Source organism: Amblyomma maculatum, chromosome 8 (assembly GCF_055883805.1).
Source record: "Amblyomma maculatum isolate TAMU_Amacu chromosome 8, ASM5588380v1, whole genome shotgun sequence".
Lineage (NCBI taxonomy): Eukaryota > Metazoa > Arthropoda > Arachnida > Ixodida > Ixodidae > Amblyomma > Amblyomma maculatum.
Genome location: NC_139351.1, coordinates 60,634,264 through 60,778,442, shown reverse-complemented (window position 1 = coordinate 60,778,442; position 144,179 = coordinate 60,634,264). Strand labels below are relative to the sequence as shown.

The 144,179-nt window shown below is 45.2% G+C and overlaps 1 protein-coding gene across 2 annotated transcripts; it reads right to left on the bottom strand.

The window, feature by feature from the left end:
- Positions 1 to 59,983: 59,983 nt before the first annotated feature.
- Positions 59,984 to 129,866, bottom strand: LOC146181254 (uncharacterized). 2 transcript variants are annotated; one of them, XM_084577872.1, is made up of 7 exons: positions 129,769 to 129,866; positions 99,044 to 99,144; positions 96,041 to 96,245; positions 90,777 to 90,926; positions 67,834 to 67,925; positions 64,327 to 64,555; positions 59,984 to 60,103 (listed from the first exon to the last, which is right to left on the bottom strand). In XM_084577872.1, exons 1-7 carry the CDS (start codon positions 129,790 to 129,792, stop codon positions 60,077 to 60,079), a joined length of 828 nt encoding a protein of 275 aa, XP_084433998.1. In that variant the 5' UTR covers positions 129,793 to 129,866; the 3' UTR covers positions 59,984 to 60,076. The 2 variants fall into 2 exon arrangements, with proteins under 2 accessions (XP_084433998.1, XP_084433997.1); XM_084577871.1 differs by lacking the exon at positions 129,769 to 129,866 and adding an exon at positions 109,103 to 109,212.
- Positions 129,867 to 144,179: the final 14,313 nt, after the last annotated feature.

Sequence of the window (144,179 nt, the reverse complement as noted above, 5' to 3'; positions counted from 1 at the left end):
TATTAGGGAAAATACAAGACAAGGCAAAAAACATAGACCAGGAGACACTTAGAGTTCATATCACCCAGAGTTTGTGCATAGTAATAAGTGAGAAAAATTAAACTTGAATGTTTAGGAATGAATGAGATCAAGGGAGGCGTGAAGATGTCAGCTGGCTCTATAAAAGTGTTAAATAAACAGAACCATTTTAATCGAGAAATACAGATAATAGAGTAATAATTGGTTCACAGGAACGGGAAGGCGCGATATCTATCACACTTGTTTTTGTGGCACCTGAGACTTGCCGTTAGGGAATCCGAACATAGTTTGCGGCATGAGGTCTTCGACCTCCAGGTGGGTCTGCAACCTCTGAAGTACAATTCGTTCGTATACCTTTCCCAAACATGACACACCTCTCACCTCTAAACACACTTCTCAACACAGGACGTCCTCACGCAGATCAAGGAGGAGGTGCTTAACACTGTCCTGAAATACAGGAGAAAATATCTTGCTCGCGCTGGACCTTAAAGCGGCATTCGACAATGTCAGTCACAGGGCAGTGCTCGACGGGCTCTGCAACTTAGATTGCTGACAGAGAACGCACAGCTGCGTGAAAGCCTTCCTGAGTAACATAACAGCCATTGCCACCATGGAATAGGAGGTATCAGGACAGACACCTTCCACACCCCTAAAAAGGGCACATCGCAAGATTCAGTGCTATCCCCAATGCTCTTTAACATTGTTATGATCGGCTTAGCAAAGAAACTCGGAGACATTGAAGGACACATGCTTGCTATCTATGCGGATAACATCACGATCTGGGTGACCAGGGTATCCTTAGGAGAAATACAAGACTGTCTACAGAGAGCGGCAGACACTGTCAACGCATACGCCCGATATTGCGGACATGAATGTTCCCCGAAGAAACCTGAGGTGCTCTGAGACCACAGATGAGGGTACGATTGCACAATACCATAGACGTCTACAAAGGCGGGAAGAAATTCCCAGAAGTGTAGCAAATCAAAATCCTAGACATTTGGATACAAAGCAACTGCCGTATAGATTAAATAATCAGGCAGCTAGCAAATACCACAGTGCAGATTACGCGAATGATCGCAAGATTCTTCAACAGAAGACGAGGCATGCCCGAGGAGGACACATGTAATCTGGTGCAGGCCCTCGTTCTAAGTTGCATTGTATGTGGTGTCCCCTAGCAAACTGCGCTCGAACAGGAAAAGGAACAACTGGAGGCAATCCTGTGGAAAGCCTACAAATGCGTTCTTGGACTAGCAGTCAACAGCTCGACGGAAAAATGATCTAAACTGATTCACAGTCTGCATGCGGAAACTACCAGAAGGGAAGAATTTCCAGCATAGCACTTCAAATCCTCCGTCGCACCACAACTCATCATCTCCCAGATACCTACATCATATGACTTCGGGACACTCACTTGGAAGGAAACGAGGCTGCCAATGCCTCAGCCCGAGGATATGTTAACCGAGCACCACGTCCAGAAGGATTTCAGAGCGCACATGATGTACCCAAGAAATATACTGACATCCTCCTGCACTACAGACGTGACAGAAGAAAATATTATCCACCCCACAAGAAACTAATCGGAGAAGAAGCAGCTACCCTCCGAAAAATCCAAACCAACAGCCACGTCCACGGCATCTTACTACACAGAATCTCGACACCACCTACAGATATGAATGCGCATTTTGCAACGTACCCAACACCCTACAACATATGGTGTGAGGATGCAAGGGACAAAATTGTACTATAACCACTATGGCCATAACCGAAAAACAGTGGGAGACTCAGCTGTTAAGCTCCAGCCTCGAAAATAAGCGTAGTCTTGTCAACCGGACTCGGGAGATGGCTCGGGTCCACAGCTTCCTGGACTGAGGAGGCTGCCCACCTAGGGCTGAGTATTTCACGCCTGCTCATAATAATTGTTTGTCTCTCTCTCTATCTTTCTCTCTCTATGGGCATAAACAACACAGTACAAGAGCACATTCGGGCCCATTTTCTCACGCAGAAAATAAGACTCATGCAGACGCAAACGGGAAGGAACACACTCAATATACTGGGCATAGGCACAGAAATAAATAGCACGGGGAGCATACCGAAGAAAATAAAAGAGATCATTAGGCCTACCTCATTCCGAAAAAACATGCATCCGAAAATACACAAGGCCAGAAGAGAGGCAAGAGCGGAGGCACACGAAAGGAGGTTCGCAGGGAAAAAACGTATTGTAGGTCGGCGCCACCACATGCAAAGATCAAAACGGCGATAGCCAGCGTGGTTGATCACCAGCTTATGAAAATTAACTGTGCCTAGATCAAGAGCAACAATACTCTCAAGAGTGAGAAAGCAGCAATCGCAGTCGCTATCACCGACCAGGGCGAGGGGGCTAATACACAAATAATTATGGACTCGCAAGAGGTATGCAGAAGATACAGCAGCGGACGCATATCCGCTGTGGCCATCCGCATACTCAAAGCAAAAAAAATCACCTTTTCGAGATGCTTCGTAACGTGGACATTCGGCCATGAGACTTTCAAAGGTAACCAACGTGCCGACGCCAATGCCCGAGCATACGCGAAACGGGAGGCGCACAACTACGGGAAACTGGACGCAGTCACTAGATGCTATGGAGCCATCCTTGAACATAAAAGAGCCTTAAGGAGAATCTACCCACCTCCCCACGAAGACCTTAATAGAGAGCAGTCGGTTGCCTGGAGACAGCTGCAGACTAACACATACCCCAACATGGGTCTACCCTTATAAAAATTTTATGTGTGTGTCTGATGAGAGTATGTTGCTCTTTCACAATGGAGACACCAGAGTATCTTCTGAGTTTCAAGTGAATTTTCTCTTGAGTTCTTACTGTGTGTCTAAAACAAATTGGCCGCCGTGTTTCTGGTTGGCACTTAATGTGTGCATTTCTTGTGAGTTCTTCATGAGTATTGACCACTGAGCGTCTGGTGGCTTTCACTTTAGTTTTTGATGTGATCTTGGTTGCCGACACTACATGCAAATCAGTTAGTGCCGGTATATTTAGTTACAGAAACCACAAACAGACATTGCATTTTGTGAAAATGGTCTTTTTTTATTCATAATGTGCAGCACAGCTTGGATGCCATTCGCATCCCTGTTTTCTATGCTATGCAAGGAAATAAACTTACTTTATTTTCCTGCACAGCATAGAAGACGGGCCATTTTTGAGGTGAAGCGGCACTGTCATGAAGTAGTCGCACGTGTACCCTAACAAATACAAAATGAAATCGCTTTGTATTACTGTTCGCAATACTTAAAATAATTCAAGCTTCATTTCCAACTCATGGATAAGCTTACACATACTTCAGCACATGCCGTTGAAGCATTCATATGTGGAACCAAGTTTTGTGGAACAAGACTCATGAGACAATTTCAAACACAAGAGGCATGACCCACTGTGTTTTTCTGGCACCTGTACATTTCAAACCCTCATAGTTAGCAGTTGGTGGAAGAAACATGCTGCACCGTTTACAGAGAAAACACAAAACCATAACTTTCAGATGCATCATACATGGTACAGGTTTGGTTTTGCTATTCACAACAATGCAAACAAGTTTTCTTCAGAATGAGTTTTTTCACTGACTACACCATTAGTAAAACAAAGATTTCAAAGAAGAAATAAAGCAACCAAACCAAGGCAGCTATCCATTCATACCACCATTTTTAGCTTTGCTTAGGATGTGTACTTAAACATGCATCCCTGAACATGTCATAGAATGTGGTGATGGCTTGCAGAAGGGCACTGCAGTGTGCTTGCTGGTAGATGATTTAGTGTGTTCCTCGTTTGTGCTGTGGGGTGTAGGTGAGCAGCAGGTAGGCTCCAGGCATCGGCCAGTCTGAAGTGCTCAGGTAACTGGGTATATAAAGAGAGAAAAACCGACAAGTGAGACCGAGCACACAACTCCTTTCCTGGTAATGAAAAGAGACACAGCTATATATTCAGTAGCTACAATCATAAGGATTCTGGGCAAACAGCTTTAAGACGAGTGCTCAAAGCATAATTAAGTAAGTACTGGACTTCAACCTCAATGCAATGTACTGTTTGACAAAAGTAACCAGTCTGCATGGTGTGCTTCTCGTTTGTATAGGAGAGCCTTTCCAGTTTCCCTAAAGATAATAAGGTCATTTTCAAAACAGCCTATTTTTTCTCCACGAGTGTGAGGTGCACCTACTTTAAAGGTACAGAATAGATAAAAAAATTGGTGCTTAAAAGGAGTACGAATGTTTCTGTTATGTATAAAATGAAAACATGTGAAGCATTTTCCCAATTATGGCATATTTGAACAGAGCATATTCCTTCAAAACTCAAAGAAAAACCACCTCATCAGCCCATAAATTACTCTTGGAGGTAATGAAAAAAAAATAGTTCAAGAGAACACATTGCATTATTCTATTTCCAACAATGTTATCAAAGGTGAAACATGCAGCTTCTCAAGCATCATTGCAAGTGTTTGAATGGAGGTGCATAAGTAGCGAACACAATGCCCTTTGCTAAAATTTTACCCTTATGTCAAGACTGAGACCTGTACTGTGAGGAGATTGCATATGAAACTACACCATTATGAGCAATTGTCGGATTGTTACATAAGCAGTATGCAGTGGTACAAGCCATTTGTGGGAGCAAGCAGCAGCTTAAAGTGACACCCATATGAATGCATAAACACAACTGTTTTGAAATTTCCAACCTCCAGACTGCAACTATGGCAAGTTTCTTCATTTAGCATAGCTAAGTGCATTCTAGAGCAAAAAAAAAAAGGCGTGTATGATGTCATTTCAAAGCGAATATTTTTAAATCACTCCAACATGACCTTGTCGGATGTTCCACACGTCCCCATTCTGTTTAAGCTCTGTTCAAATTTCTCAAGCAACAGAACCTGATTTCCTTATCTAGTATGACTTCTGACTTGCAAAACTGAACAGTAAACTAATAAATAATGTGGAAATGACTGCTCTAGCAAAGCTACGAAGAAACAAATAAATTTACCTAATAGGGGTAAAAAGATCCCAACATGTATTTTATGAATAAACACCTATTACAAAAGAAAAATAAAGCAAGTGTGTCAACAGCAAAAAGACACAGCAAAGAACTGGGGATGCGAAGGCCATCGTTGATGCACTGCAAAAAAAAAATACTGAAAACTGTCATTTCCAACTGAATTCCTAAGGCGGTGCTACGAGCGTCTATGCACACTCACGAATAGTGATGCCGCCACACCCTGCGTACGTCACAGATCAGCATTGGCTCGCAATAATGTGATCAGGCATGCTTCTCCTTTATGGCCAAGGTCACAGGGTTAGCTTATGGGCAACGTTTTGAGGAGCAGGGAGCCTATTTGCTGCTTTTGTGCCGTCAGTTTAGGCCGTTCTCCCAATGAGAGAAAAAACAAGAAGTTTCAGCTTTGATAACATTGCTGGAAACAGTACAATGCAACATATTGTCTCATATTCATTTTCATCTCCTCCTAGAAACTTGATTGTTAAATTATAAGAAAAATTAGGAATGGTGTTTCTTCCTTTAATTACTGAATAAGACTACTATGCTTGATTGCGCCAAATTTGGGACAGTGTTTAATGTGTTGCATTCCATATATGAAAAAAAAATTGTAAACATTTTACCATCTAAGTGTTTGTATATTCTGCAATTCTTATGTAGGTTTGCCTTACAGCCGCAGAGAAAAAATAATTAAAACAGCCTCCTTTCAGATCTGTAGCACCTCTTAATTTTTTTTTTCTAAGTCGTGACTTTCACACGCAATCAGAAATATGATTAACATTCTACACTTTTTCTTCTTTTTACTCTGAGCACATAAATTATGTTTATCAGTGCCTGCATATCTCAATACTAGGTGATATAAAAGTTGCAAAAAATGTGCATGCAGAGAAGAGCTGCCCGTGATGTCGGCCAAACTTTTTTCTTCCGAAATACTAGCAATAGCACAAAACTAATTTCACTGCTGGTGTATTGAGAAATGTGTGTACAATGTGTAAGGCAACCAACGAACTCTACACAAATAAAGGCCTTTAAAGTCAAATTACCTCGAACCATAGCAGACATAACATTAAGGAAGGTAAAATGTTTTTCATTTCTGGTTTGAAACTGTTTACTACTGCATCATTTCAACGCTTCCATGAAAAGCCACGACACAAAGTACCAAAGAACGCAACTGCCCACTGAAAGCTCATTTCTGCCTCTGTTGTGAACACTAAGATACATATAATTTGTCAAAAATACAAGACTATGTAGTAATGAAAGCAATTATTCTTGACATGCACATTTTACTACATGTGGTCACTCAAATAATTATTTCTAATCGTCATTCTACTACAGTAGTACTACATGAGCTTGTACCTTGGCGTCAGCCATGATTTAGATTATTTTTGTTGAAGCATACAAGCACCAAAAATAAATGCAGCGACCACTGTGAGATATGCGCCACAGCAACAACCTGTTTCTCGCGCGCTGGTTGTACTCATCGTATTAATGCACTCACAGTTAGAAAAAATAGGCGCTTTTAAAAAGATTGAAAACTCGTTCGGGGTGCTGATCACAATCGCGAAGCCGGTCGTGCATCTAATACACTGCAGCTACAACTATATCTAGAAGTATACACCATAACATTATACAGTATTGTGCAACTTTATCGGAACCGGTCGAGGCGGCCAAATTTTCCATGACGGTTCCGATAAAGTTTCAGAACACTACTTATATCGTACAACGGCTTCACGTTAGGGACGAGCATACATATAAAAGTGGCGGCTTTTGAAGAGTTGACTTGAACGGCGCGGCAGTAAGAGACGAAGACAGAGAACCCACACGGACAAGCGCCAAATCTTTCTGCCGCGCCGTTCATGTCAAGTATGTCTGACCAACTCGCCCAAACGTTCACGGTTCTTGTTCCGAAGAGTGACTGGCTCGCCCTCACAATAAAGCAGGCTGGGTCGAGTTCGTAGCTTGTATTACGAAGGAATTTTGAGACCACACACAACAGTATTAACAACGCGTACTTCATTCAATAGCAATATTAAATAAAAATAATTTCAAGCAGTGTACTCACATTTGCAAACAATCACGCCAGTCCATTTCCTTCTTCCGTGTTGATGCCGGCGTTGCCACGGCGCGGTGCAAGCGGTGTGCGGCACAGAACCTATTTATCACTACATCACGTACTTTAGGACGTCTATCAAAGTGCACATATCAAATATCAATTCTGCGGCCCATTCCAAGAACCATGGAACAAGAAAGCAGCACAGCGTGAGGAAATAGCGTTCACAATCACACCGCATGACAACAAAGGCAGCATGGCGCCGTCGCGACTCGCAACTTTTTGCCGCTGGCGGCTTCGGATCGGATCGGATTGACTTACCGGTGGCTTTTCTGGCTTCTTTTTACTGCCGGCCGCTTTCTAGAGGGACTTTCGGTTTCGAAAGGCAGTTTGGCTGGTTTGGCGATAAATGTTTTTTTTTTTTTTTGAAAGGCAGCGTACAGTCTCGTCTAGGGCCATAATTAAGCACAAAGCTGGCGGGCTGAGGTAATAAAAACCAGTGCCGCTGGGTCCCAGCAAACGTGGCATACCTGATTATGGGCCCAGTATGACGCTGGAGACAGTTCGTACCAACGTTGTTCGTACTGGGACGCGGCATACTGTCACGCGCGGCACTGGTCGCTCAAACAGAAAAAAAAAGAACGCCTCAGATAAAAAGTACACGCTAAAAAGTAACGAAGCACCTCAACTACATTTAAAAAGTTAAAAAAAAAGAAATAATTAAAACTAGGCAAAAAAAAAAAAAGAAATCTGCACTAGCGTGCTTCGAACTTGGTACCTCTTCCTCCGTAGCATTCTACGCTAACCAATCGGCCACGCCGTTTTTTTTTTTTTCTTCGTTGACGCCGGAAACTGAGTCTGCTGAAAACTTTTTTGCTTGTTATCCCATGATTGCATTTATAAGATTTGGACCATGTTTCGAAGCATGTTTCGAAGTGTACAGGCCCCATTGCTGCCGCTCTAACAATTACAACTTCTTCGCCATTGAAACTTGCTGCCTGCTCCCACGACTTGCAAGAAATGTTCTGGATACTATGCGCACTATTTTGGGCACTGGAATCATTTTAACATGTCGAGTTTGGCATAGCAAATTTACCAGCGCCGGACGTTCGGTGGTGTTCAGCTACCGTGGGCGTAATTTTCGCTGAACACGGAGCTGTGGCACAATCCTTCAAGGAAAAAAGAGCGACCAAGCTTCAATACCGGCAAGCGCAGCAGCGACGACACTATCTTCCTTGTAACTAAATCTTATTCGTATGCAAAAATTCTGCGGAACGATGCGATGACCGAGGGCTCGGCTAATCTATACGCAGAGCAAGAAGGAGCTCAAAAGCTTGAGAAACACGCAAAATATCATGCATTACAAGCGCTGTAGTGTTTTTTGTTTTGTTTTTTTCACTCATGGGCCCATCACTTGGTAAACTACTCTCTTCTCTGTCTCCTTTTGAATGATTACTTTGTAAACATAGCATGTGTGAAAGGAAATGTAAACGCACATTCCTGTCAAATGATCAATTTAAAGCTTATTTTTGAATTCAATCATTTCAGGCCACCTTCCTGTCCAGTAGTAATGCAAGGGCATGTAGCATTCATTAAACGATTTTAAAATTATGTTGTTCCTCATTAATTATGTTTACGTCCTCCAAAATCATCAAGCAGTAATAGTAATGCACATGTAGTGATTGTTGCACTGCGTTTCAAGTTGCACTGCGTTTCAATTTGCACTGTGTTTCAAGTTGAAACACACCGTGTTCTCTCAATGGGTGGTCGCAATGACTGAGAAAATACACATCATACTTTCCGTTGACTTTTCACATTCTGTGCTTACACATTAGTAGTTCACAAAAAAAGCCTTTGATTTTTAAAACAAGAAAAAATAATGTGAAATGTCAATTGAAAATCTGGTTTAAAGCTGTTGCTAAAACACAGAAGGTATTGAGTGTCTGTTGAGTTCCTTTGCACTCATTAGGAAAACATTAAGGCCAAACCAGAAACTCAAAACCCATTTTTGTAAGGGTATATACTCAGTAAAATCCATCCGACAAATTATTAGGATAAATGCCCACTATGCGGGAATCCCCTGCACTCTACCATGTACATGCGCGTGTAAAAAAACACAGGTAGAGCCAATAAACACCACACCAACACCGGAGCAGTGTTAGGCTGCGCTGTCCTGCTCGACGTCTGATGACCAGCTCAAACTGATCGACAGAGCGCGCAAGACGGCAAAGGCCACTGGGGCCCTAGACTGAGGACCCCACCTATGCTGGGACAATTCCCTTTGTCTAAACGAAGTTTTTCATACATTCATTCGTTCGCTGTTAGAGATAGTGGGAGTGGAATAGGGAAAATGAAATGAACAGCCGCATTTGAGGGCTACGGACCAAATTTGATAATTTGGGGACCGTTAACTTGCATTGACATTGTACAGGATACGAACGCCTCTTCATTCCGCCTCCATCGAAACGCACTTGCGGGTGGTCGGGATTGAACTTGGGTATTTCAGATATGTTGTCGGGCATCTTAACCAGTGCACCACCAAGGCGTGGCAGTGTCCATAGAGTGAACCAAAACTAGTAGTAGAAAATTGAAGGAGGAACTGCCCAGCACAGAGATATACGGCGTCAACAAAGACACATGTAAACTCCCAAGAGAGAAGAGATGCTGCAGGTGAGTGATGGGAGCGAAGATGAAGAGAAAATATAAATAGGGATAGTGCAGGGGGAATGCAAACATAGAAATTAACGATACTCTTGTGAAAGGAGTAGGAAAGAAAACAAAAAAAAAAAAGACCAAACTTTTATTTATTTATTTATTTATTCGATACTGCAGACCTTGTTCAGGTTCAAGCTGGTTGGTAAAATAAAATAATATTACAAACGAACAATACATCCGTCAATGGAAACCGGCAAACAGCGATTCATCCGAATCTGCAATACTTCGTGGAAAAAAAACAAAAACTTGAAGACATTCGTCTGTGCAAAATAAGTCGTTAGTGAATTCGGATGATGGTGTCAAGTAAGCCTAGATGTTGAAAGAGACTGATAAGATGAAGACTAAAATGCTAACTTTCCTTTAAAAAGCATGGAAAGTATCCGCAGTCGTCAGTTTTTGCTTCTTTGTTCAGGAAGGTCAATGCCATTATTATGCACTATTTCTGAGGGAGTGTCGGATCGAGAGAATTTGGAATAAATAAATCTTACTGATTTTCTTTGTACCCTTTCGAGACATTTAATATATTGTTTAATAAACGGATACCAAACTACGCACCCATATTCAAGTTTAGGTCTAATTAAGGAATAATAGGGAAGCTATTTTCTATTAGGTGGAGCACATTTAGGCGTGTGTCGCAAAAAACATAATTTACGCAAGGCCCAAGAACAGATATTATAAATGTGTAAATTCCATAATAAATTGTCAGCAATTGTGACACCCAAGTACTTATAATTGGTTTGTTCCTGCAAAGGCGACGAACGTAACGTGAAAGTAAAGGATAATGGAGCTTTTTCACGAGAGAAGCGAAGACAGCTTTTTCAATGTTAAGCCAAATCCCCAGATTTTGCATTAATAAAAAAATTCCAGCAAGAGAAGCATTTAAATCAATTTGATCGTTTGATGACATGATGTCGCGAAAGAGCACACAATCGTCCGCAAACAAACGGATTTTCAAAGTGAAATTAATTGCAGTGGTAACGTCATTTATGTAAATCAAAAAAGCAATGGCCCTATAGACACTTTCTTGAGGGACTCCTGATGTGACTGGAAGACAGCCAGATTGTTGCTCATTAATTGTTACGAACTGGCGGCTATTTGTTAAATAATTCGTTATCTATGCGATTAAAATTTCTGGAAGTTCAAGATGTCGCAGTTTTAGTATCAGTTTGTCATGTGGAAGAGCATCGAAGGCTTTGCAGAAATCAAGAAACAGAGCATCAATTAGACCATTTTTATCAAGGCTTGAGGCGAGTGAATGTATAACGGTGACTAGTTGTGTAACTGCCGAATAGCCTTTTTCAGAATCCGTGCTGAAAATGCGACAGTATTGAGTGTTTATCTAAAAATTCATTAATCGGATTGGTAACAATATGTTCAATTAGCTTACAACATGAGGATATCAGTGATATCGAACGGTAATTTTCTAACAATGAGCGGACGCCCTTCTTGAACACGGGCACAACGCTGGCTATCCTCCAGTCATCCGGTAACTTTCCAGCTCTTAATGAAGCACGAAATATAATAACCAGGAACTTTTCAATGGATTCAGCCCCCCCATATCGTTTCAAAAAAAAAAAGAAAATGTTTCCAAGGTTGTCAGGACCACATGAAGATTTAATTTTTAATTTTAATAGCATCGAAATTATGCCAGGGTGGGAAATAAAATTTGTTTCTGATGGGTGAAACAATTCTTCATTGGATGAACACATGCCAGAATTAGAAAACGCACTATGGAAATAACAATTGAAACGACTCGCAATATCTCGGTGATTGGTAATGATTGAACCATCAGTGCAAATCTGGGGTATTGGTTTCTTTTTTTCACTCTTATGATTCCAGAACTTCCATCTAAAGAGACTAAGTATCTTTACGAAGGAGGGTACGGCCAGAACAAAACAGGATGAAAGATTCTTGGAGAGGAAGAATATCAGCTAGTGAGCCTCCAATAAGGGTACTGTTTGTCTCCAAATGCCAAATGCGCAACATATTAGGATCAGTGAAATGGAACATAATGGGTCAGTAATCATTATCATCATCAGCCTTACTATACCACTGCAGGCCGAATGCCTCTCCCATTTTTCTCTAATTAACCCGATTTTCTGCTAGCTGCATTCACTTGAACCCTGCGAACTTTTAACCTCATCCACCCACCTAACTTTCAGTCGCCCTCTGCTATGCTTTCCTTCCCTTGGAATCCAGTTTGTTACCCTAAGCGACTATCCGTTATCCTCTCTTCTCGCGACATGTCCGGCCCATGCACATTTCTTTTTCTTGATTTCCACTAGAATGTCAGTAACTTGAGTTATTTCTCTGACCCAGTCTGCCCGCTTCCTATCTCTCAATGTTACCCCTACCATTTTTCGTTCCATAGCCCTCTGCGTTGTCCTCAACTTAAGCAGAACCCTGTCGGTTAGCCTCCACGTTTCAGCCCCATAGGTGAGTACAGGCAAGATGCAACTGTTGTATACTTTCCTCTTGAGCGATACCTGCAAGTTGCTAGTCATAATATGCGAGTGCTTGCCAAATGCGCTCCATCCAAATCTTTTCCTTCTTGTTATTTCCTTTTGATGGTCCGGATCTGCAGTTACTACCTTTCCCAAGTAGGCATTTTCGCCTACCCTTCCGGTGCTTCGCTACTTAACGTAAACTGCTGTTCCTTCCCGAGGCTGTTGAACATTACCTTAGTCTTCTGCATATTGATTTTCAAGCCTACCTTTCTACTTTTCCTCTCTAGGTCACCAATCATTATTTGCAGTTCATCTCCTGAGTTACTTAGCAAGGCATCGTCATCAGCAAATCGCCGATTACTGAGGTATTCTCCACCTACCCTTATCCCTAACTGCTCCCATTCCAAGTCTCTGAATACTTCCTCTAAACAAGCTGTGAATAGTACTGGGGAGATTGTTTCTCCTTGCCTAACACATTTCTTTATGGGAATTTTGTTACTTTCTTTATGCAGAACTATGCTTGCTGTGCAGCCACTATATATATATATATTCCAGTACTTTCACGTATGGCTCGTCTACCCCCTGATTTCGCTAAGCCTGCATCACCGCCGAGGTTTTTACTTAGTGAAATGCGTTTTCGTAATCAATGAATGCTATGTATAAGGGCTGGTTATATTCCAAACATTTTTCTATCAACTGGTTGATGGTATGATAGTATCGATAGTAGAGTACCGTTTCTGAAAACCTGCTTGATCCTTTGCTTGATGCAGTCTAAGGTTGTCCTGATTCTATTAGCGATTACCTTAGTAAATACCTTATACGTAACAGATAGTAAGCTGATTGGTCTGTAATTTTAAGGTCCTTAGTGTCCCTTTTCTTATGAATGAGGATAATTTTGCGTTCTTCCATGGTTCCGGTACCCTCGATGACACCAGGCACTGCGTATACAGGGTAGCCAGTTTTTGTAACACGATATCACCCCTATCCTTCAAAAAATCTATAGTTATTTGATCCTCTTCAGCTGCTTTCCCCCTTTTAATAGTTTCTATTGCTTTCATAACCTCGTCCTTCGTCACTAGTGGAACACCTGACGGTTTTTCCCTACCGCCAATCTCATTACGGTCCTGTCTACTTTGGCTACTGTAGAGATCAGTATAGAACTCCTCGGCTACTTTGACTGTCTCATTCATATTCGTCATGACGTTGCCTGCCTTATCCTTAAGCGCACACATCTGATTTTTACATATGCCTAATTTCTTCTTCAACGGTTTAATGCTTCCGGAATTCTTTAGATCCTGATCAATTTTCTCCATGGTATACTTGCTTATATCGGCCACTTTGCGCTTATTGATTAGCTTTGGTATCTCTGCCAATTCTATCTGGTCTGTTGGATTGGAAGCTTTCATACTCTGGCGTTTCTTAATCGAATATTTCGTCTCCTAAGACAGCTTACCGGTATCCTCTCCAACTATACTGCTGCCTACTTCTACAGCGCACTCAGTTATGATATCTCTGAAATTATGGTTTATTGCTTCTAGAGTAATGTTGCCATCATCGGTTAGAGCTGAATATCTATTCTGTAACGAGATCCTGAACTATTCTGCCCTCCCCCTCACCGCTAATTCGTTGATGGACTTTTTTCTTACTAAGCTGTTGCGTTCCTTCTTCAGGTTTAGACTAATTTGGGGCCTCACCATTCTGTGGTCACTGCATCGCACTTTCCCGACTACCTCTAATGCCATGAGTATGCCATGGATATTAACAATGGATATTACGAGTATTAATGAGGGTGATTAACACTTCGGCCCGTAAACTATGCCGACTTCAGGATTAATACATACCCTCTATGCCTAAAGTGGATAGTGAGATTAGAGCAATTTTTTAACCATTTTACGCAGCCGAAGCCTCAAAGCTCATGAGAGCTCAATAATGGAACTACCAGCCGTTTACCCATTGTTTTACTAAGCTTATAAAATTGGACCACTTTCACTTTGTTTTTTATTGTACAAATGCCTAAAAGAGATGATACGACAACGCTGAGAGAAACAAAATCGTATCGGTCCGCTTGTTTATCCAATGTTGAATTTAGGAAACAAAACCAAACAGGTGTCGAAGGATAGCCTCTGTTGGCAACTAAAGCCTGCATTTTCACAAAGGTGCTTGTCTTCGTTTGGGCAGTGCGATCCCGACGGGAAGGGTTATCTGCGTTTTTGCTGCAGAAGAAGAAAAGCATGGGAGGGGTGCCAGTAGGGACATAGGGAGGATTGAACGGGAGCAGTAGAACGAAAGAAAAATGTTTCCTTCGGTATAGATCTCTATAAACCTAGAAGCAACCGATGGTCCCGTGATGGACGTTATAGGGGTACAGCACTAAAGAAGTGGTACCACCGCCAAACAAAGATTGAGCACTACAAATGTATGTTTTATAACAAACATAAGGTACACAGAATTAACGAGAAATTAGTTGTGGTTTAGCTCCGGTTAGCCCTAGTTGAATTGCGAAAGCAATGGCGGAAGGTTCCTTTCCCTTTTCATTCCAACGGTCATGATAAGCAGGCCTAGCGGCTTCACTATGAGGACTAGAACAGCCAGCTTGAGAGTCACACTGAGAGGTCGGAGTACTTTAGGAAGCAGTACGCTTAGCCTCCTCTCTCTCACGCCATTGGTGACATCGTGCGGCGCACTCTTTGTTTCATAGCACGTCGCTTCTTCCTCGCCTCAGTCTGTATTTTTGCTCTCTCCTTAGCTTTATCCATACCGAGATTGTTCAACTGAGCAGAAGTCCATATAAATATGTGGACGTTCCTGACACCGTGGTCCATTCAATGCTTCGTGGCCAATGGATAGCAATCTTTCGGTCATGGCTACAGTTTCTAGCATGTTATTATAGTGTACCTCTTCGTCGGGTGCATTGGTGCTACATTACTGGGGACACTTAAGCTCATCCTGTAAGGGTATGACGCGAGAGTGTAAGCCATCAGCCCACATATAAAATCGGCTTCAAACAAGCCGTATCGACGTGCCTCCTTGTCGTAGGGGTAACAAGAATGCGAAAGGTTCTGGCAGGCTGAATTTGATATCACCCTCTGATATGAAAGGAGCGGCCCGAGTTGGCAGCTCCTGCCCATGGCATAGGGGTAACGTGAATGAAAATGTCATCACAGGCTGATTCCGATGTGACCCTCTTAGATGTATGGAGAGGCCCGAGTGAGCGCTCTTGCTGAGTACACGATCGTCCGAACCCCGCCGCTGACTAGCCTACTATCATCACCAGTATCATCCTCACGCTAGAGAAGGAGAAAGCTTTAATACATCGCTTAGGCCAAATAGGGGCTTTTGATTTTTATGCCTGTATGTGCTTTTTTGACCAGCAATACAAAAAAAAAAACGGGCGTGGCTAAGCTGGTTAAAGCTCTCGGCTGGTGATCCTAGGGATAAAGTTTCGATTCCCGGTGGCGAGAAATTTCGTTTTATGAAGAGACCGTAGCTACGCCTCTTCACGGTGTAGCTGCAACGATCCGAGGTCTCGCTATGGTGGTCGGAGTGTTAAATTAGCTCGAATTTTACAAGAACGTAAAAGCAAGGAAGAACGCAATTTTAAAACACATAGAAAGGGCACTAAATGCGACCACGTGTCCTTCGAGCAAGTTGGTATATCAAGCTGAAAGGTTCCATTGACAGGAAACAGCTCACTTTTCATATCTCTAATCCGCTGTGCAGTATGCCCCGAATGAACTTTCCTATTTGAAGTGACACGACGCAGTGATCTCTAATGCATACGGGCCGCAGCTGATAACGGATATTGCTAGCAAACGCGCTTAGTGAAATGTAAATCATATCAAGTCGATCACCAGAAAAACATTGAAAGATGATTAAATTGAATATTGCCACTTTTATCTTCACCAACATCACAGGGCGGTATTTTCACTTAAGTTTATTATATAAAGCCGCATTACGCTTTACGCCGGCTTCATTGGAACGTTTCAAATATCTAGTGGTGGGTATTCCGAGAAATATGCGGTCAGAAACATTACAGAAGAGAACATATTATGAAAACGAGATTAAAACATTATAGAATAAAAACCTCGCGAGATTTCAGAAAAAAATTTAAATGATGAAAGCATGTGAATACGGCGACCAATCTAGTGTCGGAACAACAGCACCAAAAACAATGAGGCTGTCACATTTCTTTAGTGCTAGCTCTGCAGTGCGATAACTGTTTTAATGTTGCAGTTTAATGCTTTGGCAATGCGTGCCCTGTAGCTGTATTCGCTTGTAATACGGAAATATAAACTTCGTAATAGAATTGAAAAAATAAAAACATCGGAAGCAAAAATCTTTCTCAAGTACAAATACACGTCTATACGCTTTATGGCTTTGCGGTCGACATTCTTTACACAGCCGAATTTTGTACTGAACAATCTTAGCTAAACTAAAAATTAGGCCATGCAAAATAAATATGTCCTCTTCATTTAGGTTTTGTTTTCCTGTATAATGCAGTATAGCAGCAGAGTTCGTGTTTTCACCACGCCATCACGTATAACTTCAAGGCGCTAAGGAAATATTCGCATTGTTCTTAGGCGCTTACTATTGAACTAAAATTAAAACTTTTCTAAGCGCAAGTCAAAATGATTTTCTCTTAAGTTATGGAATGCTGAGGTTTTTAAGTTCTGCGCGTAAGTACTCAGAATACATGTGCTGCTTGCCAGATAGATAGACATGTTTTTTTATAGGAAAGTCAGATAAGTTGGCCAGAATGATTTAATCCGGCCTGCTATTCTGCTCTAGGGAAGAGAAAAAAGAGGATCATGAAGGGGGATGGTGTGGCAGAAGACACGTGAAAATATATACAGGCATGCCAAACTGCGTTAGAAGCGCGAGTCAAGTACCGTGTTCGCACAAAAACGGCAAAGAGCCCAAACTATTTGTACACCCTTCCCCTTGCCCTGCCATGCCCCAAGCAGCAGCTCCTCTAACAAAGAGGTCTTGCTCAAACAACTAAACAAGCGGCTAGCACATTTCGTTCAAGCCTATAATCTGTGCAAACTCAGAATACATAAGTAAAAACGGCCACCCACTCCCAAGTCGTCAAGTCCCTCAAGATTAACATCATGGCGAACGTTATCGTAAGCCCCCTTTTTATCTAAAAATACATCAGCTACTAGTCGATGATGACGCTTTTCGCGCTTTACTGTCGCCATAAAATGGATGATGCTGTCATGGAGGAGCTTCCCCGATGAAATCTAGTAATCAAGTTCCATCAGTAATGCAAGCAACATGACTGACGTTTTGATTGGTGCGTCTTCATTCTCCATCCTAACAATTTTATTGTTATTGCAATCAGCGAAAGCAACGGTGCTTTTATGCCATTAACTGAAGAAAAATAGAAAACGTTTTGTGAAGCTATATCACAATTGAAGCATTTTTCATCGCTGTACTCAATGAACAAATTTTAATATCAGCTGCAGCAAAACCGAAAACGATTTGCCAAAATTATTTAAAATTTTAAGTATTTTTCAGGGCTGTATAAAATGACCTAATTGATATACACTTCACCTTCCTTAGCTATTATACGAATTTCTTGTACTTTGTTGTTGCTAATTTTTTGTTACACTGATTCAGATATATAATGTCATTGCGCTGAATATAGACCTCGTTATTCGATACAAGCATGTTTAAAAGGACGTTTGTCCTTTTTAAACAAGCAGAGGATAATCACGAACTTTGCTTTGCAACGTGTCGGTACGAAGTTGAGTCCAATACGTGCTGCATTCAGCGAACGTCCACTGTAAAAATCAGAGCATGACTATAGCCAAGAAGGCGCAAAGTGGGACGCCTCTAAAGGTGAAGAAATAAAATACCACTTTTACGCTTGTCGAAATAGCAGACGTCCCGTCGAAAGCAGAGTTGCTCTAATGGACCACTATTCAGCAGGACCAGGCCCATTTAGATGCTTATCTGTAAACAACCATACTGGGTCCGCATTCAGGTTTTGGTTACTTTGCGTACACTCGGTCCATTCGCTCAAAAAGCTTTTGCGTACTCTGTTTTGGCTCAACCTCACTAGGAAATGTTTGGAGTATTATAGGGAATAATAAGCCCTGTATTTATTGTGCTGTCCCTTCCCTTAGACACTGCGTATTTACAAAATATGTGGATACCCTCTAAAATGTGCAGTCGATACTGCGTCTACCTGCCTTAAAAAACGTACGTGAGCAAACAATATATATCGGAAAGAAAAGGTGGCCTAATGGCGATACTATGCTTTTTTTAAGAAACTTGAGTGTTATCCTAAGTTTTACCCGCGTGATGAGCCTCGGTGGCACATAAAATCCATCGCCACTGGTGTATCGAGGCATTGAGCACCGTACGATATCGGCTCTCTTCTCAATGCCACCTATAGTAGCTTGCACTATGAGCCACCCATGTTTTCACGCCGCAACTTCGTCCTGTGTAGCAGCCTATCTCGTATAAGCAATAATCTCTAAAATTTAGTGGGCTACGCCTGTGCTCGTCGTTCGCAGATTGCTCTGTTCTGAAGTGTTCAGGGGGAATGGCATCCACACCATTAGCAAAATTACAGGTATTTCTTAAGATACCTCTGGAGAGGTGCACAGCAAAAGCCCACTAGTAGTAGGGGTCTTTAGTACTCATTTTAGTCAGTAAGACTAATTAGCACGCAGTTTTATTCATTTCTAAACTGTTGTAGTTGCTACAGGTTGTTGTCCTTATTGGTCATTACAAGTAATTAATAGTCATTTTAGTCATTACTACTCAGTATAAAGCAGTTTTATTATTTTCTAATCAATTAGGCATCGATCCCGACCGCCAGCAGCCAGCATGTATGATGCTATGTCAGTGCGAATTAAAGAACCCCAGGTGGTCGAAATTTCCGGAGTCCTCAACTACGGCGTCTCTCATAGCCTGAGTCGCTTTGAGACGTGAAACCCTACAAACCAGCCATTTATAATCAATTGTAGTTGTTACAAGTCATTATTGGACTTATTGGTCATTACAAGGCAATAATAGTCATTTTAGTCATCAATTTATTACTAATCACATTAGTCAGCTCCAATCGATTGTAATAAGACAAGTCGTTGTTAGACATATTGGTCATTTAAAGTCCTTACTAGTCATTGTAAGTAATTACTAGCCATTGTTGTATTAAACACTCATTAGTAAGCATTTTAGTCATTTCTTAACAGTTGTAGTCATTACAAGTCCACCTTAGACAAATTGCTCATTACAACTTATTAGTAGTGATTACAAGCAATTGGTCGATCATTTACGTCATTAGTAATAATTACTAGATATTTCTAGTGATTTTTAATAAATCTAGTCATTAAAAGACATTATTAGACATGGATGATTATAAGTCATTCGTAGTCATTACTAGTCATTACACCCTGTACGAATCTATATTATAACCTTTATTATTCATTATCAGTATCAATCATTTTTCCTTCTTTAATCTGTAGTCATACACCCGACACTACACACGGGCAACCGCGTCTGGCTTCGCGTCACTTGGCGAGGTAACCACAGCGTTTGATCTTATGATGCTGCGTATTACGCCTTGTAAACAGGCCTGGAGTCCGTTTTCTATATCGGCAAGAGAGCTTCGCAACACTTATTCTCCATTCCCTGGCTCTCGAGGTCATTTCTTTTCACGCCTGATAGTTTTGTAGCACGGCATCGACCCTGCTGTCGCACCCACCTGCTCCCCTCTTCAGTACTAAAAGGACAGGCTAATCAGCATTCCGTGATGTATACCAGCACGCCACTGCAAAACACGTTTTGCGCTAGTACGCATTCATGAAACCCAAACAAGCCCTAATCCTTTCCCATCAAAATTCTATCCCTTTTGCCTATTGCGTTTTGTGTGTTCGTCACTGTACCCAATTCACCTGGTTCAGCGCTCGTGTGCCTACCTGTCTTCGTCGTTTCTTGCTGTCTTCTGCGTTCATAAGCATGATGGATGGTGTTTTGCAAACGCGCTGTTCATGTGTTTTCCAAAAATGCACGACCTTTATTTGGCAGATCTGTTAGCTGTTCTCAATAGTTCAACCGTTTTTATAAAGGCGGTTCTTTTTTTTTTCAGGAAACCGGAACACAAGGCACAGCCTAATAAAGGTACTTGCAAACAATAACATCCAAATAAACGCGTATGATGGGATCTTGAGCATCGCTTTCTTTTGCTTATTGAATTGGAACGCACATCTTATAAAGCTCGTTCTGGCGGAGTGGCGTCGGGTTATTGGCTACCGTAGGAGGCGGCCGCAAGAACTAACCGAAATCAAGAACTGATACGTTGTTGTCAAGACAGCGGGCTCATATGCGCAGTAAGTTCGAAAGCGGATTCGAAGTTTCCACTGCGCATCTACGGCGGTTTATAAATAAGAAATCACCCAGAAGCTTGCAAGTCGCTATCGTTTCATACCTCAAAACGACGCTTCTGATTTAAAACTGTTTTATTTATAGGAAGGGAAAGGCGCGGTAACTGTCTAACTTGTTTTCTGTGGACACCTTAACCACGCCGTAAGGGAAGGGAGGAAGTTTCCCTGAAAGTGGAAATAAAGTGAAAGTGGAAAGAGAGAAAGAGGAGCCGTAGTGGAGGGCTACGGAGTAATTTAGACCACCTGGGGATCTTCAACGTGCGCTGCCATCGCACAGCACACGACGCCTCTTCGTTTCGCCTCCATCGAAACGCAGCCGCCGAGGTCGGGATCGAACCCGGGTACTCCGGCACAGTAGTCGGGCGTCTTACCACTGCACCACCCCGGCGGGGCAAAACTGCGCTTCAGTGTCCCCATAAAAGAACTTACCGAGAGAGAGAGAGAGAGAACACTTTTAGGCGCACCCGTCAAGAATAACGGGGAAGAATACATTAGCCTAAACCACGATCATTCCCCTAACCATCCGCCGAAATTCTTTGAGACTCGAATGACGTCTTTCACTCATGTGTAACTCTCTTACAAATACATAGCACAGACCGACTTCACCGTACACACAGAACTTCATTGGCTGTGTATATATGTACGCCTGTCAGCAGCCGTTCTTTCATAAATAAAACAGAAAGATATTGAGCCGAAGATTCCGGGATCACCCCGACACAATGAGAGGTGATTAGAAGTGATCAGAACTGAATAGCTATTTTAAGTTTTAGGGCCAATGCAGGCATATTTCAACTAGAAAGTGGTCATTCAGAGTAGCTCGCAGGGCGGCTAAGCCATTTTTTCGAAACCAAGGGAAACAACCGATTTTCAGTCGAACCAAATAAGCTTAACCTGCCAAGGAGCTTCTTCCAGCTTAGCAGAACACGCACAAGCGAATAAAGGTGCTGACACCGCACAGCACACGGACGCCACTTCGTTTCGCCTCCATCGAAACGCAGCCGCCGAACCCGACCACTGCGGCTGCGTTTCGAAGTGGCGTCCGTGTGCTGTGCGATGTCAGCGCATGTTCAAGATCCCCACGTGGTCAAACTAACACCGTAGCCGGCTCCCCTTTCTCTCTTTCCACTTTCACTCCACCTTCCTTCTTTCCCTGACGGCGCGGTTGAGGTGTCCACAGAGCAAGTGTGACAGATACGGCGCCTTTCCCCCCCTTGAAACGTTTGTGGCAAGTCAAAGTCTGCAACGCCGTGACAAACCATATAAAGAAACTATATTTAGAGGTGGCAGAAGGCGTAAGATAAGCGACTGGCCGAATCTAACGATAAGAGTACACTTTATTTAGCAGAACAAAAACAGATTATTGAAAATCTGACGCCTATTTCAGTGTTCTGAATGCCACGTTGGAAGACAGTGTGGAACACACACACATATATATATATATATATATATATACAAGCTATTCCCCTTTCGACATTCTCATTTCTGAAAAAAAAAACATTCCCGCATCGAATTATCGATAAAATTCTCTCTAGCACTACCATCTACTCTGCTGACCATCCTGTTTAGCTAGTTGATATCACCGGAAGCAGGACGATTTTTTCTTTAACCACGAAATTTCTGAGAAACCTGTATAGCTTTCCTTTGTAGCCTTAAAGGCTGCGCTTGGGTGGATGTCAATGAGTAATTACTCCCTCATTGGTAACGTTAAGAAATAGGGAAGTCTCTGCTTAGCTTTGAATCGAACCACTCGAGGTTGGTAAAGGATGGGTTAGCGGTCGCATGCATCAAGTCCCCATTACGTAAATCGTGCCATCACCGTGGTGAAGATGCATTTTCACAGCAAATTTCGAAGTTGTTGGCGGCAGGCTTTCCAACTGTCCATCTCGCTCGTCTGTCAGAACGTGTTTTACCACGTTCGAGGAAGAGCAAAACGGGGCAGGTTGATGTTGGTGTGGCGACGCGGCGAAAGAAGGTGGCTGCCATACCTTACCTCCATGGCGTTTCTCACCGACTCAAGAAACTGGCGGCAATTTACGACGTTGACGTTGTATTTACATCGAGAAACAAGATAGGAGGCTTGTGCGCCAGAGATAGAAAGGGGCTCGACAGTGTAGCTCGTGGTAGTTTTCGTTGTGCAGTGTCACATAAGAAAAAAATGTGGTTTATCGCATTCCGCTCAATTGTGGCCGGTGCTACTACGGGCAGAACGGCAGATGTCTAAATGTGCGCCTGGCGGAGCACTCTAATTCTTTGGGAGGGAAGGCCAGTTCTAATCTGTCGGTACATGTGCAATCCCGAGAGTGTAAATCGGAGCATGACCCGTCCCTTTGTGCGCCTGATTTCAATAATACGGGTCTAGTTTACAGCAATGGTAATCAACTCTGTAGAGAGTTGGTTGAAGCATTTTACATTGCTAAAGCCGAGGACAAGTGTGTAGCTAAGGCGTCGGTCAGCCTTCATTGTAAGGAATTTGATCTATTAGAAAAGTCGTTGGTTAGGCCTTGACTTTGAATTGGCTTTGAATTTTCTTCTTCATCTTCTTCCCAATCTGCTGCCATTCCACCGGTTGGTTAGGTTGTGCTCGTGCGTTTCGGAAGGAGTCTTCATTGTTTTCTTCTGTTCAATAAACATTCAGTTGCTAGTCCAGCCTTGTCCTGTCTTCTTCTTTCCTGTGTCTCGTCATTTTGGCTGGTTAAGTATGAACCCTTACCAACTTGCCCAGTCTTCAACCTTGTTGTATTGTGTTTAAACGGGCTGGTGTGTTCACCTCTACAGACAAGCACGGCCTGAGAAAGGAAGCCATAAAACGGCGGCCGCCTGAAAGCGCAAGGCGAGCAACAGCAGAAAACTCCCTCTGAATGGTAATGCCAGCGTAGTCGTGAGCAAAAGGAGCTCATTCAAAATAGGGCACTACATGTAAAGGCATGTAGATGCCTTTACCGTAAATACGTAAATACGTGTTTACGTAAATATCGTAAACACGTCCCACGTCAAAGCAAATTCATCAAAGCAAACGAAGTCTACAAATGTTCATTGCTGAGCGATCAGTGGCGTCTTGGCGTCTAAACAAGCCGCGGTTTCTCATTACCTTATAATCTCATAACCACGTACTTGGTAGGGGGAGTGCGTTAAAATTTCTGGCAGCATTTTGAGAGAAGTTAAGGCTTCGGCAGCCAAGGTTTCAGACTTATAATAGGTGTGTTTGGTCTTCCCTACTTCTCACGCTTCTGCTAGCTGCTTTTTTCCTAATGAAGGCATTTTAGAATTTTCGTATTTCACGCGTTGTCATGGTAATTTTTCGCATGCCTTGTTCACACGATAAGGCAAGTTGACATGGTATCACTGAGAAGAATATAACATATTTGCATACTATTCGACCCAGAAACTATAAAAATGTTAACGTCGAACACAACCGAACTGTGTATGGTGTGAAAAAGGTAGGGACAAAAATGGCGCATGAATGACAGCTGAAGAAAGAATTAAGCATGTTTGCTTCCTAAACTTTCTGGCACAAATGTGGGGGCTGTGTGAAACTCACTTATGAGTAGGTATATTTTACCTGGTTTATTTCAAAACATGACAGAATGTTTTAGCTATGAAAATTAGGCAACTCTGATACCCCTGTAACCAGGCGAAGATTTGTATTCACCTCTTGGTCACAGATGCGCTAAACGGCCTTTAGGAACAACACCCACAACATAATAACATAAGACGCGGTGCAAGAAGCGGCTAATAGTTTGCAATCGAAACTAGTAAACACGTTGCTTGAAGAAAATTGGTCCACCGTATGCAGCTGTCCTATGTGACAGTTTTACCGCTTTATTCGGTTGAAGTCGTATTGCAAGTGAATGTCCCACCAACTTCAGGCCTTTATGAGAGCTGAATTTCGAATTTTCATTTTAGGAGGAATAATGCGCTATGGCAGATTTTTAGCAAAATGTTATAAACTCATTTCTGAGGTGGCTCTAAGGTTTCAGCACCGAATCAGTAATCCTGACTACATGGGTTGACCAGTCAGACGGCGGTTGTATTTTTTTGGTCACAAAAATGAGGCGCTTCTCAACTGTCTACATTTAGAAGGCAGAATTCTATCCTTGTGGGACTCTTTCCACTTGTCTCCGGCGTTTCATAGAGCTTTTTTGCTTATGTATTGCGGTATCCCCGTTCCTTGTTATATGGTGATAGATCTCGATTCCCTTAGGCATTCAACCGGACTTACTGTGCTCTCCTCGAGTTCTTTGAGGAAGCATTGAAGCCTTCCGAGAGACTCCGAAAGCGAGCTATCGTACTTGAGCCAAGACAGTACTGAAGGCTACATCCAGACGTAGCTTATCCAGAGGACCTAAAGCACATTACTAAAAGTCTGTTTGTCATCAAGCCATTCTCTCTTCCCGTCTAACCTATTTAGGGGAGACGGAACGTTGTGTAGTTGTACGGCTAAAGGAACATGAAAAATAGCTATCAGGCTTCCTGTCCTGACATTTTATTGACAACTACCAAGAAAGCAAAGACCGTAGGCCGGACTCTAAGCCTGTGCGCAAGAAAAAATGCAAGCCCATTTATGAGCAAGTGAAAATGTTCTCAAACCAAAAAGGAAAACCTTCGGCTCGAAGTCACGGAGGAAATTAACATTTCAAAACACGGGAATACGTGCATAAGCGCACCTTCGATCTCTTTAACACAAAAGGAACTGTCATACGTAGACCACACATGCAATTAATCTCTTACGTCGGTTCCATCTTTTCGGTAATCGTTCTTCGCTGTTACTGAATTTTCTTAATTTTCCACCTTATCTCAATAACAAGCACCCTGCCAGCTGCATAGAGCCCTACACTTTTCCTGATGCTATCACTTTTGTTTTCTTCTGTTTTTAGCTTCATGAGATGAGTATTTATTTCGCACTTTTCAATACCAGTTTCAGTTTGAAAAAGCGCTCGTTTTCTGCCCTTCTACTCCTTGGGCCTCGTTTTTTACGCTACCTTTTATATGAAGCCATTCTAAGCTCATGACATTTGCCAAGAATCGAGGCATCTAACCAAGGCAGCACATGCGATCAGCCCGATATTCGAAATTGATTTGCGACGCCTGATAAAACTATGGCCTCGTCCTGCCAATGTGCTACCAATAATGGTACAGCCATGCGATAACAATGACCACTCTTGGACCAATGATTTTCTTGTTCCCCCATGTTGGCAATCAGCTGGCTAACAGCGGGCCATATTGACCTTGCGTAGAAAATTGCCTGCTAACATTGTATACACAATGGTATATGCTGCTCAATATTGCACAGCCATCTGTAAAATCGTGCCAATATTGCGTAGATCATGACATATATGGGTAAACATTTTCCTTCCAGTATACATGGCTTGTCGATATTGAATATATCTTACCATTCAGTGGTCAATATCATCCCGCCAGACTTTGTGGCTTCCCAACTTTGTATACATCTTCAGTTCCAGTGGTCGATATTGCCGAACGAGCGGTGACGACTGGCCCACATTGCACATATCATGGCATGAATTGATCAATATTGTCCTGCTGTATTGATGGCTGATTAACATCGAACATATCTTTGCATATCTTGGCAAAGTATGTTCAGTAATTGGCGCTGATATTCCACCCAGGGATTGCTTGGACAAGTAATATCTTTTTCTAACAATCCAATGCTGTGCAGCTCCTCATATTATTGTGGGTGACTTTAATGCTGACCACCTTCAGCGGGGTAGTGCCATAATGAGCAATCGAGGCAGAGACCTGGCAGACTTTATGCATACACAAGATCTCGTTAATATAAACGACGGCTCACCGACGTTACTACGCAGAACAACCAACAGCACCTGCTTGGATGTGGCGTTTATTTCCAGAAACCTCCATCCCTGTGTTTCGTGATGTGGTGATGTGGAAACACATGAGAGTGATCACATACTAACGTACGTAAGCATCAAATGGTTCGCACCTGCCACTTCGCCTCGTGTGTAACACACAGAGTGGCCCGCTTTTAGGGCATCGGTGGAGACTTCCAGGGTGGACCTCCAGTCACCATCTCAAATACAGTGCCTTATTACTTCCTAGCTCAGTGAGAACACTCGTTAAGTTTGTGTGCCGGCGTCAGGGTCCAGCATCGACGTGGAATTCAAGCGGCTTCGCGCGATTCATCAGCGGACTGAAAAGAAGTACAGAAGAGCGACATCTGAGAAAGATCTCGTACTTTCTCGCCGAACTAAACGACAAGGTTTGCGCCACCTGGAGAGGCTAGGACGACAATGTTGGAGACAGTTCTGCTCATCACTGGATCCCCGTAAGCCCCTGACGCGTATCTGGCATGTTGCGAGAAGCTTGCGCACATCTCCGAAAAAAAGGCGCCCTTCTCGTGCCCTGGCCCTTTTCAACAGTGCAATGAAGTTGACGTAGCTGAAGATTTTTGTAAAATAATTTTGGGTACAAACCTAACACAGTTAGCAATTTCAGAAGTTTTTTGCGCCACCTTCGCCGAATGATCAATACGACTTGCCCTTTTCAATAGCTTAGACACCGCTCTTGCTTGTCGGCATTCATCTGCACCTGGTTTTGACGGGATTACTTATTCAACGTTATCAAACCTAGGCATGGATGGTAGAACTGCACTACTTAATTATTTCAATGATATATGGGCTTCTTTTAATGTTCCTGAACACTGGAAGATTATCCACCTGGTTGCTTTTTTGAAACCTGGAAAGCTCCCTCTCGAACTTACCTTATCTGGCATGTTGCGTATCTGGCATGTATCTGACGCGTATCTGGCATGTTGCGAGAAGCTTGCTAGGAAAACTAACAGTTTTCCTAGCAAGCTGTGTTGGAAAAGTTATGGAGCGGATGGTGCTGGTAAGACTTGAGTGGTTTCTAGAGAGTGATGGTCTTTATTTGAATATGATGACTAGATTTAGACGAGGGGCACTCTTTTATCGACAGCGTCATTGATCTTGTGGCGAAAGTAGAACACGAAAAGCATCACCGTCAACTAGTAATTGCTGTCTAATTACATATAAAGGGAGCTTATGACAACGTACGTTTGGTTTGTGAGATATCTCAGTGGCCGCTCTGTTTACATGACTACGTCTGAAGGAGATACTACCCGCCCTCAGGTCGGTCGTGGAGTTCCACAGGGAGGAGCCCTGAGCGCAACTTTATTTAATGTTGCGCTAATTGGCCTGGTAAGTGAACTGCCAACTAACATTCACATGAGTGCATATGCTGATGGCATCTGCATCTGGGCTTCAGGTTCGACGCGTGTGACTACAACGAGCTGTGTCATTGACATCTTTGTACTTACGGGCTTACTTACTGCTGCTGCTTACGTGCTGATTACGTTTGGCGGCGGCGTACAAACATTTCTGTAATACTAATGCTTGAGCCACTTGGCTGTCAAAAATGTTTTCACGTAGTAAGCGCAAACAGCGGCGACCCAAACAATGTATAAAACGTCCAGTACATATAACGGTACTTGGTCAAAATAGATGCATGGAGTGCGACCAGCGGCTCTGTTTAAGCTATGTGCGTACTAGTCCCTCGGGCACTATCCGATCGGCATGCAGTTCATTACACTTACTAGCCAGCTTTAAAATAACGATGATGACACAAATTAGGGGGTCTTTCTGAAGATCACATCTAGTGAAACAGGTAAACTAGGAACTAAAATAATAGCGTGGACAAATTTACAGCACGTTTTTAAGAAAAACGGAGGGGTTCTATTTACGACACTTTTCGACAATAGCCTTGCATTTTGCTCTTGTTAGCATTTACGACAAAATTTGTATTAGGACCAGAGAAGGGTAAGACCGACGAGATGTGCAACTGGTCAAATCCCCATTGTTTCATAAAACGAGGATACATGTTATAAATCAATGTACTCTAAAATAAAACAAACAACTCATGAGAAAGCTGGGATATGTTTATGCCTCAAGATGGCTATTTTACCTTAATAAAGAATTCCCTAGTAGAAGCCTGCTACACATTTCAAACAGCATATGTTCTAAGCGTTCGCCCCACAGCAATATAACAGGAAAGTATTAGTACACAAAAATCATACATTGAGAACTGCATTGAAAGCAATTTGTGTCATATGAATTATAAAACTCCATTACAGTGACTCACAAAGAAAGCATGTGAAGAAAAAGGATGAACTAATGGTTAAGTGCTCGCTAATAAGTCTGTCAGCACGCTCCTTCAATATTTTCATGCTAGGTGAAGTCAGGGAAAACGTGTGGTTCGTATATAAAAGGGAGATGAAGGTTCAGCCGCATCCACAAATTCCACTGAAGAGGGAAGAGTTTGCGACCAGAATCGGAACTCCTACGAAATAGGCGCCAACTATTTGCGTACTGTCTCTCTCGTTGATTGATCACAAGCAGGTTTAAGTATAGCTGTCTGCAGGTAATTGATATTCTCGCGCATGGCGGTAAGGGGGTCTGAGTGCACGTTACGCAGTAGGCTATTTTTAATATATCCTGACCTCTTCATCTGATTTACCAAGTCGAATGCAGCGACAGTTCCATGCGAAGCGTGTGATTCTCGATGCGCCGACAGCGACAAAAATGCTCGGCTTCTTGTGGTAGGTCGGCCGCTGTACGCTGAGGTCAAAGTGGCTGCGGCCATGATATCGAAGCTACCGGGCCCGTCGATGTCGTTGTCTTTGTCTTCTTCGATACCGTAATTCGCGTGTGGTTCCTCTTTCTCTGGTCCTTGGCGAGTAGATTTTGACTGTGCCAACTGACACACGCGAGAGGTTCTGAAGGGGTCGTTGTGGAGCATAGAGCTGATGGTGGTCGTCGGAACCATCTGGAGACTCGACTGCCTTGGTTGCAGCTCAGGCTCCGAGATCTCTGTCCTCCACCTAGTGGAGAACATTTAGCAATGTTGTGGAAGCTTCTTAAAAACAATTACAAATACTCAAAGAAACCACATACAGAACTATCACTGTTAACAGCTGAACGAATACCGGTTGGTTTCGCAACGTATTTAAATATTCTCTTTTCTGAAGATGTCTTTCAAAGAATTAGAAAAGCGCGATATTTAGTGGTCTTTTTCCAGTCTCCTCTTAACACTCACCATAAGAAAAGTAGACGTTGTGAAAAGTCGAAGATTTATTAGTGGTCACTAAAGACGACAACGAATGACAGCATACCTTAGACCGGGCATCTGAGTAATGTAAATTGCGATTGCAGATTTCGATATCCGCCGCGGTGTAGCTTTGCTCGCTAGGCTTTTGTGGGTATTTACAATAAAACGTTTTCAGCCTACAGGGCACTACTGTCTGTTACACGCCATGCATGAAGCGGCAAGTTCCATATTTAGTATCCGCTGGTTGTAAGACAATGGGCTCTTGCATGCTAGCGCGACGCCGAGATGTTTGAAATATCAAACGGCATTCACCAACGATTAGCGCCATAAACACAGGTGAATGTCATTGGCTGAAGGGCTTCCTTTGACAATCATCCACTAACAATGAATTGATTGGACGGCAACGTAAATTTAGACCTATGCATATTAGGACTTTAAAATTACTCTTACATATACCAAACCTCCGTTGTACATTGTCGTGTATTGGACTTAAAGTGGAGAGATGGCTTTTGCGAGCGTAGGATATTGCTGTACTCTCCTAGTTTCTGCTATGTCAGATCATAAACTTCCAAGTAGAAGTACTTCCCGTACTGGATAACTAGAAGGTTCTCTGAGGAGTTCAATGGTGCACGTTTGATATATGTTAATAGAGCGCTAAAGCAAAGTCCGTCAGAGCTAGAGTAAAGTTACGTACTGATGAGCAACGGCCCGTGCGTTATATAAACAGAGCCCTACAGAAGTATTTGAATGAAAGCTGAGGTCTGGCGAAAATCCAGCTGTAGAAGTTAACAGAAAGTTGTGCCGCTTCATTGCTGAAAAAGTTTCAAAATTCATGCCATTAAAGAGGACAAAATGTAAACGGAGCATACGTGCTGTGCACCGCGTAATCAAATTTTGCAGATCGTTTACGCGTAGCTTAGCGCTAGACGGTGGCATGCTTTGTAAGTGCAACAAAACAACAACGTTGCAGTAGTTCACCATGGGTGGAAATTTCAATTCATTTTAGTGGTTCCACAACGCTAGCAGTCACCGAGAGATCAAAGGAACCAGTTACAGGAACATATGCTGAACTTGTAGCAAATTTTAATTGAACACACCCACTTCACATACGAATAAACAGCGCACATTACCATAGTAAAAAACACGGCTGGTAAACAAGTAAAACACCTAGAAAAGCACTTGCATATATGTCTTACCGCTAGGCACGGTGTAGCGTATTCACTTAGCGAGTAGATTGCGATTACGCACACAATACAGTTCCTGATATGAAGTGCTTCTGCTTCTCCTCTGGTGCGCCAATCAAAGTATCAACACTTCATTGTCACTTCTGCGTGCCTTGTTTCTTTTCTCTCTCCGTATCCGGTAGCGACCTGCAATACTAATATTAATTCGCGCCAAATAGCCAAATCTGACGTTCTACGAATGTTCATTGCTCCGCTGGGTCTTCACGTCACAGCAAATTACATCGCGCTGGAGTTTCAAACACTCCAGAATGCTTATTTGAAACGAAATATCACAAGTTAAACAAAAACTGCCTGAATAATGGCATGTTTTTTAACTAAATGTCAACATTTGCCTCACTAATAATGTATTTTATAAAATCATTTATCTATGTATAAAATATTTCAGGTCTTTCCAGTGATTCAATGGTACAGTCATTGTTATGCCAGCCAGACAGCCAACTGTCGAAGTCCAGTAGAGTAGGCTTGCAGTTATCGGATATGTGTCGAGCAGTCTATCACGTAAACGACATGTTACGATGGTATGCACATAAATGCATCTCACATATCCCCAAGGCGAGCTCAAGTGCTCGCTAAGGTTTAACCGGAAAATAAAATTTCTTTACAACAATAGAGGGTAGGGGGTTTAGCAGAACAGCACATTCTGTACCACATGTGCATCAGTGTGTCTTGAATATGACCAATTGCTTATTAAAGAAAGGTTTGCGCCACGAATAGCAAGCAGAAATAAACTGCGCATATTGCGCACATAAAGAATTTGTTTACGCCGTCCACACAGATCAAGGTGGAATAGAAATTAGAAATATTTTCTTCACTGGCTTATTTCATGCTGCAGTTTACGTTCCTTTCGCAGAATATAGAGTATATGCGGCGAACACATACGGCAGTTTAGGCGTGCTTGTTCTGCACCAATGGACAGCCATCTTCGAGTCGGTAGCTCCTTCTGAGGACATAGCCGAGCTTCGTCCATCTTTGCTCGCATCGAGATTATAGTGAAAGAATGACCACGATGCAGTGGAGACACCGCTCAGATGAAAGGGTCCATCAAAGATGTCATCTTCGGCTGACTTGGACAAGAAGGCCAGGTACCCAATGAAGCAGATAATGAGAACGAGTGCCTAGATAAATGTGAGAGGGAAATGGCCGTAGGCCTTTGTAAAAGCCTATGTCTGAAGAATCATATTCCTAGTCCCTAACGACGCTATTAAGTGCACTAAACAGAAAAAGAGGTGTTGAAGATGGTTCCCATGCCGTAACCCAAAGCCATCGCGCGAATAAATTGAGCTGCCATGCTCGATAATCGATCTGAACAGCTTTTGGAACGCAAGAAAATTTTACATACATTTAGCGACCTACATTTCGCAGTGTTCCAGATCGCGATTTCATTGATTCCGATCTTACGGAAAGGTGAAATTAGAATGAATTTTATTACTCAAAACCCAAGCAATTCAGCAGGCTGACAGCGGCTTTGAGCACTGAAAGTCTTAGTGAAAAAAGCAGATGAGACACTATGGCGAGCTTATATTCAACACTATTCCTTAACTAAAGAATGGTCTAACACAGATTAATAAAATGTACCACGAACAGGAGTATAAAACAAAGCAAGCTCACCCTTCCAACCGCGGCTACAGTAAAAGCAGCGATAGGCATCCACGAAAAGTTATTGTCCATCTGCACATAAGAAGTTGCATACAATACACCACGTTAAAGAATCATATGTCGTGAAATTAGAATGTGAAATTTACTAAAAGTTCTGATGCATGCATTGTATATACAGTGCACCTGTCTTCATTAATCACAGTGTCAGGAAACACTGCAGGTCAGCTATCGTCACCACACTGATAACAGATTATGCCAATAAAATATTGCCTTCAAATTTTAAAAACTACAAGCTTATGCGAACGAATTCCACTTGAAAATTTTAAACAAAGACAAGAGCGCTAATCGAAATCATCCTTCGGGATCGTTCACGACTACTTTCCCGCTCACTATCCCATGCAGTTATGGCAGAAAATTTCGTAAATAAACAGGCATCCGCCACGTTCACTACTTTACAGCTAAGAGCTAAGGACTTTATCTGCATTCATGCATTTCTCTAAAGTTCGAGAACTAAAGAACCACATTTCTTCCTTAGCGATATTAGTAAAACTGTGAACATCCGCCTAGACATAAATGGCAAACACTAAGTACATTGGGCTCCAAATGGTTGAAAGAAAACATTGCTGCGATTTAATCCTACTAAACCCAGACAGAACAAAAGGCTTGTTAGGCAAGGTTATGTTTTCTGTTGCTCATCATCATCATCACTATAGCTACTGCTATCATTGCCAACTAAATGTAGCGTCATTATTACCACTACTATCATTTTCTACATTATCACAAACTGCACCGTTATTGCTATCGCTGCTATCATGCTCACGCGAGTCAACTAGAATTCCAATTAAAGTGGAGAGCCCAGCGTTGTGCACTAGTTTGCGCGCTCAGTTGGGGATAGGAGGTTTAAGTGCTCTGTTCCCAGTAGACATTTTTTTTTTTCTTTTCAGTGCCAATATGGTCTTTGCTTATAGCCACACATCCAGGAAAAGGTTACAACACCATTAGGGAGCTGGATGGTCCTCGCTTATAGCCACACTTTCTCCTCTGTCACATTGAAGGTCGAACATTGAGCCGTCGTTGACACTGGCCCGAGGTAGGGTAGTGTGATGCCTTCGATTCAATTCTGTGGCAATCGAATGTACTTGGTGGATAACATTTGACGTTTCATTCCGTCACCAACCTATTCAAGTTCTGATTATATCCTACTTCCAATTATTATTCCCATTCAATATAGTCTCGCGCTCACTTCGCTTTTTTCATTATTACGGAGTGTATGCTTTTGTTTTTATTTAGTGTTTCTTTGTGCAGCCTGCTGTCTCTCTTCTGAACTGCGTGGGGAGGCAAGGGTACTCTTCTCTTTGCCTACCACGTAATATGGTTCAATACGGTGGTTTACGCAGACGCCGGCAGCTGCGACACGATTGTTCTGCTCTTCTTGCCCACTTTGAACCCTATAGAAATTAAAATGCATGAGACAATGACTGTGCTCATCATTGATACAGCCGTTAAACGATGAAATGCTTTAGGAGTGTAGTTTTACGAATTCAAAGTTTCCTTTCTGATAAATAAAGCAGTATTCATTAAAATTATGGCGCTGTGCGATGATTTGGCATCTGTGGATGCCGTCTTGTACAAGCACTACCTACCACCAATTTCACCTGACGTCGGGAAATGAGGCAAACAAGTGATCGCACGTGAATAAATGATGGCAGCCTACAAAACACCCTTCAAATAACTCCATTTAAACACGCTGTTTCATCCTCAAGACTGCCTTCACACGCTACATTCTTAAAACATACATGGGCCCTAATACAACGCGAAATGAAAACTACAAAGGTACAGGTAATAACTGCTTGGGATGCAATTGAAATAGAACAGTAGTATCCCATCCCAGCAGGAAATTACGCTTGACACGTTAAGTTTTACACGTCTAGCATCATCTCTGCTGTATTTGTCTTGAGATAATCCTTCCAGTCTACTAAACCATGTGTCCTCGAGCAGAGCTGAATTAACTGCCTCTTTCTTCTAAATACGAACTTTATATAGCAATGAACGTGAAGTACTGAATAACAATAACAAGTGTGGATACCTTGTCCTGCAGAGCACCTTGGCTGCTGATGTTAGCTCCACGAGTGTCGTTTTCTACCTGCTGCATTCTGTAGGATGGAACTTGTTGCTGGTGGTGAAATGACACAAGGAAAGGTGTTAGAAGACGGCTGTAACAGCACATCGGGGATGTGAAATTTTAAATGTTAAGCTCTATGGCAAATAAGCGTTGCCAATATTGTGGGCTGGTCTAAACAATCACAGTGATTAGGCATAGATAATCATCTAATTTGAACGAAAGCGTTCTTTACTGGATGAAGTTATGTAGGTTAATTATGAGGTGACAAAGCCCATTTTCTGCAGACACCCCTGACAAAATTCGGGCGCACCTTGAAATGTGGCCAGTCCAGATTGCTTAGATATCAATTCTGGCCCAATTTCAATACAGTGAAATTTGTGGTGACCCGTGTTGGTCCTCGTGTGTCCTGCTTGGCTGTAACGTTTTGGTTGTAACTTGCTGTAACTAAATTTGGCTGTAACTGATTTTAATCTCATCCGAGCCAAATCTCGGGCTTCGCTCAGTTTATCTTAGGAGGCGGCCATGAACTGTGTTCGGCCCTTTACACATGAATAACAGCATCGCTGCATTTTGTCCGACATGAATTTTCTGATCACTCGGACGAAATGGTAATATTCGCTTGGGCCAACATTTTTAGGGAATATGAACAAGGTATGGTCAATTCCACTGATATTAAATTTGGTTCGGTCTGACTGAGGTTAAATTTAGGTTTGCCCAATCTATAATTTAGGGGTAGCCCGGCCTGAGCTTTAATTTAACCATGGAACCCGGTAGATATAACATACTAGAATGTCAGTTTCGGTTCTACTTGGCGGAGACATTTTTCGGATAGCGCTGGGAAAGTATTGCGGCTGACGAGACCTAGTTTTGAATGTTACAACGTAGAACGGGCTAGGTCCAATATACTAGATGATTAATTCTTTTTATTTTAGCGTTGGCCAATTTTGGGGTGACACATATCAAACTTAAGGGTTTTGCACGTCATTCACCATGTCCAGTGTTTACTTCTCAACAGTGCTGAAATGCATCAGACAAGCAAGAAAATGGGGCTAGCGCATTACAGAGCCGCCTTTTCAAGGACAAGGAACAAACTGACATGAAGATTGATTTTTACATCCTATACATATATATCTAAATAACGAAGAATAATATTAGGTGCTATGGCATTAAAAAGCTAAAGTCTGTCGTGGTGTCTCCAGCCGTCACTGCATACACCACACTATTACTGCTGGAAACTTAATAATTTGTGGCTATTTCGGATGTTGAGAACATTTTCAAAGATTTATGCATCAGAACAGCTCCTTCGGGAGGTGGGAAGTTCCTTCGGGCGCTTACTGTGGTTACAAGCAGGTCTTGAAGCAATGCTGAACTCTGATGTGGTTTCTAGCCGAAATGAGTTGCATTCTAAGTAACTGCACGAGGGCTTTTTAAAGGCCCACTGTCCGCCCTCCGGTCGAAAATATTTTGTTCCCCGGTGACTGTGAGGCTTCGCCCCCCGAACTCATGGTCGCAAAATGTGTTTGGGAAGAGTTGCTAATAACGCAGTTACAGCCACCGCAATCACCCGATTCTGTCGTGTTTCTCTCCTCCCGTTCCCTCGCAAAGGTTTTTCACTCTCCTGTTCGGTCGTCTAGCCTCCACAAGACAAATTTCCTTTCCTCCTCCGCGTTTGGCGGTAGGGGAGGGGGGGCATTCCACGTGCGCAAAAAAAAGAAAACGGGTGAGAGAACGCGCGCCGCTGAATTCAAACCGGCCGTGGCGAGGGAAAAGCGCGAAGCGAGCGGTAGCAACCCATCATTCACCCTCAGACAGCAATACGGACCATGGACGTCGTTTTCGACAAATACGTCATAGCTGCGACTCGACCGGCCAGCAGAGGGAACGGGGACGCTGGCTTTTCGAAGGAGAGCATGAGAGCTTTGATTAGTATTTTCTTTGCTTTGCAGCGCGCGTGTCACTGTAGCATTTTCACAGACTATCTCCGGTACACGATAGAAGCATTCAGCTCCTTTGCTTAAAACGTCATACCCTGAACAGTGGCCCTTTAACCAGAAACAATGTAGAAGCATTATGAGCTTTGATTTCTTTTCTCATGCAGCGTAGACGCACAGAGGACCAATAGTTGACCCCGTCTCTACGCACGTCCAAAATTCACTAAGCTCACCTGCGGTTTCATCCACTCCAGCGTCGCTACACAGGACGTACACCAGAGGACGATGATGGTGAAGGCGTTCCAGGCAATAAAGAGCCTCAGCACGACACGCACAGGCTGCACCCAGCACGGACATGCGCTTGAGTTGGCGTTTGAGAGCGCTAGCGAGAATAAATGTGCTAATCTTTCTAAACCCAAATAATATTTAAAAATACATCCTCATATATTATTTATCGCATTTATTGCTCTTCGGAAGACCTCTTGTCATATAACTTATTAATATTTTACAATTTGCTTTCTTTTGCAGTAAACATTGCAGGTTTCTTAATACTGCTTCGGCACTGATGCTTGAATATTTGCCGGTGGCGGGTAGAAGTGCGAGCTTCGCTGTTCTGCACATGGATTAGCTCAACAGCTTTTATTACGTGGGGAAAAATGACTCTCTCAAATACCTCGAAATAATAAAATAAATTACGGTACACCAAGAAATGATCTAGAAAAACCTTTTCTAATTATGGCATGCGTAGAAGCCCTTCTTTTTCTCGACATACGAATCCAGTCATCGCGTTGTTATTTAGAAGACAGATCATGACGTTATATATTGAGAGTTTGAATTTAAGCCCGAAGACAAAGCTCATTCAAACTGAACAAAAGTAATCACTAATAGCAAACTATAAAGAAGAATATTTCGCGTGACCCATTGAAGTTTTGCTGGCCGTCATTGGGGCCGCGCCCTCTGAGGATCAGCAAAAAAATCCTTGAAGAAGAATCTCTACTTCTCCCATGCCAAAAATGAAGGGCATGTCGTTCCGAGAAATAAACTAATGTGCGGAAAGAGGAGCCACCGTCACCGCTCGCTTCTTCCATTTCCTGACAGAGTGCCACTCAGCATTCCAGTCCACTGTCTGTATACCCTTTCTCGCCACCACCGCTGCTCGTCACGCTCGCCTCCTGCAAACTACCCCTTCAAATGCCCTCGACACCACTGTGTCGCCTAGACCAGGTTTCCGTGTTTTTGAGGATCGCACATAACCACAGAAGAGTCGCGTGTTGGATCCAGTGCTTCAGCTGCATCCCCTCGACGTTCGCACGCAACAAGAGATGGGTTAAAAAACTGTAAGCAGTGTTGGACCATGCCTAATTGAACTTCAGCTCTCTAAACTCTGTAAACAAGGTTGGCCAGGTTGTGCCCCCTCTTTTGTTTTTCATTTAAGATTATATTGATACTGTGGCATCGGCCGATGCGGCTCCGCTTCCTACCTACGACGTTCGAGTGTCCGCGACAGGCCACTGCAACACTGGCTTAGTTGGAACCACCCCTTAGCATTAACTGCGGTACACAACAAGCTATATTTGGAGTAGGAATTACCAAATACTTTATTTCGGTTATCATTGCCTTGAAGTTTCCTCCTGATGTTTGGCACTACGGTGTCAAAATTTTAAATAAAATTGCGATTGGATCCCTGCCAATTATACGAAACCTTTTCCAATGTAACGGGATCAAACAGAGACCTATTCACTAGTCTAAAAACACCATACCGTGTCAGTGAATACTGGGTGAGCTTAGCTGTACTTGCAGTGCGGGTCTTTTTAAACATTTGCCAGAAATGTTGCCGCCAAATATAGAAAACTCATAGGACCACGGAAGCTGAAACCTCAGGATATCCCTTGGTGATGGTTTATGCACTTTTTTTACGAATCTATATGCCCCACTGATGCAATTGCAATTGATGTTGCAATCGCAGATTTCAATCGTTAGATGCGAATTACCACATCACTGGGTCACTGGAGACCGGTTTTCACCATAGGCTTCAAACCGCTGCCAATAATATGTCTGCGTGCGCTGAACTGCCAAGGCTGACGTCGACTTTAAGAACTAATTTGTGACCGGTGCGATTAGCCGTTTACTGCTTATGACTTGTACTACCGTCATGCTGCTATCAAGCTTTAATAGGCAATTGATACAGGATTTTTATTGAATAAGGACCGCGCTTACTATCGCGTGATAGAGCGACTTGCGCGAATATGACGTGGAATCTATTTAAAGCTACGTGTCAACGAAGCCTTCAATATAGGCGCGTCGCTACTGAGAAAGTAAATGGCTGTCACACGAGAGGAATGTTCGTCAATTTTGAGGCTGATGATGACCATTTATTATCGCTATTTTTTGCTATACATGTATCGCTATATTTCGGCTTTCGCTTCGGAGGCTAGAATAAAGTTCAGATACGTGCAATGAAAGACGAACTAAAGTACAGACTAACGGTCTACTCTACCAGTGGCGCTAAATGATACCTATATAGGCAGGAATCTTACCGATGAATCAATATTTTTATCACTCTTCTCAAGTTGAATGTGCTGAAAGAAAATAATTCAGAGGTGTTAGATTTAGAAAAACACTCTTAGGTATTAGTGGCGAAATAAGTGATGTTTCCTAGATATGTGTATAGCATGAGGTAAAAAAAAATACTGAAGCAACATTTGCATCCCCTTGCAGCTTTTTCTTGTTTTCGCAGAATATTTCAAAAAAACAAGGGTTCAGCAGGAGGCGGGTAATATTGCGAACTGGGATGGTTATCTTTTGCTCATCATTCAAATAAAACATCTTTTCTAACTAATGAGGTAAGTTTCCAATGAGTGTGACGATAACAAAATCACTGAACGCAAGTACTCAGTACGGTAAGAGCTCATGGGCACAGGTGGCAAAGATGCGCAGTACCATTTAACTGCGCGTTCGTTACGAGAGGCTTCTGCACTGAGGGGGGGGGGGGAGGGGGCAGCAAGACGTCTGTTCATTGTTACAAACAGAACATCTTGTTCACCTTACTATAAATATAATGGAAGAAAATAAAACTGAATAAAGTTAGAAGTTCTGATAGACAATAATTGATATTTCTTTCAGCTCTTGTATATGCGTGTGCTATTGCGACGAAAAATACATCGAAATGTAGAACGCATAAATTTTTCACAGTCTGTCAATTCTAGCGCCGGAACGCTAGATAGTATCATGTGCCAAACTTCAACCTACGTCGGCTGTCAATAGCCACGGCCATGACAATGAAACCTTGTTCTAGCTGCGAGGAAATCCAGTACTTGCTATAACTATCGCTTACCTTGCGTGTTTGAAGCTTTAATTCTGGACAGCGCAAGATAAGCAATCGAGCCATTGAAAATCATGCCGTTAGATGTATATTGAAGGATGATGCTTTAGGCACCTGCCTCGTCTCCTAATTTATGTAAGTTTGCATAGAGATAACTAAATATGCAAAAACAAGAAGTCGAGATGATAAAAAGGGCGTTTATGATGAGTGTGCGACTGGCTCACAGTATACAATGTACACGACCGGGTCAAGAATGATTTAAATCGCGAGAAGACTCATGCTGCGAGTTCAGGACAATTGTCACGCTCAGGTCTGCGTTTACTCCCTGAAAACACACGCGGTGCTATCTCGTTGTAGCTAAAACAAGTCAGTGAATCTACAGTGACTCCAATAGAAAGCACCTGTTTAGCTAGACAACCCATCGGAGTGCAACACGTGCCCCCAAAGTAGCTGGCTTACGCCATGCTTGACTGCTTGTGCGGAATTCCTCGCGCTCCGTTGTTCGCAGTCATCTGAATTGTGAACGTTTTATCGTAAATATGCATTTAAATAGCGTAATCCGCTGCTTGGCACTGCATTTGCAGCCCTGCTGTGGCCTAGGGAGGCCCGCATGGCTATATCTGCAGTTAAAAAATCTTCGTTCTTTTGCTATTATATTGAGGAAATCTCTTTAAAGTGAAACAATGGAACTAAAACATCGGCGGCTTGCAGCGCACAGGCAATGGCGAATGCTTATTTAAAGCCTCACATAGAAGATGGCCCATATGAGCAGGACGTCACTGGCTGCGTTAGTGGCGAAGGCGAAGTCGAAGATTGCATTGATTGCCGGTGTATCTGCGTCATAAAAAGGAATATATGCAGGCTCAGGAAAATTCACGTATAATACGGTTTTCCAGGCTGTGTAGTGGCGACGACAACGGGGCACGAGAGTATGCTTTATAAAGAAAGGAACACAAAAAATGAAAAGCAATTCTGATATGTAAGAAATAGATACAAAAGCACCCTAATTCTATACAGAACGGAAACAATTCATGTGCAAGCAGTTTTATTGCAAAAGCAATACTACTGTAGGTTTCGAGCCTTCAGCATGGCGCGGCCGCACCCACGCGAGCTGTGGCGTCACACCCCACGTGACACTAAAGTGAGAGCTGGGCTACCAATTCAAGCGGCCAGCGTAGCGCGGCCGCCCCCACGTGACGCTGTAACGTCACACCCCATGTGACACTAAGGTGAGAGCTGGGGTACCAATTCAAGCCTTCGGCGTAGTACGGTCGCAGCGACGGCACAAATCGTGACATAACACCCCACGTTACACAAAAGCGAGAGATGGGCTGGCAGGAGCTGCCGACTTGGGTCTCTCGTTTCACATGATACGGTTATGTCAGAATCGGCCTGCTAGGACTGTGGCATTCACGTTACCAGTATAGGACCCTAAAGCACGTTATACGGCATGGTTAAAGCGGGGCCTTATATGTGGGCTGAGGAAGAAGAAAAAGAGAAGATGAACGCTCGGTCACCCACAGGTAATGCTTTCGCTCAATATTTGGTTTAGCAACGTTAAAGTCTTGTATTCTTTCAATGGGGGGAAGGGGAGGCTTATTGTGGATTTATGCGGCAGCAGCAGAGATGTGTTTCTTGCAAGTTTTGTAGCAAGCAAATCAGTTTTTCTCTAAATAGTTTCAATGGACGCTGGTTTCTTATACGCTGGTGATGTTTACGTTTTCACTTATTTTTTAAACTTTCGGACCGTATAGAGGTGACAACTGGCATTGAATTTGAGGCAGTCACTTGCTACACCAATCAGTACGACGGAAGTAGTTACCGCAACAAGCCTATGGGTTTAAACTTTTTATTGATTTTTCTTTTTAACTTCCTTTCCTTTGAAGGCCACCGCTACAGGGACATTTTCTTTCTTGCTGTGGCGGGGTGGATGCAACGAAAGGAAACACTGTCAGTAAAAAAAATCTATGGAATATTTGATCTATTCCTTCCGTGTATATTGTGATATAAGGAAGATGTTCCTTCTCCGGTCCATGGTGCTCTTTACATGTTACTGTGCAGACACAGTTTCTCTGGCGTGAGGATTATTCTGTCCTGTTTCTTCTTAATTTACCACAAGACACACAATGCCTACCTTTTACCCTATGAGCGAGTGACCCTAGAAGTCGTACATGTAGCGTGCGCGTCTTGCCACAAAAATTTTACTACTTTGATGTTTATGTAATTAGCCCAAGTTTTCTTCAAAAATATTTGGTGCGCATTTTTGTGCATCATAGTGACGTTTGCGTTGGTCTACAAGTGCAATTTGCCGGATAATTTCATCAATTCCTATTCATTGCGAGGTAATTAGGAATCCGAATTTTCTCGGCACAGCACTGGTGAATACTAAATTACAGCTGAGTGGGACTCCTAAAGCAACCACGCCATGAAGGTAAAAGGAAGCTGTTGTATGCTTTCTTGCACTACGTACGGACATTCGCTGCTTCCTGAGAAAGACTTGCTTAGCATGCAGATAGCTTAAGATAAAAAAAGAACAGAGGCCAAAATTATGCATGGAAGCTTAAGATGCATCAGAAAACAGCCTCACGCAACATAGCCGCTCTTCCTGCTGAGATACTGGTTTAAAAACTAGAGCTAAATAATATCATCACGGGGACAAAAAGAGCTGGAATCGTTGTGTCACAGCCGACCCAACCTTTTTGGTCAAAAAACCTTAGGAGCTCGTAATATACAGCCCGAAATTCCGCTCTTTGTGGATGCCATTGAATTTTTGCTTACCTGAGTTTTTAACGATGCCGAAACTCTCCCGGAAAGGAGGTTTGGAGCGCACTGCTAGGCAGAGGCAATTCCAGCCCTGTAGAAAAAAGGTTTGCACGAAAGGGCGCACATTTTAATCAGCTAAAAGGTTATCATATCCATCCGTTCTTTATACGGCTGGAGAAGTTCTGAAAAAAACCTTTCGTGCCGAGAGCCAAATGTTTTTACATATGAATTCAGTAACATTTTTTAGTCTTTTATTAGATTGATCACTAGCGAAGCACCTATTAAAGGATGAAAATAATGAAGATTCGTAGCGGTTATTTTAAACTTAGATGAAACATGACTGTTACGTTTAAAATCTGCGGACCTTTTATGGCTGTACACTTAAAATTTATTAACGGCTATTAGCAGGTTGCAGTAAGGAAAACGGACAAAAAAGACACGAAACAATTGAGGTGTCGATAATATAGTGCGTTTCTTCTTTGCTCCTGTTTTCTACTGATTTGTCTTCAGAATCAATGACGTATGCCAATCAACGATGTTAGATGTTTTAAAGGAAGTAAAATGCATGGATGACAATAAAAACCATAAGAATTACCCATATTCTATTTGTGCGTTTGTTGCAACGCAGCTCGTCGAAATGAATGTTTTTATTAATTTCTAAGCCTTATGTTCGGTATTGCAATCAAATATGTAGAACAATTACCCCAAATTCTGTTTCTCATAGATCAAGTTTGTCATGATGACGTCAAGAGCTGGTGGCTAAGGGTGGCTTACCAGAACGAGCATGGTGAAAGTGCTCCATCTGCACGAAGTTGTGAAACATGCCCGCTTCTAGGTCATCAACATAGGGCCGAATGAGCCCCAGGTTACAGGGAGATGTTTCCTTAACCTGAATGTCCAGTGGTACTAGAAACCTATTAATATTCCTGCCATATAGAAGAGTTTAGTTTCGATGCCTGGGCGCCGCATACTTCATTTTACGGTGGCGCCTCGTATGAGCCAAACACAGAAGTACGCATAGGTTCCACTCAACGAAATCCTGGGCTGTGCGTGCGCCATTGGTGCTGCAGTACCATAGTGGAAAAACGTATGAGTAACAATAGAGAGATTTAGCTTACCGTGATCCGTGATCCGCCACCGCGACTCTCTACCGCGCGTGGGCGGGGCGCACAAGCTTATTGGTCCCCACGCGGCAGGTCTATGTGCCGACATCAAGTATGTGGCGCCATCTATCGGCGTCAAGGAGATCTGGGCATGCGCAGTGAAACGCGCTGTGGCGGATCACCGTAGCGGATCGCGGATCACGGCAAGTAAATCTCTCTAATAACCTCATACAGATTTCTCATACTAAACTTACACATATGTCATCAGTTCAGTTCAGGCGTTCAGTCGTGTCCGACTCTTCGTGACCCTATGGACCATGTCACGCCACGCTTTCCGGTCTCTCACTATCTTCTTAACATCACATAGCTTCATCTGCAATGCCTCGAGAATGCCATCTAACCATCGCGTTCTCTGCCTACCCCTTCTCCGGCGACCCTCAACCTTTCCCAACATCAAATCTTTCTCCAGCGACTCCTCTCTTCTCATCAGATGACCAAAGTAGCTGAGCTTTAACTTTAGAATTTGACCCTCCAATGAGCAGTCAGGGTTTATGGTCGACAATATCGACTGATTTGATCTTCTGGCAGTCCAAGGAATACAATCCTATATACTTCACATACAATGAACGATATTTGTATTGCCGGCAGTGTATAACGGCTACTGGGCGCTTGCCGTGGAACCTATCTGGTATCGTATGCATATTATGTGTTTTGTTTTAGCACGCCAGCACGTGATACCTTCCGTTTCCATTTGCGAAAGTTGTTGGCACCAGCAGCAGCTGCCAGGATGACTACGAAGGATGACGCTACCCTTCCGCATGCCAAACGGATGAGTATCACAGTTACTCTCAAGTTGTCTCGGGTTTTAGTTATTTTTCATGACTGTAATGGTAATTTTAGACACATAGGCAAAGCGAATGAACTGCACTGGTAGCTACCGAACGAGGGGTTTACTGCGAAAGGTGCTTTCCATTCACTGCAACACTGATTGATTCACCGCGAAGTGCGACCAATTTCATGCTTTGTATTTTCTCGAGGTAGGGCCTATTCGATATTGCCCTGCCTCTATATCGTAATAACATTTTTGTGGTATGTTATCAATAAGCATAGCTCAACATCGTTACGCCGCTAACCAAACCAAGTTTAGCCAATGTTACAGTCTGTCGCGCGCCGGCCCCCGAGTGAGTAAAGCGTACGATCGAGTTGGCCCGCTTTAACGACTTACTTTTTACGCTTAACAACTCTTTATGTCTAGAGTACTGTCCGATTGTACTTTATGTCAGCCTTTAGTACGTCCCACGGTGTTGCAATAGCACAGCACCGTACCTTTGTTGCAGCAATATTTGTGCGCCGTATTGTTGACCTGAATGTCGAAATGCGTGCAGCATAAACTGAGCCTTTAAAGTATACGAAACGTTCACACGACTTAGAGCAGTGGGTGCCACAAGCTTACCATAGTGGCGCCACACGCTGACGCGGCGGACGACGGCACTCTCGCTGTGCTCAACTCCTTAGCTGTCGTCAGGCCTAAGTTGTTTCGCATTGAAGGCTCATTAGACGGAAATTTGCATTTGCTCTGCGCTTAATAAATGGTCTCTAATAAAATTACGTTAATAATAATTGCAATACCTTACGTAATAAAACAAATATATGCTTAATTTTCGCGACGACTAAGCATACGAAGCCAGCGTAAGCACAGACGACGAACCACGCCTTACCAACGGTATACGGGCTGCGTGCAGAAACGTGCTTGTATTGCAGTTACCACCCCTATTAAATACACTTCACGAGTCATTAATCCTTGAGGAATATTCGGTTGAGGCATTCCGCATATTACTTACGGAACTAAACTTTTTACAGCGCTCTTCTTACACTGAAGCAGTGATCTACTGTATCGTTGGTGCGGGGCATGCAGGATGAACGGTCAGCGCTGTGTACGGTATTTACGGCGGTGGTGGAAGTGAAATGGCAAATATTTAGGAGTCCACCACTAGCACGAAGTCTCTGGTTTACAGTAAACGTTCATAGGTGATTTAGCGGTTCAGCAAAAAATATCAAGCCACACACAGCTGCCATTGTATGTTTCCCGCATACGCTCCCGGTAGTCAGTTTCCTATTTCTGCGATTATTTGTGCAGCTTTCGACTACGCATTCACGTCCCGAGGCGGTTACTGCCAGAAGAGCGAATGTAATGCAGGAAATAAGACATTAAACGGCAAAATACTGAGGAACAAGGCCGCTCCGCCATTCATAAAGCCTGCGAATACACAGACCACTCGGAACTAGCAACTTTGGACCGGCGCAGGAAACATGGTTAGAAAAAATCTCCCTCCTTTACGGGATGCTTTCTTTAAAATGGTGTATACCAAAAGAAACGCATATTAAAAGCTGTAGCCACACACGGCGATTAATAGCAGTAAAAGGAGCCAAGAGACACTTAGGAGCGTTCATGGTTCAGTTTGTGTTTTCCTGTTTTCTTTGACCAAAGATTGTTATCAGTGCAGTGCCATTAAGATGCCTTGGGGTTTGGAAGAAAATACTGTTCCTGCTGTCTGGACTATCCGAATATTCGTGAATCCGAATTTAGTCGTTTGCTCCCTTGCTCTGAGGTACTCACAAGACAGCAGCAGGCGACCCCTAGGACGACACGGCCACGGTTCACAGGAGCACCCAGCATATCGCCTATGTTCTTGTGATACACCACCAATATCAGTCAGGAGAACGTTCGACGCATCCTAGAATCGCCGCTTTTTTTCGTTTTCTTATTTTCCTCTTGTTTCTCTTCTTCGTCATGTTGTATTGTTATGTTATGTTATACCGCTGAACGGCGGTATAAGATGAGAGAGGAAACAGAGCGTATGTTGGCGCAAGACGTTTGCATTCACAGAAGACACGTTTTTATAAGCAAGAAACACACTACAAGTGATAGTCATTACATTTACACTGGCAAATTAGCATGTACCTATACAATATACAAAAATATAGAAACCAAAACTCACAGAAAGCTTTGAGCAGCTACACAATATTTCGTCATCATGGTTAGTCGCTTTCATTCCCTGCTAATTATGTGGCGGGCCATGTCCCGTATACCGCCTCCTAAAGAAGGCAACCAGTTATATCAAAATGCCTCAAAAAAAAAGGAAAGAACCAGGCAAAAATGTCTGAAAATGGGAATGAATAAATGATTGCAAATCACTAAAAGAGATTGAAAGTTCGGAAATCTTGCTTTGAATAATAGGGAGCTGGAGGTCAAACGAAAAAATAAAAAACCAAAAGGAATACAGTTTTGTGAACAGAACAGGTGTCTTCTATGTCCTCTTTGTCAACAGAATCCTGCCATTTCTCTGAAAATGATTAAGTCATTTAAATAAACCGGCACATGGAATTCATACTCCTTTACGAGCCTATATATGCTCAAATTGTGCAGAAGAGAAAGGGCTCAAGTTTTCTTTCAACGGACCAGAATGTTCACAATCTGAATTAGTTTCGAGGAACACAAAGGCGGCAGGACCTGTTCCCCATGTGACTACAGGCACGGGTCCTGTCCGGCTTCCCATCCGCAGCATAAAACAATTGATGGCTTTCAGATACAATTCGGGTCTACTGTAGAGCACGTCACAAGTTAAAGACCCTGAATACCGTGGAATTTAGTTCTCACATCATCAATTGCAAAATAACACACGGTCACTGGAAGTGGAGCCTCGAGCAAGGGCTTACTGCCACTCAAGCAGCGAAGGTTGCTTCTTCAGCAGCAACACACGGAACGTCGCAAAAGGTGACCACGTTTAGCAAGCGACATTCAAGAAACGTGTTAAAGGTGTGGCCCACTAGAATTGCGTAAGGGTCAATATACTGAGCGTATATATGATATAAACGTATAGTTAATTTGTGCATGAGCGTGCCAGCGCTGCTGCCGAAGTTACCTGCCGGTTCCTGGTCTCCTTCCGATGTCTTCAAAGAATCTGACATGCATATCTTACATGAAGAGATACTGCAGTGGCTTAGACTTGAACACTTAAGTCCTTTAGTAAAGCGATTCACAGATTTTCTTCTGTCTCAGCAATAATTATTCCTATGACAACGATGTTGTTAACAAAAATTTCGCGTTTTTGTGGCGAACCGTGATCACAAAAGGAACACTGACTAATGATAGCGCTACAATTACATTCAGTCCCAAATTATTTAGAACGCACAATGAAGGTGAGTTTGTTCAGGCCATCATAATGTAAAATTTTTTTTTTCATATTACAACAGTTCACGTTCGATCTGGAAGCATCTGCTAGAAGAAACCCATTTTATGTATATTGGAAACGTCACACTGTGCGTAATTTGCTGACGATACCAGCGATGTTTGCCGTCACCCATGCTGATGCGCTGTCATTGTCCGGCACAGTCGACTCGGCACAAGGAACGTTGCCGATGATATTGCACCGGGCTTTAATGCGATTAAACCACCCTGTGCTGGCCGTCTCAGCAGGCAAGCACAATATGGGGGATTTTGCTGAACGATATTGCACCCTAGGGGAACGTTTAAAAGAGAATTTTTTTACTGCTCCCCTGCGTAGCTTCATCGCCATGTGCGCGTGTTTCATTTTGAACCGAGGAGAAACAATGTTGCAGCTATGACGTCACTCATCCGACGTTGTCGGCGGCGGCACCCCAAACGAATCTAAAGTCACAGCGCACTCGCGTCTGCCTACTCCCGTGACAACCATTACGATATACCCGTAAAAAATGAGCCATCCGCTGGTTGCTCCTCACAAAAGCAATAGCTTCTCTTTAGTCCGACATGTCGCCGCACAGTCTACATTCGCTCTTATATATTGCCGCTCAAATGATAGAAACGGTAAAACTGAAGGCAGTCCTCACACAGCACGATAAGCAAATAAGCGAGCCTCTCTCAGCAGCAGACAACACAAATGCGCAGTTTGGTCACACAAGTCGCTTTCGCGGACACCGCCGTCGTCCGCTCTCGAATACAGCGTCGTGTGTGCCGCTGTCCGTTAGAGGCCATGGCCTTTCTCTTCGTTAAAATTGTCAACATGCTTTAAAAGTGCTTTTTGAAGGCAGTTTTCTATAGGCTGCATATATTGAACGACCGTTATTATTAAGCAGGTTCAGTGCTTATAGCAGCATATCAGCCTACAAGGAAACTTGCGCTATTTGGAGAACCAAACAGCGGATAGCGAGCCTCTGGGTGGTTGTAGGGCTACACAGCACACTTAGCAGTGTTTTAAACATATATTATTCCCGGAATGACATAATGTAGCTTGTGACCCATTTCTTCAAACTCGTCGCCAATGATTGCAGACACTCGAGCCCTTTCGTGACCGAGCTAGTAAGGGCCTCACCATACGCGAGGCAGCGTAGCGATGTGAGCTTCCACTTCAGCTCAAATGTAGACCGATTATCATATATGTAAGGACACCGGGTTGCATCGAAGGGTCCCGTTTCCATATAAACGTTGATGCGGCGCCGCTTACGTGCCTCCGGGTACGCCTACCTCACCGCACTTTTCAACATTTCACCTCGTTTTACCGTAACTTGTTTTATTTTGTCCGCATAATTACTTTTGGAGCTTCCTGAGCTAAGAACATTGTTAGCAAGTCGTTTCTCATGCTGCGTGAACATATTTTGCTCGTGTAACAGAATATGATCCGTGACGCACTTTTACCGTGCAGGCGCTTTTTGTTTTTGGGTGATCTTTCCCTGAAGTACATGCGCGTAGCTTCCATGCGGAATTTTCGAGACGTCGCTTACTACACCCACATTGCAATATTTATGAGTGTCTCACCCATATGCGATTGCGCATGCATTGTGCATTGACCTCATCCACTCACCGAAATTTCTGCCGCTCCCTGCTACGCTTTCCTTCCCTGGGAATCCAATTCGTTACTATGCGGGACTGTCGGTTGTCCTCACTACACTTATTTTATTTCCCTTGTTATTTTCATTTCGAGGTCTGGATCTGCTGTTACTACCAGTACTAAGTAGATATATTCGCCTGCTACTTCAAGTGCTTCACTACCCAATGTGAACTGATGTTCTTTCCCGAGGCTGTTGAACATTACCTTGGTCTTCTGCCTAATGAATTTCAAGCCTACCTTTCTGCTATACCTGGTAGGTCATCATTCATTGCGGTCCATCCCCTAAGCTAGTAAGCAAGGCAATGCCGTCAGCGAATTGCAGATTACTAAGATATTCTCCATTCATCCTTATCCCTGACTGCTCATATTAAAAGTTTCTGAATACTTCCTGTAAGCAAGCTGTGAATAGTACTGGGGAAATCGTGTCATCTTGCCTAAAACCTTTCTTTATGGAAATTTTGTTACTTTCTGTATGCAGAACTATGGTTTCAGTGAGCCCCTATAGATATCTTCTAGTACTTTCACGTAAGGTTCGCATACACTCTGATTTCGCAATGCCTGTAAGACTTTGAAGCGGATCATTCTCGTCTGTTAGGACCGCCAGACGCTGTTGTTTAGTCCAGCGCCGAGGATAAATCGCGAAAGTTCCGAGTAAAGAGCAGAGACATTACACTGCCAACCAAGATCCGTATAACTCGCGCTATGTTCTTTCCAGTTGTGATGTATGGATGCGAGAGTTGGACTGTGAAGAAGGCTGACCGCCAAAGAATTGACGCGTTTGAATTGTGATGCTGGCGGAGACTCTTGAAAGTTCCTTGGACGGTCAGAAGATCAAATCAGTCGATATTGTCAACCCTAAACCCTGACTGCTCATTGGAGGGTGAAATCCTAAAGTTAAAGCTCAGCTACTTCGGTCATGTGATGAGAAGAGAGGAGTCACTGGAGAAAGATTTGATGTTGAGAAAGGTTGAGGGTCGTCGGAGAAGGGGTAGCCTGCGAACGCAATGGTTAGATGGCATCCTCGCGGCGCTGCAGATGAAGTGTGTGATGTTAGGAAGATAGTTGACAGACCGGAAAGCGTGGCGTGATATGGTCCATAGGGTCACGAAGAGTCGGACACGACTGAACGACTGAACTGAACTGAACAGAGCGTGTGTATAGTGTGTCAGCCAGGGTGCGTTTGCTCGTCGCAAAACATCCGGCGCAGCGAGGAATCACTGATGCGACCGACGGCGAGAGCTCGACTGACTCTCACCTCGGATCGGACCCTATCACCCCAAACAGATAAGCACTCGCACCTCTGTCGTAGTGCGAACTCCTTCCTTAATACCTCTCTTCCAATGCGTTCTGTATTGTGTTTCCCTTCATTTGTATATTTTAATGCTGTTCATGTATGCCAAACATTCTGTTTTTTCAGTGACACCTGCTTTGTTTTCAATAAGGATTTAGCAGTTCTAAATGTGCTGATTATCTTTAGCAGTTAAATCCTTGTCCTTTCATTCCTGACTCTTTTGTCGTTCTTTTGGTCGGTGGCTGATGAGTAGCGGAACTATCGCCGGTTAGATATCTGGTCCTGCATTAGATTTAGAACTGGGGTAAAGGTGTTTGTCCCTGTTCCCATCAAAACTGTTTACTGACATGGCGCAGAGACATTGGCAGTGGCCGTCCGTCTACTAACCTCCTCTCTCATATCGTGACAAACTGTCGTCCCTGAACGGAACTTGCGCTAACCTCGATTAGCGAAGCAACGGCACAGTTTCTGCGCGCGTTATTTGCTGGTCCGATTATCTGTTTTGAACATGATGTCAGAGGCTGATGTCACGTGATGTCAGAAAATTCGTCTATTGGGAGCAGAACTTCATGAATTCCTGAGTGGGTGGTGGAACTCGAGTGGCGTATAGGCTGAAAAACCTGCGCAAAAAGGCGCGGTATGCAATGGGTAAGGAGCGTTTTTTGTGGAAGCTCCAGAGAATCGTGAAGAAAATAGCTCTCCTTCAAGTAAGGACAAACGCCGTGGGTAGTGTTAGCGTTAATTTAGGGAAGGTAGTATGTTTTACTGATATTGTGCATGGTGAGAAGACACACACATTTAAACTGACTGGAGACTTCTTTGAAACATTTTCGTGCTCTCATAACAGGCTGCATAGAGAAACGTCTTTTAAACGCATTTTCTTGGCCAATAAAATATACGCAAGGATCTAAACCGCGAGAAAAGAACAAGCGACTAATCGCTAACAAATTACTAATCTTGCAGACAGAATGATGCTGACGGTGCGGATATACTGTCAAAAATTTAAGCGCAACCGAGACAACACACAGACAAGATAGGACAGGACGTGCGGACATACAACTGGTTGTTATGAGAGAAAATGTAAACATTATATAGCTTATAAGGAGGTGGCAAGTCGTAGTACTAAAATGCTTAGCTCAAACTTCTGTTCACTGTCGAAAATATGTTTCAACAAATTTGCTTCAAATCCTCATTTCAGGCTGATTGGGACTTTCAGCTTGATTGAGCACCATTGTTTGAAAACATTTTTGTTCGTATGCTGCAAGTAAGGAAAGTATTCGTAGTAGAACACAGCTTTCACTAAATGCATCTTGAACAGGTGTAGGTGTTATAAACAAAACAGCTAGGCGTCTCTGCAGTGCGACGAATGGCTTCGCTGCTGGCACCGAGCCCTACATAGATGAGCAGGAGTAGCAGCGCATCCTTCAATGATGATGATGTTCAAGGATTGTTAAAGTCCCGCTACTAGGAAACGCTTGCTAAACGGACGGTACTGCACCAGACACCAATTATAAAAGTAAGCTGCAGTTCTGCTCAAAAAATGGTTACTAAGAAGCCCTAGTGATGGCGCGAAAATCGCTTAGCCGGCATATAGACGATAATTGCCATTCCGTTTCAAAGCAATATCGCCTAAATCTCCGCATTCCTCCCATTCCCAAACGGATGCCCCCGGAACACCACGCCGATCGAGATACGGGCCGACCGTTCTCGTCAATTCGAAAAACGCTTCAGCGGACGTCCGGACGTCACGTATATGAACACCTCTTACCATCCATCGAGGCCAGCGATGGTGGCGGTAGCTCTTGCCCCTCACCGCAGCTGGTACACAGCCTGCAGCATTCGCAATGCAGAAACAGTCACCGCAGCTGAGGAGGTTGCCATTGCGCTAGCGCTAGCCGACCCTAATACCAATGTCGTCCTCAGTGACTCTCAACAGGCTACTCGCAATTACGATGCTGGCCGTATCTCTTGCCAGGCGTTACACATTCTACGTTCTACAGCACCCTCTTCCACATCTAGCTTACTTCTTTGGGCTCCCGCCCACGAGTCGCTCAGCGGAAACGCCCAGGCACACACTCTCGTTCGAGATCTCAGCTGCCGAGCCGAGCGTATGATCAGCCACCCTGCTTCCGCTGACACTAATATCTCACGCGCTTCTCTACTCACCACTTACACGGACATACTCTAGCACTACCGACTCCAAAGGTGCACATATCCTCCCGCACACCGCGATCTAACAAGACGCGAGGCCGTCTAATGGCGCAAATTACAAACTGGCAGCTCCACACCTCCTCTTATACAGCAGGATCTTTCCGGATCAAATAGCCCCCATGTGTAAACACTGCTCAACTCCGGCCACATTCATACACATGGTGTGGACTTGTACACATTACAACACAGACAACACAAACACCCCAGAGACGTGGGAGTCTCTCCTGTGTACTTCCGAGCCAGCAGACCAACGCTGGCTTATCCAGCGCGCGGTGGAGGCCGCGGCATCCCAAAGGATCCCCGCCGACCTCCTCTAAGTCAGCGCAACCGGTCCTTTGACTGGTCCCGTGTTTTTGGGCGCAATAAAAGAGTTCACCACCACAACATTCATCCAACGGCTGTTCAGCACTGCGTTGGGTGCCACCGCGTACGTAAAATACTTCCTTCTCCAAGAATTATTCTATGTAAGTTCTCAATTTTTTATTTATATTTTATAAAGCCTTTGTGTACATTGGAGCAAAATATTAGCCTCTTACATTGAGCAATTTTTTAATTACAAGCGTTGTCTTACTTTCATTGTTGCTGCAGACTGCGCAAGCCATGTGATACGGAGCTTTTTCTTCTTTTAGCATCGTTATCACCTTTTTAAGCTTTAAATAGTTGTTCACGAGTGTCCGCGACTTTATTCCAGCCATTTTGCAGCCGATATCAAGTCAAACCGAAACCGTTACTGTTTTGTTTTGTTGTTACGAATTTTCTAAGGTAAACAACCGCCTGCCATTATAGCCCTAAAATCCAACTTCGAAGGTTCGAGGAGGCGCACGGAGCGGCGCAGACCATCGCGTGGCTCGGCCGCTCGGGATCCCTGGGGGTCGGGTGGAGACCAGGTAAAGACATTTTTTCTCGTGCTCACTTGGCTGGGCAGAACACCCCGATCCCGAGCACATGAAACTTTTGTAAAGGCGCAGATGCGGCCATGGTGCGATAAGCAGAGCTAATCGCAATAGTCGCGTGGCAGCACGATGCGTAGTGGGCTTATGGTTACCAAAACATTACCTATCGTTTTTGTCGCCCAGGTGTTCGAGTCTGGATTTTTAGAACATTTCGCGTGTCGCCCGAAAGCACCTCGCGAGACAGCCAATCGCAAAAGGCATTGGGGGTACTCACCTTCCATTCTGGAGTTTGTTTTTGTTTTTTGTTTTTTTTTGCGAGCGAAGCTTTTTTTCTTAGTTCAGTATGAGTGAAGAACCTGCAGACGCTCATTTCGTCTGATCCGTGCATATATGAGCGCATCGAGATGGTTTAATAAAAGCTTGGTAGAGTAGTAAAGGAAAAAAAAGCTACTGTAGCTAGATATTGCTAATTTTTGAAAGGAGCAGAATGAGGTCACTGTTTGCAATCAAGTCTGAATCGCAGTGTAGAAGCGCAACGCTGCGCTGGAACCTTTTTTTTTAACATGATGTGTTACAAGGATTTTCATCATTTGTTTTTATCATACTTCATGCTGTTTAGTGCAAGGAGCTGGATATAGCGCATCTGTACTCCCCTTGACCGAACGACGAGTCAGAGGTAACAAAGCAACGCTGAAAACACGTCTCTCTGTCGCGAGGCCCGTCGTTCCATGCGATGTGCACCAGCAGCAACGACAGGCGTCGTCATCGCTCGACGCATCACCAAGGATTATCTCCTGTTTTTCTATTACTGTGTCGTCGCTTCAACTGCAATTGTAACATGTCGGGGCCGGGCCCGGGCGTTACGTCTGTTCGCCGGGAGGGCTCAGGTAATTTCAGGGCGAGGCCGGGCTCGCGTTTATATCATGGAACCTTGGTCGGGCTCAAAATTAAGCCCCGTGCACACCTCTAGTCGCGTTGCTTGGGTGGCGCACGTTTGGTGCCCATGCCTGCTTTTAGTATTGTTTTCCGCACCGTTGCACTTTTCACCACCGTCAGGACAGTATGGAACATCATTATGCATTTTCTGGTCGTTATGCTTACTGATCAGCCCGCCGTGCTGGCTTAGCCATGTTATTCCATGTGTAAAATATAGTGGCGAGTCATCCATTTTCTGAGACAGCTTTCAATTGAAAGTAGAGAAAACGAAACAGAGAAGAGCTTATCATGGTTTAGAGGCGTTAATTTATTGGATACTTTCTTTCCTTGCATTTAAGGTTCTTTGTTGTATAACGCCCGCAGTCCAGCTGCTCCACTTGTATTATCGCCCTGCTTTTGCACCAGCAATCCTCTGCTATCCAAGGGGTGCTGCCTGAATGTGAGGCAGGCTGCATCATCAACATTTAGGTGCCACATAACCTGTAAACAACTGTGGGAGCCTTGCCATAAAATATGCTCTCTGTAAAGAAACATTGCCTTGGTAGTTATGACATTTTGCCTTTGGTTTGCATTCATATATTGGCTTTAAATGCTCTGCTGGTTTAAGCTAACTCTACCATTACTTGGTTCTGAAACTGACACGGGAAATAGTGCTTAAGGTTTCATGAAAGCAAAGCTCAGGACTTGTTCGGTATTGTTATATGATTTCTTTCTGGCTTTTTAGCTCAAGACTTACTTCTTCGGGTGTGATGACCACAGTAGGCAGAAAATAATATCTTTCGTGGCCTTGGTAGTTCTTCAAACGCTGGTGCTATTTTTCGCTCCTTTATTTTTACAGTAGGTGACTATTCGAAGCTGAGGCGAGATTGAGTGAACCTCTGTTGTAATAGCACAATGACTGACTTAGCTTATTAAATGACGAAGTAGTTGTCATTCGAGTAACACTCGACTTGGGAGGTACAGAGTCTTTACACAAAAACATATTTAGCATACTTCAATACGTTTGCATTACAAGAAATCGCAAAAAAAGTATGTATTGAGGTTGCAGAGAAGAAAACTATTCAGTATTGTTCAGTCTATTTACCTTCCACTTCCTTCATTAGAGCTGCTTGCACCATATGTATTTGGTCATACTGACATGCAGTTACTGATTGCTTGTAGATTGCTTGTTGCTTACACCAGCTTCAGCCATGTAGGTGTAACATTACTTTGCCTAAACCAGGCTATTTACTTTGCCCAAAGCAACAATTATAAATGGTTATCTCTCCCCAAGTCTAGGATTTGCCAATAACTTGCCAACGCACTTTATTCGCAGTTGCAATGAATGTATTGTTTAACCCTAAGCACGACATTTACTCAAAGGGGAAAAATCTTAAAGTACACTTTCAAATTTTATTTTTAGAGAACATTTTCTTTGTTTTCACATTTCCTTCTGAGTTCAGCAAACAAGAGCAGGCTTGCTTACTGTGGAGGAGGGATGAGGGCCAAGACAAGAGAAAATTATTAGTGCAGCTGGTCATTCAGGGGTGCGTTTCTTGTGTTTTTATTGCTTGTATATGTGTGCAGCTTTGCCTGAATAGTTGCCAGGGTTTCCTCCATAATGGGTGGCACTGGTCTTGTCTCAAGGGGACTGCCCTTTTCCAACTACCTGTCCACGACCAGCCCACCTGCTGAGCTTCAAATTGGTGATACTCAGGGACAATATTCTGTGTCTAATGGACCAGTAATTCCATTTAGGATGCGCAGCATGCATCACTGGTCTATTAGTTTCATTTTAGAATGGTGTCACCCTGTTATGTTCCTTACTCATATTTCTTTTTCTGGATCCACTTTCTACCTCTGCTAAACCAAATAAGATGTATAAAACTTTGCCAAACTCTTGCAGTCTCTGAGTGCTAGTCCAACAACAACAACCATGGTGGGCTTCTTTTATGTCCTAATAAAAGCAGAAACGATCTCCTAATTTTTTTCAAATTTGGTGTCTCGCGAAATGACGTTTTAACGAACTGCCACACGACCAAGCAAGTTGCAATTGTATGTGCACTGAGGAGTCATGCGTTCGAGCAACTATGAGGATTCTGTGCTACTTAGCTGCTTATTCTAAATATTCTTTTCTGTCATGCAAGATATGTTTTTCAAAAACTGGATGAGCCAGATGACAATAAATTGTACTCTTAGCAAAATTGTACTTGATATCTTAAGTGAACTGTGATTTCATGCTTTGCATCCTAAATTTAAGAGATAATAGTGCTTTTTTGTATATGTTTTACATTTTTCTGCAAACAAAACTATTTCGCCAGACACAATTTTATTTTTAATTCGAGTACAAAATATTGCCAATTTCTGAAAAAAGTGTAGTTTGTGGGAGTGTTAAGAAATTTTGGACTTGAATTTAATTCACAAAATAGCCACATTTTATACATATTGAAATATAAATTGTGTGGGAAACACTTCCTCCAGGATTAAAGTAGTGCTGGAATAACTTGAGATGGGGGGAAAAGGAAAAATCGCTGGCATTCTAGAAGTATATTTTGTGTGATCCCATATTCACATCAAGCATTGTGTTTTAAGACGTGCTTTAATATAAAAATAAATTTTACATAAATAAATCAAAATAATTTTTCGCCTCAAATATTCAGACATATTACTCTATACTAACAATTACCACGAATTGGTTTGAAGAGGTTAAAGATGCCCAAGCACCACACCTGGTACCTTCATTTAGAATGACCCATCTATGCCTAACTGAAAGCATTCTCGCACATGGAAGGATGGCCAAGATATGGCCATATGATTAGCTGGTATGAGGGAAAGTGTATACCTGATATGCTGCTAGGTGATAAAGCAGTACCAAATCATTGTACTCAGATCTTGCATAATGTTTTAGTGCCTATACAAAGTAAATTTGCAATACTTGCTCAATTAGTCATCACAGACTGACTAATAATTCCAGCTGAACAAGCAGCACTGTATAAATACTATTACTTGGTTCGTTACAAGTAGGACATTGTTTATAGTACAACGTAGCATGCAAAAAACAATGTGAAAACTAAACATCTGGAACTTGAAATATTAAACAGGTGTCCCCCATTGACCACTGATCTTGAGAATGTAATATGCATGCATAGGCTTGAGAATATCTGCAATGTACACATCTCCCTCAGTTAGCTTTTGTTTGGAACATGCAGATTGAAGATGGTTTGATGGATGCTAGAAGGACCATACTTCTGTTTGTATTCCTGCAAGCAGGTGGGCTTGCTGAAAGGTACAATGCCCCACACCCCAGCTCCATGCCTAATCCTATAGACCTAAATCCTTACCAAACAATGCTCACTAAAGGCTCCCCTGGCAAATCAATGATGCACTATGTACGCACAAAAATAAAGCACGACAGCAAGCTTAGATTATATGAAGCGACACCAACGCCTGTGTTTGATAACACGAAAGGGCTCACTCGACCACAAGAGATATTTCTCAACAAAGTAATAACAAACTCAGCTTACACACCACACATACTTGACAAGTGGTTTCTCGGAAGGCACGAAACACTCAAACTCAAACACTCAGGAACAGTGTACAGCATACCTAAAACACCTTATATAGCAATGTCCATTGTTTTCACGAGGATGAAACAAAATTACGCATATTCCATACGACGACATGCCCACCCTAGCAGGTCAGATTCTATCAAGCACCGAAATACAGCATTCTATTCCTACATACGGCAGTGAGTGCGACCTGCTTCATGTAGTGTGATGAAGGTCGACGTAAAGCGCGAAGATGGGCCCTATGGCAAGCAACAAGCAGGAGCTTGCAGAACCGTGAAGACGAAGCTACACTCCCATCCCTGCTAACTCTCAAGTACCCAAACCGCGCCCGAAAGCCATTCCTTCCTTTAAATAAAGGCTTCATTCATTCATTCATTCTGGCCACATTAATGCATGTTTGGCTGCAAATGGTGTACTGCAGAAAAATGTTCTTTAATGTGGTCTTTATTATAATCAAGTTTTGCATGCTTAGCAATTCATATATAGGCACTGCAGGATTTTTAAACACTGATCAGCTCTGGAGCGTGAGCCATATCATATTTTCAGGAACTCTATTTCTATATGAAGACTAAGCATCCCCGTTAAGTTATTGGTTCGCCAAAATCAAATTTTGCTCCGAAATATTTGATTTTAAAGTTGGATGCATATTATTTTTGGCTGTATTTTTATCATGCCTGCGTCAAAAAATGCTGTATTTCCTTGCAGGCCCAGATAACTATTGCAGAAAGCTTTGAAAGAACGTGTGCCTATAGGCCTTCAATATATATTTTGTACTCAATCATATTGAGCACCCCGACTTCAAATATTTGTTTGGATAAGCGTTGAGAAGCTGAGTTCAGATCTTAAGTTGATATACGCTTTTTATGTGCAGATGTCATTTGTAAGGTTCACGACGCCAATTTCCTCAACACTTCCTGAATCGTTGTGCTTCCTGCGGGGTGTCCATCTTACTGCCTGGACCATACGCTTCTCTCGGCGCCTCAACCCCATCACTTGATCCATCGACCTTGCACTTTTTTTTTATGAGCGACACTAGTGTAAGGCGGCTAGTGTGAAAAAAATTAGTCGAATTTTTTATGGCAATGAACACTTCTTGGCCTTTCACATCGTCATCAGATGGCCATTCAAAACATAAGAAATCTCTTTACACCATATAATAGCAAATATTTAACACAGGGTCCCTTTAAACGTAAATAATGCATCTCAAGAGGAGCACTGATTGAAGAATGAGAGAAATGTTCAGTAGGAGACAAAATTAGGAAACAGGGGAGGATAACGGCTAGACCAGAATAGAGTTTATTGAAGAGAACTGCCGGAGCCATTCGCCCTGGATTTGGTTTCACTACGACGAGGATTCGAATTATTTTGAAAAGTTTTCAACTAACGTACATAGACAAGACATGAGAAAAAAAAATAGATTCATTTTTATTGAATGTTTTATTACTGAAAACTTGCATTTCAGTACGTTTAATTTCGCAATATATTTTGTTTTCAGCGCAAAGGTGTTACGTTACATCCACGGGGCACCACTTGTCTCCTGCAAGTAAAACAAGCAGAAAGAAGCGCAAATTAATATTACTTCTCAAAAAAATTTCGAAATAAAAATCCCCCTGCACTTACATTTCCACTTGGCAAATATCAGCGCTAACAGTTCTGGCGAAATGATGCTATTGTTTTCACAATCATTCTCCACCGCATCACCAGCTAGGTGCTCGCGCAGCGGACGCCTTTGTTTTGGCTTTAATAATAGAAACTTTCAGTTCTTCGCGACCTCACCCCATGTTTATGCTTCACCGGGTTTTTAACACAAGATGAGAAATGCGTTGTAACAGACAGTGTTCGAGCCGGGCTTCATATCTGGAAAATTTCCAACTGAACATCTCTGCCATCTCGTGAACACAGGTATGTGCATGACACCAGTGGTAATAATGTATGGCACTTCATATGCCGCGAGCAGTCTCTCACGTCACTATACTTGCCAGCGCCGCCCACTGCGCTACCATAGCCCATCTGTGATTGGCCATCCAAGTATTGTATGCATATTATGCAGAGAATATTGCTTTGAGGTATCACTATGCACTTATATGGCCTTGCCTCTTACAACCAGGCCCATATTCTTGATTTTCATTCCCTGCTTTGCCCCGACGGGGTCGAGCAGTGGTTACAGCGCTCGACTACTGTTCCAAAGGATGCAGGATCGAATCTCGGCCTCGGCGGCCACTTCCCCACGGAGGCGAAAGGCAAAATGCCCATGTGTGTGCGATATCAGTGCACGCTAAAGAACCCCAGGTGGTCAAAATGTCCGGAGTGCTCCACTATAGCATTTCTCATAGCCTAAGTCGCTTTGGAACGTTAAACCCCACAAACCAAACCAAACCATCATTCCCTGCTTCGCCGATGCGTTTTTGAATCCAGCGATTGCGGTGAAATGTACAATATAGCACTGAAATTGTATTCTGTATAATATTAAGAGCATTTACTAATACTTAAGGTATCCAGTATTATTGTTTTGGAATTCTACTCCTTTCATGCAGGTCAGTTACGTGTGCTACCGGGTAGAACGGGAGAATGAAGATGGCTACACAATATGAAAGAGCACTGAACCAAGCTTGAGGGGGACCCTCAATTCGTAAGCCGAGTTGACTGCGGCAATATGACTTGTTCCAAAGTAAGAAAGGTCCCCTTGTCGAACCGTTAGCTTGGCTTGCGAACTTAGCTCTGACTCAAAACTTGTTCTGCGCTCTTTCCCGACTTGCGCTACGGCATACATGATCGTGGTCCTTTCCGTCTAATGGTGTCTGAACGCGGCAATTTGTTGCAAAATGTAGTTACATTTTATACAGGTGCCACGTGCAACTGGAAGATGCTCACACACTACCTACAACGTTTGCTCGGAGCCTGAGTTTCTTTGAAAAGATTATGTAGCTGTTGTGAGCGGTTTTAATTTTTACAAGGGACCTATAATATTTACTGCCTCACATTTTACTGCTTGAGAGAATCAGCCACTGAATTATTTTCTGTACTTTCCTGTTTCTTCAAAAATTGTATGGGCTAAATGTTAGCTACTTCTAAAAACGCTAAATATATATTTCACTTTAGCGATTTGCCTTTCTCAAAAATTAATTGTCGTCCAAAGTGTGAAGAAAACTGCGCTTAATACAGCCTTCGTCCTTTATTAAATCACATAATTCTTGCTGGCCATCGTGCAGGTCATAAGTTACGCAAATTGCTATGAATGTTTGGCGAAACGGTAACGTTCATTCAAACCGCTTCTGAATGTTTAATACAGTTTATGTTTGGTCGCAAACGGCCTATTGAATGCACTCTCTTTAAACCTAAAAGTTAAGACTACCGGTGAACATGTTCGTCGATATATTCACCACGCTTGCTTTTGAGCTTTCTGTCATTTCCGACTATTCACTTAAAGCTCACAAAGTTGCGACCTCCTGCAGAGTCAGCAAAACCACGTTTTACCGAGAAAAAAAAAATAAATTTGCGCACAAAGCTTCCATCAGCTTTTTCGCAAAAGCAGGACAATAGGTCATTACAAGGTGCTCTTTGAAAATGCTGTCAAACACAGCACAGCCATTAGTTGTCGTCCGCCAGAAGAATGTATGCAGCAATTCAAAAAAACCTGTAAAGATTGTATTCAGTATGCACTATCATATAAAGCACTGTCGAGTACGCGTGATGAAAGCTCAAAGCTCATGGCTACGTTAGGAACCGGTTTCCCCGACACCAGACATGTCATTGAGAAAGTAGGGCTCACAGGCTCTGGAGGAAGGTAAAGAGTTCAAATGATACCAAGAGAGCGCCTCACTAGCTCGTTGAGATTATTTTTTCCGGTGCACTGAACATTTGTACCGTTTTAAAGAGTATGTTTGCCATCTTTCAGAGATTGTGAGCGCAGCTTCACTGAAGTTGCTTTTTGCCACGTGGAATAAACAGAAAGGCTTCTGAGAGCGGTTAGCAATCAAAGTAGAGAGTAGAGCAGAAGATCGGAACTGAGTGCAGCCAAAATACATACAAGATGCGAAAAAGCTGCAACAAAGAAAGGTACATGCAATCAGGAGAATAAATATTTTAAATGTATAACACACATGGCGTGTATATTCGATCTGAGAAGCTTAAAATTTCTCTAGAAAACACTTCCTTTTTTTTATTATGCAGGCGTATAAAGTTCTAGAAAAGAAATCATGCGGCAGTGTGTTATAATCATTTATGCGCTGTCCTTACCTGCCTCGTTCAAACCTTACTAGCTGTCATAAACAAAACGGCCAGCTGTCCAAACAGTCTCTTCGTAAAAAGGTAGTAAACAATCGTCAATTTTTTTGCGGAGTTAGCTATAAAGTTATATATTTATGTGGCTTATGCTTATGTTTTAGCTTCGAAACAGGCGCGTATAGTATGTAAAAAACTGAAGCAGCATAGGGATTTCTTCTTCAGGGTACCAGGACAATGGAGAGCTGTTGGAGGCCAAATTATTCCCTGGTATACAAGTCAGACCTCAAATCTTCTGAAGACATTTCATTTCCTAGTTAGTGTCATAACGTGTTACATCCCATTGAATAATTTAATATCAGTGCTTCTGGTAAGCGTGTTTATTAATGGCTTAAGCTTTCCTGTCAAAATAGAAAAATTTTGCACTAGTGAGCAACTGTGCCTGTCTTCAACTCTGGCTGCCTCTAAGCTTTTCCACTTGTGTTTTAACCATCCTGCAAGCAAGCTGTGAACGGGCATAACATTATAACCTTCATCATATTATCATATACGCCATGATGATGTTGTTATTAGGACGCTCGACTATTGTGCCAAACGATGCGGAATAGAAACCTGGCGGCAGCGTCCGCTTTTCGGTCAAGCGAAAAGCAAGGCGCCCTTGCGCTGAACGCTGGCAGCGTGCGTAAATTGTCCCAGGTGGTCAGAATTTCAGAAGCCCTCAACATTGGCGTACCTCATATCCTTAAACGTTTTGGGTCATTAAACCTCATAAACCAAACCTAACATGCTATTTTTGTTCTGATAGCTCATGCCAAAAGTTGCAAAAAATAGGCTAGCGCAGCAGATGAACATTCAACGTTAACCACGTGTCATTCATTCGCCGTTGGAGACAAAGACATAGTCTACAAACAGTAAACGTGCGCCTTGGTGCATGAAACGCATTCAAATAAAAGTGGACGAAATGGTAGTGCTATAGTCTGATTGGTATTCCAGAAATTTCGCAATTGCTTCCGCTTTTGAGTCACCTAACAAGAGACCTTTCTCAAACCTTTCTGATTTAATAACGTGATATCATTTCTGACATATTGTTCTTGTAACTTAACGGCAGACACATGAACCCTGAGATTATCCCACAGCTAGACCGAATATTTTACATAATCCATTGCCCGCCTACGGTGGCCATCTATGCGGGAATACTAAACACATCTACGGAAAACCCCGCCCTTTTTGGAAAAATGTGCGAGCTTGTAGTCGAAACTTAATCTTGATACTCTCACGGTGATAACCGACGGATTATCTAGTCTCCAGAGCACTAGAGTGCAACTGAATGAGTTGGATTCCGCTCTCCTCGGATTATATAATCAGCACGACCTTCCTCGAGGCACATGCGGTGTGGTCAGAAACCGCACTTTAATGCCAAAATTAGGTCTGTTCTGGGCTAACATTGTAGCTATCACGGAGTGCAGTAGAACTGTCTTGATGATCAAAGAAGTCCGAGGCTGATTGTGATAAAAATAATTCAATAGGCATTGTACGCACCATTCGGACGTCACGAACAACTATGTTGTAGTCGAAGTCGAAGTAAGTCCGCTTCAGGCTGTTTGAGAATGAGCTATTGTAGAACACTCTACTTTCTTCCTTAGAGCTGACGACGTACGCCTCCTCTCCGATGGCCACCTGAATCACATATATCTCTGATGTTGAAGTCAAATTTGGGAACTCCACAATTTCTGAGCTCCCTCCCACGTTACCCAACTTGAAAGAAAGCCTGCGTTTTGGAAAAAAAGAAATATTGGAAACGCTATTATTTGCTACAAAATGGCAAATAGAGTAAAAAAAAAAGTTTACTTGTGAGAAGAAAAAGTAGCAGGGGCTTGAACTTAAATTAAAAATTTGTTCGCGAAACTCTCCTTCTAATATGACCGGTTCGGGTGATACTTTATATGTAGGTCTCAGTTTATTTACCATTATGCAGTGCAACGTTTATACTAGGAATGGTAGACTCATCGGGTTGTTAGAAAAATGTGTTTGATCTATAGCCCGTTCATTGTAGCACGTAAGGTTCGCCAGCAACGTTTCAAAGAGGCAGAGTTTGTTCCTCCTAAATTGGTAATCATTGCAAGTATTGCGTTCCCCACTGGTGCATTACAAGCAACTCGCCTACACTGACCTCTAATATCGTGGCCAAAAAATCTACAAGAACATTACGTTCATCTTGAAAACACCAGTGCTCTTATCTGTATTCCATTGCAGGTGTTGGGTTCGATCTAATGAATATAATCCACGACTTGAAAAACTGACAGCGGCGCAATAATTTTGTCTTATATATACAAAGAGATGAGCATGAAGAATATAGTGGCTCACATTTACGGGAAATTCCCAGACTAATAGGTGAGTAATTAAAGACCACATGTCTATAATAAATTATTTGTTGGTCATGGACTAGGCAGGCATCACAATGGGTAATCGCGGCCTGGTAACATCAATAATTATAATAATAATAATAATGGGTTTAGAGGAAGTGAAAGCGCAGTATATGTTACCCTTGTTTCTGTGGACACCTAAACCACGCCGTAAGGGAAGGAGGGAGGTGGGAGTGCGAAAAAACTATCTAAATTAAAAATGCCGCAAACTGATTATTCAGAAATTATGTTAGGCAGCCCTTTTCCCTTAGCATTCCCTTTTCAAAAAATTGTCGCTGGGTGGCGCCATATTACACGCTAGACTGCATTTTGAGCTTAATGCTACTACAGTGGATGCCACAGCAGAACCGGTTTTTCTGCAGTCCAATGAGGAGGCTCTTCGACATTTTCTCGCGCGATGAAAAGGTGTATAATGCAGAAATGTTTATATGCACGTCTCTTTGCCATGAAAATGATTAATCCGATAGTGTACCTTACGATCAACCTTTCCTTAACAATGTAAACAAAAAACGGGATTTTCAAGCCGATATTTATAGTTAGGAGAGCGTATAAAACCACCAGACATGCTCGTGCAGCCCCGGCAACTTTGTTCACTGCTGTACCGCCCTGTGATTGCCAGCAGTCTACATCGGTTACTTTGCGCTGATTGATTCTCAATTCTATTTAACCCCTTACCCTCTTAAACGTGAATTCCAGATCCATATTTAATGAGTATAACGACCTTTTTCTTCTCATATTTGTTTATGCCTCTCATGTGGTCTGCTTCAGCGAAGTGAGAATGGATGAGGACATTATAGATGCAGAATTCGCTTCTCCCGGTTATATCACCTTCAGGGGCAATAGGAACAGTGGTAAATGTGGCAGCGTTGCTGTAGTTTCTCGAGCTGACATAACGGTAAACCTTTTACCTGGTCCTGGTAATATCAAGTGTGTCTGGAGGAGCATAAGTTTTGCTATCTTCTCCATTCTACGTTGAGAATTTAACGAAGTCCTGACTACCGTATTGCCCACCTATGGATTCTCAAATCCATGATGAAAAGGTCTTTAGCAGATCTAATTTGTAAGGAAAGGGTATACGAAATATATAACGAAATCTCGGGTGATAAAGGAATTCTTTTCTCAATCGTGTGTGCATGTACAGTCGTGAGCAGCCTTGTCTAGAGCGCGCCGACAGGGCTCTGTGGAGCAAGTCAGCGACATCTAACGTTAGGCTCTGGGTTTGAGCTATGCGTCCCGTGCGCATGCGCGGCAAATCGGAAGGATGCCTGCTCATCACTTCAACATCCAACCCCTGCCTTGCGAACACTTTTCTTGCCGCTAGGGTCGTATTGACTGCATTTGTGATAGGGTGCCTCGATGCGCGCCCGCTCTCCGCATCGAGGCACCATAATTTGTGAGATTGTGACGGTCCCCAGAGCGTCGCGATGACGCCGTGTTTCTCGAGTGCAACGAGACGGCCAGGCAAGCAAGCGCGACTGATAGCGGAATAATGCGCGTTCCTGCATACGCACCACTCATCGTCCCTGTACCTCATCGTGGAGGAAATCAAGTTCCTATATCTATAGCGATGCAAAATGCTGTGTCCCTTATAGCTTATAACTCGGCCCAAAAACACGCCATCAAACGAGACGAATGAAACGTGCGTGGTCGTAACCGTATACGGACAGGAAGAAAACAAGCACCTAACAGCCAACTAGGCCCAATTCTCGCACTATTTGACATGGTGTTTGAAGCGCGCGATTATCCGCTATCATTTGCAATTGCTTTTGAACCTAGCGATAACCCGATATCACATTCCACTTGCCTAGCCGCTTCGTGATTCGCGCGAAACACGTTGGTTTACAGACCGCTGTTACATATCATTAAGCGCGTACCTGGCGGCATGAAGCGCAAGCACTGGATGGAAATGAGGCCGGGAACCCACGAGCAGGCACTGCTTTATTTTGGCCGCGCATGCGCATGGGACACATAACTCGAACTCAGAGCCTAACGTTAGATGGCGCTGACTTGCTCCGCGGAACACTGTCGGCGCGGTGTACGAAACAGGAACACCATGTGTATTACCAAAGCTTTATCAACGCAAAATACGTTTAGTTATTGACTGGCCAGCTCAAAGCTCTGATCAGTGTTTGGTGTTGAGCATTGTCAACGAGGCTGAGGCCCTTTTCAGTTTCTTGTATTGACAGTTTTCTTTATGAAAAGAGAAGGAATTTCGGTTGCCACAAATAAATCGTGGTATTCAACACTTGTCTCGACAAGTGTCGCGGATATAACAGTAGAATAACAGAAGCAACGGAAGACATTTTTGTCTCAGAAAAATATGTCAAAAACGTTTTTTGTTTCGGGTTGGGCTAAAATTATAAGCAGCACGTAACACCCCTTAAGAAAACCGACAAAAGCCTTTAGGGCTAGTTCTAATATAATGCTTATTTAACAAAATCCAGTCGAGGGCACGGATACGATCACAGGCTACGATATACCTACCATTTGAGACCCGCAGGCGGCATATTGAATTTCCAGTTTATTCATCTTAAAGTTCCGTCAAATTATAATTCGTATAACATGCAAACAGCAGAGAGTGAGCGCTCCACTGCTATCGCACAAAGACGTCACAGTTACTCACCCATTGCTCTGCTTTCTCTTCTGGTATTTGCAGGTGATGACAACAAAACCACCGCCATACAACGCATACAGATCGCAGCCGCTCCAGTCGAGCTGCAGAGGAGAAATCAATTTTCAATTTAAAAAATATCAGCGCAGAATATACCCAAACTCACTCCACTAAATCATAAAAAGATATCTTTTTACTTCTTTGCCTTTTAAAACAATTTTAATCATAAGCATAAGGCCTCCAGCCCTTGCATTTAGAACGAGAACAAATGTTTATTTATCAATTTTCAAATCATTTGAACCCCTGAAACGTTTCTAATTTTAATTGCCGTTTCTGGATGCGTCTTTTTGTACGCTCTGGGTCAGTTCGTCGAGGCCGATTTCTTGCCAGCTGGCCGCCAAGTCATTTTCAATAAGTTCATCCACAACTGTAATCAACGTGTGTGCTACTGCACGGTCGCTCAGGACAGCGTGCAGCGGCATGGGAAAGAGAAGTAACATTCCCGTTGGTTATGTCGGCGTGTGGAGCAAAGACGTGATCAAAAGTTCAGGGGGCACATTGAATCAATAAAGTGCTTTTCCTCGCGCACTGTGTGCCCTACTTCCCCGAGGCTAGGGGCTCTGTGCAGACGGACGAGGCTGCATTCCTTGGCGTACTCGACCGGTCTTTCCAGAAAGTCGCTGGCACTCTTTGATGGGACCGCGGCTACTCTCATAGCCCAAGTCCGAGACCGGTATTTGAACTGTGCAGAGGGCATAGGCCAACAAATGCCTGATTACAAGGGCCAGGAAAACCCGGAGCTAGATAGCCCGATAACGGTTGCCGAAGTCCGGGCAGAAATAAATAGACTGAGAACAAAGACTGCTGCAGGTCCGGACAGAGTCAACAATCGAATGCTAAGAAACTTGGACGACGCGTCGATCCGACACCTCGCAGCATTCATGCAGGAGTGTTGGGAGGCCGGTCGGCTGCCGGCGACATGGAAGGCCGCAAACCTCGTATTCCTCCCGAAGCCGGGGAAGCGGCTGGGTTTCGAACACTTGCGTCCGATCTCGCTCACGTCATGCGTGGGGAAACTAATGGAGCATGTTGTTCAGGCCCGTCTGAAACGGTTTTTGGAGGACAACGATATCTATCCGAACACCATGATAGGATTTAGACCGCATTTGGCCGCATGCGATGTCATGTGTCAGCTAAAAGAACAGATCATACACAATTCAACAGTAGACACCAGGGTGATCGTTGGTCGAGACGTGTCAAAAGCTTTTGACAACGTGAAGCACTCGGCTATTCTGCAGAATCTCCGTGCATTAGATGTTGGAGTTCGCACGTACAACTACATACGCGACTTCCTCAGCGACAGAACGGCAACTATCAGTATGGGGGGACACACAGTAGAAGGTATTCGACTGGGAAGCAAAGCCACACAACAGGGATCGGTGTTGTCCCCGACGCTGTTTAATATCGCCATGATTGGTCTCCCCGCAAAACTAGAGGAAATCCAAGGGCTACACCATACATTATATGCAGATGACCTGACTCTGTGGATGTGCAGGGGCAGTGACGGTGAAATTGAACAGACACTCCAGCGGGCAATCGAAGTTATAGAAAGATACTTAGAACCGATCGGGCTCAGATGTTCGGCCGAGAAATGGGAAGCGCTCGTTCTCACGTCAATGCGATCGCCCCATCGTCGGCGTATAAAGCAGGATAACCCGGAAATGACACTCAGGGTCAACGGTAAGGTTATACCAACGGTAGCAACCATTACAGTTCTGGGATTACGAATTCAGGCCAACGGCAGGAACTCGGAAACGATACAGAGTATAGACGCTAGCACCAGTCAAACCTGTAGACTCCTGAAGCGGATCGCAAACAAACATGCCGGCATGAAAGAAGCTAACCTCCTTAGGCTAGTCCAGTTTTTTATAATCAGTAGGATAGTCTACGTGGCGCCGTATTTACGGCTTCACAAGGCAGAAAAGGAGACACTTGACGTTCTCATTCGTAAAGGGATAAAAAGGGCACTAGGTTTACCACCCAATACATCGACAAACAAGATTATGAGACTAGGGGTCTCCAATACCCTCGAAGAGCTCATTGAAGCTGCAAGGACTTCACAATACCAGAGACTTGCGCAGTCGTACTGGTCGGCGCATTTTGGAAAAACTGGGGTATGAGCCGCAAGCATGCTCCCGACGTACAGAAAAAGTACCTAGACAGGTTAGGGACAAATTAAAAATACCTCCGCTCCCCAAAAACATGCACCCCGTTTACCATGAGAGCCGGAGGAGTGATAGAGCAACAGCGCTGCAAGCCCGTTTTGAGGAAAGACAGGACGTCTTATATACAGATGCCGCACAATGCGCGAACGGTAGGAGACGTGTTTCAGTAGCAACTAGAGAAGACGGGGGCTCGGTAGTTTGCTGCAGCACCCGAAATTCGACCACAACGGAGGCGGAAGAGGTGGCCATCGCACTAGCTCTAACACAACAACAGGTCAAAATTATAGTTACAGACTCGAAATCAGCGATTAGAAACTTTGACGCGGGCCGCATTTCGGCCAGAGCAGCAAGAGTGTTGGCCAGTGGTTCACCACCGGCAGAGCAGGTCGCGCTCATTTGGACACCGGCGCATCAGCGGTTGAGGGAGAACGAGAAAGCGCACGCACTGGCCCGAGGATTAGCTACATTCCGGGATCCCAGTGACGACTTATGCGCAACCCCGTACCCCTTGCGCAATGAGGAGCCCCTGCAGTTCGACGATGACCTTAACACCTACCAAGATATCCTAAATCATTACAAATTAGGCAGATCAGTACTAAGACGGCCGCTCGATGGAAATCGAGCGGCCGTGGTACTACCAAAAGCGTGTAAGCAACTCACCAAAAGCGAGCAGGTTATGTGGCGTAAGCTACAGACTGGAGTATTCTAGAACCCCCAGCTTTACAGCAAGTGGCACCCGGAAATTTTTAGCCCCAGGTGCAAACGTTGCGATGGCATAGCGGACATGATCCATATGATATGGATGTGTCCTAGATTTGGAGAACCTGACCGAACAGATGAGTCCTGGGAGGCACTACTTCTCAAGCAGGACGAAAAAGGGCAACGAGAAGTCATCCGTCTTGCCCTGGCCGCTGCTAAGATCCAAGGGATCCAGGTCGACGGCAGAGGGGGAGGACATGGTTGGGACAGAGCGTCGCCTCGGATCCTGTGCAATAAATGTTATTTCTTTCTCTCTCTGGCGCTACGAGGCATTGGCGCGCTTCGTGTTGGGCGACAGCGCAGCTGAAGGCACCCTTACAGGTGGCCGCTGCAATGCGAACTCCCGACGTCAGGGGTAGCGACGGCTTTATGTTCGCCCATTGCACCATTCACATTGTTAATTTCGCAAGACACTGCCCATCGTAATTACCGGAAACAAAAGTCCCAATTCTGTAATTAGGTAACTGGTTATAGGCAATGAGTGAAAGCGTAAACTTTCTCTAATTGCGTATAACCAGTTACCTATTTCGCACAAGCACACTAATTAGCTAATTACAGTGTTGTATTTCAGTCAATTAGCAGTACAAGTCATACTATCAACATTTGGATGTAATACTTAGTGAAAAAACACACGATAGTAACCGTTCGACCTCAGTCTCTCCATCTGCCTTGTAGAATGGAACCGTGAAAGAGAAGAGCAACTATAATAGTAGCCCTTAAATGCATTCTTACAGCCTGGCAATAAATCTTCCAGGTTGTCCCAGCTGCCGTATTCTGTTCCAGCTGCAAATTGGACATAGAACGTTTGAGTGTCACGTTGTATGTCACTGAATCCTATTTCTTGCCACTGCCTCTCACGTCTTGCATTATGCGCTCTTTGTAACTTTATTGCCTCAGTGTGCTTCGCTGTTTTTATGGTTGGTTGGTTTGGTTGGTTTGAGGAGTTTAACGCCCCGAAGCGACTCAGGCTATGAGAGACGCCGTAGTGGAGGACTCCGGAAATTTCGCCACCTGGGGTTCTTTAACGTGCACTGACATCGCACAGCACACGGACGCCACTCCGTTTCGCCTCCATCGAAACGCAACCGCCGAGGCCGGGATTTGATCCCGCTTCCTTGGGCTGTTTTTATGTTTTCTATAGATATTTAACAAACGTTGTAGTGTTTTATTTTCATTCTTAGGCAGCATTATGTGTTATCAGCTTTTCAGATTTGAAGAGAAAGTGACGGCAAATAGAATTTTCTTTACAAAACGTTGTACTTTTCATCTGCATAACCCTGATAAAAATTTCTGAATGATTGAACGAACAAGGTTGGCCCCATTATATATGGCCGCGGAGAAGATGCTAACCCTCCTCGCCGCCTTAGCCATGGTTTGTTTTCTATCGCAATGAACAGATATGTATGGCTGGCAGTCGCGAAAGGTTTCTTTGAGACTGCAGCCTTCCGAAGGCATTGCGTGTAGGATTACTCTAGCACGTTCGAGATACAGCGAGGTGTCGTTTTTTTTTGTTTCCATAATTCTGCCTGAAATGTAGCTTTTCACTCTATGCTAGTATTTCGATAGCGCATGCTTACTTATTCATTCGCTGATTCTGTTCTTCCTGTTCTACTGGTGGCATGGTTTCCCCCTAGCGTGAGGAAAAAAAGAAATATTTCTAAATCACTATAACCAAATTTTTGCTGTTGAAGCTTAAGATCTCTTCGTGAAATCCTTTATCAGATGTTTGTATTTTGGTCAAACGTCTTACGCGTGGCGCCGTGAACCTTCCTATTTTGATTCATTAGAAGCTTGGAAGAACGGCAACAGAATAAATTCTAGGGGCACTTTGTTGTTGTTGTGGCTGTATAGGAAGAAGGAAAAAAATATGCACGGGCTGCTAATGGCGCTGTAGATGAACCACCTTCGCTGCCTCTTGCGGACAAGAGAGAAAATAGATAGAAAGGAAAAAGAAGAGGGATAGAAAGACGCGCGCCGCAACAACAACCGTCATCCACCACCGAAGCAGTGGCTGGTGCAATGACGGTCTAACAGAGGAAATTCGGGGGCTGGCCATCCCTGCCGCAAGCGGCGTGGACCTACCGCCCCAGCTCCGTAGGGTCAGAAACTTCCACCCTTCACCCCTGGGCACTTTGGACTACTAAAGCGCGATGAGTCTGTTGTTGTGGCTCACGGGCAGAGGCTCTTTATTTTTCTTTCCTTTTTCATAACTCAGCATAATATATGTTGTTGTGGCTGTAGGAAGAAGGAAAGAAATGCACGGACCTGCTACTGGCTCTGTAGCTGAGCCACCTCCTCTGCCTCGTACGGACAGGAGAGAAAATAGAGAAGAAAGAAAAGGAAGAGGCACCATCGAAGCAGTGGCGGGTGCAATGACGGTCTACAACAGATAAAATTAGGTGGCAGGCTAACCCCCGCACCAAGCGGCGGTGACCTACCGGTCCTAGAACCATTCTCCAAGCAGCAGGATGCAAGGCGCCAAGGGAACGCGAAGAGAGAGATATGGCTCAAGAAGGCTGGAGTTCAAAACTATAGTTGGGAGCGCGGCGCAGAGGCACTCCCTCCACAGGGCTAGGAAGGAATCCCATTACTAGAACCATATCCATCATATGGATACCCGCACACGAATCTGTCCCTGGCAACGAAGCTGTGCACCTGCTGGCCCGAGATCTCTACCACCGGGCAGCGGTAGAACAGCCCGAATGCAAGGGAATTAAAGATTGCGCTATCACATACAATGAGATCACAGAATCACAGAGCGGGCCCTCCTGACCCGCTCCCCGGCCTGCGTGCCGGGGGCGGGAGATGAAGGGCTCCTTTTCGGTGGAAATAAAGTTTTCATTCATTCATTCATTCATTCATTCATTCTAGGAAGGAATGGGGTGAGGGGAGATAGGTGGAAGGGTCCATGGCGTGAGAACAAGGTGCCCACGTCGATTCTTGGGACTGTGGAAGCAAAAAATAGCCTATCTGTTCGGGCCCTTCAAATGGCGGAGACAGCCCCGGGCCAGCCTATAGCCCCATCAGGGCCAGGATCAGCCACCCTTCTGCAATGAGGCGAAAGCGTCTGTGACGAAGTGGTCTGAAGCCTCCCACTACGGCTCCTCTTTCGGTTTTCACTGCCACTTTCTTCATTTTCTTTACAGCTCAGTTAAGGTGTCCGCGGATAGTGCACATTTTCTTTGCTGTCAAACAACTTGAAACGCCGCTGAAGTCTGCTCTACTGCGTCTATTTCTATATGCTCCGTGATGCGGCTTTCGAGGAAGCGCCAAATGAAAGGCGCCGCACGAACGCCTGGATAGAACGCCTGGCGGGGTCAGCTTCGTATATGCGTGAATCGCCTGGGGACGTCTTCACTAGTTGTGATGTCATTACCGTATGTGACGTCATCATCACTTCCGGCTATTTACATGGCCGGAGGTCACACCATGATGGTGTCACATCCGATCATGATGTCATCATGTAATTGCGGCACTAATTCGAACTAGTCATCAGGCATGAGACAGCTGGTAAGCGAGCGAAGGCGAAAGCAACAATGAGTGTGTGTGTGTGTGAACAACTTTTCTTTCCACCAGAATGGAAGCCCCCTACTCCCCGCTCTCTAGACCTGCGTGCCGGGGGCGGAAGACGGGAGCTCCGCGATTAGAGGCAGGCAAAGCGGTCTTGTTTCCTTGCGGCCTCTTATGCCAGGTGGATGGCTTTCTTCTGGAGAGTTGGATCCTTGCTCTGCTGAAGGGTTTCCCAGGCTTCTCTACTAACTATTAACGCCGTAGCGTCAAGGGCCCTGTGTCGCAGAAAAGTCTGTGTCGTCGTCGGCGGCAGTTGTCCGGCGTTGGCCGTGATTGAAAAATCCCAGAAGCATTGAAAATACAAACAAGTAGGAAAAATCGCCGACCTGAGGAATCGAACGTGGGCCTCCGGGGTGCGAGACGAGAACGCTAACCACTCGGCCACGCCAGCTTTTTTTTTTCTTTATTGCCTAACTTTTGCAAGACAACACAAACACACACAAGACATTGATATCATAAGCCTCCCAGAGGCTGGCTTCGTCATTCTGAAATTCCTTTAGATCCATCAAAGGTTCTACCTTTGGCAGCCACTCAGGATTATCATCGACAAACTTCACAATATCGATAAACCAATGGACAGCCTTGCGGACAGCCAGCTAGATGGCTTGAAATAGACAAAGGGGCGTCTACTGATTGCGGTGTTGTCTCCGAAATGTCCCTTAGAGAAGTGTATTGTGGCGTATAATAATAATTATGAACATGTAAATTACAGAATTACTGAACAAGCAGTTAAGCGTGTTCCTTTTCCGCTGTTATTCCTTTTCGCTTGACGTGCACGTAGCGCCATCATGCGTGTGGCGCACGGAATAAGATAGAGAGGGCATGGCCTCCGAGATCTTCATCGCGCCGGCTCGGATCGGCAACGATGTTGAGTCCCGCGCGTTTCGGCAAGGTGGCTGATTTCCGGTGCGATTCTACCCTTTGCGTAATTGTAGATGGCTGTTTTGTTGTCACTAATTATGAATTTTGCTCCGTTCTAAAGCAAGCGAGCGCTATCGCACCTTCTTCAGCTGTTTCGGTTGCGGCTTCTGACAGTGGCTGCCGACAATGAGGCTCCTCGGCCGTCGACTACAGAGGCTTCCGCTGCACCCGACTTCCCACTCGCCACGTCAACGTATGGACTACCGGACGCCTGCCCCACGAGGGGGAGTTCTGGTGGGTTTTTGGTTGCTTTGGGGGGTTTAACGTCCCAAAGCGACTCAGGTAATGAGAGAGACCATATTGAAGGCCTCCGGAAATTTTGACCACCTGGGATTCTTTCACGCGCACTGACATCGCACAGCACGCCAATGCGGTTCGCCTCCATCAAAACGCAGTCGCCGAGGCCGGGATTCGATCCCGCTTTTTTGGGCACAGTAGTCGAGCGCCGTAACCACTGCGCCACCCCAGCGGGGTGCACGGGGTGGTGCAGTGGTAAGACGGCTGACTACTGTGCCGGAGTACCTGGGTTCGAACCCGACCTCGGCGGCTGCGTTTCGATGGAGGAACGAAGTGGCGTCCGTGTGCTGTGCGATGTCAGCGCACGTTAAAGATCCCCAGGGGGTCGAAATTACTCCGCAGCCCTCCACAACGGCTCCTCTTTCTCTCTTTTCACTTTCACTCCCACCCTCCTTCCTTCCCTTACGGCGTGGTTGAGGTGTTCACAGAAAACAAGTGAAACAGTTACCGCAACTTTCCCTTCCTATAAATCAATCAATTAATCCAATAGCTCGAAGCGCTTTTCCAGTGCTTCTACTGTCTTTTGCCTCCTTTCCACTTTGTATATGGGGCGCATGTTTCGAGGAAGAGGGGATATGGTTAGCTTATCTCGGTATATTTTTAGGATACTCCACTTTTGTTGGATCCGTCTGTCTGCAGTCCTACCGTATTTAAAATGGCTCTTCCAGCAGTTGTCTGGCTTAGCCTTTCGAGCTGCGGCACTGACTGTCTCAGCTATTCCTTACCTATTATGTACTCCAATAGCGAGCATTCTCTCTGTGGATGTACTCATTGGTAGCTACAGGACCTTTTTTATGCATCGTCTAATCTGTTATTCTACTTTTCTTTTTATTGCGAAAGCAATACTACGCCAGGTTTCGCCTTTTCGCTGTACCGTACCGGAGCCTACCCTTCCCGGTCGGTGGTCAGTCATATGACAACTGACGTCATACCATAGCGAAAGACAGGGTAGCAAGTCGGCTCTTCAGCGCGCCATAGCTATACGCGCCACGGTCGAGCGGCGGCTGTGGTCGGTAACGTGACTACTGACGTCATACCAGAGCGAAAGAAGGGGGACCAAGTCGGCTCTTCAGCGCGCCGCAGCTACTATCCACGGCCGGTCGACCACCTGCGAACGGCGGCAAGCGATTGACGTCATGCAAGTTGCAAGAGCTTGCAGGCCTTGCTGCGATTCATTGTGCTACAGAAAGAAGAATCTGCGAAAGAATAATAAAGTTTGGAGACGTCTAAAAAGTATGCCTTTCAATTCGCGGACACAGGAGATTAGCAATGTGCACCGCCACAAACGAAACACTTTGCATAGCCAACCGGACATTGCTTTCGCAACTTCCAGGCTTAACTAAAGCTAAGCCCTAGGTAATGTTTTCATCTGCTCTAAGGTTTAAATATGGTGTAGAGTAGCTTATGCGGCTTATGACATATGCCTGCATAAGTCTGATCAAGCTCCTTTCTTTTAAGCCTCGGCCCTCCAATGTTATTCTCCTGAATATACTTAGAACTTGTGTGGCGTATACTTCCAATTTCTTTAGTACCCCGTCGTTGTATCCGTTCTCTTGAATGTATAGCCCTAGGATTCGTATTTGGTCAACCTAAACGTATTATCTAAAAGCAATATTTAGTAAATTAGAATAATTTTCCTGATTATGCAATATGGGGGAATATTTGACGGTACTGGGACTGGGAAGATCAGCGGCGAATCGAGCGACAGCGAACACAGTCAGGTCGAACACGCGCAGCGATAACTATGCCATTGACTGAAATGTCCACCACGTACTTCTTCCTCTTCACAATTACCGGTGGGACGAAGGGAAGCAATCCAGCGACTTATGGCGTGGGCAAGACGTTAGCGTAGTAATAGGGTTTCAGGCGCTACACGTGAGCGATCTCGCGACCACGCTGGCGTACAACATGAGATGGCGTAGATCATGAGACATAATTGACCCGTGAGGTGCGCTTCAGACAACGGGTATGGGGGATGGTATTTAGCATGAAATTCCGAAGACAGTCCAGGAGCATTGGAAGGTATCCACAGCCACACAAGAGCGCGAAACGAGAAGCGCGGTGTCGAGTGTTGGTTGTCATGGTTGGATTTATGGCGGTACTGGGTGTTAGCCGTGAATGCGCGGACAATTTTTCGACAGTTCTTCGCATGCTGGGCGTCTTGAAACGCAGGGGTATGCTCGTTCATATTTTTTTCTTTTATATTGCACATCGATTTATAGGAAAGGAAAAGCTCAGTACATTGTTTTGACATTTACAGTTGTTCAAGGTAATATTGCACATCCTAGGGCGGCCTGTTCGTTTTTTAATTGGTTCACAAGAAAGAGAAGGAGCAGTATCTGTCACTCTTGTGTGGACCCCTGAACTGCGCCGTAATCGAAGGGGGGAGCGTATGAGTGAAACTGGAAAGATCGGCGGAACCCTGGTGATGGTGGCAGTAACAACTTTTATTGCCACCAAATGCAAGGAATTCGGGCTGGGGCAGATCAAGGGTGGCGACCTTTTGAAAAGCTCGCGTGGTGATGGCCAGTTGCGTAGGGTTTCTTTGGCTGGCCAACAGCTTGCCCCATTCCTCCGCTGAGAGAGCTGGTAAGGGTGTCCTTGTAGTGAGTTGCTGGCGCATTCCCATAGTATAATGGTGTTGGGTGGCCTGCGTCCCGTCACCGCAATGCCGGCATGCAGGATTGTGTTCACCATTTGCTATAATCGGTAGGGGCTAAAAATTCCCTCTATTTTAGACATCTGAGTGTCATGGCTTGCACCCGGTAAGATGCAATCCCGTAGGAAATTGGTGCCACGGCGAAATCACTGCATCACGGCCAATGAAGCCTTCGCTTCAAAAGGGCCAGATATGACCTTCTACGTTACCAAGCAAATGTTTTTTTCTCACAGGCGAGTTAGTCACTGCTCATCGGCTCGACATTTTTGTTCGACATCCTTTTCTAAAGTGTTCCACTGCAGAACCGAGCTCAACGCGACTGGCAACCTATTCATTTCAAAACCGGTGACGACTCTGGTGTACCAGGGATCGATTCTGATAACTGCTGATACAACAGAACAACCATAACGCTCTTTAAACTCATCCCGCGATTACGCTGGGCTACAGCTGCCATGTGGACAACGTAACAGAGCATTCGCTGTAACGACAGTGGAAAGTATCTCTTGACTGGCATGAGCAGTGGCGGCACTTACAGAGGACAGCGGGTTCACTTAAAGATTTACACAAAGTTGCGTATCTGATGGCCAAGCATGGGCACTATTGTAGATACATTTACCTTCGATACATTTGTGTATCGGTATTTGGTATCGCGTGCATAGAAGGAGATACGAATGGTTGGCATTTAAAATACATTTTAGTGTACCTTGTAGTTTAATGATAATAGAACTAAAAGAAGCTAAACAAAACGGATCTCGCTCCGGTGGTGGCGCTAGTGGTGTGGCAGCTCTGTTTGTCTGACAGTCGTCATTAGAGAAGCTGCCGTTGGATTCGGAATAACGTCCAAGGTCACGAGTTTTCGCATGCGGGACAGTGCGATTATCTAAGTCCGCAACATCAGGTAGATCATCGGACGCGTTCTTGTAATTTGGATTTTGGAGCTTATTTAATCGAGATGGTCGCAGTACAAGGACTTGATCTCCTTCCTGATACGACCTCATCTTCGAATTACTGTCGTAATAACCTTCGCCCTTAACTGTGCCTCTTCCATGTTTACTGCGTCCCACACTAGTGACAGGGCTCAACAGGTCCTAGTGACCCTTGAGTTTCCTCACTGTATTCAGGATAATTGAATTGCTACGGCTAGGTTTGATAAAGACTGCCATCTAAAGACATTTTTTGTTGTAACCGCCGTACTCAAAGCCCACCCCTCATGTAATAATACCATGTAATACGGGGGCAGAGACCTCGTCAGGCAGTCATGCCTTATGTCTCTGCCACCCACAGGAAGCAGTGATTTTCTGCAAATAAAAAAAAAAGAAAGACTAAATAGGGCCTTTAGAAATTCAATAAATAGGTAAATAAATAAAAACGCACCTTCATCAAATATATTTCGACGCACCTGTCCACTCCCGTCAAGAAGCCTTAATCATTTTCCTCGGTGATAGAGTGCGCCCACATTGCGGGGTTCGTCAGAACAGGTGGTTTGACAATATACTGTTAGTCTCAAGACTTTTAAGTATAATAACGCAATATTTTCTCTAACAAAATTAATAAGCCATCTTGCTTATTGATGATTTCCCTTTAGTTTTAGAGAAGGATATTACGCTACGAAAGTATTTTGCAGTATTGACATAAATAAGTTCGGTTCGCCAATGGCGTGGAGCTTGCATTGTTTACCACAGAACAAAGGCACAGTACACATGAAAGCGGTGTCCCAAAGGAAAATGAACGGAAAAAGATTTATGTTCAATCTTATATGTCCAAGTGCTCAAAGGTAGGCTCTTATAAGGAACATTATGTAAAATAAATTTTGGTAATCTGCTTAGGAATTAATGGATTCAATGTACCCATACTTTCCATCTAATCTAAAGTACCCACAAGGACAGCTCCATAGAGAGCGGAGCTTCTTTAAATCAGTGCAGTGGGATTGGTTTAAGCTCATTTAGAAAGCAAATATTACTTTAGGTGCGCAAAGATTTGTTCGAATGGAAAGAGAAAGACTACTTTGAAGCTTTGTTACAGTTTTTGGATCTTTCATTCACACTCTGTAGAGACCAATTCTCTAACTAAACACTTTGAGCACCAGAACGTATATTTTTCACGTTCATGTTCAAATGTGTGTTACGACTAGCGGGATTGCACGCCCTCAACTAGGGTCTGATTTGTCGCCATCCGTAATAATAAGGCATGAAGTTTTCAGCCCACACGGCCACGTATACAAGTCAGGCGAGTGCGTTGCGATCGTGCTGCTGTCCTTGACAATTTCCTCTAGCGGTGACTTCTCACACGCCACCACTGACAATTATATCCTCCTCCTCAGAACCAATGTTGTTCTAACTGTCCAAGCCATCCGGCATTTTTACGCTAGACAAGAGGAATGATAGATTCACTCTCAGAATGTCGGCATAGAACTGTTTGGTTTGGTTTGTGGGGTTTGACGTCCCAAAGCGACCCAGGCTATGAGAGATGCCATAGTTGAGGACTCCGAAAACTTCGACTACCTAGGGTTCTTTAACGTGCACTGACATCACACAGCACACGGGCGCCTTTCTTTTCGCCTCAATCGAAAAGCGGCCGCCGAGGCCGCGATTCGATCCCGCATCCATGGGAACAGCTAGTAGTCGAGCGCCATAACTACTGTGCCACCCCGGCGGCGCGATATGTTGGGCACTGAGTGGCGGTATATGAAGTATTGGCCTGGACACAATTCACTTGTTTTTTTATCCATCTATTTCTCTGCCTCACGATGCGATTTGAAAACGTAGCGATTCAAGGCTTTCGCCTTAAATGTTTGCTATAAGAATTTAATAGAGGTTTCACAAGTTACAGATAAATAGGTTAACTTCGCCAATAATATTTAATATATTGGTGTAAACTTTGCTAATCATAATATCATCTATATTATGTTTGAGTTTTAAGTGATGAATCGAAGTGTCAAAGTTACATTATCGAGTATCTCTATCTTGCAGTGGTATCGGGAATACAATTTTTTAGGACGTTGAATGTTGGGATCGAAGATAATTTTTGAAGTATCTTGCACAGCCCTACAAGAGAATAGGTAGTTAAATGTTAATTATTTGTTTGCGCAAACAACAGAACGAACATGAAAATGAAGACCGGAAGGAGCATAACTACATTAGTTTGTTTCAAACAAGAAACTTGTAGGGCCCGTGGCGCGCCGCGCATTCGAAGGCCGCGCCACTTCCCAATGCTCCCTGCGCGCGGCCTGTTTCCCTCTCCCCGCTCGTTCGGGGATAACCGGTCCTGCGCGAGGGGGCTATAAAAGAAGGCACGCGCCGCCGTCTCGCCCTCTCTTGGTCCCTGCCTCTTCGTTCCTGCTTCGCTCCTGCTTCGCGCCTGGAGCTTCTGCACGGAAGACGACCCGTAGGCTGCAGCCCCCCGTACGACGACCTAGCACCGCCTTCGACGACCCCTGTGAGATTAAAGATGTTTGTTATACGGCCCACTGTGTGTTTGTCGTGTGCATCCCTCGGGCAGACGAATCGCCCACAGCTGGCACCCAACTGGGGCTGAATTAGCACCCATGTGGATGATTTTTCTGCCAACGTGGCAGCGCACGGCAACACGACGGGCCGGTCCTTTGTATGTTAGGCGCGACGCCATTTTGAGTTTAGGGCTATCGTGTGTGCAGATGACGCGGAGTGTAGTATAGTAGTGTTTGTACAGTGTTTTAATTTTGTTTTGGGTTATGTGTGTGTTTGTTAGTGTCGGGCGGTTTGTGTTTTAATTTTTTTGTGCATATGTTAGTTTTATGAAGTGTTTAGCCTTTGTGACTAGCCTCTTGATGCTGGCTAGGTGGTAGTCGTGCGCGTTTAGGCTCCCGGCCGGCTATAGTTGTTGAGTGCAATGCCTCCGAGAAAAGACGTACCAGATAGGGCCGCCGCTTCGGACGCTAGTGCGTCCGGAAGTGAGGTAAAGGACGCGGTAGAGTCTGCGCAGGTTACCGACGCGGCCGCCCTGATGAGGCAGATGAACGAAATGTTGTCGGTGTTCCCCCGTCAGCTCGGTTCGGTGGCTAGTGCCAACGAAGCCACAGCTGCGGCGACAGTCTCGCGTCCGCGGATAAATGTAGAGGTTCCCTCCTTTTTCGGCTACACGGACATGAAGTCAGTCCACGAATTCTTGCAAGAACTCGAGGATTATCAGACGGAACTGGGTTCCCCAGACGACGTGGTGCTAGCGCAGGTAATCCCCGTGGCACTTGTTGAGAGCGCGGCGCGATGGAGACGCTGTTAGCCGGCTTTCCAGTCGATAGCAGACTTCACCGATCGCTTTCGCGCTGAGTTCTTGGCGCCCGATTACGAGCGCCGGATGCTTGAGGAGCTTGCGTTGCGCACACAGCACCCAGAGGTGCTGTGTGCGCAATGCAGGAGCTCTACAAGAGGGCAGATCCCACGGCAACCGACCTTGAACAGGTCGCGCGCGTGATCAGGCAATGCCATCCGCGCTTCAAGCCGTATTTGCGGGGACGTGGTTTTGCAAACTTCGAGGCCCTAGCACAGGAAGCGAATGTAGTGAAGGCGGATTTACTCGCTGAATTGCGCTACCAGCCAGCCCCCAGGCCAGCCGAATCACTAGAGCCGCGATGCGCCTGGGCCGGAGGCCAAGACTCCGTGCCGCGCGCCAAAGGCGCAGACGTAATGACGGTAGGGCAGGAAAGGCCAGCGCAAGGCTCCGCGATTTCTCGCGCTCTTGACCCGTCCGCGTTCGAACAGCGGCGTCGAGCTGGGCTCGCCAGCGACGACCGCATAGGCGCGGAGAGAGGGGAAAGACGTCCTCAACCGCTTCGTGGAACGCGGCATCCCCCGACCGCGTGGCAGGTGAACGATTGGCTTTGCTGGAATTGCAACCAGCCGGGCCACGTGGCACGAGAGTATCAAGTAAGGCGTATGCAAGTAAACGCGGACCGCCGGCGGCGATAATTGGTAATACCAGCCTGACGCCGTCGGCGGGAAAATTTCGTGGAAGCCACAGCGGAAAATGAGAAATGTACTTCCAAGTCGCGTCTACGGGCGACCGCACCGGCGGCGCAGAGGCTTTTGTCCCCCTCGCCTGTGGAGCGCAAGGAATGCTGTCGCGCTCGAGCCCTTTTATGCTAGTGCGGTTAGTTGGTCAAAGCTACTCGGCACTCGTTGACACGGGCTCAACTCTGTCATTGGTCGGTGATGATGTTTTCGAGGCCTGCCGTAGATGTAAAATTCGTGTCAGGCCAGCCGAAACCCCTTTGAGCTTAGCAGCAGGGAAGGCAAAAGCGGAAGGAGCGGTACGTCTGGTCCTGCGTTTTGACGGCAGGAAGCGGAGGCATCGCTTCGTCTATCTGCCCGGCTTAGCCATACCAGTTATTCTGGGAAGAGATTTTCTTTCGAGCGAAGGCATTGTGCTTGACATGGGGGAGAACGGCTATCGCTACAGCCCCTCCAACCCCCTCATTCCCTTTTTTAGCGCACCCAAACAGGAATGCGTCGCTCAGCGAGCGAGCGTCCACGCTTTTATGGCAGACGGCTCCCCCACGACACTGAATGGTAGCCCATTAGAAGCAATTATCGCGTCCTTCTCAGGAACCGGTAGTCAGCGCCGAAGGCTCGTGGAAACTTTACTCCCGTTTTCGGATTGTTTCACAGAGAGACCAGGCAGAACCGACTTGCTTCAGCACGAGATCGAAACGGGTGATGCGCGCCCTTTCAGATGTAACCCGCGGCCGTTAAGCGCGCATAAGAGACAGCTTCTCGACAGCGCCCTTGACGAGATGATAGATACCGGCGCGGGGAGACCCTCACAAAGTCCCTGGGCGTCCCCAGGGGTTCTAGCGCCAAAGAAAGATGGTTCGGTCAGGCTGTGTGTTGATTATCGAAAGCTCAACTCACTGACGCCTACGCTTGCGTACCTTTTCCAGTCGATCGAGGCTGTAATGTACGCGTTAGGGAACGCAAGGTTCTTCACAGTCCTGAATGCAAGCAGAGGGTACCTGCAGATTGAGATGGCGGAAGGCGACATTCAGAAAACCGCATTCACCTGTCACCGCGGGCTCTTCGAATTTACTCGACTCCTGTTTGGTTTGTCTAATGCACCGAGTACGTTCATGCGATTGATGGACATCGTGCTGGGCGATGCAAGGTTCAACTACGCGATGGCGTACCTCGACGACGTCGTGATATCCTCACAGTCGTTCGAGAGCATCTCATTCACCTGAATTTCGTTCTTGAAAGAATGAGACGTGCGGGTATAACGATCAACCCAAAGAAAGTGCACTTGGCATCGAAGAGAGTAAACCTCTTGGGATTTGTGCTTGATAATAGCATTTTTGGACCGAACGATGACAAACTGCAGGCAATTCTGAACTACCCCTGCCCGACGGACGTGAAAAGCTTGCAGAGGTTTTTGGGAATGGTTGCCTTCTACAGACAATTCATCCCTAGTTGTTCAGAGCTCGCTAGGCCGTTGAACCAGCTGTTGCGGAAAGGCTCGAAGTGGGTCTGGGGCAAGGAACAGAACGACGCTTTTGTCGCCTTGGCTCGCGCGATAGCGAAAACCGCTAGTTCGTGCCTCCCCGACCTGAACAAGCCGTTTGTCTTGCAGACAGATGCTAGTGATGCCGGTGTAGGAGCTGTTTTGTTGCAGGAACACGAGGGCAAGCTGCGCCCTGTCGCGTTCGCTAGCCGCACGCTCACATCGGCGGAGCGGAATTACTCCGTGACCGAAAAGGAATGTCTGGCGATAATGTTCGCATTGCCAAAGTTCGACATGTACCTAGACGGAGCGGTTTTCACCGTGTAGACAGATCACCAGGCACTTTCGTGGTTAAAGAGGCTGAAAAACCCCGCAGGCAGACTCGCGAGATGGGCGATGACGTTGCAACGTTACGCGTACGCCATTTAGTACCGCCGGGGTAGCATGAATAAGGTGGCCGATGCTTTATCGCGCGCACCGTGGAAGGCTGGCAGAAGCGTATCAGAGGCGCAGACCAGCATTGCTGAAATCGGCGTCGCCGCTACTGGAGAGGTGGAGAGGGCGGACGCGAGAGTCGCGCCCTGCGTAGTTAAAGATAGAAAGGAGGCGGACCGAGTTGCCGCGCTGTGCTGCGAGAGAGAGTAGCGGTCAGTAGGGAAGAGCTAATTGAGGCCCAGAAAGCAGACGGTCTATGCCAGCGGGTGCTGACAGAGCTTGCGAGTAGTGCAGCTTGCACCGGGAACGCTGAGGGCAAGTACGACGCGTATCTGCTGGGCGATGATGGCTTACGGCTCCGCTACATCCGCCAACTTGACAAGGAAGAGGCGATTGCATCTCCCTTCCGAGTCGTTGTCCCGAGGAAGTTCCGGAAACGATTCCTCCAGTACTTCCATAATTCAGCGCTGGCAGGCCATGGCAGCGGCAGTAAGACTTACGACAAGTTATGCCGTGTCGCGACCTGGCCAGGTATGAGAAAGGATTTGCTGGGTTACGCCCGTACATGTCCTGTTTGCCGGTAGCCAAGCCTCGGGCGGGGAAACCCGCTGGCATGATGAAGTCGGTAGTTAGCAACTATCCGTGGCAAGTGGTCGCGTGCGATATCACGGGACCCCTCCCTTGCTCCGCGCGTGGACACCAATATATCTTGGTAATAACGGACCACTATTCCAAGTGGGTTGAGGTTTTCCCCCTTAGGAAGCTTGTGTCAGAACGGATTTGGGAGAAACTGTTGGAGACATTCACTGGTTTCGGTTTCCCATCCGACCTGATTAAAGACAATGCCTCGTATTTCACAAGAAAAGTCTTTGTTTATTCCTGTCGCTCGCTTCAAATCCGCCACAGGAAAACGAGTCCCTACCACGCTCAGAGCAACATAACCAATAGAGAATCGGAATATTAAGAGTATGCTGGTCGCGACGACCGAGCAGCCCAGAGATTGGGACGCACGGCTGTCCGAACTGGCTTTCGCCACTAGAACAACCGTGAACAGGTCGGTGGGTATGACATCTGCTTACTTGAATTTTGGGAAAGAGATCGCTTTTCCGCTAGAGAACGCCCTACTTGACGCGGCGGGGCCCGCGCCCCCTCCGCTTACACAGTACGCGGCAAAGCTCCGCGAGCGCCTTGAGGCAGCGCAGCGCGCGGCTCATGAAAACCTCGATGTCGCGCGCATGGAGCAAGCGGATCAGTACAACAAAGGTCGCCGTCACGTCGTTTTCAACATGGGCGACTTGGTACTGAAAAGAACGCACCCGCTTAGTAATGCAGCGCGTGGGTTCGCCGCGTCGCTAGCGCACAAGTGGGTTGGACCGTTCGAAGTTACGGCATGGACTACGCCACTCACTTACCAGCTGCGGTTGTTGGCGAGCGGTGAAACCGCTGGTCCGGTGCACGTCGCAGACTTGAAAGCTTACCATCTCTGCAAGGACGATAACTGCGAAGCGGGGGAAGCTCAAAGCGATGCAGCGATCTCCCCCAAAGTAAGGCGTACAGGTAGCAACCCGGTTCGCAACCGACGCTATAACCTAAGGCCAAGGTAGTGCACTACTTTGTCTAACGTCTTTGCTTCTTTCAGAATGCATTCTGATAAGATTTTGCAGCACCCAGATGAACTACCGTCGCTGGGGCGGAAAGCCGCACCCAGCGCATGGTTCAAGGAGGGGCCACTTAAACAGGGGGTACCCCCCTAGTTTGTAGTGGTTTGTGGCCCATCATTGTGACCAGCGCGGCCATGCTGGCCGTCTTCAACGAGTCTGGATTGGAGCCCACTGCCCAGGCCTGGAGTACGGGCCTCAGGAAGCTAGGTGTGCCCGGGGCCGAAACGCCTGCTGCAATGTGCATCCAGCACGGCGCCACGTGGAAAGGGGTCAACGATGTAGAGCAACAGCTCAGGGCCGCTGCCAGTCGTATCCGTGGCCGAACCCAGCTGCGCTGTGACCCCGAGGATGTGGCTGCTGCAGGAGAGGGACCAGCCTGAACAGCCCGCCATGCCTGCTGCTCCTCCCGTCCCACGGACTAGCTGAGATGGCATCCCGCTAGAGCCAGGCGACAAGCCTTCATATTTTACGTCGACCCGGGCCCGGACTTGGACATGGCCCGGCTGTTGGATGAGCCCGGGTCGGACGCTGAGGGGGGGGGGGGAGATGTAGGGCCCGTGGTGCGCCGCGCATTCGAAGGCCGCGCCACTTCCCAATGCTCCCTGCGCGCGGCCTGTTTCCCTCTCCCCGCTTGTTCGGGGATAACCGGTCCCGCGCGAGGGGGCTATAAAAGAAGGCACGCGCCGCCGTCTCGCCCTCTCTTGGTCCCTGCCTCGTCGTTCCTGCTTCGCGTCTGGAGCTTCTGCACTGAAGACGACCCGCAGACTGCAGCTCCCCGCACGACGACCTAGCGCTGCCTTCGACGACCCCTGTGAGATTAAAGATGTTTGTTATACGGCCCACTGTGTGTTTGTCGTGCGCATCCCTCGGGCAGAGGAATCGCCCACAAACTGTGCGATGTAGCATTATCGCCGCATGATTAATTAATGTGCCATTTACGAAAAGTAGCTCTTTCTTTCAGCCTGGCAAGAAAATGAACGGTATAAAATGTTTCCACAGGACAGCGATGCTCCTTCGGTGCACAACAATTCATTTGCGAGAACAAAATTAGGAGGGCGCTTTCGCGCATCTTAAGGGTAGATGCGAAAGCGCATTTGAACACTACCTTTTCATTCCTAGAATTTTAGTGCTCTTCCTCGTTAACTGCAATAACCAACTTACTCACATAGTTCCTTGCTTAGTTTCGCATTGAAATCTTCGTCTACAACACTAGCGATTTGGAAGTCACCAAAGAAACATCCCCGTGATGACGGGAATAAACACCGGCTCCACGAATTTCTTTTCGGCCATGTACAGTGTACCGAAGGAGTGGTGTATGAGATTGATCTCAAGTGCGGCAACTCCTGCACAGGGTAGACGAGTCAGTGTATCAAAGAGGGAACGCGTTAACATGAACGTAATTTAGAAAAAAGGAAGGAACACATTTTCCGAAGCACATTATTTGTGCTCGTCTTGGGATTTTTAGCTATGCTACAGTGAAGTGATTCTTCTCAGCAGAAGAAAAGTTATAAAATTCAAAAAGGTATTGGAAGTTTTTTATATAAAAAAGGCAGCTTATACGTAAGCTGCTTTAAGAAAAATTAAGTAGAAGAAGAAATAAGAAGAACTGGGCATGGGCAAGACGTGTCGTGCGAAGAGAGGATAACTGATGGTCGCTTAGGATAACAAACTGGATTCGAAGGGAAGGAAAGCGTAGCAGGGGGCGGCAGAAAGTTAGGTGGGCGGATGAGATTAAGAAGTTCACAGGGGTCAAGTGAATGCAGCTAGCACAGAACCGGGTTAAGTGGAGAAATATGGGAGAGGCCTTTGACCTGCAGTGGGTATAGTCAGGATGATGATGATGATGATGACGTAAGCGGCATCATAATACTGCGTGCTGTGCTCGGCACAAACAACATTTTCTTAACCGTGAGTATTCGCGCTCATCATGATGTTTGGTGAATTGAAGCAACAAAAAATGTTTTTTCCGGTGTGTGGAAGAAAGTGGTGATTTGACCCGTCTACATCTTTAATATCGCCCTGTTATTTTTAGCGAGCCAAACGAAAGTTAGCCAACTAACCCCTCGATATAAAGGTTTCTCCATTTATGCAAGTCATGGGCTTAGCTCAATGGCATCGCCCACTTACCAAAGTGACCCACATTTATGAGGATAAATGTTCTTTAAATGTCCTATACACTGCACTTAACACGTAACATAATGTATTCTTCAAAAGTAAAGCAGCGTGAGTCGTGAGTATTTGACAGAAAAAAGTGTTTACCTACAAGAAATTGGTTGCTGTATCGCTGCCATCTGCGGTGAATATTTTATTTCAATTGTCACTGTGAAGAATTTGAAGAAACCTTTCAAAGACTGCGGTGAAAGTTGCAAAGACGATCCAAAATTAGTCAAACGTCACAATGCGAGCACCTCATTTAGAATAGTTTGATACGCTTATTAGAAAGGAACAGAGGATGACCATTAAACAACTGGCAGAGCGTATGAACTCGGTAAGTAGTTGCTTCACACGATGATGCATGAGCATTTCTGTTATCGACTCTTGAGCGTGCAATGGATGGCCAATATTTTTAATGACCGCCAGAAGGCTAGCAGAATCGGCTCTGCCTTAGGTGTTCTGACCCGGTATCATAATAGTGGTGATAAATTCTGGTCTGCAATGCGACCTGGAACTAGCCGTGATTCGACGACTGCTAGCCTGAACCACGGCGGCAATGCTTACAGCGCAATGAGAGCAAATATTATTTCTGCCGCAAAGTTGTTACTGACTAGTTTTCTTTTCTCGTCAGTTATCATTATGACGAAATTGCCTAATTGTGCAGAGATTATCAATTGTTTCCATCATTGCAAAACACTACATCGTCTGCGTGTCGCATTCAACATACAACAACATTGAAAATGGACGAATAAGGTTAAATTACTAAAAAAAGGTCCGTCCTCGCGTAACTGTTGTGGTTTCCATAAAACTAGCAAATTTCTGGAGGGTATAAATTCAAGAGGTTCGATGCTTTGATCCGGTGCCACAATGACGATGTTGCCGTGTCTGTGGTTGGGGCAAGAGGTGCGTAATACAAGCAAGAGACACGAAGCCAAACTTTAAATAGGTAACATTCTAATTCACCACCCCCATATGAAGAGAAGACAGCCATTGCCTCAGGGATGTTACTGTTTAGGTGCTTCTTGATTTCCAGGAGCCATAACTTAGCTCATATGTTAAGCCTGTAAGAACTACCATTCGTTTCCGATAATGTGAAACCGAAACGGTTGACACTATTGAGACAACGACGAGAAAATTTGACGACAGGGCTCGCTTTTCACCCCTAAAATGCCTGTTTACACTTCGCTGTTGTTTCATAATACATGGCACAGTTCCGTTTGTTAAACACTGCAACATCCTTTATAGATGTCGCCTTGTAAGATCGACGTTTTCTTTACAATTGACGCAGCAGCTCAAGGAAACCAGATTCGCGTCGTATGATGATGTGAAAGGGTAGGTTACATACTTTTCGAAATGACGACTAGACCCATTTGATGAGAGGGTAATTACGCGATTCCCTAGTCAACGGCAATAAGGACAAACTTGTCATGGAGACTACTTTGAATAAAGTGGGCCGTTTGGCATATGCACTTGAATTGGCTAAATTTTCCCCAACCCTGCCTCAAATAAATCTACCTTGACGAAATAGCCCAGCAGGAAATTCTAGTATGTAGGTTGCTGGCGTGTGACATCAGAGACGAAGGGTTCGTTACAATGTGACTATTGCTATTGCGTTATGGTATAATATATAAGGGTTGGATACGTCCAACATCGACTGCGCTTCTACGCTGGGCGGCGAATTCGCAAGGAATAGGACTTCGGCCACTTTGTGCAGGCACGTTTTCTTGATTGCTTTTCATCCAGTGTTGAGTGACTCAATAGGTACACACTAAGATTGATTTGATGCATGGAGAGGAGTCTACATACCTGCTTGAATATGTTGCTGTAGTCGGGGCTGTATAAGTGCATTTCCAATATATTAGCACAATTATAGGTTTGGTTATGGAAGTGATGTTCGGTGTTGATATTTCGCCAGGCGACTTCTATTTTTGCAAATGGCTTGTCATTTAAATAGCCCTACAATAGAAACGAAAGTAATGAGACAAAAATTATCCCACAGGAGAGAGCATATACAATGCTACCCGTGTCAAGCCTGTCAGCTCTGGCGATGTCGCCTGGGGGTGACAAGGCGGTAGCTAGTGGAGGAGCGCAACATCCACATTCCGAATCGCTGCTGGACGCATGCATATTGCCACAACGAAAATGGCGTTTTGGCAGCAATAGTAACACATACTGTACCCAATGCGTCATGACCCGACAGTGCCAGAACATGCAGAAATGCTAACTATCTTAATTCTTTAGAACGGGGACAGTAAGAATTAAACAAAAAGCACCCGTCATCTTGCTATCTATTCCTTGCAATGTATTTAGTAAGATAGAAGGCAATATTATCAGGTAAACATCATATTTCATTCAAACAAGAAATCAGGCCTAATTTCTTAACGGCTACTTGGAGATGTGTCATGCACAGTAGAGATAAGGTGACAAAAATGTTCACAATAAAACCGCAGTGATGGCCTAGTGGTTTGGGCGTCTTTCTCGGCTGCGGGAGGTGGTTCGTTCGAAACCCGCCGCCGGACACCCACTGGTAAAAGTGGGTAAAAGCGTCCCCCGGCCTGGCGCCCGGCTCTCACAAGGGTGTGAGCTTGGAAGAGGCTCCGCAAACCTCGCTGCGCTCCCCTGGGGCAAAATAGATTCGAACACTTCAGCCTGCAAAGGTGGTTTGAGTTACCGTGTTTCACGGGGTTCCAAACTGAAAATGAGTCGTGTCCTGCCTACGCGAAAACTCAGAAAAGCCTTGAAGTTACAAGTGCGAAACGCTCTAAGCCAGTGTGTCGAAAGACGTAAAGGTTTACTGTCACTGATGAAGTTCACTTCTCAGTGATCACCGCAGTCCTGGGCAAGTCCGGATTTCCGGCTGTCTGACTTTGCGAGAAAAAAAAAGGGCCATATAATAAGCTTTTGCCCCGCGAGGCGGACTTATTGTTGTCCGATGACGGAACGGGTCACTGCCACATCGGCGCAACTATTTGAGCCGTGACACCTTTTCCCAGGCATTTCACCCCAGAGGAGCCGAGCACCAGGCCGGGGGAAAGCTTGTACCCATTGCAAAACCGGTGGCTAACCGGCGCCACCAGGGATCGAACCCAGTACCTCCCGAATGCGAGGCGGATGCTCTACCGCAACCTCGCGCTGCAAAAGCCCTTTATTTGGCCCCCTTTTTTTTGCAGCCATATAGCCATGCTACAGCCGGAACCTCGACCTGTTCTGGACTGCGGGGAATTTATGTTTTTTTTTTCTTTGTGGACTCATTGCTTTCTCGGCAGCCTGCCCAGTATTTTTTCTGCTTTTTTCTGTCAGCCCGGCCTTTGGAGGCCATTAGTTGTCCCAAACTTTAAGACCTCGAAGGAGCACAGGAAGGTTAGCAGTGCCTCTTCCAAACGCACACCCCCGAAAGAGCCGGACGCAAGAACGGGGGACGCTTGTACCCAATTTTACCGGTGGGTGCGTGGCGATGGCTGTTCATACTATCATTCGTAGATTACGAAAAAAAAAGATTTGACTCCTTGGAAATCTCAGCCGCTTTGCACGCATTATGAAAGGAGAGTGTAGAGTTGCCATTTGTAAACGTACTGGAACAAATACATCTATATGCATGGAGGCACAGTCCTCCATAAAGTGTGAAAAAAAAAATTGATATGAATGACTGTCTGCGAAAGAGGCGCTGTTTAAAGAGTAGTGTTTACAGCTTGCATAGAGCAAATATTATTGAGCCTGGAATGAATATCGATAGGGTCGCTTCGGTCGATGACCACTATCCCACGGACTTCACCACGGAAGAGAGGAGATCCAGGCCAAATGAAATCTTCTAGCCATTGAAAATGCGTTGGGAGCCTGTCTGCACCAGGAATCGAACCTGGTACCTCCCGAATGCGAGGCGGATACTCTACTAGAAGGCCACCGTTTCCTTTTTTTTACATTTTCAGAGCCTGATTTTACACAAAAAAATATTCAACGACAAGCAGAACATGGATTATGAAACCGCGCTATCTGATGCAGAGTCATCCATCAAAATTCGCGCATATGTAGCAGCGTTGCAATATTTGTAAGCCACTCAGGCACTAAGACTACGAACGGGTTCTCGAAAATACAGCGACTTTAAAGTTACTGAGAAATCTTTCATCACTGAAGCGGTGGCCTTCGCGAGGAAGTTATGGCAGTGTCTTCGAGAAGGCCACCGCTCCTGTGATGAACGATATCTCACTAACTTACAAATCACTGATGACATGGCCCTGATAATGAACTTAGGAATCAAATTACGCAACATTATTAGAGATCTTAACTAGCAAATCTTAATGACAAAATTATTAATCAGAAGTTACATTAATGCTCAAAGGCATCGAAACAAACACGCTTTACAAGATGAAAGTGCGAGAATAGTCTTTATTGATCAATAGAGTTGGCAAGAAGGCATATTCAAGGGAGAGAGGTAATGGGCTATAAAGATGTTGGAAGTATGGGAATAAACTTAAGGAAAGGCAGTAGTGGTCCATCCGGCCAACGAATGAAAGAAATGTGTAACTAAGCAAATAATTTTAGGATGGAGCGCATACGAAATGTTCTCATAGACCATCACTAGCAGCACACCAATATCCCTGACGGGGAATCTGTATAACAGCTGTGTCTTTAGCAGCACTCTGAAATGGGGCAAAAAAGGTTTTAACTAAAGTGAATAGAAAAACAGGGAGCTATGAAAAGAAAAATATAGCGTTAAACCTGAGTGGCATTACGTATCTTCTCCAGCGTAGCCCCATTTACTCCTACGCACTTTTTCTTCTTTACGATTAATAACATGATTCTATGTATTCAGTAATTCGAGAAAATGAAGGCCGATTACATGTAACTAGATAGATAGCTTTGTCGCAACGATCGCATAGCGTACAGAGTTCCGCGTCATGGGGAGGCGAGAAAAAATGCCTCGCTGTCTTAGCTCGTCAGCCAGGGAAGGAACTGCAGCTTACAATAGATTGCGAAGCACTGGAAGGTTTAGGTGAATATGTTTACTTAAGACAGGTGGTAACCTTGATCCAAACCATGAAAGGAAAATAACTGAGGAAAAGCTTAGGATGGAATGCATTTGGTAAGCACTCGCAGATTATGACTAGCAGCTTACCGGTATCGCTCAAGAGGAAATTGTACAACAGTTGCATCTTGCCTGAACTCACCTATGGGGCTGAAACGGGAGGCTAACGAAGAGGGTTTTAGTTAAGTTGAGGAAACCACAGAGGGCTATGGAACGAAAAAAGGTAGGTGTAACAATATAAAATAGGAAGCGCGCAATGTGATTCAGAGAGTTAACATGATACTCTAGTGGAAATCAAGAAGAAAGAATGGGCATGGTCAGGACATGTAGTGCGAAGAGAGGACAACCCATGGTCGCTTAGGGTAACAAATTGGTTTGGAAGGGAAAAAAGCGTAGCAAGGGGTGGCAGAAAGTTAAATGGGCGGATGAGGTTAAGAAGTTCGCAGTGGTGAAGTGCATGCAGCTAGCCCAGGACCGGGTTATTAGGAGGAGTACGGTATAGGTACGTCTTCGCCCTACAGTTGGTATAATCCGACTGATGATGGGGATGATTAAGCATTACTAATCCTCACGTTGGAAATAATAACTGATATAGTATCTGTCCACAGGAGGGTGATTAGAGAAAACATTACAGAAGTGTATTATTAGGCATGGGTAAATTTGTCAGTTATGTTGCCTGCGGCTGATTCTATTTATTCACGCATACTCAGAAAATAAAACATCTACTACAAGCAAGCATGTGCCACGACTGCCAGTTTTCATTAGGCAATGCGTGAAAAGTGTTAGAAGGAAAGAGCGTGCTCAATTAACGTTTGCCCGCACCGGTACCTTCTTCGACAACCGTCCTCAATTCCTTTCATAGGCCTGACTATAAATTATAATCACCCTTCACCTCATTGTAACCACAATTCAGATTAGAGCGATATAGTGCCAGTGCGAGTATGGGATGTCTTTTCGAAGACCGCGGGCGTTTACAATACCCTGCGACGTCCCTCAGGCGTTTCGATCTCGGTAGTCACAATCACATTTTCTTCGGCATTCCTTGGAGTCTGATGGCAACATATTCTAGGTCTCATGCCTTATTACTCTTTTCTCGTTAGTATTTGTTTGGTTTGCTTTGTGGGGTTTAACATTCCAAAGAGACTAAGGCTATGAAAGATGTCAAAGTGGAGGCTCGGGAAATTTCGACCACCTGAGGTTCTTTACCGCGTACTGAAATCTCACGGCACGAGGGCGCCTAGCTTTTAGCCGGCGACAAAAAGCGGCCGTCGTGGATGGGATTCGATCCCGCATCCTTGGGCATAGTAGGCAAGCGTCTTAAAGGGCAACTCCGGGGGCTTTTTGACATTCGAATATTCTAAAAAAAATTTTACTGTAGGTTCTCCTCTCCGGCCTGACGCATTCTACAAAATTTGGCCGTCGTATGATAATCCGTTCGCGCGCAACACGACATTAAAGTATGCCGTTTTCATGGCTTAAGTTGAGACTATTTCTGCCGGCAACACTGAGTTTCTGACGTCACAAACAGTATACTGGCGTTACTGTCCACTTCCCGCATCATTATGAAATTGTGAGGCTTATATTGAACTACCTCAGACATTTTATGCAATGCTTCATGATTTCTATACTTTACTTTCACCATCCAACGACGTACGAGTGTTTCTCTAATTCTGAGTGTGACGTCACCAGTTCGTCACCTGGGACGTCGCTTCTGGCCGTGAAAGCAGTTTCGGTTTCGATTTGCAGTTTTTTTTTTTTTAAATACTTGTAATTGGAATTTCAAAAAACGGTTTTTTGTGTTCGAGTCAGGACGTGCCAAGGAATGTAATTCAACCAAAAATACAGAATGATGGAAAAAGCACCGGAGTTGACCTTTAACCACTGCACCACCTTGGCGGGCAGTGATGAATTAATATTGGTCGCAACAATGATATACTGGGTTAGAATGAACTTCTTTTTCGTTTTAAGAATTTCTATTTTTTTATGCAAGCAAATATAAAGCAGACGGCGTGTTTCTCTGCCAACATATTCATCACTAAGCGCTTACCGTTAACATGTCTCCAGATTCCATAGAAGCACCAAACCATATGGCTTCGTTGTCGCCTGGAGCCCCCCTAATATTACTTGTCCCCTTATTTTTATTTTTAAAACTGCCTTTTGAACACCGGAGGATGTAGTAATGGTATTCGTCAGACTCCCGATATCCCAGTTCAAAAGATTCCTCCAAATACCATCCAAGGATCATACAGTAGCTGCAAGGAAAAAAAAAGGCAGTGCTTTGTCTTCAATGAGATATGACGTTGCAATCCCTGAAACATGCTTTAGTCGCAGTGAGCCAGAATGATTTACGCACGCCATAGCAAGAAAGTAAACGGCGCAGTTAGGTAGGGTTATATGCTTGGCAAATGGTACACAGTAATATCGGCAAGTGCACCATTGCGCTGGCGGAGAGCCAGTCATTTCAGCGATGAACATCGGGGTGGCAAGAAGGAGTAATAGCATTTTTGCAAACTAATAGAAGATTGTTTGCCTGCTGCTTAAGTCGACATATTGAAAGTAAAAAAAAATGATCAAGCTGGCGGGTGAGCCGAACGATATAGGCATAGAAAAAAAGGTGGAAGTAGCACTACGTCCACTGAACCTCTAGCGGCGAGAACGGTCTTGTCCTGAATTTTTTATTGCGTTAAAGTAATAACTGAAAGCAGCTTGGCCTCGGGCTAAATGATTTTTTTATTTTCAATAAAATCATCATAAAAACAAACGGAATGGTGCAGGATATTGAAGGTCAAATCGTTTAGTTAGATCAAACACAGAAAAGGACCAAACGCTGACCCTTAAAGGGCACCTCCGGGGTTTTTTTTGACTTTCGAATATTCTAATAAAAAGTTTACTGTAGATTCTCCTCTGCGTCCTGACGCATTCTATAAAATTTGGGCGCCGTACAATAATCCGTTCGGGCACAACACGACTTTAAAATATGCTGTTTTCATGGCTTAAGTTGAAACTTTCTGCCGGCAACACTGAGTTTCTGACGTCGCAAACAGTATACCGGCGTTACTGTCTACTTCCCGCACGATTATGAAATTGTGAGGCTTATATTGAACTACCTCAGACATTTTATGCAATGCTTCATGATTTCCATACTTTATTTTCACCATCCAACGCACGTACGAGTGTTTCTCTAATACTGAGTGTGACGTCACCATTTCGTCACCTGGGACGTCGTTTCTGGCCGTGAGAGCAGTTTCGGTTTCGGTTTGCTGTTTTTTCTTTTTTAAAATACTTTTAATTGGAATTTCGAAAAACGGTTTTTTTGCGTTCGAGTCAGGACGTGCCGAGGTATGTAATTCAACCAAAAACACAGAATGATGGAAAAACCACCGGAGTTGACCTTTAAGGCACTTATGAAGGCACCGGGGACGGTCATAAAACCGAATTTCCTACACAAAAGGCTTTTCTTTCAAACAATTCAATCCTGTTGAGAATTTATTATTTCTTCATTACACATTGTACCTTCAGGTTTATTTTGACTAAATGGAATACCATCTGAAAGTACTGAAAAAGCATTTCCAATACCCCGCCCCACGTAGTGTTGCCATTACCACATTGATAACTTGCATCAGCTGTGTAACTGCAGAAAAGACATGTCGAAGTCTGTTCTGTCGTGTTTTGGCAGAAAACAACTATAGTTTTCAAGAAGGGAACTTGGGTGATTAAAGGTTAAATGCTTCATTACATTACTAGCTGTACACAGACACAAAACTGCGCTATCTAAGGTGATACTAAGTTCACTCTCGCAAATAGGAAGGAACATTACCTTTCTTGTCATGATGAATGACCCCTTGTTGTATGCTTTCGTTAAATATTGTATAGATATACTTAGTGTGATACTCCATGCTGCTAAGCACAAAACTTGCATGCTGTTTCACCATGACCAGGAGATTGTTTGATGTCTGCGATCAGTATGAACAAAATATTGCCTTCTGCTGACAGCGTTTTGGATGTTTGTGGCCAGAGCCTGAACATCCTGGGTGGTTAACCGAAGCGGTGACGTTGTGGTAGAGCATTCGCCTTGAACTCGGGAGCTAAAATGTTTACCTTACATTGCACGGTACACACCTGTTTTCTAATGGGTACATGATTTACCCCAGGCATGTGCTATGCTTTTCTTGGGTACAATTTCCGGAAAAAGGGCTATCCACCAAAATTTGCCCCCATGGCTCAGCATCCTTATACTATAAACCCGCCTCGTCCCTCACGCACTAGTACATCATATGGCGCAGCATATGTCACGTCGGATCATCATCATCATCATCATCATCATCATCATATTTTTAAGCGCGCTCGGCTCTGCTGCGCTGCCGCACCAAGGTCAATCTACCTTGATCGTGCGGAAAAAGGCCATATGCTGCCCCTTTTTGGAACAATGCCGGACGCTGTGTCTGGTGGTGAGGTCCAATGTGAGAATTAAGGCGATGACGACGCCCAATTAACGGAGCTTGTGAGATTATTCCAGACCAGCCTTCGAACCGAGTGGGCTAAGAGTAGTTTACGAAGCTTCTCAAAAGCACCCCCTCCTGGAGAGAGCCGGGCGAAAGCCGAAAAAGATTCGACGCATTTTACAAGTGATTGCCCCGCGGTGGGCTTTGTACTAATAACCGAGCCCTGCTAACACTATAAACGTATAAAACTCTGCAACGAGACAAACTAGGAGCGTCTAATCGAAGCTAGTAAGGATACCAAACTAGTATGCTAATTATCGTTTCTGACGACCCATGCCAAGGAACGAATACAAATGTAAAAGCGAATTTAAACAAAGCTAAGAATTGACAGCTGGGAGCGTTTAGACGTTCTCTCGAGAAAGGGCGGCTTGAAGTGTGCCTCATAGTGCAGCCCTCTTTGCCATTGATTATAATTGAACGAACATTGAATTGCATGATGGAGATTTGGTTGTATTTTCTCGGACCCAGCAAGTCTTTAAAATACACTGCTCCACCTGCATATTTGTGTAGGTTTGTCAAAAGAAAGGTGGGAGAGAGTGCGCACTCACTTCTTCTTCCTGTCGGTGAATCGTACCAAGTATTGCACCTTGTAATCCAGAAATGGCTTCACGCTTGATTTTTCTTTATGCACGTACGTGCGTCGCTCTGTCTGCGCAAATAAAAAGCAAAACCAAAATTTAGAATTACAATATATGGAGCTGGTCAATAGTTATAACACGAGGAGAAATCTGGCGAAATGTGGTAGCATTATTTACGCCCTGTCGGTATTTACCACGTATTCTGGCCCTTATTCCTCCAACAAGTACCTGAGGCCAAAATTTGCCAGCCGTTAATTTGGCATTGAATGACAATGGTTCAACTGGTGTTCTGAAGCATAAAGGTGGAGCAGTGGTTGCCTGTGCAAACACACAGCGATGATCGAACGCATGCATTTGTAATGATTGGAATGTTAGCCTCGAAACATCTGTGACGTCGAAGTATCTTCCACATATCATGGAGAAATGGATAGCACGAGCATTGTTACATAGACAATTTTTCAACGCAGTTAATATTGTAATATTTTACCTTTATTTAATATTTAATATTTTACCTTTTGAATAGGGGACTGCAAAGGAAGGGACGTTAAGAGAGCATTATTTATTCTTGTAAAACAAACAATAAATGTTTGCCTTAATGCAAATATAAGTGGTTTCAACTACGAAAAAATGTACGTAGTCTGAAATGCTAGTGATCAACCATTACATTTAGGTTCGAAAATTTTGAAATATATACATCTTGCAGACTGATACATGAATTTAGTTTTAAATTACGAAAAGTTAATATTACGCTGGTTGCTGAGGGGAAGTATTAACTGCTAGACACATAAAACGAAGGCAGAGCATAGGTTCAGCAGCATATATGGGCGTGCTTCACTCAGCGGGGCAGTTAACGCTTGCTCTATCCGCTTCACTTCTCGCATTCTTGCGTTGTGATAGTAGCACAGCACTCTGCAATATTGTGCGACGTGTGCTCGCTTAGCATAGCTGGGCGCACTGCTTGGCTGCGCATTTTTGGTTTAGCCCGGGCCGGCCTGAAATTCTTTGCACTGCAGCAGAAATGACGATTGTATTTTCTGAAAATGTGAGATATTTACTGGTTCAGTCATGACAACAAACTAGATCTCGTAATTACTGAGATGCATAGGCAAAAAAGTAGCTGTGGTTTAGCTTGTGGTCAAACCTGAATGTAAGCGATAGCAACCTGCATGGCTACACTTAGGTTCGGCTTCAAAGTTAAGACGCGACTTTTGCGCAAAGTAGTTTACTCTATGGTTTAAGCTTTTTTATGCCATTTGGGAATAACTTTGCATATAAGCACCCCTTGGCTCTCGTAGTTGCTTATTCCCATTCGGGTGTAGGAGACTTCCAGTGGTGTGACATCGTCGCTGTGTCGAACTCCGGGGCACACCATCGTCACAACGTTCGAACGAACCTGCTATACTAGCACCTCGCGGAAGTCGTTCGTGCTTCTTCGTTTACTGCTGCGTCTTGGTCTTCTTTTTCTACTACTTCTACTTCTTCGTCTTCTTCTACTTCGACCTCCTTTCTCGTTTTCTTCATTTTCTTCTTCTTTGCTTTCCACGGTGCCATGGTGCCACGGTAATACGATGCCACGCCGACGAATTGAAAGCCTACCGAAGTGCAGCTGTCGCTACAAAAGGTAACTGTTTAATTAGTGGCTGGTCATGTAGTTATGAGATACAAGCTTATGGTCGGGCCCAGTTCCGCCCTTGGCAATGTTGCATAAGAAACTTATCGCGCCAAGCTCTTCTATCTGGCCAGAGATCAGACACTGGTTTTATAACGAGCGGTAATTGGCAGTTGTTCTCGGACTAACCAACACAACCTACGCATCGCCGACCTGAACCAGCTCCAAGTACGTTTGGGACATGCGTGAGCCATGATTCACTGATGCATTATGCCAACGTGGCAGGAGGCTGGCCAAGTCTGGGATGCGTCGGCGGCACTCGCTGGGTCGCAGGTCCTCCTTACATGAACCGATGCCTCCAAACAAGTTATTGTGGTAAGATAGTACGAATACATTACTTATACAAGAGCGCAACAAAATACGGACACAGAGAGATATAAATGGACAAGACACGCGATACTTCAACTTTCTGTACCTGGAAGAAACCAACATGCACAAAAAACCTGAAGAAAAATCACAAATCACACGTGTCATATAAAAATTACAAAATTAAAAAGAGAAAATAAAAGTAATTAAAATCAGATACAACTAAAAGAAAATAAAAAAAATGCACACACGCTCCAATCTAGTACTCACGAGACGCAATACAAACACACTAAGATGTCCACACCCAACAGTCGCACAAAGAACGCGCGCTATAGGTTCACATCAAAAACTTATCATCCAACATAGGCAGTCCCTAAAATATCCAGCTTATCAGTCTGTTGCTCGATAAGTTTTTGATGTGAACTTATAGTGCGTGCACTTTGTGCGAGTGTTCGGTGTGGACACATGAGTGTTCTTGCCTGGGAACATGTGAGTGCTAGTGTGGAGCGTGTTGTGTGTTTGATTTTATATAATTTATTTTTATGTGGTAATTTTTTTCATTTTGTAATATTTATATAACATGTTTGAATTGTTATGACTTCATTCTTTTCTCTGGTTTTCTACGTATGCTGTTTCTTCCTGGTGTCAGAAGAAGCGCATTTTTAAGTAAAGTAGCCGAGTCTACTCATGCATGACCCGTGGGTTTTCCATGTATCGACGATAGTTCGATAGCACCCATAAACATTGCTGCAGCTGAAGCATTTTAAATAAACAGCTGCTGCTCAAAACAGCTCTCATTTTCCACAAATGCTCATGAATTCCTTCAAATAATTGAAAAAGGTGATTAAAAAATGCAGCTAAACTAAAAACCTCTACAAATACTGCAAGTTATTCACAAAAATAAAATGCCATCCGACCTTCCTTACGTTGCGATTTTTAAAACTAATAAGAACATGTGGAAACTAGAGACTTCGGAAGTATGGCGATTGCTTTGTCTGGTGCACAATGTGTTGGTACGCCTTGCGTTTCGATGTTGAAGAAGTAGATAAAATTCCCAGCTTAATGGCAGGGCAGTGAACCAAGTTTGCTGTAGTTGGAAGAAGTGAAAAAGAAGAATGCGCGCAGGTGTTAATAATTAGTCCTCTCGGCAGCATCAGGTTCCTCTATGTGTATGGCTTTCTTAATTCTGTTTCGTTGTCTTTTCAGCTGCGTTGTCTTCATAACTCAGGGAGACTAACTCGCTCAACATTCCACTCTACTATTCTAATTGAAATAGTCTGAGAATTCGACTAGTCCACCATGAAAAAACTCGCTTTCATATTATTAACTTCTGTCACGTCTTCAACTCAGCTGATAGTTTGAGCTCCAAACATTACTTTTATCCGCTCGTTGTGGCAGATGTCTTAATTCAGCAGTGTTACAGCTATAATTTGACAGTTCTTCTCACGACCGTCATGAACTGCTCCATACTCTGCGGCGTACTGTCCTGCGGCAAGCATTCTAAAAAAATGTAGAGAAGAATCTGTGCGCTCATGCTAGATTCATTAAGCAGACATGCGACCTCGTTCAATAATAGACCCTAAAAGCTTTAACTGATACTATTCTGATAAGGTTTATCTGTTTCACCTGTCCGGAGGTGCGCTGCGGTATTCATCGATACGACCAAGTTTATATTATTAGAGGTGTTACTCTTTTTACACGAATACTGGTTTAAAAATAGATAAATAAGGTTTAACAATAAAATTTGTGATGCAGGAGAGGGAAACCAGATGCAGATTATTGAAACCCAACATGATGACCACATGGTATTTTACTTGATTTAAATACCACACTGTTAATTATATACATGGTAGTAATCAGTTAAATTGCGGAGTATTGATTTAGATAATAACCTAGTTAGGCAAAAAGCAGGCAAGAGACCAGGCAGCCAGCAGGCAGGCACGTGACTTTGGCATTAGGTTTAGGATAGCAGGGGGGGAGTTATTAGTTGATTTTCCGGAGAGAAATAACGCAACAATCATGAATACTTTATTCAGCAAACGAAAGAACCGGAAGTATGTAAAAGTCCCAACGTTGAGACTAAAAATGAAATTGACTGCGCAAAGCGTACTAAACTCGCCATTAATTAGGATGTAGTGGTAATCGGGAAAGTGAGATGCAGTAATCGCATGATGGTAAGTTGTCGAATTAGTCTAAATTTGAAGAGGGAACAAACCAGATTAGTAAGAGAGAAGTCCATCAATGAATTAACGGTGAGGAGGAGGGCACAAGGGTTTAGCATGAAGCTCAGTATAGGCATTTAGCTCTAACCGAGAAGGACGACATGAGCCTAGAAGCAATGGGCAATCATTTTAACGATATCATTATTAAGTGTTCTGCAGAAGTAGGTGGTAGGTAAATTAGAGCAGATATCGGTAATCTGCCCTAGAGAAGAAAGATTTGATTAAGAAACGCCGAAGTAAGAAAGCTTCCCACCCATGAGACCAGTTAGAACTGGGAGAGATATCAAAGCTAATCAATAAGCGTAAAGTGGCATAAGTAATGAAGCGTAGCATGGAGAACATTTAGCATGCTGTAAACAACGGCGGAAGCCTTAAAAGGGTGAAAAAAAAATTGGGCCCAGGCAAAATCAGGCGTATGCGCTAAGGGATACGTCTGGGAAAGTCATCACGAATATAGACAAGATAGTGAAAGTAGCCGAGGTGTTCTATACTGATCTGAAAGTAACCAAAGATGTCAGGACAATAATGAAATTGGCAGTAAAAAAAGCAGTCAGACGTTCAGTCAGTGACGAAGGACGAGCATAGAAAAACTATAGAAACTATAAAAAGGGAGTAAAGCCACTGGAGAGGATCAGGTAACTGCATATTTGTTGGAGGATGGCGAGAATATTGTGCTAGGAAAACTAGCCACTCCGTATACGAAATGCCGAATGTCATTAACGGTACCGGAACGAAAGAACGAAAGCATTACCTAAGCCCTTAAGTAAGGGGCTAATGACTAGAACAATCAGGCTAGTCAGCTTACTATCCGTTACGCATAAGCTATTTAATAAGGTAGCCACTCATAGATCAGGACCGCCTTAGACTTCAATGAAGAAAAGATAGGGCAGGTTTTCGGAAAGGGAACGCTACTATCGATCATATCCATATTGTCAACCAGGGGATAGAAGAATGCTCTTAATATAACCACTCCTTAAACACAGCATTTTTTATTACAAAAAAGAATTCTACTCAGCAGAAACCTGAACGGTCATGCAGGCACTGCGAAATCAGGCTGTAGTGAATTCCATATGTAAAAGTACTTGAAGATATATATAAATAGTGGCTGCACAGCAACCATAGTTCTGCATAAAGAAAGTAACAAAATTCCCATAAAGAAAGGTGTCAAGCAAGGAGACACGATCTCCTCAGCACTATTTACAGCTTGCTTAGAGGAAGTATTCAGAGACATGGAATGGGAGCAGTTCGGGATAAGGGTAAATAGATAATACCTCGATAATCTGCGATTCGCTGATGACATTGGCTTGCTAAGTAACTCAGGGGATGAACTGCAAAGAATGATTGATGACATAGACAGGAAAAGCGGAAAGGTAGGCTTGAAAATAAATAAACGGAAGAACAAGGTAATGTTCAAATGCCTCAGGAAGGAACAGCAGTTCACGTTAGATAGGGGAACACTGAAAGTTGCAGGTGAATATGTCTACTTAGGGCAGGTAGTAACCGCAGATGCGGACCATGCAACGGAAATAACAAGGACATTAGAATCAGGCTGGAGCGCATTTGGAAAGTACTCGCAGATTATAACTAGCAGCTTAACGGTATCGTTGAAAAGGAAAGTATACAACCGTTGCATCTTACGTGTACTCAACTATGGGGCTGAAACTTGCAGGCTAACGAAAATGGCTCTACCTAATTTAAGGGCAGCGCATAAGGCTATGTAACTAAAAGGCTGGTGCAATGTTAAGAAACACGAAGGGTGCACAGTGTGTGCGAGAAATAACTCAAGTTGCTGACAATCTAATGGAAATCAAGAAGTAGAAATGGGCATGGAGAAGACGTTGTGCAAAATAACATTCAGTTTATACCGCTTCTTAAATTTAGTTACGATGCCTCGCACCCTCTCTTTGTTATATAAAATTCATCTATATTACCAGCTATGTCCCTATTGCCAAGGTAACCTATTCCTAATTCTCGTCTCTCCGGTAAACCTCGATAACAAAGCACATGCCCGTCCTTGAGTACAGTATATGCCTCATTCGGCCTCCTTACCTCACTAAGCCCTATGATATTACATTTCATACCCTCTCTACCTCTAAGGTCTAACAGTGCTACTAAACTAGCCTCACTGATAAGGGTTCTTGTGTTAAACATTGGTATGGTCAGTTTTAATTTGTAGACTGTCCGGAGCCTGACATTCCTATCCCCCCCTCCCCTGCTGTGTAACATATCTGACCGCCGCCGTGGTCAGTTGTTCCGCAGCCGCCTGTAACTGAAGGCAGAGATTTGATAGGACTATTCAAGGGAAGTTGTGGCCACTTACTGCACCAGTTTGGCCAACTCCTGTTCTGGTGAGGTAGTGTGTTGTCGGAGGTGTTCACCGGCATCAGGTCGCACGGCTAACATGTTGATGTCATTCCATCGACACGTCAATTTTTTTTCATCCGGTGGAGAATCGCGCGGCTCTGAGATTCCAGCCATGGTCCGCTTGTATGCGAGGCGTATGTTCTACATGTACGCCACCACTCTCGATCTGAACTTATCTGCTTTACGACTTTTCTGTCTATCTTTTTTATATTTTCTACTGCCGCCCAACTGCAGCCCCGATACCGTTGCACCGATCGAACGCTCTTGTATCGTTAGCCTCGTTTCAATGGTGTGTGTTTCGTGAGCTCCGCCAGTGGCTTTGCCTCCGCTTCCTTAGCACCGGCGATTTTGCATCTCTGGTCGCATTGCTGTTGTACCTTCACGTGATCATAAGATCATGTCAGTCGAATTAAAGCTACAGCAGGTTTTGGTTATGTGCTCGCGACCTTCGAAACCTGTTTGGTTTCTCTGGTGCGACTTGCACGATCGTCTAGCGCCGTGAATCAGTGTTTACGGCGCTCGACTACTGTTCCTCGGCGGCTGCTTTTCAGTGGAGCCGAAAAGCAAGGCGCCTGTGTGCTGCGCGATGTTAGTGCAGCTTAAAGAACCCCAGGTGGTAGAAATTTCCGGAGTCCTCCACTACGGCGTCTCTCATAGCCTGAGTCGCTTTGGGACGTTAAACCCCACAAAACCAAACCCAAACCTTTGTGTGTAGGCTCATTACAGTTGTGGTGGTGATTACCTTTTTTGGTCGCGACCATCGTGTGCGGTGCGGCTTGATCGCTAACGTCACAGACAACGAAAGCAGAGCCAGCCTGCGCCTGTTAGGTTTCCCAGGAGCCACCGAAGAGTAGAGTTTCATTTTGCTTGGACTGTACAGCTTATGTGTGTCGCCTGTTTTGAAACATGTTTGAATACGATTCGAACAATAGTCATTAAATACGGAGGAAGCCTTTGGAGGCAATGAACGACTACAGCGCGGTGAGTGCACTTGTGATCTTTGCCTCGTGATTTATGCATGTATCTTATCTAGGCTGCGTTTTCACAAATGTCGCGCCAGTTTTAGAACAAAGATTCAGTTCACACGAAAGTTTTAAATAAAACAGGGGTAAACGTTCCATCGTGTATTTACGCAGTTCCTAGTGCCTCGGTGAATACAGTGCACAAGTGAGGCTTGCTCGCGTATGTGGAAAAGCTATCTAAAGTTCGTTTTAATGCTCTTTTGTGCCTTACTTGCCATTGTTGCTTCCAGCAGTTCACGTTGGCAGGAAGTATTTGGACGGTGTGTGCTCTCGCGAGAGCGCACTCAGTGCATGGTTATGCGCACGAGCGAACTTCCTACAATGCACTTCCTCGCCTAATTTAAGATTGCTACTGCTAGCTTGTGGCATCAGATGTGACATTGCAAACTGTTTCCAGAAGGATAGGAGAAGATGGTGAAAAAGTGCATTAAGATCGGCTCTCTCTCGCTCGTACGCACGTAGGGCGTGCGATTCCCGGTTACCACGCGCCTTCCTTACCCCTCGCCCCCCCCCCTCTTCAGAGCACGTTCGACGGCGCCCAGCTTTGCGAACGTCCCCTATTCCTGCACCATAAACGGATCTGTATAATACTGGGCTTCCGGAATGTGGGGTACAAGTATAGGGAGGTCCGTTTTTTTGCACGGAGTTGGCCGATGGACGGAAAATGACAGCAGTTATAATGAACTGCAAACACTTCGCTATTGGCACGGGATTTTGAGGACACGAGACACCAGTCTAGGACAGGGTGAAGGACAGGGCCGAGGTTTTTAGGTACAAGAGGTATAAACAGGAGTTTCTGGCAGGCAAAGAGGAGGTAGCCGATTCCATGCGTACACTGCGGAATCTTCCTCTTCTTCCTCTTTGTCATCGATCAGCCCTATGCAGGCAGCAGCCACTATAGTCACTACGGATTTAAAAATCACTTTTAAATTTCTTTGTATCTGCTTTATTTGTCTATGCTGTGTCCGGAGTACACATAAACACAAACATAAAAAATGCCGAGACATTCTTTGTGCTTTCTGTCTAAGGAGATGGGAGCTAGCGGAACGAAGCGGCTGGCTGCCAAGCAACTAGAGCAGCGTGTAAATAACACGCAGTTTGGTAGCAGCAGGGAGATTCTTTCTCATCAGAAGAATCATGGCTTGTGTTGCCTTCTTCACAGCGGTGAAGCCCCAGCGGTGGGCTGTGGCTTCTTCATGAATGATGTCAGGTATGCGAATGTGAATATCATACCTGTGAAGAGAATGTAGACTACGCTTAAAGCAAAAATTATTTGTATCAACACGGAGAGCATTCTGCCTTGAAGGGGGATCAAGAGAAGCGTAGGTGCAATGTGCGAGACTGGAATGAAATCGAATTCTTCAGTGCATGAATTCCAATTTTTTGCATATCATCCTACGAAAAAGCAGGTAGTTCTTATGATGTGCGTGTTCAAATGCAAAAGATGAAGGAGGCGCTTTCTCGGGACTTCTTGGGGCATGAAGCGCTGCAACGTTCATATCGCCACAGGATACAAAGGAACACGGCATACAGAACGACACGCTAAAATTGCCATAAAATTGCGTGGTCAGCTATTCATGTGAAACTTTGCACTGAACCCGCTTGCTGCCTAAAGTGGAAAGGTAACATGCAGGAACAGCCCAGAAATATTTTAGGGGTGCTTCAAACGTCTCTGCAGAGATTGAAAGCAAGGAGAAGGCTTGATAAGATATGGCTGTAAGGAAACCAGTAACCTTCATAACTTACATTCACAGCTTATCGCACAGTGACAAAATGTTGCAGGAACTGCAACTTTGAAATAGCAATAAATTTGGCCTATACAGGCGAAATGAAACACAGACAACGCTTATCAACCCTAAGTGTTTAAAACCAAATTTCTTGATGAAAAGCTTACCAAGGCCAAAGCAACAGATGCATACATTCACATTATTGTATTTGGATAGTGTCCGATCATGAGAAGCCAGAAAGGTAGTCACTCATTGTGAAAGACGCAAGGAGCTTTTCCTAAACCTTCGCGCTACCATCTCATGGGTGGACTCGAACTAAAGAACCATGTTAGAGGAAACAAAACCATATGGCATGAAATTTGTTGAACACAGTGAGTCCGGCCGTACTCCTCTTCATAGGGTTTTGAAAACATATTAGTAATCTAATAATCCTTTATTAAAGCCCTGAAACTCAGTCTGCTACCGTTACCAACCATCGCTGATCTTGCTTTAGCCATAATTTAAGTGCCCATACCCACTATTTTTGACTTTCACTAGAATGACTTAACTCAAGCAATCTCCTTAAAAAACCGACTGAATACCAAGCATCCTACGTGCCGGAGCACTTTGCCTCGTGGGGCGAAATACTGCGGCGTATACATCGAGTTTATGAATTTGTGTTCTATTTCTACAACAAAACGTTCGTCCCCAACAATAGAGGGATATGGAGAAAAACTTACATTATAAACCATGTGGATTCCGTTCATACCCCTGTATTTTCTCTGTAGGGCCATGGCCTCGACGCTGAGGGTGGGCATGATCCTGTGATAATTCATGTTGCGAGGTTGGTTTCCAAGGCTTCTGGAGGGAAGACAAGGACGGAATATGACACCGTCAAATGCTAGCTTCTCCCTGCACGGTCACTAAAGAAGTGCCAGAATGATGTCTCGAGGCCCTTTCTTTTATCGCATAAGAGCCTTTTGAGGCTTCTCTGAAGCTTGATAAACGATTGCACACCGCCATATTTGTTTCTGATTGTATATTTGGGCACATGCATTTGCTTCGGTGGCTCAGAACCGGTGGCCCGAAAGCCCTGCGTTCATCGCACAATGGGGATTTGAGGTTAGCCTGATGCTTGATTGACGAGCCCACACTGTCTTATTCCTTTCTGGCTGTACAGCTGTGCACGAGAATTTGACGGTTTGGCTCTACACCAGCAGCCCGCGAGGCCCCTGCGTTCATCGCACAATGAGGGTTTGTGGCTAGCCCGAAGCTTGATCAACGAGTCCACTCTGTTATATTTCTTTCTGTTTGAACAGCTTGGCACCTGAAGTTTCTTCTGTGGCTCTAGACCAGCGGCGTGAGGCCACTGCGTTCATTGCACAATGGGGTATAGTGGCTAGTCGGAAGCTTGATCAGCGAGTCCACACTCTCATATTCCTCTCAGGTTGTATAGCTGGGCACGAGAAGTTGCATCTGTGGCTCGAGACCCGCAGATCGATGCCTCTTCTTTCATCGGACAATGAGTATTTCTGGCTTGCACAAAGATTGATAAATGAGTCCACATTATCATATTCACTTCCGGTTGTACAGCTGTGTAGGGGCTGTTGACGGTGCGGCTCTAGACCAGCAGTGCGGGGTCCCTGCTTTCATCGCACAGTGATGATTTGGGGCTAGCCCAAAGCTTGATCAACGAGTCCACACAGTCATATTCTTTCTGGCTATACAGCTGGGCAAGTAAAGCTGCTTCTGAGGCTCCAGACTAGCGGCGTGAGGCTACTGCGTTCATCGCACAATGTGGAGTTGTGGCTAGCCCAATTATTGAACATTGACTCGGTGCTGTCGTATTTCTTCCCAGTTATGGGAGGCTGCCATTGACGATCAGGGAAAGTGCGATTTCTGCTTTGTTCAATACTCAGGCAGGGAGGCTCACACAACAAGCCGCTTTGTGAAGAATACTTTGGGGAGTGCATTTCCCTAAAAGCACAATCGTCTGTACTGTCGTGTTATGCAAAATAACTGCAGTAAACACATTTTTTATTAGACAATATTAACGCGGCCTCGCATGCGCCATGGGCTCACTCAATAAATAGCGCTATTAGTGATGTGGTGTTGTTGCATAAGGGGAGCTCCAAATCATTTCCCAATAAGTCGTCATGCTGCTACCTCAACGAAGCAAAAATGCAAGCTCGTCAAGCATCACTGATGAACTGTCCACTATGTCTATTTTTATTTAACAACAAAATATTTAGCCTAACAAAAACAAGAATAACGTATCTAGCTGGAGCCACTCTCACGTCGGACAATGTTGAAACCTTTGCTGCTTCGCGAGATGATTTTCACGGTCAGTAAGAATTGAATAGCACAGAAGAGCAGAGCGATAAAGCCTCCTCAGATAAACTCTATCAAGCAAATGTTTAAATTGCCTGTCATTAAGTAGCGCTTCCTCCGCAGAATCTGCGGCTAGATTCCACGCAAACTGCCTGCCACTTACGACGTCAAACCTTCAGACGCAATTGCGAGAGGCGCAGTGTTATAAACATATTAGCGTGGACTAAATAAAACGTATTCCTTTTTTTTGGAAGCCACCGACGTGTGGCCTTATCACTGTGACTACAGCGCACGAATCGATTGTGTATTTTGTGTTTGTGCGTGCTCATTATCGTGAGAAGCAGTCTTATCAAATTCATTGTCGCGCAACATGCACCAGAGATATATCTCGAAGATCCCAGCTACTCGCAGTTGCTCCTACAATATTCCAAGTTATGCAAATCATAGTTTGTGGCTTTATCTAGATATTTCTTTGCCGCCTTTAAATTCAACATTTCCGGGCGTGAAATGCATTCGCTGATCGACGACCACCGAGCACGCTTGTTTATCGCCGCAGCCGACTGCTTAGTTTTTTGAGGGCGCAAGTCAGCCAAACAATGAGTTTTAGCGAATTTCAAGCCTCCTTATGTGTTGCCAACGGCATTGTCACCAATACTTGACATCTGGTAGAACTGCTGTATCCCAACATTTGGACGTCCCCGACAATGACACCTGTCGAGTGAAAAGCATCCTTGGATTTCGTACAACTCCGAGAGCCCTGTTTAGAAGAAGGGCAGGCACCAGGACGCCTCTCACTGCATTTATTACCCGACTGTTCACACGGCAGTCAATACGCCAACATGGCGCTCTGTTGTTGTTGTTGTTGTTCTCCTCTAATGTGATGGCACATACCCACACAGGGGGATCGGCCAAGAATTGGGGTGCAGAGATATTAGATTTTGAGATGTATAACTACATCGAAAAAAAAATAGTAATAAATGCTAGGGAATAGAAAAGGAAATTTAAATATGATAAACCAAAATATATAAGAGTAAATACTAACGCACGCAGAAGGAGAATAGTAAGATTTATATGTACTGATTAAAACTTCAAAGCATATTAGCCAGGTAGACGTTTTGTTTCTATTAAGAAGTTTTGAATGGCGTTGAAAACATACCTGTGGCTGTACCCAAGCATGGTGGCACCGAGCGATAATAAAATTTGGCTGCTCAAATTAAGACCCAGCTGTTGTAACGGCTTCTCTAAGTACCGCATTCTCATCATGGTAAAACGGCGGCAAAATATCAAGAAATGGTCTATTGTTTCCGGTTCCCCGCAGAATGCGCAGACAGGAGAAAGCGCCAAACCAGACCTGTGCATATAGAAATTTAGGGGCGGAATACGACAGCGTAGCCTGGTTAGAGAGACATCAGTCTGCCTTGATTGACATGATTTCCTATTCCAGGAATACTTGAGGTGCAGGTAGTCATCCGAGGATAAAATAGATCCAGACTGCGTGCTTAATAATGCACGCCGCCGAAATCGTGCTGCTGTTATGTACGCTGTTGCCGGGAGGATGGGCAATACAGGGCCGTTCAGAGAATCTTTGGCTAGTCTGTCTGCAACCTCATTGGCTGTCACATTGCTGTGTCCTGGTACCCACACTATATGTATGAGGCTCGAATGTGAGGGGAGCAATGAAAGGAAGGTGTTTAAAATTGGCGAGTCCATATTCGAAGAAAGCGACAAGCACAAAGAATAAGAGTCTGTAATTACAGCCACTGTTGAGTATGTTGGGTCTAGTTTGCTCAGAGCAAGCACCACCGCCAGCAACTCCGCCTGGAAAATTGGAGTAAAATCCGGAAGACGGACTGAAAAAGCCCAGTCTAAAAGCGGACAGTATATTCCAACGCCGGCTTTTTCATTAAATTGAGAAGCATCTGTTGCTATCGTTATGCTAACGGGAAGACTTTGTAAATGATCTTCTAATAATCCATTTAAAATGTGAGGTGATAAGTGTTTTGCATTATTTGGGAAAATGTCATCATAGACAATTTGAACCGACGATGCACTTAATTTTGTTGGAAGGATGTTAGAAAGGACTACGTGCAAAGGTTGTAACAGATTTTGCACTAGAATTACCTGCGGGGTATGAAACCGAGGCCATCTGACTCCAAAAAAGGAGTCTGGCTCGCAACGAAAAAATTGATATGGAGCGGTGGAATTGTGATTCATATATTTTCAGATACGTCTGGACAGTCAAGAATTGGAATCTATTTAACAACGGTGGTATTCGGGCTTCAAGGTATAACACATTATTAGCCACGAATTTGGGGAGCCCAAGGCATAATCTAAGCGCTTCCCGCTCTAAAAGAACAAGCGGACGAATTTTGTAAGCAGGTGAACCAGAAAATAACACAGATCCAAATTCTATAATTGGGCGGACATACATATCATAAATCATTAAAAGTGCGTCTCGCCGCATCCCAGACCTTGGATTGCTTAACCTGCGCAACATACCCACAGCACGTGCCCCCTTCGCTGCAACATGTTCAATGTGATCCCTCCATGCCAGATGGTCATCGTAAATCACCCCTAGATATTTCAAAGACTTAACTTGAGGAATCATTTCGTGCTTAAATTTTAGAGCAAGAGTTACCGGATCCTGAATTTTGAAAACAAGGAACGCGCACTTTTTAACATTTAATTTAAATCTTAAGTCACCTAACCAATTTTGAAGGGAGCTTAGGTACGATTACAGGCGCCTGTTGAGGGATTGAATGTCAGGTGCAGCCGTAAAGAATGCGATGTCATCCGCATAGACATACGTGCGAACCTCCTGATGAGTGGGAATTGAACTCATTAAAATGTTAAAGAGCACGGGCGAGAGAACTGCCCCTTGAGGGACACCTCTGGTTTCTTGATATTTGCCAGAATGCACTCCATTCAATGAACAGTAAAATTGTCTGTTTTGTAGGAATGTAGATATCCAATCAATTAAGTATTGTGGAAAACATAGCGATTCTAATCTGTGCAATAAAATTCGGGGCTCTACACTAACATAAGCCTTCTCTATATCTAGAGTCACCAATGCAGCATGCATTTTTTTGCGCCGGGCAAGAAGAATTCGACTCTCAAGGTCGGTATGTGCATTCCATATTGAAAATTTTGCTCGAAATCCGATTTGACAGGGACTAAGAATATGTTTTTGTTCGACAAACTCGGCAACCCGTTTGAGTACGACCCTTTCAATTAGTTTTACCAAGTTTGATGTTAAAGTTATTGGTCTGATATTTTCCAAAGTATAGCCACCACCATTGCGTTTCCGTAAAGGAATCACTTTGGCTAGTTTCCAGTCACCAGGTATCCAAGAATTAATAACTGAGTAATTTACCAATTCTAACAAGGAATTTGGAGACACTTCAAAGAGGATTTTTAGCATTTTTGACGTTACTCCGTCAGGGCCAGGCGCAGCAGTTGGCAACGTCATTACAATCGAAGAAAGCTGAGAAAAAGTAATTTTAGGGACATCCTTAACCGTATATACTGGGCCTACAAACATAGGGTATTTGGGAAGTGTTGACAAAAAACGCTTTTCTAAACCTTTAGCGATGTTTTCTACTGTTCTAAGAGGTTCTTTAGGAGTCGAAACACATGAGGGTAAATTTTCTGAGACAGGAATCTTTTTCCGCGATTTTAAAAACCTGAAAAGTGCACGTCGGTTATTAGATTGTGAAAGGTAATTGTAATACTCATTATCATAATTATCTTTCGCTTGTGCGACTGTGCGTTTAAATGCAGCTGCAAAAAATTTATAATCATGCCAATTTTTAGGGAACTGGTTGTGAAGGAGCTTCTTCCATGCAGCCTTTCTTCTTCTATAATCGCGCGAACAATCTGCGTTCCACCATTTTGTTGATACATTGCCTTTAGATGCACGTACTAAGAATTCACACTTCTTACGACAGGATGCAATAGCCTGGCATAATGTTTGCGATTTTAACTCTTCCGTAGACTCAACCACTGACTCAAGAGACGAAATCAAAAATGAGTGAAACTGGTTATAATTTACGTATGATCTCAACTGAGATGTCGGCAGAGTTAAGCGGCAGTTAACCTCAAAAACAATAGGTATATGGTCGCTAGAGGTGCCACCATCAATTGTCGACCAATTTAGTATAGAAACACTAGTGCTGGAAAAAGTTAAATCTATCACAGATTGACTGTGAGCACGTACAAAAGTTGGTAAGCCAGAATTCATGCAGTGAAGGTTATTGTCTGAAAGCCAATCCCACAGACGCATGCCGCAGGGATCCGTCTTGTAACCCCACGATATATGGTGCGAATTAAAATCTCCAGCCAAAATAACTGAATTTTGACAATTAACTAGTAGGTGGTCTAGAGATCTGGTGTCCTGTACACCATGAGGGAAATAAACATTCGCTAATGTAAACGGACTGAACCCTGGAATTTCAAAATCTAGAGCCAATAATTCTGAATCTAAACTAGAATATTGAAAAGAAATCTTAGCCCCATGACAAAATTTTGAAGAAACTAGAATTAGTAACCCACCACCTCTTGACTGGCGATCTTGTCGGAATGATCGATAATTTTGTAAGTGAAAATGTTTTTCAGATGTAAGCCAAGTTTCTTGTAAAACGATTATTACTGGATTATGTTTTAAAGAAAGATAAACTAAATCTGTAGTAGCTGAAAGAAGAGATCTACAGTTCCACTGAAGAACTTTTAACTTTCCTATGGTTATGTAATCCGGGCAGCAGCAACAGCCTGCCCCAAAAATGTTTTCCTTTGGTTTAGAGCCTAGCTGTTGCTTTTTTGATTTTGCTTGTGGGAGAGGTGATGACGGGTTTGACAACGGGGATCCACTGCGTTTTAGAATTCGCGTATCTGTCTCTTCCATATCTGCATCATGAGCCTCGTCTGACTTGTTGGAATTTTGCATAGGTGATGCGGAAAGAGACTCATTTTGCGAACAAGACATTGCAGCTAATGAGTGCTGCACTGATAGTGAATGTCCAGGTGCCGTAGGAGAAACCATAGCAGTTTGCACAGTCTGAGAATTTTGAGCTGCTAGAGCATTGGATATGCATTCTGTGACTATTGTCCCAATCCTATCCACCATTTTGGTCATGGTTGCTTCCATAGCAGTTATTATGGTTTTAGACATCGTGGAATCTAATGGTGGTCCTGAACGGGCTGACACACATGCATACCCATGAGCTCTGTCTAATTTCCTGAATTGCCTCATGCCTCGAGCAACGTTTGCGGTCAATAATCTCCAGAATTTGCATTTCATGCGCTCTAGAGGGACATTCCAAAGAATTTGCTGAGTGAGGTCCGCCGCAAAGACAACATCTGACAATTTGATCAGAGCATAAGTGTGTTTTATGTGCTTCACCGCATTTGCAACACCGCAAAGTGGATTTGCAACCGCCTGCAGTATGGCCATAACGCCAACAGTTGTTGCACTACAGAGGCTTTGATGGTAGGTGATCTACTCTGAATATTAAAGGCCACGCTTTAATCTCCGATGGACAGACTGTGCCTGCAAATGTAGCAATAACCGATTCTGTCGGCACACGAACATTATACCTCCCAGCTACAGCGATAGACCGCAACAACGCCTGCCGCGGAAAGAAGGTCTAGGGTTACTTGTGGACTTAATGAGGAATCTACACCTCGGACTAGACCTCTTGTGCAAGCCAGGTGTGAAGGGATAAAACTGCTTACCTGATGAGAGGCGAAAGTGGAGCATTTTAGCAGGTCCTTTATGCATGATAGTTCTGGCGAACTGCAAAGCATCCCGCCGCGACCAAATTGGCGCACCTCGGCTATTCCTTCGTAGAAGGAAGTGATTTCCTGAAGGGCAGCTCGAACAGCTCCTGGGTTGTTCATTTTAATGGTGCCCCTATCCTTAGGTACGAGTGCCACAGGGATGTTGCGGACACCGGAGCTCTGAAAAGCTTCCAAGGGCAGATCATCGGTCAGGAGGGAAGCCGACCAAGGGGAGCGCCCTTGGCCGGGGGACTGCGTCGACATTACCTTAAATTGACAATGTTTCCGCGTGCGTTAGTCAACAGAGAACAAAAGAAGCACAGGGGAAAGACAAAACCGGGACCAGCAACCCAATACTTAGCCGATCGTCAGCTTCGTAACAGCGCGGCGCACCCGCGTTTGAAGGTGCACGCTCCTTCAAACACATCGTCTTCCTTCTTTTCGTTCTTATTGCAATTTGCTATGCGTATCTGGAACATTATCCGCGCCCTGAGGTAAGCAATAATAAAACATCAACAACAATGACGCACCCATCTATGCCATATGTACAATGAGCACATTCCCTGTATGCTGGTGATAGAGATATCACGCCTACGCCACAACATCGAGTCTGTTAATGAACAAAAAGCCTCAAAATTGAAACGAGAACGAAAAGAAAGGATATCGGCGCAGGTGCGGAAGTTGCACTTCTGAAAAAAACAAAACATCTACTCGATGCAAACGCACAAGCTGAAACACCTCCCTTTGCTTGCCAGAGTGGCGAAAGCCTTGCGCGTTGTAAGAATCAAAACGAAAAGGGTTCATCATGAAAGTGTGGAGGAACAAAGAAAACTACACATCACAGTAACAAAGGAACGAAGGAGCACAAAACAAACTCACGGAAAAGTTCGCCGGGGAAAGGCTGTAAACGTGTCCGCATATTAGCACTATAGAGAGGCGCTTAGGGATTTGATGCCCGGTGTTGAAGCCTCAGCTAACACCCCTGCAGTGGAGGCCAGGATGCGATGAAGTGCCGATTGCTGCGGGCATGGGCTTCGACATGGTCCGTGTGGCACGCGAGTCTGTGGAATCAAAACCACTGTCAAACGCGCACACTCACTGACTTCGAGGAACGCGCACATTTCACTTTTCGCAGGCCGCAGCGACGAAGCCGAGGCGATTATCAGCCGGGAGCGAGAAGCGGTGGCCGCTGGTCGGCGTCGACTGAGACATGTCGAACTGATTGATAGATCTATAGGAAGGGAAGGGCGCGGTTTCTGTCTCACTTATTTTCTGTGGAAGCCATCGCCAGACAGGCGAGGTTGAGGAGGAGGAGGGTACGGCCGTTGAGCCTGAGAGGCAGCGCCATGGTGGTTACGACACGACTCGGTGTCCGAGATGTCCGTCTCGGTGCTCTCTGCTGCCTTCCGCGCCTTCTTATGCGGCGCTGATGCGCTCGAAGAAGATGCACAGCTCTCTGTGCCGGAAAGGTGCTGCTTGCCTTCGTCCACCAAAGGCGTTTTTGAAGCGCGGCCCGCACTCAAGCGTTGCGGCCTCGCGGCCGCAACGCTTCAGTGCGGCCGCAACGCTTGACTCTCTTGACTCTCTAGCGGCGTCAGCGGCATCCAGCGATATCAGTCGGTCGCTGCTAGCGCTGGGGGGACGAAAGGGGGGCGGAGCTGGTTACGAGGCCGACGACGACGCCGACGCGAAACCCAGGAACGGACGCCAAAGAGCTGCGCTCTAAAAAGCGGAAGAAAATGCACGGGCCTGCTACTGGCTCTGTAGCTGAGCCACCTCCGCTACCTTATTGATTTATAGGAAGGGAAAGGCGCGGTAACTGCCTCACTTGTTCTTTGTGGACACCTCAACCATGCCGTAAGGGAAGGTGGGAGTGAAAGTGGAAAGAGAGAAAGAGGAGCCATAGGGGAGGGCTACGGCGTAATTTCGACCACCTGGGGATCTTTAACGTGCGCTGACATCGCACAGCACACGGACGCCTCTTCGTTTCGCCTCCATCGAAACTCAGCCGCCGAGGTCGGGTTCAAACCTGGGTACTCCGGCACAGTATTCGGGCGTCTTACCACGGCACCACCCCGGCGGCTACTTTGTACGGCCAGAAGAGAAAATAGAGAAGGAAAAGAAGAGGGAGAGAAAGATGCGCGCCGCAACAACAGCCGTCGTCCACCACCTAAGCGGTGAAGGGTGCAATGACGGCCTACAATAGATGAAAATTCGGTGGTTGGCTAGCCCCCGCCGCAAGCGGCGTTGGCCTACCGTCCCAGGCCCATAGGGCCAGGAACAGCCACCCCTCACCGCCGCCATGTATTTTTCTTGTCTGGCTCTCCTGCTTGTAAAATCGCACTCTTGTACTACACGCGCTGCGGAACACCAGAGGACAGGCGCGTTGGTTTACACACTCACGCTTGCCGAATAAAGCGTGATAGATACTGCCCCTTTTTTTTCCTGTAAATTATTATGTTTCTATGTAGCACTAGCCCCGCCGGGGTGGCGCAGTGGTAAGATTCCCGACTACTGTGCCGGAGTACCCGGGTTTGATCCCGATGGCGGCGGCTGCGTTTCGATGGAGGCGAAACGAATAGGCATCCGTGTGCTGTTGGATGTCAGCGTACGATAAAGGTCTCCAGGTGGTCGAAATTACTCCGTAGCCCTCCACAACGCTCCTCTTTCTCTCTATCCACTTTCACTCCCATCTTCCGCCCTTCCCTTACGGCGCGGTTCAGGTGTCCACAGCAACAAGTGTGACAGATACTTCGCCTTTCCCTTCCTGTGAACCAACCAACCAATTATGTACCACTACAATTAACACCACTAAGAGGTAAATGATGAGAGGAAAATAATATAGAAGAGGAAGGATAGACTTTGCCAATTCCGTGTTGAGACAAAAACCACCTTTATAGTTGCAGCCCTTTTTATAAAAAGCGTCCAGTCAGGTTGCCCTTACCTCCTTTAGCTGACCTGAAAAAGAAATAAAAGGCATTTCCTTTGCAGGAAATAAAATGAGATACAATTGGAAACAATTTCGCACTAGCCCAAAAACCTCAATCGCTGATTAAAATGTGCATGCATGTTGAATGGTTTCTACTGCGTCTTTTGATATGATATGGAAATAGCGCAAAAGTTGTTTGGCTGCTTTATAAAGTGCTCTGTCTTTTTCTGCCCGCAGAAAAAAGTCGCGGTGGTAAAGACTAAGCCGTCGAATGCGATATGCCGCTAACAGAAACGATGGCTTCGTACTATCTGTCGACACGGCTGCGAATATTCACTGAGAAGGCCCTACACCACAACACACCGCATTTAGGGTCACGCCTATCATTTTACCGAACCGCAGCTACATACTTAGAGAACATGAAAGAAAACTCGTCTGACGTTTGACGCACGAACCATGCACCTGAAAGATATTATCAATATGATCACCCCTCCGCTCCCTGCCCGCCTATCAAGCTACATGCTATGTGCAGAAAGACCCAGTTGGCAGTACATAACCGCCCACTTCCTCGACGCACGCCGAGCCTCTCTGATGTGGAGGTTCGCAAGAGGCATCTTACCAATCAGAAGGCGTGCCTTCGTCCCTGCGACGTCGGGAATGATTGACCTGTGTCCCTTCTGCTTGGCCCGAGAGACAGCGGAGCACATCTTTCTTGACTGCCTAATTCCCGCCGCACTCCTAGAGCGTCTGAGAGCTATGTTCGGCCTCCCCGGGATCCCATACCCCACCGTGCGCTACTTCAACCCGCTTCCAAAGGAAGGGCGCAAGCAGTTTGTCTTGACACTGGCAGAGGTCAACTATCAGGTGTGGTTGGCCCGCTCCAAAGCGGCCTACTCGAACAAGACTCCGAGCCTCCATGAAGTGAAGGCCAAAATCATAAAAGAACTATGGTTCCACCTAGAAAGAGAGAGACGCCAGTTAGGGAGAAAGAAGTTTTTTGAAGAATGGGGACATCCCATGGTGATCATCAAAGAAGAAAACGGAAAACTCGAAGATATTAGAAGGATTTCTCGCGTCAGGCTTCGACCCACCGGGGTGGTGCGGACGTGGTGCATATGCACTGCGACCCCACCCCGGTGGGAACAGGCCGGATTGCATGAGCCCCTTGGCTGGGAAAAGCCGGCTCCCCGAAACAAAAAAACCCCCAAACCTTATGGTGAGGGAGGCCTTGCTTGGGGTAGCCGTAGGATGATGATGGCCGTAGGTTGAGGTCTCACAAGAGGATCGCACCTAGTGCATCCTTCCTTCCATCTGACAAGGCAAGACTAAGGCGTACACCTACGCGCTCTACGTTTCGCGCGTTGCGGTGATTCCGCGTCGAACGGCAGGTCGCCTCGCCTTCCTGTCTGTAGTGTTTGTCTGGGATGGCGGGATAGCTCTTGTCACGCGCCGTTTGCTTCACCTACCGCAAGAAAGGGGAGGCATCGGGCTGCCATGCGTAAACACGTTGGGCCGAGTGCTCGCCTCGAAACTGGTCGCCACGCTGCTCAATGATCCGCTGTACCCGGGGCGCTCCCTGTTACAGTACTGGCTGAGCACAGCTCGCCGAGCCTTTACTGCGGATCGGCACCTGGGCCCACAGGCTGAAAGGCCTCATATGTTCTACCAAACGGTAGTAGGCTTTAAGACAGCGGTCGACAGCGACCTGTCTGACCTCAATATTCATCAGGGGCCCGCAATGCAAGTAAGCGAGATGGTTGCCTCTTTGCGCCTAAACTGCGATGACCAGCTCCGCGCGGCCGTCAACAAGTAGCGTCGATGGGCGGTGAGCCGTGTGCCTTCCTGGGTCCGCGATTTCGAGTGGCGCCGGCGATGGGGCGTGTTACCCACGCGAGAACGCCTTACCATGTGGCATGTCGTGCCGAATGACCAATGCCCCAACTGCGGCCGCACGGAAACCATGAGGCACGCGTTCTTCGAATGCCCAGTCGCGCTGGTCATGTGGCGCTTAGTGAGAAGGATGTTATCCGTGCACGGTGGGCCTGGCGCCAGGACAACACGCGGATGTTTTGCGCAGCTAGTAGTCACCTGTGCATATTTTGGGCTGTGGAAGAGGCGTTGATTTGCTGAAGTCCGTAGACAAACAGCCAGGGCCATGTACCCAGCGCTGCAGCGACTGCGTCTTCTATTGTGGAAGTATCTCTCTGATCAACTGGACAGAGATGGAGAGGCGCGGTTTCCGCAACGCTGGCATACCCGTTTCTTCGTCGTTCGGGACGGCAGGCTTGTTATGCTAGCTTTGCCATACTAACCCCTCCCCCCCCTCATCATGAGGAAGTGTATTGCCATATAAGATTTAATCATCTGTCATTAAGTTTCTCATTGTAATTCCTTTTGAGCTTGTGTTCTGTAGGTATTGATGAACCCGGAATAACTATTATAATATGATTTTTGCTAGTATCGCACCTTTCGTTGTCCTCCCAAGTATGTACTACAGTGCGGGTGTGTGTATATACAAGTACCTATGTGTGTGGAAGACATTAAATTCCCTCTGCTCGTGAACGCATATCTTAAGGCGGAAACTGCACCAACCGCGGAATTATTCAACACACATCATAATTCTCCTTGTCTACCGTGAGGAGGATAGCGAAAGTTAAACACCATCCGTTGCATCCCCTGCACAGCACTCCCCGTCTACCGTGAGGATGATAGCAACGGTGACAGTGTCTGACACTGTTGACAGTAGCAATGACAATGATGACAGTAACAATCATAATAATGGTGCACGCGTTTGATAATGAGAGCAAACGTGATACACCATGTGTACCAGCAGCGCTTAGGAGTTGGCATTTTCTCCAGTGTAGTTTATTTCCTGAGTGCTCTCAGAATTTCATGCCCCATTTCCCTGTTAGATCAAGCAAAAGCCTTTTATCATATTGAGCGAGTCTATATCTCTGCATTACTGGACTGTTTCGGGCTTTCGAGCACGGTTTATAGATGTTCTTTGTCTGCTTTACACTGACGTAGAACCTCGGATAATAATTAAAGCTGCGCTCTCTCCTCGTCAGATTTTGCATAGGGTATAAACTCAGCGTGGCTCGTTCTTTTGGGATGGGCGTAAAGAAACTGTCGCGCTAGTCTTTGCCCACCTCCTAACATGGATAGCTGGTTTGCGCATACCTGACTTCGAATTCAAATATCGTGGGCTGCCATTTAGAGTTGACAGAGATCTCATCGCGTAATTAATGAGGACCTCAGGCCATTTCTTTGCGCTAGCCGCATGAACAATCTCACGAGATGAGCGGCTAAGGGCATTTTACTATAATTTTGTCAGGTTGGTGCATATATAAGAAACTTCCTTGACTGATTGTGAACTGAATACATCCACCCCTGAATTAAGCAATTGTGTAGGATTCAAAACCTTAGATGAAGGCCTGAGCAGAAAGCCCATAAGAAAAAGTTGGAGGCTCTTAATATATGCCTCCCTCCTTGCTGATATTCGTGACTTCACCTAGTTAAGATAATCGAAAGCACTGCCAAAGGCCAGCCGCCTTGCAATACAAAACGTGACGGTCTCCATCTCACGTCCGCAATGCAGACGAAGAGAATCCTAAAATAAAGTATTTCAAGAAAACCCTGTAGCACTCGTTTTTGCTGTCTAATAGCGTGCATGCCAGTCCGAACGAAATTGCATAGTTGGCACACAGCTATGTTTCTTGAATTGATGTAGTGCTTTGGACCATGTCTTATTGAAGTGAAGAGAACTTTTTCTTGCGATAACACCCGCAGAAGGCCATGTTTCTAGTGCGTCATTTAAGAGCCGTACTTGCACACACTTGAAAGAGTCAGTTCTCGGTAGTACAATGTCTTAGTACAAGTCAGCGCAAAAATCTCTGGATACGGCCACCACTGCAAATTATTTACGGGACATTATCCGCCAAGCGGTGGGCGAACTGCGCCGGTTGCTACCGTCGTTCCAAAAGCCCTAGTTAACGACACTTACGGACATCCGTGATTAAGTGCGGCAAGAATTTGAGAATCCTACCTTGACGGATACCACGCAACAACCCTAAGCTATGTACTGCGACGCTTCCACACGCCGTCGTGCACGCGCGACGCGACCAATCAAATCGCCCTCGATGTGAACAAGCTCCTTCTGAAAGCCGCTTGTTGGCCCCACCCACCAAGACTAAGAACGACATTCCGGCCCCACGAAGTTCGACACCTGGAGGGCGTCCAACCACCGCCCGCAATGCTTCCATTGCGGCGATGCAGGCCACATTTGACGCCACTACCCATGCCTGCCTTTCGGCTTGTGTGGATCTGCCATAGACGCCACACAACCTCGTCGTGGAGGACAAACAGAAGAAGGTGAACACTTCTTGTGTAAGGCAGTCAGAAAGCCGTCAGTACCACTATCCTTCGTCATACAGCGCCTGGTTTGCGCCGCCGGGACGCTGTTACGTACAGCCAAGGTCTCCTAGCCCCCGTAGTGAAACCCAAATGAAGCAGCCTTTGGAGGTGAAGTTTCTATAGCGGCGAACTAACGAATATCCTCCGCCGCCACCGACGACCGAAGACGCTGCAACATTTCTACCGCTGCTACGCTCTACGAAAGCATCGACGACAACGCGTCCAGCCTCCAAACTGACAAAACCGCTGACGCGAGTGACAACGGTATGTCCCGGCCGTGACCACACGCAATACAAGGACACGAACATGCTACCTTGTAGTGGATGTCGACGGTCGCGTGGTTTATGCCTTAAGGGGACACCGAGCTGACTATTATGTCATTCCTATTACTCCATGGGGCTATGCACCGAAATGGTTACAGTAGATGGGCGTACTTTCCCTATTAGCTTCGTCGTACTACAGCAATTCTTGCGCGACGTGATCTTGGGCATGGATTTTATGAATGAACATCGGGCGATCATCGACCACAGATGCAAGCTGATCAAGCTTTTTACAGACAAAGCCATTCGCTCTCAACAGCTTCGACGCATCGCGTCTATCTCAAAATCCTGCGCGGAGAATTAACCATAAGGACCCCATCACTCATATCCTTGGGTAGAGGAAAAATTGCCATCTTCGAAGGCGTCGTTGAAGGAGACAACTAGTTACTCAGTAGAGGACTTCGCATCGCAAGATGCATCGCTCATTCCTGAGCGGGCAAGCTCAAGTGATGGCAACTATGTTCACAGAATATTTTCGTAGAAGCTCTCCTGTAGAAAATTTGTGTGGCACTTTGGACCACTAAAGTGCGATAAAGCGAAAGTGTTTGAAACTTCGCTGATTCCTTGTTTTACAGCATGTGTGTCTATAGGCTGCGTGGTGCGGCATTCCAGGAAGCGCCAAACGAAAAGCGCCGCACGGACGCCTGAATTGGTATGACTAGATAGCGTAAACTACCAGCCAATATATAAAGCCCCGCTTTAACCAAGCCGTATAAGCATGTCCGCGTGGCCTAAAGATAATGTGAATGCAAGGGTCTTGGCAGGCTGATTCTGATATCATCCTCCCATGTGAAAGGAGATGCCCGAGTTGGCAGCGCCTGCCAAACGGTAGTGCCCTATGATTGTTCGAAACCTCTATGACGTCGTCCCCACCTCAGCCAATCAGAGCGCCAGAAAAGCGTGGCACTTTTTTCGACAACAATGAGCCATTAAAGGCTTTCGCCCTAATACCGCCATTACAACAAAAAAAAACAATTGTCACCTTCCTCAAAGAGTTATCTGACATCGTAGATGTCTTCGGCCTACCCGATGAGTCCCCTAAAAACCAAACTGGCCAAAGCAAGCCTCCCACGTTCGATATATACCCATCACTACTCCGGAGGAATCTAGCCGAGATTCGAGCTTTACTTGAAAAATACAGCGAGTGCTTTTTGTCTGCATCGAAGGTGCTTTAAAAGTTGTTCCTAAAGCACTGCACTAGCACAATCGACTACATCCGCCCTCTTCGCCAACGCCCCTATCGTGTATACGCGTTAGAACGCCAAGCAATCCGCGAGCAAGTCGATTAAATGCTCTGTGACGGCGTCGCCCAGCAATCGAACGGCCTATCGGCGGCTCCCATCGTTCTGTTGAAGAAAGAATACTTCGTTTCTGTGGTGATTTCAGTGCTTGAACAGCTTAACAAAGAAAGGCCTACCCATCCCGTATATCGAATTCACATTGAATCGGCTCTGCAACGCTTAGTACTTCTCGCCGATGGTTCTAAGAGCTGATTCTGGCAAATTGAGATCGACAAAAAAGAGCGCGAGAAGGTTGCTGTCATAGGCGGTTGATATCATAGTGTGGACAAATTCAAGTTAAACTGCACTTATATACTAGTCAAATATTCGGCAGAAACAAGACATGCTTGCGCCTCATGCACAGAAGTCCGAATTGTTCATATGTAATCCGAATAATATAATCACGCCAGATGTGTATCAATTTCGAGGCAATGCGTTTCGGCCACTTTGCACTAGCGACGTTCCAGTGAGTAATAGATACCGTATTGGCTGACTTGAAGTGGCAGATTTGCCTTATGATGGACAGTTCCCTCTCTGAGATGGGACTGAACACGTAGCGCCGTTTGAAGGCCCGTATTTTTCTCTCGCCTGCAAACCTTGTTCTTATTCACCCCGGTGCCTTCTCGCCCAAATGCAAGCTATGCAGCCGTTCCCGAGCACTCGAGCAGACTATGCTCAAATTCTGTACACATGTCCGGCACAATTTTTCTTCTCTTCTGGCAATTAAACACCTCGCAGCTGTGGGAAGTTGCTTAGGCCAGCACTGAGCCACATATTAAACACTGGCTTACTACCTGGGCTGCGAAAGTTGCCATCAGGTGTGACCTGGAGGACAGGACCAGCAGCCGAAAGGCCACTAACGGAACAGCGAAAATCTAATTTTTCCTAGGCCTTCAATGCATAATGCTTTCAACACCACCACCACTCCTGCAATACGCTGGGGAGCTACACAACCTTATTTACAGCCCTAAAACGGTGGCAGAGTCAGACCACAGTTGTCAGAACTCACGAAAACTGAGGCCCCACGTCCCGATAGCATAACAAAAAGAATAATTAGGAACCTTGTTGACCGGCCAATGCAACCACAAACAAATTTTATGCGAGAATGCAGGGACAAAGAGATTTGGCACACTAATGAAAAGCGGCTGACTTAGTGCTAATAGCCCTGCCAGGCCAAATCCCTACCGTTGAAATCCACACAGCGATATTGCTACCATCATTCGTGGGAAATCTCATAGAGTACGTACACGATTACATACATCAATAAGCTGGTCCTCATATCCCATATCATTATCGGATGTAGACCTAGCCGCGGACATCAGGGAATAAGGCTGCAACTAATTCATGACATAATAGGCTCACAGCCAAAAGACACGAAACTAATCCTAGAAATACATGTCACGAAAGAATTTATTGCGGCTATACTGGAGGGCGTTATCAATAAGCCTACATATTCCACAATATTACAAAGACCGCTTTGGGTACGTCAGGGACTTCATCTCTAAAAGAAGCTGGCATAAAATTTCTATCTATGTAATTCCCAACCATTTGGGAAGCAAGGATACCACGCTAGCATGAGTGATTTCACCCCGAAAGTGCCTTTGCGAGGCTTCCAGAGTAAGTTCAGTAAGTTGGAGTAAATTGAGAGCTTTAATTGCTGCCCATAGAAGGTTAATGTCATAGTGTAGATAAATTCAAGGTAAACTGCAGAATTCAACTAATATACTAGTCGAATAGTCGGCAGAAACAAGACGTGCTTGCGCATTATGCACAGAAGTCGGAATTGTTCATATATATTCGGAAAGGATTCAGATGCAATATGCAAGCAGATATTCGAGTATATAATGAAGGGAAAGAAATTCCGTAAGTAGAGGGTCCTCGACCTGATGGTGCAGACTCATGGCTAATATGAAGAAACCATTAAACAGCTAGATGACAATGTAGTGCAGATGCTAAGTCTCATCAAAAGAGGAACGAATGAAGGACGACAGCTGAAATAGTAGAACATGATGAGACCAATGCAGGCTATTATATGGAGTAGGATCGTATACGCTACGCCGCAACTGGACCTTTAGATGTATGAGTAAGACAAGACATGTTAATACGTAGACGCGTAAAACGACGCTAGGACGGCCTAGATATACGTCCAATTGGAGAGGTATCGCTCGGTGTGCATATGTGGTCAGAAATGTTAGAAGCGTTGGGCGTAGCTCCGAGACTGAGACTCAGAGGGACAAAAGGAGGCAAGGCGATATTGAAAGGAGTTGGAATAGAACCTAGCAGGGGCTCCTCAGTGAAGCTTTACCTCAACAAGAGTGTTGCGGAGAAGTTGGTAATACCACCGTCCCCGAGACACATGCACATTGAACATAGTGGGGTTACAAAATAAAAGAATGCGGAGATATTTATTCGATGCTACAACAACATGCAAAGCAAACAGCTGACGGACATACTGGCAGCATGCTGTTGAGGCCTAAGGAGATCGCTGAGGTATTGGACGGACAAGAGGAAACGGTTAAGAAAACGGTTAAGTCTGCAATCAAAACCAGAGCAGCCGTGAAAGCGAAATAAGCTACACTAGCTTTGTTTTGTATTAGCACGGAAGTAACATTGAAATTAGCCTTAGCAAAACTGTCTTGCTACCTTTCAGTAAAGGTACGATCTCGCCCGTAGCAGCACGCAGTTTAGCGCAGCAGAGCAATGAGGTGATGTGCATTCCATCACATTCTTCCGTCCTTGGTAATGAGGCGGGACATAAGTTAGCCGTGGTAATTACCGCCGGACCAGTTCACAACTCCTTGAGCAATTGACAGAAGCGCATGGTGAAATTTGATCAGAATGTACAGCAGCGCAGATTACAGTACAGGCTGGCAGCCCCGCCAAGCATGTCGCCATATTACACAGACAATTGATTGGAGAGACTCCATACCGGTACCTAGATAATCTATTTCTCGCGAACGTAATGTTCCCGTAAATGGCATCGGATTATTGCTATCCCTTCGGTGTTAAAAAGTCGTTCGACCAAATTATCGGTGAATGCTGTTTTTTCTACGGAAGGACACTTGACATCAACAGTAAAGAAGCCTTGTGAATTTAAGTTCGGATTCGGACCTGAAGTCAGAAGAGAAACTCGTCCTACAGGTCGAGAAGCCCGCCGAAGAACAAAACCTCCTGACCAGAATCTAAGGCGATGCTCCCACTTGGCACTTTCGGTCTGCGGCCAAGTTTATTGGAGAGCGCACATTTTCTGCTTGTCAATAAAATTTGTTTTTCTCTTAATCTCTAGCGGTAACCCTAGATTTGTTGCAAGTTTCACTATATCATTTATAAACCAAGGTCACCCTAGGAGTCAGCTTGACCTTCAACGTGCCAGATGTCACTGTGTGTATATATCTTATCCTTCCTACAACCTATGATGTGGCACCTGACATGTTAGTCTTCACCATTGCTATTGATGGCAGATAAAGGATCACGTGTTCCGTCTTGCATTTGGTTTGGTTTTGTTTGCGGGGTGTGACGTCCCAAAAACCTCTCATGCTATGAGAGACGGCGTTGTACTCCGGATCTTTTGAGTTGCTGGGGTTCTTTAACGTACACTGACATCGCACAGCTCACAGACGCCTTGCTTTTCGCCTCTGTCGAAATGCGGCCGCCGCAGCCGGGATTCATTCCTTATCCTTGGGCAAAATAGTTGCGAGATCTAAACACTGCGCCTCCCTGGAGGAGTAGTTCTGACGGCGGCCTCGACTTGATGGACTTGCCACATTATTAGCTCCAAAACTACCCTTTTCCACCTCGACTTCTAAGCCTAACCACTCTTTTCAAGGATGCGTGATCTAATCCCGGTCTTGGCAGCTGCTTTTCGTTGCTCGTGAAAATCAAGGCGTCCGTGTGCTGTGCGATTTCAGTGCACGTTGAAGATCTCCAGGTTAAAGATCTTCATGCGCCTTTTGCTTTCGGTTATAAGTACAGTAGCTTTCAGCAGCCCTTGCCGATGTATGCTCGAGCAGATTGCGTGTCATCATCTTCTTTTCGTAAAAACAGGTGCAAGCCAAACAAAAATAAGAGGCAGTATTATACAGAATTGCTTTTATTAGAGCTTGGGCAAATTGTTCATGAGACGTTAAATTTGCAACTGCTACATAATTAGTTTGTCCAAGTCACTGTGCTTAAATTGGAATTCATGAAAAATGCATATTTTCTGTTTCTTGCAATATAATTAAAGCAAAAGCGTTTCTTACTCTTACATACACAGCAGATATGCACAATTTGTTAATCTTAATTATAGGCGCCAATGACTGACAAGATGATTAGTTTCCAGTTAATATGTGGCACTGAGTAAAAAATGCATATCTTACCGGTCGTCCAGCACAGCCTTGCATGCAGCGTCAACCGAAGCAGCCCAATAGGAAATTGGCACGCAAAGGTCCGTCCTAGTAATCGCGAGTCTTTCCTCCTGCAGGGAAGTGTTGCAACATGGGAGGCAAATAAACCAACAAAGGCTCCCAAAAACCTTCTCCGTTACGAACATATATCTTAAAATAAAGGGTCAGTGGTACTCACACTCAGCTGCAGACTGTTCCGCGAGACAGGACGAGGCTTGTCGTGGTTTTACTGTTTATTCTCCGAGTGCGAGCGGGGCTGCATCAGGCAACCCGCGAGGCGTGCACCTGCGCTATTAGAGAGAAGAGGAAAGGGCGAAGAGAGAGAGCGCGCCGGCGCCAGTCGTGCGAGTGCGGCAGCGCTGTCCGCATAGTTTCATATGACACCGCAAGTTGGAATTCCGCCGAGATAGACAACTAAAGCGCGAGATAGACAAGATTGAGAGGCAAGATGATGAAATAACTCAACTGCAAAATGAAACGGATTATCTTGATTGGAGGCACAGAAGACAGTCTTGAATTTCGTGGAATAAAAAAAAGCACTGAATGAGAACTTGCTTATAGCGATCAATAATCCGGCTACCCTTATCAAACTGCCGCAGCGTTTGGAGTTTGACAAAGAGGCCCCTCATCGCCTCCTCTCAAAACCATCTGCCGCTTTGCGAAGAGATCACCTAAATACCTATGGTGGCAACATTGGGACAACTGCAACAATATTTTGCACTCGAACAACAGGTTGCTGCTCCGGTAGGCTCATGGTGCTAACGCAGTAGTGATTTTCTCTCATAGCCTGAGTCGCTTTCTGACGTTAAACCTCACAAACCATCCAAAGCAACCATTTTCTGCGCTAGTCAAAGTGGCAAACATCTCTGAAAGAAGCAGTCGAGTACGAAGTCACTATGGCTAATGCGTCTAATCAGTCCTATGTATTGCCTCATTTTTGGACTAACTTAGTTACCGTGTCTTCAAATAGTTTCAGATGCTTCCGCCTAAATATCCGGTGATTACCTCACAAGCAACAAGACATTGCACTATTTTTTGAACACTAATAGCAATCATTTTACGTCAGTATCCTCACATAAACATGGTGTATGGAGGAAGTGAATGTCTTTGGCTACAGTTGTGTACCACATTTTACCTCTATGGATCAGCTGGTCGTGGTGGTGGAATATGTATCTTGGTTAAACATCTGTCTTCAGTTGAAATTCTAAATCAGCTTTCAATAATAACACGAGTATGAAACTCCGGCATTTAAACCGGAAAAAATTGTTTTTCTTGTTTTCTATCATCCGCTCAATGGCTCAGTAAAGATCATTCCTATGTTTCCTACACACTTTTCTTGCTTTTGTAAACAACAACTGGAACTTAGTTTACGGAGAAGACATAAACATTATTTTGTTAGAAAAAGACTGAGTATAACTTCAGCTAGATGCTACTTTAGAGATGAATGCATGTTCTAGTACTATCAGTGTTTCTACAAGAGTCAGCGAAAATAAACATCTCTAACAGATGTATTCCTTACAAATTGACGTGATGAGGCTTTAAAGGTGGCACTTTCCTACTGAGCTCGAGTGGTTACTTACCCATCTGTTTATGCTTCACGGGACATGCACAGAAAGATAGTGTAGCCTAAAGCCAAACATTACACCATAGTACAGAACACAGTAGTACTGTACAGTACACAGTACAGACCTAACAAGTAGTTTAACAACTACAAACGCGTGAGCCGGTACAATCGTTGGAATTCAACTGTGAAACTTGCGAACGTAGTCTTCTTGGAAGGCACCGCACTAATTTGGTTCGACAATCATGAGGACTTCCTCCCCAGCTGCGATCGTTTTATAGAAGAAATCAAGTGCTTTGGTGACTGAGCCGCGAAAAAGAAACGCGCAGAATCGACGTTACTGCAGCAAGCCTAAGTACCGGGCGAGACATACACCGCATATATCGAGGATATTGTGAAGTTGTGCATGATCGTAAACCTATGGATGTCTGAGGAAGATAAAGTGGGGCACATACTAAAAGAGATTGCTGAGGACGTATACAAGTTTCTTATTAGCAAAGATAATTTGATCTCTACTGCTGACGTCATCAGGCATTGCCGCACGTTCGAGAACTTGAAGTTGCGTCGAATCACATCCAAGTATGGGTGACTAGAGAACGTCACATCCGTCGCGAACGTTTATTTAGGTGCTCCGGAGTCGATGGCGCATCTAATAAGCTGGATTGTTCGAGAAGAATTGCTGCGGAACAACGATTTTGCGTGCCGGGAAGAACACCATTAGGACGGTTGCGCGCTGTAGGCAGAATCCGCGTTCCCACAAGCTTCCTAGACTGTGGCTCGAAATGCGCCATGCTTTGACAACCATATGCCGACTTGTCTCTTTCCAGCAGCGAATGGGTCGAAGAGCCGCTCACACATGTTGTGTAGTTCATCAGCAACGCATGACTGACTACAGTTGCTAGCCAGAGCAAGTTTACTCCAACGTTTACTCTGACCGATGGCGCTCACAATATATGTATTACAGCGGTTGCATGACTCGACATATCTCCCGGTATTGTTGTCGACAAGGCCTGCTGCCACGAGACCGTCACCTGTTCCCCAAGGGTTCTGATAAATTTAATATGGAATTTTATTCACCGACGTCGACACCGACATTTGATGTCTACCCCGCAGCACTGATGCGAAATTCCTCGCCTGCTTACGACCGCAGCCTGACGCCGGTGACCCAAAGGCAGCGACGCTCACCGTCTCCTCGGTGCCGTTCTTCACCTTCGGGAAACTAGAAGGCGCGGCCGATGGATGTGAGGTCGCCGAAGAATCAATGTTACCCATACCTCTGCGTCTATGTTGAAGAACACACTCGAAGTATTCAATGGCAGCATTAGCCAAATAGTCTCTGTTAAGGGGTTAGGATACAAGAATCGTTTGGGACTAAAGTTATGTTCAGCGTGAATCAAGCTGTTATTCCTTGGTGTTGATGACGAATAATTGTTACCTCCAGGTGTGGGCTGCGCGATCGTTGTGACTGGCGGCGAAGCATGTGGAACACAATTTAGTGTTGCCGCGTTCCACACTTGAAGTAGTTCTGTGTATGAAATTTTGCAACAGCCTGATGCAACATTACACTGCCAGAGTTGGCAGATCTCACTGAATACTATGCTGATGTCAGTTCATGTAAAAGCCTAGTCGCCCGATTGGGATCATTTTTTGTGTCTGAAGATACAGTTATAACCTTCGATCTCCGGAGAATTCATCCGGGTCATTTTATCTACAAATTTGTGCGAAGTTTTCTATGCCGCAGTGAAACCTACAATACTTATCTGTGCAAAGGTGTGTCTTGGTGTCTCGTTGCATAGTTTCTGCAACCAGAGGCAATAGATTGCTGTGGATAGTGAAGTATTCTGACGAGCCGCCGTGCTTCCTCGTGACATAAAACTCGCTCATTTCGAGGAAGGCTTGTCGACTTCTGTGGCAGCACCAAGTGAATTTGCCCTTGAAGACAAAACACACAATTTTGCAGAGTCTCGAATCCAGGCAATGATAAACACATCTCTAGAAACAAAGGAGCGCCCAATTTCCACTGACCTGCTTTACAAGCATGTTTTCGTTTTCGACTTCGCCACGGATCGTCCGGCACTGATTCCAACTTCTCACATTAATCATTCCATTGATAACAGAAGCTCTCGCGTGATCATGCAGAAGCCCTACCGTGTGTCGCCGAGCGAACTCCAGCTTATTGACCAACAAGTTTACGACATGCTCCAACGGGGCGTGATTCAAGAATTTAGGTCCCTAGGCGGCTCCAGTTATCCTTATTAAAAAGAAAGACATCACATGGCGCTTCTGTGTGGATTATCGTCGGCCTAATTTCGTAAGCAAAAGACATGTGTATCCGCTTCCACGTATTCAGGATGCAATTGACTGTCTTCACTCAGCGTCATACTTCTTCTCGGTTGACTGTAGAGCGGGGTACTGGCAGATACCGATGGACGCCAGCAAGAAAGAGGCGCATATGTGACGCCGGACGGTTTTTATGAGTTCAACGTAATGCCCTTGAACTGTGCAAAGCGCCTGTAACGTTTGAAAGCTTCATGGACACTATTCTGCGCGGACTGAAGTGGAAAATTTGTTTTTGCTATTTGGACAACGTTGTGATTTTCGGCAGTACCTTTGAGGAGCACAGTAGCCACGTTGCCACCGTTCTTGACTGCATTGAAAGAGCAGACCTTGTCCTCAGCCCAGCAAATGCCGCTTTGGCGAGCGCCAAACAATGTGTCCTTGGTCACTTGGTTTATAAGGATCGTTTTTCGGATCCTGGGAAGATTGAGGCTGTAACCAGTTTTACAGCGCCGAAAACGGTGAAGGAGCTTAGGAGTTTTCTAAGACTATGTTCCCACTTTCGGCGTTTTGTGTCCAGAGTCGCGGACATCACCTACCCTTTCACTTGTCTTTTGCACAAAGATGCCCCATTGATTTGTACTGTTTACTGTGGTTCTGCTTTCCGCCATCTCATATTCCTTCTAACATCGGTACCTCTCTACGCCACTTCTGCCCTTCAACCCACCTCGAAGTTCACACCTACGCTGGCGGCGTGGGCGTTGGCGCTGTGCTAATCCAGTGCCATGGCTGTGGTCAGCATGTGATAGCTTATGCTAGTCGTTCTTTGAACAAGTCGGAACGTAACTACACCGTTACTCAACAAGAGTGCCTGGCAGTCGTTTTCGCGGTGCAACAATTTCGTTCCTACCTCTATGGAAATGCTTTTATTGTCGTCACAGACCATCATTCGCTCTGCTGGCTTGTAAGTCTCCGTGACTTTGCGGCCAGCTTGCCCTATGGGCTTTGCGTTTGCAAGAGTTTAGCTTCACATTCGCATACAAAAGCGGCAGTCAACACGCCGACGCTATCTCTCAAACTTGGGGTTTCGTCAACTGGTAGTGACAGCGACAACTTTATGACACACTGGCGCTTATCTCACGAACCTTTCCTGAATTTCAGTGTTCTAGACAGAACAACGCCACAATCAGAGTTTGATGTCGCTGTTCGCTGCTGCTCATGCTTCAAGAGAGGCACGTTTCTGTGTTTGTGCCCGCCTTTTCTACAAGAAGAATTTCAACTTATGAGCTGCGCTCTTCTCGTCGTGCTGGAAACTCTCCACATTCCTGTTCTCATAACAGTGCTTGACGATGCCTTGTCTGGCCACTTGGGTGTCGTCCGGACCACTCACCACACCCAGGAACGCTTTTACTGGTCGAAAGTGCGTCAAATTATTCAGCGCTATGTAGCCAGTTGTGTAAAGTGCCAGCAGTACAAGCTTTCTACCTCCAGTTCATCAGGACGGCTTTACCCTATTGTACCTCCGACCCTACCCTTTGAGTAGATGGGCATCAACCTCTTGGGTCCTCTTCCGTGGTCTTAGTGCGATACCCGGGGAATAGTGGTATGTGTTGACTATCTCATTTGATATTTAGAAAAAACCGTCATACCCTCAGCCACTGCTTCCGAAGTATTCCTATGTCCTCTGCGATTTCTCATCGTGCGACGTGGCACTCTTCCAGTTCTGACCAGTGACCGTAGGCGCCAATTTACAGCTTATGTAATTGAACAACTTATTCGTCTCAGTGACTGCGACTACCGTCTATAAAAGTCATATCAACTTCAAACGAATGGGCGTTTTGAACGCACAAAACGCATCTTGACCACTATGTTGGCGATGTATGTCGATTCTGGTCACAAGAAATAGGATGACATCTTCCCTATCATTACATACGCGTATAACAGTGCGCTGCATGAGATGAATGGCTACAGTCCATTTTAGCTCCTTTATGCATTCGTTTCCCGCAACTGTCTCGATACCATCCTTTCTCCCTCCACAACGAGCCTTCTATCGCCGCCCCTCTATGATAAGCCGACGCACTGCCCGCCTACGCACACTAGACTCACAGGAGCATTCAAGGAGCGTTCCGAAGCCCACATGTTTGCTGTGTCCCCGGTGATTTAGTGTTGCTGTGGACGCCACTGCCCAAGCGTGGTGTATCTCAGAAGCTACTGTTTCACTATAGCGGCCCTTTTGTCGTTCTGGAGCGCCTGAATGATGCTAACTATGTGATATTACGCCGCATATAGAGTGGCCGATGCTGACGTAGGACCAAGCTGATGCACGTTGCTCGGCTCAAAAGGTTCCATCCTCGGCACCTTACGTGAACTTGTTACCCTACGTTCTTCGTCTGTGAGGGGAGAAGTGTCAAGTGCTTTGGGGCATCACGGAAATGTCGAAGAAGCTGGAGTGTGAGGAAAAGGAAGTAGACGCTGGCATGCGTGGTGAACTCTCAATGCCTGGACTAGAAATAAAAACCCCCGTTACGTACTGAGTATGTAGCAATATTGATAGCCTTCAAGTAAAACCCATTACATATATGGCACATCTGGTCTCCTTGTAATACGGATATCTTTATTATCTGCTTAAGCACAGAGATCTTTCCCCAAATATGCAGATAGCACAAGCCACAGCAATTTTTTATTAAGGGGATCGAAATGATTTAGAAACTTATCAACCCATATTAACGCTACAAGTATTTTAAAACCATTGAAGAACGTTATCTTGTAACGACTAACGAATTTCACAAAAAATGTAGTGTGCTATCTTATTCTCAATGTGGCATTCCTAAAGGTTTAGGCACACAGCTCGCTTTTAAAGAAGAAAAATAATACATCCTAAATCTGACTGAAAAAGGCAAGCTTGTATTAAAAGAATTGATAAAGACACCAAATTTTAGTCAAGAAACTTCAATGTTTCGGTTTTCGTTGAAAAGCGGCTTCTCTTGCACGCTCCTATTTTGAAAACCGCTGGCGAATCTTCGTCAAAAGCGACCGCCTCTTTAACTTATTACGCACCTCGTCTGGTGTTCTACAGGGAAGTATTTAGGGACCTTACTTATTTACCATGTAAGTAAACAATATAAAAATAATGATACCATGTACGCGGATGATAACCGCATACTACTAACAGGTAACACTGGCGATGAACTCGTCGATGCTGCAAATGTATTGTTAGTGAAATGGGATGCGTGGACGAGCAAATAAAAGCTCCAAATTATTGCAAATAATACGAAATCTGTCTTCTTGGAAGTAAAAACAAGTGTAAAACTATAAGAAATACTATTTAAACACTATTTCTCTAGAAATTACTCCCACCTCTAAGACGTTACGGATTATTGTCCAGAATAATATCTCATGGGATGCCCAAGTAGACGGCATGGTAATCAAGCTAGCTCAGGTAACGCAATTTGTATATCGAAATCGCAGTGTACTGCTACCGAAAGCTCTCATGTTAATCTATAACACCTTTCTTTATCTCGACTTAACTATTGTCATGTAGTTCGGGCTACAGCAACGTATGGAATTATGCAGGAACTTCACAAATTACAGAAAAAATATTTGAGAGTAAAGGAAAATCACTCGTTCAATAAATAAAACATATTTCCTGTTCGCAAACATTTTGATTATGTTCTCTGTAAGGCTTTTAAGAATGAAAAGGTAAATATTCGTTTACGTTTACATCATCTAGCCAGTTTACAAGAAAGTACTGCTACACGAAGACACACCACAGAGAGCTTTCGAAAGTGGGAACATTTACAGCAACATATGGCCTGCTAACTTTGCAGATAAAAATAAAAAATAAACAGATCTCATCGTGCGTACGTTCAGTTTGAGAAGGCAACAATTAAACAACTGCCCAATTATAATTATTGCAGAGTAAAAAGCCTCTATGCCATTTGCATGTTTTCTTTGTGGTGTGTTTTGTTCTATGCTTACTAATTTCTTTAAATGTTGTTGAAACAAAAATGGCCATAATTTATTTTATCTTTTATTTAACTGATCTCTATTACGTTCCTAAGTGCTGTTATTTAATCTATCGGAGTGCCATTTTGCTTTTTTCTAACACAGTTTACGTTGATATAAAAGCTTAGAAAATGTAACCAGCGGTGCATTCTTGTGAAAAAGTTTGTGTTTCTTCTTTGTAGTTATCTGTATGCAGTTTCTTGGTTTCTGAAATTTCTTTTTCTTTACTTAATGTGACATGCCTTGCTATGAATAGTATAGGGGTTTCGCGGCCTTCTGAATAGTCCTATAGCGCCCGCCGACGCTATAAAGCGGAGGCGCTGAGATCAGCGCTACCAGCTCATGTTAGAGGAAAATAAAAATGTACAGCGCGTGCTTGGAGCGCAAGCACGGCACGAGCTGTTCAGAATAAGAAGCCTGCCACACTGGTCATCTGGCTCTGGTGCTCCGCTGCGACCCTTCAAATTGGCAACAGTGGTGACTCCAGCCTAAGAAAGAGACCCCAGAAACCTAACGACATCAGGCGACCTCCCGCCTGACGCTACCTTGCGCCAGCGGGACGTCGCAGCTATCCAGCTCCGCCTACCAACATTCTGGCCCAAGTGTCCACTAATCTGGTTCGCCCAAGTGGAAGCTATCTTCCATCACCTCGGAGTCATCTCGGTTTCGTCATTTACTTTCCAACCTGCCTCCTGAAGTGGCTCAAGAGGTGGCGGACATTATTATCACTGGACCCTTGGGCGATGCTCCGTACCAGCGACTAAAGCAGGGCTTTCTGGACCGCACCACGGCATCCGAGAGTGCGCGCCTCCAGCAGCTGCTCACCTACGAAGAGCTTGGAGAACGCCGCCCCTCCCAGCTACTCACAAGCATGTGGCAGCTCCTGGGCGAAAGCAACGCCGACCTGAATGGGGCACCGTTAAGGCAGCTCCTCCTTCAACGCTTGTCACAGTCCACCCGCCTCATCTTGGCTGCTGCGGGGGATTTGATCCTTGACCGCCTCGCCCAGCTCGCTGATGGAGTCCACGACGTGACTTCTTCTTCCGTCGCTGCCCTCTCTTCTCCATCGGAGACCTTACGGTTAGAAGCCCGGATCGATCAGCTGGCAGCTTTTATCAATGCCCTTCGGACGTCCTCTCATGCCTAACACGGTTTCCCCTCAAAACCTCGGCGCCATTCGTCTTCACCGAGCGGTCCGCACTCGCCCAGTCCTCGCAGTCCGCATCTCTGCTGGTATCACCGAACTTACCAGCACCGCACCCGCCAGTGCACTCCACCATGCAACTGGTTGGGAAACGCGGAGTGAGATCACTGACGGCGGCGTGTGACCTCGCTCTTAAACTTGGCCGCCTTTCCTTTGTCATGGACCGCATTTTTGGCCTGCGCTTCCTCGTCGACACTGGTGCCGATATCAGCGTACTGCCATCCTCCAAGGCCGACCGTGCTTCCAAGTCACATGAACCTATTCTCCGTGCGGCAAACTCAACCTCCATCGCAACGTATGGTCTCCGATCCCTCATTCTGGACATTGGCCTGCGGCGCACATTTCAATGGGTCTTCATTGTCGCTAATGTACATCAAGCCATCCTTGTATCCGACTTTCTGGCGCATTTTGATCTGGACGTCAGCAGGCGTGTCCATATCGTCTCATCGACAGCAAGACGCGCCTTTCCATCACTGGCGTTATATCGGCTGTCGCTTCCACTGGCTTCTGAACTCTGATTCTGACATGCCCACACGCCCAAGTCCTCGCAGACTCCCGAGGTCACAAGGCCTTGTAATTACCATCATCCACCCAAGCACGGTATAACCCACCACTTGTAAAGTGTGGTCCACCTGTCGCAGCTCGTCCGCGCCGCCTCTTCGATGAGCGCCTGGCTATTGCAAAACGGGAATTCGACCACATGCTCCAGCTGGGTATTATTCGCCCTTCATCCAGTGCTTGGGCCTCACCACTCCATCTGGCGCCCAAGAAAGAACCGGGTGACTGGCGTCCCTGCGGCGACTATCGGGCTCTCAGCGCTCATACGGTCCACGACAGCTATCCCCTTCCACACATCCAAGACTTCACTGGACATCTGGAAAGCTGCAAGATCTTTAGTGAAGTGGAGCTTGTTAGGGGGGGGGGGGGGGGGCGTACCACCAAATCCCTGTTGAGCCGGCCGATATTCCGAAGACGGCCATCACTACATCCTTCCGACTGTTTGCGTACGCGCGCATGCCATTTGGGTTAGGCAACACAGCTCAAACTTTCTAAAGATTCATTGCTGAAGTGACGCGTGGACTCTCGGCGGTATTTGCCTACATCAACGACATCCTCGTCACGAGTCGTTCGCCACAGGATCACGAGCGTCACCACCGGGAACTCTTTCAACGCCTCCAAGAGTTTGGCATGGTCGTAAATGCCCAGAAATGCGTTTTCGGCTCTTTTTTTTAGTCGATATTTATTGCCTCAGGGCATCAGTAGGGTATGACATGAAGGATGAATAAATGAGTAAATGAATGGAAAAAGGTTGGCTAAGTTTAAGAACTCCAGAAGTGAGCGATGATGAGGTTCCTGCGTCCAACTGACGTATGAGGCAGGATTGGTTGCTGAAAGGCCAGCTATGCTCAGGTGCCGGATTCGTGTTGGCTTGAGTGCTGGGCAGTCCCACAGCAAGGGTGGATGTCGGCCTCAACATCTCCGTTTTTACAGATCGGGCATCCTGGGCGAGGATATAAGTGTTGGAAGGATGACCACGTCCTAGTTACAGCTGGTGTAAGGGCAACACCGACCCGGATCCTCCTAAGCGCAACCACCTCTGCACGGGAGAGACCGGGGGGAAAGGATATCGCACACGGAGGGATAAGTGCACGTGTGCGGCGCCGGAGGTGTTCCTTTCTTGACCAAAGGAGGGTAGAGTCATCGACTTTGAGAAGCCATAGGATTGACGCGTCTTGTTTCACGAGGCGGGTTGCAAAATCAGCTTGACTTTGGGAAGGCAGCAGATCCCGTGGGACCCACTCAGTGCGTATTGATTGTGGGATACGCGCCGCAAGCTGGTGGATGTCCTGGTGAATTTTAGGGCAGCGGCTGACACGTCGGAGCAGACGTACTGCTTGAAGTGCGTCAGTGCGAATGACAATGTAAGCTGTAGGGAGCATGGTTATAGAAGTCACGGAGCGGAGTGCCTGCTGAACTGCCACAAGGAGGCGCTTTTGAGTTCCAGTTCTTGGGCCACCACATCTCGGCGCTGGGAATTCGTCTATTGCCTTCTCAAGTCCAGGCTGTTAAGGACTTTCCAGCACCTACTACCCTACGCAAGCTCCGAGAGTTCCTGGGCCTAGTGAAGTTTTCACGGCACTTTATTCCGCACTGCGCCGAGCTTCTTCACCCCCTCACTTACCTTCCGCGCACGACCAAGTCCTCATCCTCCGCGATCTCGTGGTCTTCCGAAGCTCGGGCCGCTTTTACGGCTGCAATACAAGCCCTCGCCGATTCAGTCGTCCTCATCCACTTCTGCGCCCACTCGCATCATCGTGGATGCTTCTAGCGGGGCCATTGATGCGGTTCTCCAGCAGCAGATAGACTCCGAGATGCACCCACTTGGTTTCATCTCTCGGAAGCTCCAGCTGCCGAGACTCACTACAGCGTATTTGGCCGTGAGCTGCTTGCCATCTACTCCACCATCCAGCCCTATCGCCACTTCTTGGAGGGCCAACCATTTTACTCTCTCACGGACCATAAGCCTGTGGTGTATGTGTTCCGTGCGAACTCTTCGAAGTACGTCGCCGTGAACTTCGTCAGCTGGCCTACATAACGGAGTTCACAACCGATATTCAACATACCAAAGGCGCTGACAACGAGGCAGCTGATGCACTTTCACGCACTACCACCATCGGCGTGTCTTTACCTGCTGTGGACTGGCAATCTCTGACCCGGGCGCAGCTTGAAGACCCTGAGCTGTAAGCCCTGCGCGCCCACTCCCGAGCCCTCCGTCTGCAGCTCGTGCCTCATTCGTTTGTACCCGGATCGCTCTGGTGCGACATATCATCGGCTCCACTGCGACCGTTTATCCTGGAGGCGTTTCGTCGTGCCATTTTCCATTCCCTCCACGACATCTGCCATCCTAGCATTCGAGCCACGCAGCGCCTCGTTAGCCAGCGGTACGTGTGGCCGAACGTAAACCCCGACGTTAGCCAGTGGGTCTGCTCGTGCCTTGCTTGCCAGTCCGCCTAAGTGGCCCGCCATACCAAGTCTTTCCTGTCGCCTGGATTGCGCTTTGACCGTATTCATCTTGACCTGGTTGGACCGCTTCCCCCCTCTCAGGGCTATAAGTATATTCTGACGATGGTTGACCGCTTCAACCGTTGGCCCGAAGTTGTGACGAATCCGCACATTACTGCGCAAACAGTTGCCAGAGCTTTCGTTTCAGCGTGGGGTTCCCGCTTCGGCTGCTCCGGCACTGTTACCACGGATCGCAGTCGCCCGTTCGCTGTTGACTTCGCTCACAAGGCTGCTCGGCACTAAACACTGCCACACCACATCATACCAACCCTGTGCCAACGGCCTGGTATAGCGGCTCCATCGCCAGCTCAAGTTTGCCCTCACTGCGCCCATGGACCGGGAGAACTGGGTCGACCACCTCTCTATGGTCCTCCTAGGCCTACGTACCGTCCTGCTCATGACCTGGGCGGTTCGGCGGCCGACCTCTTCTTCGGTACATCCATGTGGTATTCCGGAGACTCGTTCGTACCTTCGGCTCCCTCGTCCCAGCCCCTCTAATATCTTCATTGCCTACAAGACTATCTTCAGCACTTGCGCACAGTGCCGCCTCGCTCATCTGCCCATCAAGTCTTTGTGCACCCAGACCTTGCTTCTTCGATGCATGTGTTTCTCAAGCGAGATGCAGTAAAGGCGCCTTTTACCCACTCATACGACGGCCCGTACCCGGCCCTCACAGGACGACAAAGTCAGTGACAAACCTGCTGGATGGTTGTGAAGAGGTCGCCTCTCTAGATCGCCTCAAATCCGCGTACCTCGAGACACCTCCCCATGAGCTCCCCTCAGATGTTTCCGGCTTATCTGCAGACCTGCTTACCGTCGTGGCACCCCTATCTCTGCCCCGTCGGCGCGTACATTTCGCCGTTCCGTTTAGGCGGGGGGCCCTATAGTGCCCCCCGACGCTATAAAGCGGAGGCGCTGAGATCAGCCCTACCAGCCCGTGTTAGAGGAAAATAAAGATTTACAGCGCATGCTCGGAGCGCAAGCATGGCACGGGCTTTTCAGAATGAGAAGTCTGCCACGCTGGTCATCTTGCTCTGGCGCTCAGCTGCGACCCTGCAAATTCACAACAGTCATTTCTGGCAGCTTTTATTGCCAGCCTTCTGAGTCATATCATATGGCGCAAATAAAGGATTAATAATATCAATATCCCTAGCATTATGAAAGAGTTGTGTTGTGTTGGGATTTTTGGCGCATAAGCAACTCAGGCTATCATGCGTCAAGAGCAAGGTGTTTTTAATTTGTAGATAGAAATTAAGAGGGGGCAAGAATGTGGAGGGCTGAAAAATTTGGTATCAGTTTTTAAGCGTTCTCTGAAAATTTGTAGAATCCTTATTGTGTGATATCGACACTCTGGCGTAGAGAATCGTGAGAGGCAATGCAAAAGTAAATGTTTCTGCTTTTGTTCTGATTACGCATTGGGTGGCAGTAAAAGAGGAGCGCATTTTTTGGAGCCCGAACCCACCAATTGGGTGTTTCCACGTAAGATCTGGTCGAGCGATATTTGATATGTAATTCAAACTTTTCAGTATTTTTGACTAATGACTGGAAAGAATATATCTGCAATTGGTTTTGCTGCCGAAAACTTTTTTCGATGCACACGGCATTAATATAGGCGAAGGGATGGAATGCCGCACTTATCTTCGTGTTTTGGCCATCTTTGGTTACGAAGTACACAACATATTATAACCTAGGTAGCTTAAATTTGTCTAAGTATGTGGATTTTTTATGTGTATTTTGTTAATGCGACTTTTCTGGGTAGGGTATACGTTCTTATAAATGTTCTCAACATAATCCCAAGAAACGAAATTTTGTATTCTTCTCAGGCCTTTATCTCAAAAAAGGTTTTTGGCAGAGCAGCAATAATTCCACACTATGTTCTCAGCATGCTTATCTATCTAACTGCAAAGCTCAGATTTATATTTCGTTTTAATACTGATACGACCAGGCTAATTTCAAGTATACAGTGAACAGTGAACATTTCGGGGGACAATTAAAAAACACAGTTTCGATATTTTTTATTTTTTGTCGACCTATTCTCGTCTACTTCAGATTTTTTTTGCATCTGCTAAAACGAGCATTGACAGAGGTGTGAAAATTCGTTTTAAAGAGGCGCCAAGAATTGAGATAAGATAACAATTCGTGCCGTCACTACCCTTTTTTGTCAAACTAAAATTCATTTTTATGTTAAAAGTACCCTAAGGTTTGTGTTAGCGACTGTTCTAAAAGCACAAACCTTCTTCTGGGTCTCACGAATGACGTATCTAGTAATTTCTG

Coding starts and splice junctions, on each gene's coding strand:
- LOC146181254 (XM_084577871.1), bottom strand. CDS start 109,198: ATGAATTATCACAGGATCATGCCCACCCTCAGCGTCGAGGCCATGGCC. Junction 99,145..109,102: donor GAATCCACATGGTTTATAAT/GTAAGTTTTTCT, acceptor TTATTTGCGCAG/ACAGAGCGACGCACGTACGT. Junction 60,104..64,326: donor TTGTTCGTGACGTCCGAATG/GTGCGTACAATG, acceptor TTTTACTTGCAG/GAGACAAGTGGTGCCCCGTG.